This window comes from Saccopteryx leptura, chromosome 12 (genome assembly GCF_036850995.1).
Source record: "Saccopteryx leptura isolate mSacLep1 chromosome 12, mSacLep1_pri_phased_curated, whole genome shotgun sequence".
Lineage (NCBI taxonomy): Eukaryota > Metazoa > Chordata > Mammalia > Chiroptera > Emballonuridae > Saccopteryx > Saccopteryx leptura.
The window spans coordinates 48,219,627-48,363,805 of record NC_089514.1 but is presented as its reverse complement, the minus strand read 5'-3'; the positions used below and the strand labels follow the sequence as shown (position 1 = coordinate 48,363,805).

The 144,179-nt window shown below is 40.4% G+C and overlaps 1 protein-coding gene across 1 annotated transcript; it reads right to left on the bottom strand.

Annotated features, from left to right (window-relative positions):
- Window positions 1-45,819: 45,819 nt before the first annotated feature.
- On the bottom strand, window positions 45,820-132,928 carry GNAI1 (G protein subunit alpha i1). The gene is made up of 8 exons (XM_066353868.1): window positions 132,331-132,928; window positions 79,267-79,309; window positions 79,013-79,154; window positions 70,089-70,246; window positions 65,142-65,270; window positions 55,618-55,747; window positions 53,818-53,971; window positions 45,820-47,139 (listed from the first exon to the last, which is right to left on the bottom strand). Exons 1-8 carry the CDS (start codon window positions 132,446-132,448, stop codon window positions 46,949-46,951), a joined length of 1,065 nt encoding a protein of 354 aa, XP_066209965.1. The 5' UTR covers window positions 132,449-132,928; the 3' UTR covers window positions 45,820-46,948.
- Window positions 132,929-144,179: the final 11,251 nt, after the last annotated feature.

The following is a 144,179-nucleotide window of genomic DNA, read 5'->3' as shown; positions in this document are numbered from 1 at the left end:
ATATACCTTCACTTATTTGTATATTTTTTAATTTCCTTTTACAGTGTCTTAATATTTTCCAAGTACAGGTGTTTTATAACCTTGGTTAAATTTCATCTTAGCTTTTATTTTCTTTTTCTTTCATTTAATTGTAAATGGGATTGGTCTTAGTTTCCTTTTTGGAGAGTTTATAATTTGTATATAAAAATCCCACTGATTTCTGGATATTTATATAATATCCTGTGACTTTACTAAACTCATGTATTAAATCTAGTAGCTTTTTGGTAGAGTCTTCAGGGTTCTCTATATGGAGTATCATGTCTTCTGCAAATAATGACAGTTTTACTTCTTCCATTCCTATTTGGATGCATTTTCTTTCTTCTACTTGTCTGATAGCTTGGTTAGGACTTTCAGCACTATTTTGAATAAAAGTGATAAAAACAGACATCCCTGTCTTATATTCAATGTTAAATAAGATGCTTTTAGTTTTTGCCAGTTGAATGTGATGTTTAGTTGTGTGTTGTCATATATGGCCTTTATTACACTGGAGTATGTTTCCTCCATTCTCACTTTACTTACAGTTTTTATTATAAATGGGGCTGGATTTTATAATGCTTTTTCTGTATCTATTGATATAATCTTGTGAGGTTTCTTTTAATTATGTGGTTTTATTATTAATTTTGTTGATGTGGTGTATCACATTTATTGATTTTAAATATTGTTCCAACCTTGCATTCCTGAAATAAGTCTCACTTGATCATGGTATATAATCTTTTTGATGTATTGAGGGATCCAGTTTGCTAATATTTTGTTGAAAATTTTAACTTCTAGGTTCATGAGGGATGTTGACCTATAACATTTTTTGTTTGTTTTTTAGTTGCACTCTCCTTTTTTTAATGAGCAATTAAATTTAATGAGGGTAACATTGATCACTAAGAATACATAGGTTTCAGATAAGCATTTCTATAGCAGTTGAACTGTTGATTGCATAGTGTGTCCATCACCCAAAGTCAAATCATTTGCCATCACCATACACTTGTTTCTCTTTACACCCTTCCCCTCTACACCTCACCCCCTGGTAACCACTTCACTTTTATTTATGTCCATGAGTTGGGTTTTTTTAATATCCAACTTCTTCGTGAAATCATATAATTCTTAGCTTTTTCTGATTTATTTATTTCACTTAGTTTAATGTTCTCAAGATCCATCCATGTTGTTGTAAATGGCATATCATAATTTCTTATGGCTGAGTAGTATTTCATTGTGTATAGGTACCTTACATTTTTATCCCATCCAGGGACACATTGGTTGTTCCCATGTCTTGGCCACCATGTATAATGCTGCGATGGAGATGGGGTTCTATATATCTTTGCGTACCAATGTTTTCAAGTTTGGGGGCATATACCCAGTAGTTGGATTGCCAGGTCATATGGTAAGACTATTCTTAATTTTTTGAGGAACCACCATACTGTCTTCCATAATAGCTATAACAGTTTACATTCCCACCAGCAGTGAATGAGGGTTCCTTTTTTCCCAAGGCCTCTCAAACACTTGTTAATTATCTGTCTTGTTGATAGCAGACAATCCAACCGGTGTGAGGTGCTATCTCATTGTAATTTTGATTGTATTTTCCTAATAGCTAGCAGGATGACCATCATGTCGTATATATATTTGTTGTCTTCATGGGAGAATTCTGTTCAGGTTCTCTACCCATTTCTTAACTGGATTGTTTTCTTGACTGTTACTGAGCCTTGAGAGTTCTTTATGTATTTTTTATATTAATCCCTTATCAGAACTGTTTGTGAATATCATCTCCCATTTCATTGGCTGCCTTTTTCTTTTGCTGTCATTTTCTTTGCTGTGCAAAAGTGTTTTAATTTGACATAGTCCCATTCATTATTTTTGCCTTTACTTCCTTTGCCTTTGGGGTCAAATTTATAACATGTTTTCTATGGCCAAGGCCCATATGTTTAGTACCTATGTTTTCTTCTATGTAATTTATTGTTTCAGATCTTATATTTAGGTCTTTGATCCATTTTGAATTAATTATTGTGCATGGGGGCAAGGTGTAGTCAAATTTCATTCTTTCGCATGTGGCTTTTCAGTATTTCAGCACTGTTTATTGAAGAATTTTATCTTTTTTTAGTGCCCTTATTTGATTTGGGAATTAGAATAATATTGGCCTTGTAAAATGAGTTTGGGAGTCTTTCCTCCTTTTGACATTTTTGGAATGGTTTGAGAATAGGTGTTAATTCTTTGATTTTTATTAGAATTCAGCTGTGAAACCATCTGGTCCAGGGCTGTTGGTGTTTGGAATTTTTTTTACTACTACTTCAATTTCATTAGTTGTAATTATTCTACTCAGATTTTCAGCTTCTTTCTGATTGAGTTTTGGAAGATTGTATGTTAGTAAAAGATTCGTTTTATCCAGGCTGTCCATTTTGTTGGCATATAGATGTTCATAGTGTTTCCATACAATTTTCCTTATTTCTGTGGAGTCAGTTGTTACTTCTGCTCTTTCACTTCTGATTTTATTTATTTGGGTCTTCTCTCATTATTTCTTAATGAGACTGGATAAACGTTTTTCAATCTTGTTCATCTTTTCAAGGAACCAGTTATTGACTCTATTTTGTTTATTTCTGCTCTGATCTTTGTTATTTTCTTTCTTCTATTCATTTTGAGCTTTGTTGTTTTTTATCTATGTATTTCCTTTAAGCATAAAGTTTGGTTGTTCTTTTTAAATCTTTCTTCTTTCTTGAGAGTGAACTATAAAACTATGATTCCCTTCCAAGACTCATTTAGCTGTGTCCCATAGATTTTGGGTTCTTGTTCTCTCACCCTTATTTATTTCAAGGTATCTTTTATTTCTTCCTTCCTCTCACTGTTAACCCATTTTTAGTTTGGTAACATGTTATTTAGCTTGATGTCTTCATGTGACTTTCAGTGTTTTTCTTGTGAATGATTTCTAGTTTTGTACTATTATGGTCAAAGAAGAAGCTTAATATGATTTCAGTCTTCTTAAATTTATTCAGATTTATTTTGTGTCCTAATGTGCTATATCATAGAAACTGTTCCATGCGCAATTGAAAAGAACACGTATTCTGCATTTTGGGGGTGAAGTGCTCTGAAGATATCTATTAAATTAATTTGAACTAGTGTGCCATTTAAGTCCACAGTTTCATTTTTTATTTTCTCTCAGGGAGATCTACCCATTAGTGTCAATGGGGTTTTAAATTCCCCTATTATGACTGTGTTACTGTCATTCTCTTCCTTTATATCCATCAAGATTTACTTTATATATGTACTTATGTGCTCCTCTTTTGTGTGCATAAATGTGTACAAAGGTTCTATTCTTTTGTTGGATTGTTCCCTTAAACATTATGTAGTGTCCTTTGTCTCTTACTATATCCTTTGCTTTAAAATCTTTTTTCTTAGATATAAGTATTGCTGCTCCAACTTTTCTTTAAAATTTCCATTTGTATGAAACCTCTCTTTTCATCCCTTTACTATTAGTCTATGTGTAACTTTTGTTCTGATGTACATCTCTTGTAGACAACATATATATATGGGTCTTGCATTCTTTTTCATTCAGCTACCCTGTGTCTTTTGATTGGAGCATTTAAATCATTTACATTTCAAGAGTCTATTGGTAGGTATATATTTATTGTCAGTTTATTCTTTTAACTATGTTCTTCTGTTTTTCTTCCCTCATCTTCTTTTTCTTTTTAATGAAGACCCTTCACCAGTTCTTGTAATACTGGTTTTGTAGTAACAAAATCTTGATCTTTTTCTTGTTGGGGAAGCTATTGCTCCTTCAATTTTGAAAAATAAACTGGATGGGTAGAGTAGTCTTGGTAGTAGGTCCTTGATTTTCAATGTTTGAATCTTTCATGGCAATTGCTTTTTGAAATGTTTCCACTGAGAAATCAGCTGACTGATTTATGGGAGCATTCTTGTAGGTAACTGTCTTTCTATTGCTGGTTTTAACATTCTCTCTCTGTGTTTAACCTTTGCCATGTAATTATGATTGATCTTGGTATGGGCCTCATGGTTCCACTTGTTTGGGACTTTCTTTTCTCCATGGACTTGTATATCCTTTTCCATCACCAGATAGAAAAAGTTTTCAGTCATTTTTCTTTAATAGGTTTTCCACCTTTTGCTCTTCTTCTCTCCTATGATGTGAATGTTGTTCCAAATATCACTTAAAGTATCATTATTTACATTTTTTTTTGCTTTGCTTCTCTAATAGGCTGTTTTCTGATACTTAGTCTTACAAATTATTAATTTGATCCTCTGCTTAATTCAACCTATTCTTTATTTTTTTCTAGTGTATTATTTATTTCAGATATTGTATTTCTAGCTTATGATTTGTTCATCTATTATGATATATATATATATATATATATATATATATATATATATATATATATATGCTTACTACCTCTATTTAAATTACCATGGATTATATCTGTTCTTCTCCTAAGTTGCTCAACCGTCATGTTGAATTCTATATCTGGTAGACTACTTGCCTCCATTTCATTTAAATCGTTTTCTGAAAAAGTTTCTGTTCTTTTATGTTTGTTTCCCCATTTTGGTGGACTCTTTGTGTTTGCTAAATGTATTAGATAGATCTTTCATGATTCTCAGTGTAAATAGGGTGAGCTTATGTAATAACAGTCCTGTGGAACCTATTGGTTCCATGTTCTTGATTACCTGAGCTGGGTCCTCGTTTAATGTCTCTTGTGTGGGTTATGTGGCCCTCTTGTTTTAATTAAGCCTGGATTGCTATTGGGCCAGTGAAATGTGGGGTCAACCCTCAGGCTGGCTGACTGTGGGGATTGGAGTCAACCCTCAGGCTGGCTGACTGTGGGGACCAACCCCAACCACAGTGTGTGAGCTGCTGGAGTCAACCCTCAGGCTGGCTGACTGTGGGGACCAACCCCAACCACAGTGTGTGAGCTGCTGTGCTGGGACTGAGCACATCAGTAGAATTCATCTCTGCAGGACGTGGGGCCTGCAGAGCCTCCTCCTGGACATGCTGCCTGTCAGCCCAATGGATCCTGCTCTGATGTGGTCTGAAGCTGGCCACTGGTTGCATTGTTTCTGGGGTTTCCTGGAAGGGACACTTCTGTGGACCAATGTCAGATGCTGCTGTGCCAGACCCTGGGCTATGTGTTTGAAGTTACAAAGTGATGCATAGGTTGTAACTGCCTCAGCTGGGCCTAAATTATGCTGGAAAAGTCCAAGTACAGCGTCAAGTCAGGCTTTATCAACATCAGGCCCAGGGGCAGGTCAGCAAAGTTTCCAAGACGCCCTGATATCCCCCTATGCTGCCAGCCACCTGTTAGGCCCAGTCACTGAAGGGTCTTCTGGTGCTTTTCAAGTGTGTGAGGTAGATTTCAGTGAGTCACCAGGTAGGGCCATGTGGTGGCCATGAGACTGATTCAGGTTCAGCTCAGTGTCAGTGCTGGGTGTCAATTTCTCAGGGTTTATCAAGTCTAGGTGTCACCAGCTGGGTGCTCACACACGTTGGACTGTGTACAAGGGACCCATAACTTTCTTTTTTTGTAAGATTGTAATTAAAAAGTAAAAACTGGCCATATCCCACGATTTAAGGTTTCCTGGATCCCCAGGCTGAGATTAGCTCTCTGAGCCAAATGTCTCCACAGGAAGTCAGAGAGTTTTCAGAGGCCAGGGAGATGCTTTCTGCTGTGTGTGACTCATGGGACCTCTGAGAGGTGGCGAGTACATGGAGGAGACACGGAGGGGTCATGTGGCTATGATCCTGTCACCATGTCATGAAACATTTAGTCCCCTCATGTGATTGCCGCAGATACCTCCTTCCAGTTTCCTCCTAAGAGAACTGCAGTTCTGTTCAGGCTCCCATTCAGACGCGTGTTCAGGGGCTGCCTGGAAGCACCCTCCCGGTCTCCTGCCCCCAGGGCAGTGTGAGCCAGGCTGTTGAAGTGAGGTGCACTGACCTTTCCTCAAAGTGGCTGTAATTTTTTAGTTGGAAAATCTAGGATAAAACAGGTCAGTGCAACTGACTGAAAGTCAGCTACTGCATGTTTGAACCTCTTGCAGCACACCAGTGTGCTGCCGCACAGGGTTTGAACACTGCTGATTTAGACAGAACAAGGAAGTGCTGGAAATGAACTTCAGGTGTTGGCACAGGTCATGGAGACAGGAGCACACACTCCTCAGGGGCCTGTGAGCAAGGGGAGAGGATGGGGAACAGAAGGCTCTCCATCTTGGGGAAGTGCAGAGGGAAAGGCGATCCATGAAGGGGGCAGAGCAGGAGGACAGGGTCCCTGGGAGGAGGCACGTGAGAAAAGACTAGACCCTCCATGAAGAAGAAAGGGAGGGGGACAGGAGACTGTCCATGGAAGGGAAAGGGCCAGGGGACAGGGAGGAAAATAGAGAACCACCCATGGATGGGGTAAGGCAGGGTAGACTGGGCACCAAAGGTTATTGGGCCTAAGGGATAATGTACCCCATGGAGAGGGTGGAGCATGGCGCCCTAGGACCCTGAAAGGGGGGCAGGGTAGTGGTGAACAGGGAAACCAGGGAGGGGGCAGATCAAATGAGTTAGGGCAGTGGTCGGCAAACTCATTAGTCAGCAGAGCCAAATATCAACAGTACAACTATTGAAATTTCTTTTGAGAGCCAAATTTTTTAAACTTAAATTATAGGTAGGTATATTCCTTATTTATGTAGCACCCTCACATGGCATTTTATGGAAGAGCCACACTCAAGGGGCCAAAGAGCCACATATGGCTCACGAGCTGCAGTTTGCCGACCAGGGGGTTAGGGGCCCCTCCATGGAGGTGGGCTGGGAGGTAGAACAGAGGGCCCTGAAAGGAGGCAGGAAGGATGGGCACCATCCATCAAGTGGACTGCTAAGGGCGACAGAGACTCTAAGTGGGGGGACGGCTGGAGGACAGGGATACTGGGTAGGGGCAAGGCCAAGGGGAGAGGGGACCATGCGTAGAGACAGGAATAATGGATGGGAGCAGGGCAGGGGAATCAGTGGACCCTTTATGGAGGGGCAAGGCAGGAGAAGAGGGAAGTATGAGAGAGTGCAGGCCATAGACAACAGGGGCCCTAATTGAGGGGGTAGGACAGTTTTCATGGAGGAATCGATCTACTCTCCCATCCAGGGAGGGTTCCTTGTCCCCTGGTGCTGCCCCCTCAGTGGGGGTCCCCTATCTTCTCTGCCCTGCCTCACTATTGAGGGTTCCCTGTCCCTCTTGCCCTGTCCCTTCCCTGGGTTCCTTGTCCTTCCGCCATCCCCCACCTATGGGGGCCCTCTGTCCCCCTTTCTGACCCCCCACCTATGGTACTGTCTCTCTCCTGACATGTACCATGCAGAGCAAAGACAAGGGACCCTCCTTGAGGAGTCCAGGCAGGGCACAGGGGACACTGAAAGGAGCATGCTTGGGGAACAAGCCACCCTGTGAGGGGGCAAAACAAGGGAGACAGGGGCGCCTCATGGACGTGGCCAAGCAGGGGGACAGAGGACCCAGAAAAGAGGCAGGGCAAGGGGGACAGGGAAACCTGGGAGGCAGCTGGGGAGAAGAGACAGGGGACCCTGAAAGAAGGTTGGCAGGGGAACAGGGGACCCAAGGACAGGGCAGGGCAAGGAAAAAATGGGGACCCTATTGGAGGTGGCAGGGCATTTCCCATAGAGGGTATTCTGCAATGTTCCCTCAATAGAGGGTTGCCGCGGACCAGCGTGGCTCCTAATAACAGTGCGGAATTAAGGAAACATACTTATCAAAACAAAAACGATGGGACAGGGAGGACTCTTCAAACTGCCTGGCAGTATCTGAGTGCCTCATAGCCCCAGTTCGCTTTATTATATAGACCTATGCAAATCAAGGACCCTGATACAAAGTTGCACATCAAAGGCTAAGACAGGAACTCTCCCAAGGCAAAAACAGGATACATTAGTGAAATCTACAAACATCTGAAACAAACAGTCAGAGGAAAGGCATGTATATTGCTTCCAGCAACCCAAGGAAGCAAATGGAGTGGGTGCAAATACTCAGCATCAAAGCCAAATATGGAGATGGAGAGGGGAGAACTTAGCCTTTTGCTAAGCCTTGAATCTATAATGGCTTTTTGCCATTAACAGTCCACAACATATCCCCCTTTTCTTTTTTATTTTTAATTTGTGTGCTGAGATTTGCACTTATTTGATTTCCTAGTTTCCCAGATTCTAACTACTTTTAAGAACTATCATCTGGAAAAACCAACTTTGCACTAAACTAAGAGAACACTTCAACCAAGGAACATTGAAGAAGCCACACCGAGACTGGTAGGAAAAGCAGAAATGTGAAAAAGGCTTTCCAGCTCCCCAAAGCGAATGGCAGCCAGTAGAGATTCGCATTGGCGGGAAGTGAATTTAGCAGAGAGGGGAGGGTCCTCATCCCAGGAACAAAGCCCCAGACTGCAGCCCCAGAGCCTAGAAGAGGCGTATGGACAGTATTTAGCTGGAAACAAGACAGGATACTGTTTGTGAGAGACTGATTTCTCAGACCCAGGATTCTTCTTAAAGGGACCGCGCAGAACACCTCTCTTACAACCACTCACCCGGGGCTCCAGGGTACAGGGAGAGAGAAGAGGACTGGAGTAGCAGGAAGAGAGTGTAATCTAGAAGGCACAGGGAGAAACATTTTGGGAGACAGCCACCCTAACCCCTGGGATGAGTCACTCCCCAAATCTTGGAAACAGCAATACCAGCAAAGGGAAGCAGGACACCAGCCAAACAAGCTCCCCCATGGCACTCAGAGCAGAGTCACTTAGAAGGAGGGAGCTTTCGGGACTACAGTAGTGAGTGTTAGGGTCTGAGATGCAGTGCACCCACCCACATGGCTGAGGACTCGCCGGAGGGCGGGCGGTGGTGGGACGTGGAAGTGCGGTTTTGTCGGCAAGGGCGGAAGCTGGCTGGCCACCACTGGGACCAGATGTGAGCTCAATCTTGCCTGGCTGGGGAGGAGGAGCGTGCAAAAGTGGTCAAGCCCAGCTGTGGGCCATCTGCAATCCAGCCTGCAGGGGAAGGGTGGGAACCCCATAAAAGGTGAAGACCCACCCTTGAGCAAGGGTGCATAGGCACAGCCTTGCCCGGCCCATGGAACCTAGGCTTGTGACCTGACTTGGAGCTAGCTCCTCCCATGGGGGTGGAGACAAAAACCCAGAACAGGCAGAGTCCCACTACTGAGCATGGGCATGTAGTCCCACCTGGACTGTGGAGCCAAGGCTTGCAGCCATCCCACGAGTGGGCTCCTCCTGCAAGGGTGAGGTGAAAGCCTGGAAACAGGAGGAGAACCGCAGCTGAGCAAAGGTGCTTGCCACTACCCTCAGGGCCGAGCATAATGTCACCCACAGGGGTGGGGCAAAAGCCAAGGCCACCAAGGCTTGTACACCTGAGCACATGATTACAGCCACTCCTGTGAAGGAGAAGCAGAAACCACAGAAACAGCCCCAGTGGGCAGGCACCAGCAACACCCATACCCAAAAACCCTAGGCAGCAATAACAGAGGGGGTGGCAGACCTGCAGACAGAACATACCTAGGGAACAGAGGCCACACCCAGTGGACTCCAGTGCCCAAAACCTTCTCTTACACAGAGAAAATGAGAAGGCAGAGAAATGCAACACAAATGAATCAAGAGAAATCCCTAGAAAAGGACCTGAATGAATCAGATATAACCAAATTACCAGATGCAGAGTTTAAAATAACGATTGTTAGAATGCTCAAAGATATTAGAACAACAATAGATGATCATTATGAGCACCTAAATAAAGAGACAGCAAATATAAAAGAGGACATTGAAATAATAAAAAAGAATCAGTCAGAAATGACAATATCAGAAATGGAGAACACAATGGAAGGAATTAAAAGCAGGATGGATGAAGCTGAGAATCAAATCAGTGAGTTAGAGGACAAGATAAATAAAGGCACAGAAGCAGAGAAAAAAAAGAAAAGAGACTCAAAAAGCCTGAGGAAACTCTAAGAGAGTTCTGTGACAACATGAAGAGAAATAACATCTGCATCATAGGGGTACCTGAAGACGAAGAGAAAGAACAAGGGATAGAGACTTTGTTTAAGCATATCATAGCTGAAAAATTCCCTCAATTAAGGCAGGAAAACAACTCACATATTCAAGAAGCACACAGAACTCCATTAAGGACAAACTCAAAAAAATCTACACCAACACACATCATAATTAAAAGACCAAAGCTAAGTGATAAAAAGAAAATATTAAAAGCTGCTAGAGAAAAAAGACTATCACCTACAAAGGAGCCCCCATAAGGATGACTTCTGACTTCTCAACAGAAACACTTGAAGCCAGAAGGGAATGGCAAGAAATATTCAAAGTAATGTAGAACAAGAGCCTACAACCAAGACTACTTTATCCACGAAGACTATCATTTAAAATTGAAGGAGAAATAAAAAGCTTTCCAGTCAAAAAAAAAAACAACTCAAGGAATTCACTACAACCAAACCAAGGCTGCAAGAAATACTGAGGGGCCTGTTGTAAACAGATCAAAGGAGAAAAATATAGCAAAAGAGGAATACAGTTTTAAAGAATAAAATGGCAATAAACAATTACATATCAATAATAACCTTAAATGTAAATGGCTTAAATGATCCAATCAAAAGACATAGGGTAGCTGCATGGATAGGAAAATAGTACCCATACATATGCTGTCTACAAGGGACACTCCTTAAAACAAAAGATGCAAATAGACTGAAGATAAAAGTATGGAAAAAAATATTTCACGCAAATGAAAATGAAAAAAAAGCTAGGGTAGCAATACATATATTAGACAAAATTAACTTTAAAACAAAGACTATAGTAAGCGATAAAGAAGGTCACTACATAATGATAAAGGGAGCAATCCAACAGGAAGATATAACCATTATAAATATCTATGCACCTAATATAAGAGCACTTAAATATATAAAGCAGGCTTTGTTGGATTTAAAGGGCGAGATCAACAGCAACACTATAATAGTAGGGTATTTCAATACCCACTAACATCACTAGATAGATCCTCAAGAAAGAAAATTAACAAAGAAACAGCAGACTTAAAGGACATACTAGATCAACTCGATTTAATAGATATCTTCAGAACCTTTCACCCTAAAGCAGCAGAATATACATTCTTTTCAAGTGCTCATGGTACATTCTCTAGAATAGACCACATGTTAAGGCACAAAAGTGGTCTCAACAAATTTAAGAAGATTGAAATCATATCGAGCACTTTCTCTGATAACAATGGCATGAAATTAGAAACCAACCACAACAGAAGAACTGAAAAATACTCAAACACTTGGAAACTAAATAGCATGTTTTTAAATAACAAATGGGCAAACAATGAAATCAAAAAAGAAATTAAAAAATTCCTAGAAATGAACAATAATGAGCATACATCAACTCAAAATTTATGGGACACAGCAAAAGCAGTCCTGAGAGGGAAGTTCATAGCATTACAGGCATACATCAAGAAGCTAGAAAAAGCTAAAATAAACACCTTGACCTTACATCTGAAAGAACTAAAAAAAAAAAAAACAGCAAGTAAAGCCCAGAGCTAGTAGAACAAAGAAAATAATAAAGATCAAATCAGAAATAAATAACATAGAAGCTAAAGAAACAATACAGAGGATCAATGAAACCAGGAGCTGGTTCTTTGAAAAGATAAACAAGATCAATGAACCAGACTCACTAAGAAAAAAAGAGAGAGGACTCAAATAAATAAAATTAGAAACAAGAGTGGAGAAATAACAACTGACACAACAGAAATACAAAATATTGTAAGAAAATACTATGAAGAACTGTATGGCAAAAAACTAGACAACCTAGATGAAATGGATAAATTCCTTGAAACATATCATCTTCCAAAAATTAATCTGGAAGAATCAGAAATCCTAAACAGACCAATTACAACAAATGAGATTGAAACAGTTATCAAAAAACTCCCAAAAAAGAAAAGTCCTGGGCCTGATGGCTTCACAGATGAATTCTACCAAATATTCAAAGAAGAACTAACTCCTATCCTTCTCAAGCTATTTCAAAAAATTCAAGAGGAAGAACGATTTCCAAGCTCCTTTCATGAGGCAAGCATAATTCTGATTCCAAAACCAGGCAAAGACAACACAAAGAAAAAAAATTATAGTCCAATATCCCTGATGAATTTAGATGCTAAAATCCTCAACAAAATATTAGCAAACTGGATCCAGCAATATATGAAAAAAATCATACACCATGATCAAATGCAATTTATTCTTTGGAGGCAAGGCTGGTACAATATTCGCAAATCAATCAATATGATTCATCAAATAAACAAAAGGAAGGAGAAAAAACACATGATAATTTCAATAGATGCAGAAAAAGCATTTGATAAAATCCAACACTCATTCATGATCAAAACTCTCAGCAAAGTGGGAATACAGGGAACATACCTCAACATGATAAAGGCCATCTATGAAAACCCACAGCCAATATCATACTCATTGGGCAAAAATTAAAAGCAATCCTTTTAAGATCAGGAACAAGGCAGGGGTGCCCCCTTCCACGACTCTTATGCAACTTAGTTCTGGAAATCCTAGCCACAGCAATCAGATAAGAAAAAGAAATAAAAGGCATCCAAATAGGAAAAGAAGAATTAAAACTATCATTATTTGCAGATGATAAGATATTGTATATAGAAAACCCTAAAGTTGCAGTAAAAAAACTACTAGACCTGATAAATGAATACAGCAAGGTAACAGGATATAAAATTAATACTCAGAAATCAGAGCCATTTTTATACACTAACAATGAACTGTCAGAAAGAGAAATTAAGGAAGCAATCCCCTTCACCATTGCAACAAAAAAAATAAAGTACCTAGGAATAAATTTAACCAGGGAAATTAGAGACTTGTACTTGGAAAATTATAAAATATTGATAAAAGAAATCAGGGAAGATACAAACAAGTGGAAGCATATACCATGCTCATGGTTAGGAAGAATAAACATCATTAAAATGTCTATATTACCCAAAGCAATTTATAAATTCAATGCAGTACCAATTAAAATACCAATGACTTACTTCAAAGATATAGAACACATTTTCCAAAAATCTATGTATAACCAAAAGAGAACATGAACAGCCTCAGCAATCTTGAAAAGGAAGAATAAAGTGGGAGGTATCACACTTCCGAATATCAAGTTATACTATAAGGCAATTGTACTCAAAACAGCCTGGTACTGGCATAAGAACAGGCATATAGATCAATGGAACAGAACAGAGAACCCAGAAATAAACCAACACTTTTATGGACAACTGATATTTGACAAAGGAGGTAAGAGTATACATTGGAGTAAAGACAGCCTCTTCAACAAATGGTGTTGTGAAAATTGGACAACTACCTGCAAAAGAAATGAAACTAGATCACCAACTTACACCACTCACAAAAATAAACTCAAAATGGATAAAAGACTTAAATGTAAGCAGTAAAATCATAAGCATCTTAGAAGAAAACATAGGCAGTAAGCTCTCTGACATCTTTTGCAGCAAATTACTATTGATTTGTCTCCACAGGCAAGTGAAATAAAAGACAGGATGAACAAAGGAGACTATATCAAACTAAAAAGCTTCTGCACAGCTAAAGACAATAAGAACAGAATAAAAAGACAAACTACACAATGGGAGAATATATTTGACAATGCATCTGATAAGGGGTTAATAACCAAAATTTATAAAGAACTTATAAAACTTAATACCAAGAAGACAAACAATCCAATCCAAAAATGGGCAAAAGAAATGAATAGACACTTCTCCAAAGAGGACATACAGATAGACAATAGGCATATGAAAAAATGCTCAACATCACTAATTATTACAGAAATGCAAATTTAAACCACAATGAGATATCACCTCACATCAGTCAGAATGGCGCTCATCAACAAAACAACACAGAATAAGTGCTGGCGAGGATGTGGAGAAAAGGGAACCCTCCTGTACTGCTGGTGGGAATGCAGACTGGTGCAGCCACTGTGGAAAACAGTATGGAAATTACTCAAAAAATTAAAAATTGAACTGCCTTTTGACCCAGCTATACCACTTTTAGGAATATACCCCAAGAACACCATAGCACTGTTTCTAAAGAGGAAATGCACCCCCATTTTATGGCAGCATTGTTCACAGTAGTAAAGATCTGGAAACAACTCAAGTGTCCAGTAGTGGATGAGTGGATTAAAAAGCTTTGGTACATATATACTATAGAATACTACTCAGCCATAAGAAATGATGACATCGGATCATTTACAACAACATGGATGGACCTTGATAACATTATACTGAGCGAAATAAGTAAATCAGAAAAAACTAAGAACTATATGATTCCATACATAGATGGGACATAAAAATGAGACTCAGAGACATAGACAAGAGTGTGGGGGTTATGGGGGGAGTGGGAGGGGTTGGGGGAGGGGAGGGGCATGAAGAAAACCAGTTAGAAGGTGATGGAAGACAATTGGACTTTGGGTGATGGAAATGCAGCATAATCAAATGTCAAAATAACCTAGAGATGTTTTCTCTGAACATATGTACCCTGATTTATCAATGTCACCCCATCAAAATTAATAAAAAAAAAAAAAAAGAATTTGTCTCATGGCTAATTCAGGCAGTTAGAAGAATAGTATAAGGATGCTAATTCTGCTTCTCAGGCCACATCCTGCAAAAGGGGCCCCAAGAAAATTGGTGATTTGGCTCCTCTGCTTTTGCCAATTGGATTTAAAAAAATAGGTCAGAAACACCCTGAAATGGAACTAACAATACAAGGGCATAAATTTAAAGGACTTTTAGATACTGGAGCTGATGTATCTGTTATTGCTAAGCTACACTGGCCTCCTTCCTGGCCCACTCATGCAGCAGCCACAGAATTACAAGGTATAGGGCAGAGTAAATCCCCTCAACAAAGTTCTAGCTCTATACATTGGGAAGATTAAGAAGGTCATTCTGGATTTTTTAAGCCTTATGTGCTCCCTGGATGGCCAGTTAATTTGTGGGGTAGAAATGTTTTGAAAAATACGGGAGCGTTGCTTGTCAGTCCTAAGGGTTTAGTCAGTACTCAGATGCTTGATTGGGGATTTTTGCCCACTAAGGGACTAGGGAAAGAACAGCGAGGAATTTTCACCCCCATAGAAGTGGCTCCCAATACCAGAAGGTGTGGATTAGGATATCGAAATTTAGCATAGGGGCCTTGTTAGCTCCTGCTACCCCAATAATGCATTGTGCAGACCCAATTACTTGGAAATCAGATAATCCTGTATGGGTAGACCAATGGCCCCTTTCTCAGAAGAAACTTAGGGCAGCTGCTCAATTGGTACAAGAGCAGCTACAGCTTGGGCACATTGAACCATCTAATAGCCCATGGAATACACTTCCATATTTTGATCTTGTTGCCTCCTTGATTATCAAGGAGCATAGGCAACCCTTACAGCTTATAGGTTTTGAGCCTCAAAATTATTGTTGTTCCTTTATTCAAAGGATCAACAACAATGGCTCTGGGAAACTTCCACTAAATGGCAAATCGCTTTTGCAAATCAATGGACAACTTTATACTGAAACAGTCACCTTAAAATCAGCTCAAACATTAGAAATATATGCCATTATTATGGCTTTTCAGTATTTCCCATATTCCTCCTTTAATCTATATACAGACAGCAAATACTTCCTTACGGTTGTTTCCACTATAAAGACTGCTGTCTTAGGGACAACTGCTGATGAACTATTTCAGCAGTTCCTCCTTCCTCAAAGACTTGTATGTCAACATAGAGCTCCATGTTTTATAGGACATACTCGAGCTCACTCCATGCTTTCTGAAATTTTAGCACAAGGGAATGCCCTTGTTGATCAAGCTACCCAAAAGAAAATTATTTGGAGCAACCATGACAGATCAAGCAATTCAGTTTCATACTATTCATCACCAGAATGCTGCAGCCCTGTGTAAACAGTTTCAACTTTCTTTAGGAAGCAGCACGGCAGATTGGGAAATCCTGTCCAAGGTGCCCTATTCTACAATCTGTCTCTTCATTTGGAATTAGCCCTCAAGGACTCCTACCAGGACAACTTTGGCAAATGGATGTTACTCATAAGCCTTCATTTGGCAAACAGTCCTATGTCCACGTTACAGTGAATACTTATTCTGGATTTTTAGTAACCTCTGTCAGAACAGGAGAGGCTGCTAAGCATGTCTCATTGTCTGTATGCATTTTTCCATTATTGGATTTCCTAAACTGGTTAAACTGGACAATGCTCCTGCATATGTAGCACAAGCATTTACTGTATTTTGTCAAACCTTTCAAATTATGGGTATTTCTTACAATCTTTAAAGTCAAGGTATTATTAAAGTGTACCCAGCAAATATTTTAAGGTCAAATTAAAAAAAATTTGAAAGGGGAGAATCATATCCTGAAACTCCTATGGGTCTACCATACCATGCTTTTTACTTAAAAATTTTTAAATTTCTTTTGAATGCTGATGAACAGGAGACGCCAAATTTTTTTCTCCTGCAAACTTCTACCTTCTTTAATTAGATCCAGCTAATAACACTGTTTTGTCTTTTTCCAAATGGCCCCAGATATACGGGAAAGGTTTATATAGGCAGATGGGGATCCTTAAACCCCTCAGCGAGATCTTCTGAGCATGGCTTTTAAGGCACCAAGAGGCAGAAAAAGCCCAATAAAGATCAGGTGAACTACCAGCTTTTAGGATACACCCTTAAAGGCTCCAACTCTCCAAAGGGGTCTCATAGGATTCCATCTGGGTCCTGCTTCAATAGTGAATAGGAAGGTCATTGATCTAAAGCCTGCCAGGCTTACACGCCTCTGCTGTGAAGAAACAGGGACACTGGAAGGTGGGCTTCCCCCTCGCTCCTCTAAGGGAGGGTTCAGTCTCTTCCAGCCCTGCTCCAGCCACCTAAGACCTAACCTTGCCCAGAAAGCTAGAGTTTGCCACTGAAGGCTGAAGGTGCCCAGGGCCGTCGGCCCCATCTACAACACTGTGGATGAGCCTAGGGTATTTCTTCCAAAAAGCAGGTAACCTGATCTCATTTGCACAAGGGTACTTTACCAAGTCTTGCCTGAATAGTCAGGTTTTTTATTCTTCGCTTGAAGATCTCTGTTGTGGGTGTTGATAGTCCTATTTTCTGCTGCTTTGTTTAATATATAGTGTTTCCTTTATTCCTCCTACCTCAATGCCCCACTCATATTTCAGGCTGAGACCTACTTTTAATTTAGAGTTCTCTTTCCTCCTTTTGCCAACTTCTGTTATGAATTTACCTTTACCACCCAGCTTAATGTATCCCAAGGTTCTCTTTACCATGCCACAGTTGCAGAGCTCCAGGGAAAAGCACCCTGGTCACATTTCTCCAGGAAGAGGAGAACAGAAGCTCCATCTTCACACATGCTGCAGATGGCTTTTCCAGTCTACCTGAATCATTACCGGCTAGAAACAGTGGTCATTGGGACTTGGACGTGAGCTGCAAAGTATAGAATTGTGACAACAATTCCAGTGCCATGCGGACTTTTCCTGGATGTGAACTTTTCCTGGACTCCTGCTCCCTGGGACAGCTTCTACGGACTGAACTGGGGTTGGGATTACAGGGTTCTGGAATTGTTTTGGTGCCAACTTGACTTGGTGAACATGTTAAGAACACTACTCTTTTATGGATTGTTGTTGTATTGGCCAAGAGTTTGCTTAAAGGCTTTAATCACTGTAAAAAAAATAGAAAACTGGATAAAGAAGATGTGGCACATATACACTAGGGTATGCTACTCAGCCATAAGAAATGATGACATTGGATCATTTACAACAAAATGGTGGGATCTTGATAACATTATACAGAGTGAACTATGTAAATCAGAAAAAAACAAGAACTGCATGATTGCATACATTGATGGGACATAAAAACAAGACTAAGAGACATGGACAAGAGTGTGACTGTTATAGGGGGAAGAAGGAAAGGGGAAGGGGGGCGAGGCACAAATAAAACTAGATAGAAGGTGACGGAGGACAATCTGACTTTGGGTGATGGGTATGCAACATAATTGAAAGACAAGATAACCTGAACATGTTTTCTTTGAATTTACGTACCCTAATTTATTGATGTCACCCCATTAAAATTAATAAAAATTTATTTATAAAAAAAAACACAAAAGTTAGCTGCGTGGATAAGAAAACAGGACCCATACATATGCTGTCTACAGGAGATGCACCTCAAAACAAAAGATACACATAGACTGTAAGTAAAAAGATCGAAAAAAATATTTCATGCAAATGGAAAGAAAAAAAAGCTGGGGTAGCAATACTTATATCTGACAAACTAGACTTTAAAACAAAGACTATAGTAAGGGATAAAATGGTCACTACATAATGATAAAGGGAGCAATCCAACAGGAAGAGATAACCATTATAATTCTATATTCACCTAATATAGGAGCACCTAAATATATAAAGCAGATTTTGATGGACATAAAGTGAAAGATCAACAGCAATACTATAATAGTAGGGGATTTCAATACCCAACTAACATCAATGGATAGATCCTCAAGAAAGAAAATTAATAAAGAAACAACAGAATTAAGGGATACACTAGATCCCTTAATGTAAATCAGAAAAAACCAAGAACTGCATGATTGCATACATTGATGGGACATAAAAACAAGACTAAGAGACATGGACAAGAGTGTGACTGTTATTGGGGGGGGGGAGAAGGAAAGGGGAAGGGGGGAGAGGCACAAATAAAACTAGATAGAAGGTGATGGAGGACAATCTGACTTTGGGTGATGGGTATGCAACATAATTGAAAGACAAGATAACCTGAACATGTTACTAGATGGACTAGATACACTAAGGGATTTAATAGATATCTTCAGAACCTTCCACCCTAAAGCAGCAGCATATATATTCTTTTCAATTGCTCATGGTACATTCTCTAGGATAGACTGCATATTAGGGCATAAAATTAGTGTCAAAAAATTTAAGAAGATTGAAACCGTATCAAGCATCTTCTCTGACCACAATGGCATGAAACTAGACATCAACTACAATAAGAAAACTGAAAAACACTCAAACACTTAGAAACTAAACAGCATGTTATTAAACAACGACTGGGTCAACAATGAGATCAAGGAAGAAATAAAAAATTTTCTTGAAACAAAGGAAAATGAGCATACAACAACTCAAAATCTATGGGACACAGCAAAAGCAGTCCTGAGAGGGAAGTTCACAGCATTACAGGCATACCTTAAGACGCTGGAAAAGGCTCAAAAAAACAACTTAACCTTGCAACTAAAAGAACTAGAAAAAGAACAACAAGTAAAACCTAGAAGTAAAAGGAAGGAAATAATAAAGATCAGAGAAGAAATAAATAACATAGAGGTTAAAAATACAATAGAGAAGATAAATGAAACCAAGTGCTGGTTTTTTAAAAAAGTAAACAAGATCAATGAACCCTTAGCCAGACTCACCAAGAAAAAAAGAGAAAGGACTCAAATAAATAAAATTATCATAGAAATGAGAGTGGAGAAGTAATAATGGACACAGCAGAAATACAAAGGATTGTAAGAAAATACTATGAAAAACTGTATGCCAAAAAATTAGACAACCTAGGTGAAATGGACAAATTCTTTGAAAACTGTAATCTTTCAAAAATCAATCTGGAAGAATCAGAAAACCTAAATAGACCAATTACAAAAATGAGATCGAAACAGTTATCAATAAACTCCCAACAAACAAAAGCCCTTGACAGATAGCTTCATAAGAGAATTCTACCAAATATTCAAAGAAGAACTAACTTCTATCCTCAAGCTATTTCAAAAAATTCAAGAGGAGGGAAAACTTCCAAGCTTCTTTTATGAGGCGAGAATAATTCTGATTCCAAAACCAGGCAAAGACAACACAAAGAAAAAAAACTATAGGCCAATATTCCTGATGAATTTAGATGCTAAAATTCTCAACAAAATATTAGCAAACCGGATCCAGCAATAAATGAAAAAAATCATACACCATGACTAAGTGGGATTTATTTTCGGGAGGCAAGGCTAGTACAATATTTGCAAATCAAACAATGTGATTCATCACATAAACAAAAGGAAGGACAAAAACCACACAATAATATCAATAGATGCAGAAAAAACACTCGATAAAATCCAGCACCCATTTATAATCAAAACTCTCAGCAAAGTGGGAATGCATGGAACATACCTCAACATGATAAAGTCCATCTATGACAAACCCACAGCCAACATCATACTCATTGGGCAAAAGTTAAAAGCAATCCCCTTAAGCTCAGGAACATGGCAGGGGTGCCCCCTTTCACCACTTTTTTTCAACATAGTTCTGGAATCCTAGCCACAGCAATCAGATAAGAAAAAGAAATAAAAGGCATCCAAATAGGAAAAGAAGAAGTAAAACTATCATTATTTGCTGATGATATGATACTGTATCCAAAAAACCCTAAAGTCACAGTCAAAAAACTACTGAACCTGATCAATGAATTCAGCAAAGTGGCAGGATATAAAATTAATACTCAGAAAATTTTATATACCAACAATGATCTGTCTGAAAGGGAAATTAAGATAACAATCCCCTACACTATTGCAACAAAATAAAACAAAATACCTAGGAGTAAATTTAACCTAGGAGGTTAAAGACTTATACTTGGAAAATTATAAAACATTGATAAAAGAAATCAAGGAAGATACAAACAAGTGGAAGCATATAACATGTTCATGGCTAGGAAGAATAAACATCATTAAAATGTCCATATTACCCAAAGCAACTTATAAACTCAATGCAATTCCTATTAAAAAGCAAGGACATACTTCAAAGATATAGAACAAATATTCCAAAAATTCATATAGAACCATAAATTCCAAAAATTCATATAGAACATGAATAGCCTCAGCAATCTTAAAAAAGAAGAATAAAGATGGTGGTATCACACTTCCGGACATCAAGTTATACTACAAGACCATTGTACTCAAAACAGCCTGGTACTGGCATAAGAACAGGCATATAGATCAGTGGAACAGAACAGAGAACTCAGAAATAAACCCGCACCTTTATGAACAATTGATATTTGACAAGGGTAGTGATAGCATACGATGGAGTAAAGACAACCTCTTTAACAAATAGTGTTGGGAAAATTGGACAGCTACCTGCAAAAAAATGAAACTAGATCACCAACTCACACCATTCACAAAAATAAAATCAAAATCGATAAAAGACTTAAATGTAAGTCATGAAACCATAAGCATCCAGAGGAAAATGTAGGCAGTAAGTAAGCTCTCCAACATCACTTGCGGCAATATATTTGCTGATTTATCTCCATGTGCAAGGGAAATAAAGGACAGGATAAACAAAATGGACTATATCAAACTAAAAAGCTTCTGCACAGCTAAAGACAATAAGAGCAAAATAAAAAGACAAACTACACAATGGGAGAACATATTCAACAATACGTCTGATAAGGGGTTAATAACCAAAATTTATAAAGAACTTGTAAAACTCAACACCAGGAAAATAAACAAAATCAATCAAAAAATGGGCAAAAGAGCCTGACCAGGTGGTGGCGCAGTGGATAGAGCATCGGACTGGGATGTGGAAGGACCCAGGTTCGAGACCCCGAGGTCGCCAGCTTGAGTGCGGGCTCATCTGGCTTGAGCAAAGAGCTCACCAGCTTAGACCCAAGGTTGCTGGATCCAGCAGGGGGTTACTCGGTCTGCTGAAGGCCCCCAGTCAAGGTACATGTGAGAAAGCAATCAATGAACAACTAAGAAGTCGCAATGCGCAACGAGAAACTGATGATTGATGCTTCTCATCTCTCTCCGTTCCTGTCTGTCTGTCCTTGTCTATCTCCGCCTCTGTAAAAAAAAAAAAAAAAAAAAAAAATGGGCAAAAGAGATGAATAGACACTTCTCCAAAGAGGACACACAAATAGCCAATAGGCATATGAAAAAATGCTCAACATCGCTAATCATTAGAGAAACACAAATTAAAACCACAATGAGATATCACCTCACACCAGTCAGAATGGCGCTCATCAACAAAACAACACAGAATAAGTGCTGGTGAGGATGTGGAGAAAAGGGAACCCTCCTGCACTGCTGGTGGGAATGCAGACTGGTGCAGCCACTGTGGGAAACAGTATGGAGATTCCTCAAAAAATTAAAAATTGAACTGCCTTTTGACTCAGCCATCCCACTTTTAGGAATAAACCCCAAGAATACCACAGCACAGTTTGAAAGGAGAAATGCACCCCCCCTATGTTTATGGCAATATTGTTTACAATAGCCAAGACCTGGAAATAGCCCAAGTGTCCATCAATGGACCATTGAATTAAAAAGCTGTGGTGCATATAAACAATGGAATGCTATGGGGCTATAAAAAAGAAGAAAATATTATTTTTTGCGACAATATGGATGGACCTGGAAAGTATTATGTTAAGTGAAATAAGCCAGGCAAAGAAAGAAAAATATCATATGACTTCACTCATCTGAGGAATCCGATGAACAATATGAACTGAGGAGCGGAATAGAGACCGAGGCAGGATCAAAGGGACCAGAGGGAAAGGGGATGATAGGCAGATAGGATAGGATGAGAGCAGAAAAGCAAATCTTGGAGGGAAGGGGGGAGGGCATTATGGGGAGGGAGACAGGGGGGATGTACTGGGGAACATGGGTGACACTAGAATCTATGTAAACACTATAAATTAATAAAAATAATAAGGCATCATTTAAGCTCAAAATCATACACTCAGGGCAAGAAAATGCCAGGAGATATGACATCAGAAATGCAGAATATTGTGTAGAAACTGCTGTGGGTTATGAGAATTATGTGAGCCAAAACACACACACACACACACACACACACACACACACACACACACACAAATTAAAATGCCAGTTACATAGGGCCTCTCCCCTGAAACATTGCTTCTTCCCCAGTGAAGTCTCAGTCTGGGGCTATCTAAGGCCCAGTCCCAGGCAGCACCGGCAGGATTCTTCTCAACCTAAGTAGAATGTGCTTCAACCTTGGCAGGAAATTTAGATTTTGTCACAAAGTACTTGCACCCGGGTTTTAATTCAGGTTGGATGGCATTTATTAAGCACCTACTGGTTACAATCACTTCCTCAGCTGTTTGCATTTCTGTAAGTCTGAGCCACATAGAGTCTGTCCGCAGTTGTCCAGTCCTCAGTCTTGAAGTTCAAAAGTCATTTTCATTTTAGAATATGTAAATGCCATCCTGCTAATACAGTTGCTTCAGAGAGGACAGACGTGGGGCATCTGTGTGGACCTCTTGCTCGTCAAGGAGCTCAGATGCCGAGGGACCAAGAGGGCTGTGTTAGACCCCTCCTTTCTGAGAGCAGCTTCACAGCGTGGACCCGAGCAGCCTGCCCGCTTGTCCCGGTAGCCTCTCCAGGTGCCAGTGTCTTTACATTGAGGCATGGGATGCTCTCTCCTCAGAGAGCTAAAGTGCCTGTTCTTGAGCACGATGTCTTGGAAGGCTGAGCAGAAGAGAGCCAATGACTTTGGGGACAAGGAAGTCCCAGGGAAAGAGACGGAAAAGAAATGAATAAAGTTGGGCCATGTGAGCCCTGGAACAATGTTCTTTCAGAGTCAGAGGAAGACAGCTTGCTCTTTTCTACGAGAAAAAGAATGCTTTTCCTCTTGAGAAAATACCTCTAGAAATGTCTAAAGTGCATACCCGTTTTTCCAACTGGTCAGACCAGGATCTTTAGAGAGACTCACCTGCGTTTTGCCTGGACTGAGGGGGTCAGTGTGTAAGCTGCAGATTCAGGGACGTGTTTAAGGACCCTGTTGAAGTCCAGTCTCCCAGAAAGGGTTTTTTAGTTTCCACTGTGTTTTCAGGTTCCTCTCTGTCTCCAAAATGTAATCTAAGCCTGTGGGTTTTGCTCTGAGCTCCTGCAAGGGTTGCACTGGGTTGAAAAGTGTGTCCTAGTTGTTTTGAGGTGTCTCTTTAGCTGCTTTCCCTCAAAACTGGCTTCTGGAGACAGATCCTGCTTAGAGACAGGGGTCCTCACAGAGCCGTTGATGACAGCTCTGGTTAACTTCGCGGGAGAGATGGGGAATGACATCCCCCATCAGAGACCAAACTCCAAGCCCTGCAGCCAGCAGAAAATCTGTCCCTGGAAGGACATCCAAACAGTCAGTCACCCATGCTCTTGCTGGCCCTGAATGCCAGTGTGAGCTCCCGTGACATACTTCCACAGCTAAGCAGGGACGATTCATCCAGCTAAATTTCTTCTGCTTCCCGGAAGGCAGAGCATCCAAGTCCTCATATTGTTGGTTCTCACCAACTGATATACGAGCAAAAGTGAACGTTTGGCACAGGTGCCTCAGCTTACCTTGCCTGGGTGTTTGCCATCACCCGGCTTTAGGAGCCTCTGATTCCAGAGATCTGTGGGAGGCCAGGACTGTGTGTGAGTTTTCCCCATATTTTCTATGCTCTTCACCCTTGTTAACTGAGGCCCAGTGAAGCCACATGGAGATGAAGAGAGCATTCACTCCTGATTCGTGAATAAATGAGCTTGTGGCAGGGACGCTGGCCCCAGACAGCACGAAGGAAGCAGCAGTCTGCATTGGGTGCTTGCATGGTGGTCAGCTAAATCAACGCTTTGAAAAGCACTTGGCACAGGCACCTGTGCTTTATCTTTTCTGTGGCCTGCACATCTCATGTTATCATATTTTAGACTGATAGTGCCACCTGAAAACAGTTGATCTGACATAGAAAGAGGAGCCCTTTTGTTTTCGAGGGTCTGGCAACCGGGAACAGTGCTAGAAAGGACCTGTTATGCTCAAGGAGATACGTCAGATAGAGAAAAGCAAGTACCATATGATTTCACTGTATGTAGTCTAAATAAAATAAATGGACAAACAAAATAGAAACAGACCCACAGATACAGAGGAAAACTGGTGGTTGCCAGGGAGGACGGGTGTTGGGGCACTAGGTGAAAGAGGTGAAGGGACTAAGAAGCAAAAACGGTAGTTACAAAATAGCCCTGGGGAAGAAAGTAAAGCAGAGGGAATGCTGGAATATCTGTGTATGGTGCCTGTGGGGGCCAGAAATGTCGAGGGGAACACGGTTAAATACATGAGTGTCTGACAAATAAGCCTTATATCCAAAACCAATACATAATAATAAAAGGCATCAAATTTTCTAACAGTAAGAGAAAAGACAATTTTTTTTCTCAAAGACAGATATGTAGGTCAAGTCGTGAAATTTAGATAGATGGTAATAGCTTCACTTGTGAAAAAAGTAACAACTTGGTAATATATAATGTTCTTTCAATGTCAGAAAAAATAAAGTACTATGTTTTAACTTTTAAAAAGTGAATTGTTAGAAGGGACACTTGAAAAAGTTAAGTGCTCGAATATATTTTTAGAAATAACTATCTAAAATATTTCCATAAAAATCAAATATGGTTGTTTTTATAGCTAAGTAAAAAAAAATTTCAGATCTTGGGGTCAAACTTCAGAATGAAAGCAAACAAGTATCTAGGAAGCCACACTGTCCAATGTTTTTGAAAAAGTAACACACCAAAAAACTCAACTTATATTGTTACTTTGTTCAATAAATTAGAACACACTGAAATTTAATCTAAATTATGTTAAACATAATATATGTGTATTTATCATTTTTAATTTCTTCTGTCAAGAAAACATCTAGTCAAACTTGTTTATGATTATTTATTACGGATTTTCTATTTTAGGGGTTCACTATATGATGACAGAAGGCAATCTGAGTCTGGGTGGTGGGCACACAATTCAGTATACAGATCATGTAACATAGTAGTGCAGATTTGAAACTTGTAAGATCCTATTAACCAGTGTCACCCCAATATGTTTACTAAATAAATACCTTTTTCATTATCAATTATTTTCAGATAATGAAGATTTCCTACACTGGTATTTTCCTCATTTAAACATATGTACATCTGAAAGTCACTTTGAAGTTTAGCTCTATTTTCTCAGTAAACGAGTTCCTGATTTTGGTTTTGGAAATTGTAGTTAGCTAACTTAACCAAGTACCTCAGATTGTTAAAATATTGAATTTTTAATAAGATGGTATTTGGCTCCAAGTTCTATGCTCTTGGCACATGAGCAATAAAACGAGTCTGTGGTTAATAAAACATGGCTGACTCATGTCTTCCTGAAGATGTCAGTGCTCTAAGCTCTGGACTGTGGATAACATTACGTGGCGGAAGGAACTGTACAGATACGATTATGTTAGGAATCTTAAAATGGGGAGAGTGTCCTAAGTTATCCAAGTGGGACCAATGTAATCACAAGGGCCCTTTTAAGAGGGAAGTCGGAGGGTCAGAACTTTTATAGAAAATGTAAGGGCGAAAGCGGAGTTCAGAGAGGAGAGGCAAGGCTGCAGGTTTTGAAGATGGAGGGAGGGGCCGTGAGGCAAGGAATGCAGGCAGGAGCTGAAAAAGGCAAGGAAACACGTTCTAACCCAGAGCTGTGGGATGAAATTCAGTCCTGTGGACCTAGTGTAGACTTCTGACCTCCAGAATTGTAAGAGAATATACTTGTATTGCTATGAGAATATACTTGTAGCTATAACCAAAACTAATTTGCTACAGCTGCAAGAAGAAACCAATACAGTCTTACTTGCAATTTTCTACTTTGTGCTCTGTTGGAAACTCAAGGAAAACTTGGCTTTTCTCAATCCCGTTTTCTTTCAGGAGATACGTGGCTGGGAAAAGAGAAATGCTTTCCCTTTCTTACCATTCCTTTTATGGGTCAGTTCTATAGTGTTTTCTTTCATGATGCCTTAAGTCTATCCCCCTGGCCCCTCACATGAGGTTTCTTATTTACAGGGACCATAGATCAATTTTGAAGATGCAGTGGGATGAAATTAATAATTAATCTAGGAAAACAGAGGTAACCTGGATCTGTGCTGGGATAGATGGTCACCCTACTCATACTTCCTCTGCATTACTCATTTTGTTTTGTTTTGAATTACAATTAAATACTTATTTGCCTGTTTCCCATAAATCCTTCCTCATTCTGCTATAATATATTCATCATTATCATTAACATCATCATCACCATCACCACTGTCATCATCATTATCATTATTGCCATCACCCTCATGATTGTTGAAATAGCTAAAACAGGGGTCCCCAAACTACGGTCCACGGGCCACATGCGGCCCCTTGAGGCCATTTATCTGGCCCCCGCCGCACTTCTGGAAGGGGCATCTCTTTCATTGGTGGTCAGTGAGAGGAGCATAGTTCCCATTGAAATACTGGTCAGTTTGTTGATTTAAATTTACTTGTTCTTTATTTTAAATATTGTATTTGTTCCCATTTTGTTTTTTACTTTAAAATAAGATATGTGGCCCTGGCTGGTTGGCTCAGCGGTGGAGCGTCAGCCTGGCGTGTAGAAGTCCCGGGTTCGATTCCCGGCCAGGGCACACAGGAAAAGCGCTCATCTGCTTCTCCACCCCTCCCCCTCTCCTTCCTCTCTGTCTCTCTCTTCCCCTCCCGCAGCCAAGGCTCCACTGGAGCAAAGATGGCCCCGGCGCTGGGGATGGCTCCTCGGCCTCTGCCTCAGGCGCTAGAGTGGCTCTGGTCACGGCAGAGCGACGCCCCGGAGGGGCAGAGCATCGCCCCCTGGTGGGCAGAGCGTCGCCCCTGGTGGGCGTGCCGGGTGGATCCTGGTCAGGCGCATGCGGGAGTCTGTCTGACTGTCTCTCCCCGTTTCCAGCTTCAGAAAAAATAAAAAAATAAAAAAAATAAAAAGATATGTGCAGTGTGCAGTGTGCATAGGGATTTGTTCATAGTTTTTTTTTTTTATAGTCCGGCCCTCCAACAGTCTGAGGGACAGTGAACTGGCCCCCTGTGTAAAAACTTTGGGGACCCCTGAGCTAAAACTTCCATCTTCCTATGTGTTGGGTTTAACGTACACATTATGTGTGATAACTGATTTAATCCTCGCAATAACTCTAGGAAAATTGTACTAGTGTTATTATTTTATAGAGAAATTATTGGGGCATGGATTTTCTATTGTGCAGGTGGTAGTTTCCCTAATCCCCAAGTTGTTCAAGAGTCAACTGTATTTTATTGAGAATGTTGGCATCTTATATTCACCAGGGACATTGCCTTGTAGTTTTCTTGTCTTATAGTGCCCTTTTTTGACTTTGTTATCAGGGTATAGGTGGCCTCATAATATGGTTTTGGGAGTATTTCCTCCTTTTCAATTTTTTTGGGGAAAGTTTGAAAGAATAAATGCTTTAAATGTTTGGTAAAATTCACCAGCAAAACCATTAAATTGTCCTTGGCTCTTCTTTTTTGGGGTATTTTTGATTACTGATTCAATCTCCTTATTAGTAATTTTTCTGTTCAGATTTTCTATTTCTCCCTGATTTAAAAGATTGTATGTTTGTAGAACTTTTTTTTATTTCTTCTAGGTTGTCCAGTTTCTTGGCCTGTAATTGTTCATAGAAGCCTCATACAACCATTTGTATTTTTGTATTTCTGTAGTGTTATTATAATGTCCCCCCTTTTGTTTATAACTTTCTTGATTTGGGTTCTCTTTCATTTTTCCTTAATTAGCCTAACTAGGTTTGTCGATTGTAGTTATCTTTTAAAGAACTAATTCCTATTTGGTTAATCTTTTCTACTGTTACCCTGTTTTCTTTCTTTCTTTCTTTCTTTCTTTCTTTCTTTCTTTCTTTCTTTCTTTCTTTCTTTCTTTCTTTCTTTCTTTCTTTCTTTCTTTCTTTCTTTCTTTCTTTCTTTTGTTTTCTTTTATCCTTTCTTTCTTTTTCCTCTGAGCTTTATTTTCTTTTTTTTCCTGCTAACTTTCATCTCGTTTTGTTCTTTTTCTAATTCCTTGCAGCAAAGATTTGAGTTGTTTATTTGAGATTTTTCTTATTTCTTAGTGCAGGCATTTATTGCTATAAATTTCCCTCTTAAAACTGCTTTTCCCATATCCCTTAGGTTTTGGAATGATGCTTTTTCACTTTGATTTGTCTCTAGATACTATTTTATTTCCCGTTTAATTTCTTCTTTGATCCATAGATTTTTTTTTAGAAAATATTGTTTAATTTCCATGTACTTAGTAGTTTTTGTTTTTCTCCTGTTGTTGATTTTTAGTTTCATTCCATTGTAGTTGGAGAAGATACTTGGTATTATCTTAGAGTTCTGAATTTATTAATACTTGTTATATGGACTAATATATAGTTTATCCAAGAATATATCCCCATGTGCTTGAGAAGAATGTGTACTCTGATATTGTCCGATAGGATGTTCTGTGTATCACTCTAAGATCTATTTGGCCTATTGTGTTGTTAAAATCCACTATTTGGCTCTGGCTGAATATCTCAGTTGGTTAGAGCATTCTCCTGAAGTGCAGAGGTTGCCAATTTGATCGCCAGTCAGAGCACATACAAGAACAGATGCCTCTCTCTCTTTTTCTCCCCCCTCCCTCCTCCTCCTTTCCCCTATCCTTTTCCCTATCCCTTCCCTTCTCTCCCTCTCTCCCTCTCTCCCTCTCTCCCCCTGCCACAGGAATAGATGTCTCTCTCTTTCCCCCATCCCTTCCCCCACTCTCTCTCTCCCTGACCCTCTCTCTAAAATCAATAAAATAAACACTTTTTAAAAAATTACTGTTTTTTGATTGTCTGAATAATCTATATATTGTTCAAACTTATATATTTAAGTTTCAAATTATTATTGGAATGCTGTTTATTTCTCCTTTAGCTCCTTTTGTTTTTGTTTTATATATTTAGTTGCACCAATGTTTGGTGCATAAATATTTACAACTGTTATATCTTTATTTATGGATTGACTCTTTATCATTGTATCATGACCTTCTTCTTTCTTTCTTTCTTTTCTTTTTTCTACTATAAAGTCTATCTTTTCTGATATAAGTGTAGCAGTTATTTTGCCTGAATTTTTTGGGGGGGAGGTTATTTGCTTGAAATATTTTTCAGTCCTTTCACTCTCCACCGATGTGTGCCTTTAAGGTTAAAGAGAGTCTTGTGTAGGAGCATATTGTTGGATCTTATTTTTTGTCCAATCAGATATTCTGTCTTTTGATTGGAGAATTTAATCCATTTGTGCAAGGATTTACTATTACCCATTTCATGTTTTCTAACTGTTTTGTAGATCCATTGCTTCTTATTTCTCATCCTACTGTTATTTCTTGTGTTTTCATATAATCTGATATCAGTGTGCTTTGACTATTTTATTATGTTCTTTTTTCCAAGAGGCTTAAATAAAATATCTTAAAATTATAACACCTTATTATATACTAACAGCTTCCATAGCATTCATAAACATTATACATTTTACTTCTACCTCCCTCAAATTCTGGTTTATTGCTGTTACTATATATATCTTATATATAAATCTTATATATAACCCAGAACCAAACCCTAAACCCAACCCTAACCTAACTCTAGCCCTAGCCCTAAACCTAACCCTAATAAATACCCTAGCCCTAACACTAAGCCTAACCCTAGACGTAACCATAACGCGACCCTAACTCGAACCCAGAATTATACCCTAACCCTAACTCAAACCTGGAACTTAACCCTAACCCTCACCCTTAAATTGAACCCTAACACTAAGTCGAACCCAGAACCAAACCCTAAATCAAACCTGGAACTGAACCCTAACCCTAACCTTAAACCAAACCCTAATCCTAACCCTAACCCTAACCCTCGGCCTAGCCCTCACCCTAACCCTAACCCTAATCCTAGCTCTAACCCTAACCTTAACCCTATCCTAAACTGAACCCTAACAGTGACTTAAACCCAGAACTGAACCCTAACCCTAACCCAAACCTTAAACCAAACCCTAAAACTAACTTGAACCCTAATATATATAATATACTTTTATACTAGAGTTGTAAGTGAATTATGCACCACCATTACTATATTAGAGTCTGCTTTTAACTTCATATTTATTATTACTTGTGCATTTACAGTAGTTTTTTATGTTTTTATGATGTTAATAAGCATCCCTTCAGTTCCACTCGAAGAACTTCCTTTAGCTTCCTATTAGGAAGCTCTAGTACTTATGAGCTCTCTCAAATATGCTTGATCAAAAAAGTCTTAATCCCTTCTTCATTTTTGAAGCACAGCTTTGTTGGATATAGAACTCCTGGTTTCAGTTTTTTTCTTGCAATTTTTTAAACATAATTATCCCATTCTCTCCAGGCTTAAAAATTTCTGCCTAGAAATCTGCCTATAGTCTTATGAAATTCCCTTATGAGTAACTTCTCTCTTTTCTTTTTAAATTCATTCTTTTTCTTGACTTTTGACAACTTAATTATACTGTGTCTTGGTATAATCCTATCCAGGTCAATATGTTTGGTGTCCTTTGGGCCTCATAGATCTGGATATCTTTTTCTTTCTTCTTTCCCCAGGTTTGGGTTATTATTAGCTATCATTGCTTTAAATATACTTTTATGCCTCTTTCTCTTTCTCTTCTTTTGGAATTCCCATAATGTGGATATGTGTGTGTGTTTGTGTGTGTTTTCTAACTGAACCCCACAAGTCCCATAGACTTTTCTATATTTTTCTTTTTTACTCTGCTAACTGGGTAATTTCTAATGCCTGCCTTTGAGGTCACTGAGTCTTTCTTCTACATAAATCAAGTCTGTTTTTAAAGCTTACTATTGAGTTTTTCAACTCTATGATTTCTGTTTGTTTGTTGATGGTTTCTATCTTTGTTAAACTTCTCTTGTCATGCATGTTTTTCTAATTTATTAGTTATGTGTTTTTGTAGTTTACTGACTTCTTTAAGAGCATTATTCTGAATTCTCTGACAGCTCATAAATCTCTTTCTTTAATGGCAGCTATTGGAGCTTTATTAGCTTCTTTTGGTGATATTGTTTACCTGGTTCTTTGTGATCCTTGATTCCTTACATTAGTATCTGTGCATTTGAGTTAGTGGTTTTTCTTCTAAACTTTACAGGTTTACTTTGGCAAAGACAGTTCTTCATCACTAAGCTCAGTTTGTTCTTCTATATGTACCTAATTGTAAGATTCTTATGCAGGTAAGGCTTTTTCCTATATGTACCTATTTGTAAGATTCTTATGCAAAGTACTATTGGGTGAAGCCATTGCCTGAGCTCTGAGGTCAGTGGGAGGAGAGGACAGTGGGTGCCACTTGTTGAGCATAGTTGGGTAAGACTGTTGTCTTGGTTTCCTGCCAAACCAAGGCTATAAGATGTGTCCCACAGCTGCCTGTGTTCTTGGTTAGGCTTACTAAATGGTTGGGCCTCAGTACTATACCCAGTAGTAGTTAAGGCTTTAATTAGCTTCCCTGGATGGAAAGATAGCAGAACAAGCCCAAGGACTTGACTGGCTCATTGTATGGGGACCTGAATCAAGCAAGACTGTGCACTGAATTCCCTGACCAGGTGGGGTCACCACATTTGCTCTACAGATGGAAAAACCCTGAGCTGTGTCCTCTGTTTAAATACCACTGTAAGCAGGGATGGTGGATGAGCTGTACAGCTTCCTTTGTGCTCTATTTAGGTTTTGTGGTTAGAAGGGCTGTACAATCTATTCAAAAATGGGCAGTCTATAAACTAGTTTTCTTCTCTAGGGCTGAGTGGTTGAACTGGTTCCAAGACCAGAAAGGCTCTTTGTGGTCTTGACTCAAGCTGACCCATGCCACAGGTTCACTGGATAAACAAGGCCACTGGCTTTCCTTTGTGGACAATCAGCTCTGCTTGGCAGACTCTCTGCTTGGGCTACACAGCTTTCCAGGAGTTTCAGTCTGGCAAAGCTGGGAGCTACACTTAGCAATGGCTGAGTTATGACTCAGTTGCCTCTCTCTGTGGGTCCCCAGGCTTTGGGGCCAATAAGGTCTTTATTTGAGGACCTGAATCAGACAGACCTACACTCTTTGGAGTTCCATGGTCAGGCTGTACCACCATATTGGCTCTGCAGATGAATAGAGCTGCTAGTTGGGGCCTCTACTTGGGCACTGTAAGTAGGATATTAGTCTGTCAAGATCCAAGTGCTTGTTGTTACAAGCCCCTCACCCTTTCTCTATCCCAATCAGATTCCCAGTGGTCAAGACCCATAGTTCCCAATGAAGTCTTCCTGGAGATGGATTAGAATGGGGGCTTCCAAGAAGTGACCCACTAACTAGGGTAACTGAATGTCTACCCTGGGCATTTTTTTCCCATGAGAGGAACTAAAAGCTCATGGGGCACCTCCCAGCATGGTGCTGCACGGGCCTGAGGGAGGGCCAGTACAGTTGGTGTGCAGCTGCTCCTCTTACTTTTCTAACAGACTTTCTTGGTCTTTGTGGTGCAGAGGGTGCTTCTGCGTTATCTTCATGTTCCTGGATTTCTCAGTGGTGTCTTCTGCATGAATAATTGTTAGCTGTTTTTCTTGTAAGGGGCAGCATATTTGGGAATGACTTATGTCACCATCTTGGTGACATCCCTCTGCATTTTTAGTTTTTCTTTTAACCATCATTTCTAAAATTAAGGCTGGTAGCTCTGTTTTTCTTAAGAAGTCAAATGCTTGCCAATTGTCTTTTACAATAACTAAACAGAAAGGACATTTTTGTCAAAGGCTTAAGGAAAGCATGGATAACACTTAATTATGGAACATTCATATGGCTAATAAGATAATCTCTTTTGCCAAATTTGAGACAAGTTGCTTTGTGAAAGAACCCTGGGCTGGGGCTACCAGTCTAGTGTGTGAAGCATTCTGCTGCTTAGTAAACAGAATAACTATTGATTTTGATTATTGCACACTGAAGCTAAAAAAAGTCACAGTCCTATAATATAAAATTGGAGTTTAAGAAATTAGGCAGCAAGACTGATTCTGCTTCTTCATGAAAAAGTACTGCTCCAGTGTGAACCATGATGTATTTATATAAATTAATTATATTGATATAGTGTTGTCAAGATTACAAACAGGTAGAATCACCAGGATAAAGACACGACTTGTATTAGTATAAGCATGATGATTTTATTTTATTTTATTTTATTTTTTTGTAGTTTTCTGAAGTTAGAAACGGGGAGGCAGTCAGACAGATTCCCACATGCGCCCGACCAGAATCCACCCGGTACGCCCACCAGGGGGCAATGCTCTGCCCATCTGAGACGTTGCTCTGTTGTGACCAGAGCCATTCTAGCGCCTGAGGCAGAGGCCATGGAGCCATCCTCAGCGCCCGGGCCAACTTTGCTCCAGTGGAGCCTCGGCTGTGGGAGGGGAAGAGAGAGACAGAGAGGAAGAAGAGGAAGGAGAGGGGGAGGGGTGGAGAAGAAGATGGGCACTTCTTCTGTGTGCCCTGACCGGGAATTGAACTTGGGACTCCTGCACGCCAGACCGACGCTCTACCACTGATCAACCAGCCAGGGCCCATGATGATTTGATTTTAAAAATGGATTTCTTCAAACATTAGATTGTTTGATATAAAAATATGGATATAAATTTATATGTGAATCTTAATGCCCTTATTGGACACATTATCATCTAATCAAATGATACTTAAGTTAATATAAAACATAGTTTTTTCTTCTCCATAATTGTTAAAACAACTAATAATTTTGGTTCTTCCAAAGTTAAAAAAGAAATTAGAAATATTTCTAAAATGTATCTTGATAATTTCAACTAATTACAAATGAAATTATCATCATATTTCAATATAGTTAACTTTTATTTTGTGTACATTGTGCCAAGTAGAAAATTGTCATATTTCTCATGGAAAAATTTATAAATGTATATTGTCATAAGAAGTATAGCTAAATATGCATATATATAATAACCTTTCTCAGATTGATAATACTAAAGTAATGAACTCAAATCTCAAGGGAAATTCAAGAATCTAGAAAGTTTAAATTATACAGATAAACAGATGTGATTTTATTGAATCTTAAAGAACAGATGTGATTATATTGCTCTCTTCTATCTTTATCAAAAACCAGAATATAACTCTGAGTCCTTGGAATGTTTGATATTTTGTCCTGACTTCAGTCCTGCAGAATATAAAAGTCCTATACTCCTTTGGGGACGTACTCTTTCTGAAAAAAATTTGAAAGCTTATTAATGCATGACTGTTTTCAGCCAGTCCTGTGGGAGGTATAGAGGAAGAAAAGAATTTGGCTGGGGGAATTAAAACATATTAAAAAACAAAACAGCACAATAACAACATAAAGAAAAACAACTAATCTTGTGATTTGGCTAAGGAACACTGCAGAGACGGGTTAGTAATTTTCTAGTACCTCGATGGATCTGCTCTTACCCTATGTATTGGAACTAAAATAAAAAATACAGCTAATTTAAAAACTCAGTTTTAGAGTATGTATTTTAAAAAGTATATTGCTCTTTTCTATTATAGCTGACATATTTGAAGTGAGAATGAAATAGCCCCATCCCCACAGTAGACCATATTATATCAAACCAAAGTATAGCATTTTAGAACTGGAATAGTCTTCAAATATTTTTTTTCATCATGATATCCCCTTCTCTAAAACTTGGAAACTTTTTTATTAAATACATATATGGTTGTGGGGAATAAAAGTAGTTTGCTTTTCAAGTAGAAATATAATATAAGACACTTGAGTATTTTATATATTTCTGTAGCCACAATGTAAGAAGAACAGGTGGAATTTTAAAGATTTAATTTAATCCAATATATTCAATAAATTACTTTAACATGTACATTCATTTTCTATATAACCTGAATTCCTGAGTCACTTTACACTAGCAACATATCTCTGTTGGACTAGCTGCCGGTCAGGGGCTCTGCGGTCACATATAGCTAGTGTCTGCCGTGCGGGCACAGCTCTCGTGTCTGTGAGGCAGGGGTTAACACACACACAGGCTTCCTTACTGCAGGACTACTCAAAGCCATTGCCATGCTAATACACACCAGCCTCACTGACTAGCATCTGCTTGGGCAACACCATTTGGGACCTTCTAAGCTACACCATGTTATATTCTTAAGTAAATTTTTTTAAGCCATTGGATTTTGAAGAAATGGCTAACAAATCATTTTTTAATTAAATTTACTTTTTAATTATTTTTTTTTAGAGAGAGGCAGGGAGAGAGAGACAGAGACACGGGAACATTGAGCTGTTCCTATACATGCCATGACCGGGAATCAAACGTCCACCTCTGCTTGGGGAGGATGCTCCAACCACAGAGATATCTGGCCAGGGCTTCATTATTTCATGAATTGATTGAATTTTAGAGAGGCAGAGAGGAAGGAGATAGAGGAAGGGGGAAGGGAAGCCTTCGTTGTTCCATTCAGTCGTGCTCTCGTTGGTTGTTTCCCGTGTGTGCTCTGATGGGGGATTGAACCTGCAACCTTGTCATTTCAGGATGAGGCACTAACTAACTGAGCTAACTGGCCAGGGCCACAAATAATTTATAGCCCTGTATTTACTCCCATCTCTACCACTAGCTAGGTAGTAATCATTATACCAGACACTTAACATTTCTTAATCTGTCTTCTCATCTGAAAAAATGAAACTCTCATTGATTTCTGAATGAAACGGGCCCGGCACCCAGTAGGCACTTGGTAAATGCATTGTGTATGCATTTTCTCTCTATTGTGATATTGGAAGGGACATGTTCTCTGTAATACATTTGAAACTTATCTGTGACTTTATGGTTTTGAATGAAAACTTTAAATGAAATTTTTCCTGAGACTCAATGTAGAACTATGTTATTTTAAATCTGCACTTAGAAGCTATAAGTGCAGATGAGAAGTGAGGGTTTCAGAGAGAAAAAAGGAAGAAGGGGCACTTTACACTGGCTTTAAGTTTCCTCTCCACCAAACGCCAGAAAAACTCTTCATTAGACTTTAGATGAACTTCCCTTTCAAGAAAAAAAAAAAAAAACACAGTTAAAATTAATTGGTAACCTACTATATACTAGGGAATTTTCAAATGGAATGAAATGTACACCTAAGCCTACAGAAAGTTCTATTTACTAGAGGTTAATTACCTTGTGAAGTAGGTTGTTATGAGAAATGGTCCCTTATATTGACAGACACTATGTTTGTAAAAAAAAAAAAAAAAAAAAGAAAGGAAAAGAAAAAAGCCTGACCAGGTGGTGGCATAGTGGATAGAGCGTCAGACTGGGATGCAGAGAACCCAGGTTCAAAACCCCGAGGTTGCCGGCTTGAGCACGGGCTCATCTGGTTTGAGCAAGGCTTACCAGGTCGCTGGCTTGAGCAAGGGGTTACTCAGTCTGCTGTAGCCCCCATCAAGGCACATATGAGAAAGCAGTCAATGAACAACTAAGGAGCCTCAATGAAGAACTGACGCTTCTCATCTCTCTACTCTCCTGTCTGTCTGTCCCTATCTATCCCTCTCTCTGTCTCTGTCACCAAAAAAAAAAAAAAAAAAAAAGGAGAACACATTATACTACAGTGGAAAGCTGCAAAGCAATTCCTGCATAAATAAGATAATTGAATTTTCCTGGGACAGTCGACATTCTACAAGTTACAGAACTAACTCAAGAATACAGCAGAGGGTGAGTGCAAAGAAAGTGCCTGCCTTCCAAGGTCTGGAAAGGATTACGGTTGCCTCTGAGATGTGTGTTTAATTAGAAACCTGCTCCTAAGGATACAGCGATGACGATGAGTTAATAGGCCTCTTCCACAGAAAGACTGGGCTCCTGTTAGTTACCTCTTGCTGTGTCCTGGGTGTGGAATAAAGTCCTACAGGAACTATGAGTGTAAGGTCCATTAGCCACCACAGCCAGGTGTTCTAGATGTGCCCCCTTGGTGCAGACCAAAAACTTAGGGCTCTAGACTGGATACATGCTTCTTTGTGGAGAGACCAGGAAGCTTGTGCGCAGCAGAGAGAGAACAAAGGTGGCACCCGCTGGCCTCCATCCCGGCAGATTCTACTTCATCTGTGTTCAAGTAGATGTTTGCCCCTCAGGCTTATGCTTTGAGATAAGCAAATAATACTGTAATGAACATAAGGATGCATATTTTCTTCGAATTAGTGTTTCAGAATACACTCCCAGAATAGAAATTGCTGGGTCATAAAGCAGTTCCATTTTTATTTTTTTGAGGTAATTCCATGCTGCTTTCCACAGTGGCGGCACCAGTCTGCATTCCCACCAGCAGTGCAGGAGGGTTCCCTTTCTCCACGTCCTATCTAGCACTTGTTTGTTGATTTACTAATAAAAACCTTTCTGACAGATGCAAGGTGACATCTCACTGTGGTTTTTATTTGCATTTCTCTAATGACTAGTGATGTTGAATATCTCTTCATATGTCTCTTGGCCATCTGTATGTCCTCTTTGGAGAATTGTCTGTTCAGGTCCCAGCTTGACACTCTCAGAGGGGCGGTGGGCTGGAGCGCTGGGTGGAAAAGGTGAAGGAATTAAGCAAAGAAAAACTCATAGACACAAGCCATGCTAAGGTTACAAAAAAAGGGGGTATGGAGGAGGTAGAAGAGGGTAAAAGGGGGTAAATCGTGATGGAGGGAACACCTTTGGGGGGTGACCACACATGCAATATACATACAGATGATACATTATAGAATTGTGTGCATGAAGCCTATATAGTTTTATTGACCAATGTCACACTAATGAATTCAATTTTAAAAAATATATCAGCAAATGAGCCTCTCACACTGGGCGAGTTGGTGCTCTTCCCCCCAGCTGCCCGTGCTCTGGGCGCTGCGTAGGCGAGTCCGTGCAGGGCGCCTTCCAGTGTCCTCAGGTCCCCAGTGCTGTGGGTCTCATGGAGGCAGCCCCGCTGGCTTTCAACTCGAGATGTTTTGGGGGCTCATCTCTCAGATGTAAGTCTCAAAAGTTGGGCTGTCCAATGTAGGGTTCAAATCTTTTGTTCCTCAGGAGAAGCTCAGGGGTTAGTTCTCTTGGGATTGTGGGTCTGTGGACTAGGGGTGTGTTACGGTGAGGTTGTGTCTCAGTTTCTTCTGCCCATGTCTAAGTAGTTTTTTTCTTATTCACGTGATGTGTAGAAGGCACTTGGACTAGTTTAGGGGTTTTTTCCAAAGGAAATTGTTGCATATGCAGCTGTAAATATACTGCTCACAAAAATTGGAAGATATTTTATAGGTTTATATTCATTTTGAAAGGTCCCTTGATTTTTGTGAGCAGTACAGTATCCATGGGAGGAGGTGAGGTCAGCATCTTCCTACATTGCCATCTGGAACTGAAACCCAGTACTATTGAATAAAAATTAAAGCCAGAACTTTCTAGAAGTAATTTAGACTTCACTCCTTTTTGATTTTCAAAAGTGTGAAAAGGGTCAATGCTGAAATTACTGTTACAGAACAGAGAGTGCTAGCAGAGGCAAACACTAAACCTGAGAACTGCAGTGGAGAAGTAGTGGCTCTTTTGTTACGAGTGGCTCCATCCCGCAGAATGGGAAGCTGATGCTCAAAACCCTGAACTCCCAATGTCTTGTAGATCACAGATTGTATAGGGCAAAATCACAAGACACCATGGGTTTGGGAGTTTGGGGTCGTGCTGGGAGCTGATTGGTCCGAGGATAGGTGAGGGTAATGAGTCACATCTCAGGTCTTGAGGACAGTCCTGAGTCTTATCCATGAACCCTCCGCTGGTCTCATAGGAAAGTAGCCGGGGCAGTGTTCCACCTTTGGGCTCAGGGGCCGAAACATAACTCAGGTCAAGATGTTATCTTTGGCTTGCCAGAGGTCTGGACTTTGTGATCATTAGTCAGGTCCCAGCTACTGTCTGCTGCCTCTGCAGTTGCCAATGGGAAGAAAGGCTAAGCCTGAGCGGTACAGACAGAGATATGGTTTCTAGAGCTAGGACTTGAAGCTAAATTTAATTAAAGTCATAAAGACCTTCGGTTTTATTACTGTATATTATTCACAGAAAATAAAATTCAAGAGTGCATAACAGAAAATTCCAGGTGATATCCAATCTTCACAATGGCTTATTTTTCAAGACAAGCTTCACACTGTAAATTGTATAAACATCTAGTAAAAATTAACTGCAAAATTGTACATCTAAGTTAATTTTTTAAATCCTGGTAAGATTGAGTAGATATATATATAGTGTATTTGTATAGGAGTAAACAGAATTTTAAGATTCCTTTCATAAATACTGCAGTGGAATAGGAATGTCTTCGGTTCTGATTCATAGGTTCTCAAGTCCTACTTTAAGTACTTCCTATAGGTGAAGCACGATGCAACTCGGGGGCAACAGACCTTCTGTTACTAGAAGTGGCACTCTATGACCTGCTAAAATAGTAGTTAAAGTCTGCTGTGATTGGTCTTCTATGCATGCTTTGATCATCACATTTTTAATCAGTTACAATGCACTTTTTGTTTAAAGAACTGCTTCTTTGCAATGGCAGTGTTCACATTCCCATTGCTACTATGGAGAGCCAGGAAGATGGCCAGGAAATCAAAGCAGCTGGAAATATTTGGACTGACATGTATGTGGTGCTGAAGGTTTATCACACGTGGAACCATCCCAGCCCAGGCTTCTCAGCCCCGGTCTGCTTGATATAAGCAAATTCAGACTTGTGCATCTTTGGGTGTTTCTGGACTTGATGAAATGTGTTTCCTAACTTTTCAAGTAACTAAAAAATTGAAGTAAATAATAGAAGTCACAACAGACTCCAAAGCTAGAAATTATTGGTTAAGAGAAAAATGCCTGAGAAATAAACCAATGGAGTTGTGAAATATAAAACTCTTGCTAAAAGATACTAAAAAGATAGGATTTTTGAAAGAAAATTCCCCAAACTTATAAATGACATAAATCTATTTCTGCTTAGATTAAAATAACAGAAGTATCCTGAAGTTGAGTAAAGAGATGCATTTTCTCCCTCCTCCATGTTTTCCTGTATCGGTATCAGTGTGAGACACTCAGAAGCTTGAGCTACAAATTGACATATTTTGTTTTTGAGGCATTTCACCTAAAATTCACATCAGCAACTATTGTTTAAGCCCAATTTTGATTTAAAAGCACTCCCCCCAAATTAAAGTCTTTATAATCAAATAACAGTGAAAGTTAACCACATGCCACGCTCACTTCTAAGAGCTTAGCATGCATTGTGAGGTTATTAAATACTCACAAAAGCCATTAAGATTAATGGTCTGATTATTTCCCAGTTCTCTAGATGATAAAAAGGAGGCCAAGCAAGATTAAATACTTGCCCAAGGTTTCCCAATTAATAAGGCATTAGGGCCAGAATTGGAATTCAGATTGCATGCCAGAGCCTAAGCCACCATTTTCTACTTCTCTCTGAACTAACACATAAGTAATGACAACACAAATATCTGTAATACTGATTAGTCATTACATTCTTTTACACAAGGCACCATGAGTGGTTCTACAGACAATAAATCATGTACAAATGTTCACAATAGTTTGTCTCGTAAATAGTTTCAAATCTAATGGGTAATAGCATCAACAGCTTTGAAATAGGACATAATAGGTATCATATGTATTTAAGTTTTTATTTATTTTTCTGAGATATAATTAACATACATTATCTTAGTTTCAGATGTCCAACATAATGACTCAATATTTGTGTATATTGCAAAATGATCAACACAATAAGTCTAGTTAACATGTCACTATACATGGTTACATTCTTTTTCTGGTAATGAGAACTTAAAATTTTACTCTTCCAAAAATCTTCAACTATACAATATTATTACTGTGGTCACCATGCTGTACATTACATCCCCGTGACTTGCTTTATTACTGGGTATTTGTACCTTTTGACTACCTTTATCTAATTTGCCCTTTCCACCCCAGCAACTACCAATTTGTTCTCAGTATCTGTAAGTTTGTCTGTCTTTAGGATTCCACATATAATCAGGATCATAAGGTATTTACTTTTCTGTCTTATTTCACTTACATGATGCCCTCAAGGTCTTTCCATGTTGTCACAAATGGCAAGATTTCTATCTTTTCATACTAAACTATGTGTGTGTGTGTGTGTTATTTGTGCACTCATCCATGGAAGGAATTTAGCTTGTTTGCATGCCTTGGTTATCAATAATGTTGCAATGAATACAACGATGCAGATATTTCTTCCATATACAGTTTTTGTTTTCTTTGGATATATTCCCAAAAAATCGAATTACTAAATCATGTGTAGTTCAATTTAAAAATTTTTAAGAAGTCTCTATACTGTTGCCATAAAGTCTGAACCAATTTACATTCCCACCAACAGTGCAGAAGGGTTCTTTTTCTTCACATTCTCATCAGCAATTACTTTTGGTCTTTTTGATAATTGTCATTCTAACAAGTATGAGGTGATCGTTTATTGTGCTTTTCATTTATATTCCTGATTAGTGATATTGCGCACCTTCTCAAGAAACTGCTGGCCTTTTGTATGTCTTTGAAAAAATGTCTATTCAGATCCTCTGCCCATTTTTAAATCTTACTGTGACTCTGCTATTTTTATGAGTTCTTTATATATTTTGGATATTAACCCCTTAGCAGGTACATGGTTTGTAAATATGTTCTTCTATTCTGTATGTTGCATTTTCATTTTGTTAAAGGTTTTGTTCTCTGTGCATACGTATTTTAGTTTGATATTGTCCCACTGTTTATTTTTGCTTTTGTTGCCTTTTCTTTTTAGTGTTATTCCAAAAATTATTACCAAGTCTGACAGCCAAGTAGCTTACAACCTGTTTTCTTCTACGAGTTTTATGTTTTCAGGTCTTATGTTCAAGTCTTTCATCTATTTAATTTTTAATCCTTTAATTTTTGTGTATAATGGTCTGGTTTCATTCTTTTCCTTGTCCAGTTTTTCCGATAGCATTTACTGAAGAGGGATTCCTTTCCCTTTAATATTGCTGGCTTTGGCCCTGGCCAGTTGGCTCAGTAGTAGAGCGTTGGCCTGGCGTGCGGAGGTCCCGGGTTCGATTCCTAGCCAGGGCACACAGGAGAGGCGCCCATCTGCTTCTCCACCCCTCCCCCTCTTCTTCCTCTCTGTCTCTCTCTTCCCCTCCCGCAGCCAAGGCTCCATTGGAGCAAAAGATGGCCCGGGCACTGGGGATGGATCCTTGGCCTCTGCCCCAGGCGCTAGAGTGGCTCTGGTCGCGACAGAGCGACGCCCCGGATGGGCAGAGCATCACCCCCTGGTGGGCGTGCCAGGTGGATCCCTGTCGGGCGCATGCGGGAGACTGTTTGACTGCCTCCCCATTTCCAGCTTCAGAAAAATACAAAAAAAAAAAAAAGTATTGCTGGCTTTGTCATAAAATAATTAACCAGATATGTGTAGGCTTATTTCTGTCTGTTCTGATCCATTGATGTGTGATTTCATGCTGAACCATCCTCTTTTGATTACTATAGCCTTACAGTAGTTTGAAATCAGGGAGCTTGATGCCTCCAGCTTTGTTCTATATTATTTATACAGTTCACACTGAATAATGTAATGTGGGGGTTAAGGGTACTGACCCCCGGTGAAGTCTAATATATACATATAAATTTTGACTTACCCAAAATGTTACTAAATTCCTGTTGACTAGAAGCCTTACTGGTAAGATAAACAGTCAGCCCATATTTTGTATGTTAAATATATTATAGTATGGGTATGCAACATAATTGAACTTTAAGATAACCTGGACATGTTATCTTTGAAAATATGTATCTTGATTTACTGATGTCACCCCATTAAAAATAAATACAATAAAAATATATATATATATTATAGCATATTCTTACAAGAAAATAAGCTTAAGAAAATGTTACTAAGGAAATTATGAGAAAATACAGGATTTTTGAAAAAAAATCTACATTAGACACCTGCAGTTCAAATCTGTATTGTTCAAATTTTAACTGTAATCTAAAAAAGTATTAAGGTTCAGATTGATGGAGAAGGTGGTAGTGGGGATAAATGACCACTTATACATATTGAATTAAGGTAGCATTCTTTGGAGTCCTATGTCAGACATGAAGTCAGTCATAGGTTTGAAACTTTGATCTGCTCTTGCTCCAGTTCATTATCCTCTCTGAGCCTTTCTTGACCTATCTTACAGTTACTGTTGCTTTTCAGTAATAACATGTTTTGTCAGAACTTTTCAGTAAGAGATTGGACCTAACCAACGACAGCAAGCATAAAAAGATTTTTAGGCCTGTACTGAAATTAACGCAATTTTTGAAACTAGAACAGCATTAGGAACCTAAAAATTGGAATGGGGACTATAATTGCTTCCGTCTGGGTAATTTGCCACTGACAAGGCGTAAGACTGGCCAAGCCTGAGCCTATGGCTAGGACGGAGAGAACTGTGATTGGCAACCTTACTAGAACCATGCAGTTCCCCAAAGGGCAGGCCAGAGGACAGAGGCCAGTTGAATCTAAAAAGATATCACAACCAAAAGTGCTAATAAATACAAACAAGGTTAATAGACACGAAAGAACACTTCCTCACATGCTGGGCGCTGTTTTAAGCACATCTCAGGTAGCATGTAGTATAATGCTTGGAGGAAAGCCCAGGTTTTGCACAAAGCACTACCAGGATGCAGTGCAGAACAGGAGTGGGGTGTAGGCTCCGATGATGAGTAGCCATGCATGGGAGGCTAAGTCAGATTTGATTTTGACAAGTCAGATTCCATGCAGTATAGAAATGAGAGGTGGGGAATTTTATTAGGAGGCCATTTCAAGTGAAAGTTAAGCAAGGACCTGAACTCAGTATGTGGTCATGGGGATGGAAAGGAAAAATGAACAAGGAAACCACATGTGAGGCAGAAAAGCAGAACTGAGACATGGTGGCTGATCAGGGATAGACATGAGGCTAAGAAGAGTTGCCAATAGCCAAAAAACTCCCCAGTGAGGGATTAATTAGCGAAGTCAGGGTGAGAACTGGCTTCAAGGGAGAATACGTTTTGGGGCGTCCTGAGTTGGGGCAGGCAACACGTCCTCAGGAGGTATCAGCCAGGAAATTCCAGACGTGACACACATCCCCTTAGAAAATGGGGCAGGGGACAAAAAATCAATCTTCTGGGATAGATGAAATTGCAGAAAGGTAGCAGAGATAAAGAAATTAACATACTATAGACTGGTACTTAAATCCTAATGCAAACCAGGTGTTTAGCCAACAGGTTTATAAAATTTTAAAAATTTAAATTTATTAGGATTTATCAGTAACACAATTACACAGAATAAAGTTCAGGAATTCATCAATTATGATCATCAATATGTGCTTCTTTGTGGCTTTTTAAACTGTATTTCTCATCATTCAAATTTATTCATTGTAGACAAATTTCATACACAGCTTCACAATATGGATATTATAGGTCTTCCATCAGTGAAATTAATGAAAACATCTTTTGTGAAAGGCACATAAAGAATCTAAACTAACACACTTAAGGAATTTTGATAATTTTGAATTTCCTTACATTACAAAGAGTAAAAGCAACTCCCCAAGATGAAACAGATATAATGTAGTCTGTGGTTACCCACCCACACACAAATATACACACATTTCAACAAATACACTTCAACAAAATCCAACAGAATGATAGCACATAATTAAACTTAGAAACGACTTACCCACGAAGCTTACTGAAAGGCTAACTCTTACAAGACGAGTGATAAAAGGCAAGTAGGGTGGCAAATGCTATTCACATTGGTAAAACGAGGTCACAAGACACATGAATAATAAAAAAAGACTATTGAAGTTCAACATCTAGCTGATATGTAACACTTATTTGAGCATAAGTACAATCACTGACTTTATTAAATACTGTTACTCATATTCTAAGTGTAATTGCCTGTTTCATTCTCAGAAATAATAGCACAATTTCAAAAGAAATAAACTCATACCAAGTGGAGGAAATTGAATAAGGGAAAAAGGTAATTTTAATGTAGTGTGATAATTAAATTTGAAACTAGTTACATATATGAATTAAAAGTTTGCATTATATCAGCAGCAGAATATCTAATGAACTTTCTTGTTATCTTCCAAACAAAGAGCTATTATAGATGCTGGGTACCAGGGGTTTCCCAAAGGAAATACACAAATGAATGTCTCAAAATTCATTATGCTAACATATTTTTTACCCCAAATTCTCTCAACACCCACCTAAACATAGTTATAAATAAAAAGGTAATTATTTAAAGTGTATAAAAATTAATCTGGCATTGCTTTTAAGACAATGCCTAAATACCATCCAAATATTAAAATTCAAAGTGAAAACAAACCAACTGAATAAAAATTAAGTATAAGTCTAAGACGGTATATACTCAAAATATGGAATTTTACTTTTCAAACCAAATCTAAAATAGAATCAAATTAGCATGCAATCTTAAAAGAAAAAATAAAATGCATACAATGTTTAAATAATTAATCCAAAGGCAGGTATATTAATTCTCTAAGAACATTTCAATAAAGCATTAAGTTTAAAGAATAATGTTATTAAAATAGTCTGTGCAATGTTTGTACAAATAACATTTTTATGATTACAAGATAATCAAGATCAGGGCTGCAATGTTTCCTAATATTAATTATTATACTTAAAAATTACAGGGCATGAACATAAATAAAGATGTTTAAAACTGGCAAACATTGTAATAGTCTGTCATTGAGTACAAAGTACGTAATATTTCTCTTATTTCCAAAGCAATCACACTAGGATTGTAAGTTGCCACCCTTAACACCTAAACGTAATGTGGAAAACCAAAGTTATAAATACATGTATACATACAATTGCATATTTACACTTACACAGAAATCATCAACGCACTAGAGCCCAGCATTAACACTGCCCTCGGTTTCACAATGCAGGACCACCTTTCATATTTAAGAAAGGTTCTTTTTTTATTTTTACTTTCAGTTATAAAAAACCACAACAGAACAACCTGGTCAGACGCATCTGCCATTGTGTGTTGCTGCCAAGACTCTAGTCTAGAGAGATCCACATATAAAGTACTCATTTGGTCTGAAAATGCATTTAACCATTCACTGCAAAACCTAGAAGAGACCACAATCCTTTAGATTATTCTTTATGATGACATCTGTTACGGCATCAAAAACAAACTGCACATTCTTAGTATCTGTGGCACATGTGAAGTGGGTGTAGATTTCCTTCGTGTCCTTTCTTTTATTGAGATCTTCAAACTGACACTGAATATAAGCCGCTGCCTCTTCATACGTGTTTGAGCCTGAGATGGGAAAGGAGAAAAAAACAGAAGGTGAAAGTTAAAAGTATATACTGAAGAAAAATGGACCTTAAATATTGAAATAAGTTTCATATATTTAAAATATTTGGACTCTGTAACTGTATTCTTCCTTAGAGAATAAGAGAAACTATTTCTTCTGAGTGAGAAATACCCAATGATAACTAATTTCTAATGACTATATAAGTTACCCCTAAAAAAACCCTAAAACCAAAAACATCACCTTTATTCCTGCTTTATGTACAAACCCAGACCACCCTCTTTATTTCATTCCTTATACTCTACATCCCAACACGGAGCCACTCGGGGCCCAGTTGGTGGCATGCTATTTCAGTTATAGCCTAGTGGCCAAGCAAGAAATGCTGGCTGGATGCTGATCAATATTTTTATATCCTTTCCGATATACACATATATGAGCACTTCTCACTCACTTTTCTTTATTAAAAAATTATACAGGGTCTACAATGTGGTTTAATGGCTATGAGTTTACAAAAAAGTAAATGACACATTCCTGCCTTCAGGTAACTGACTAAAGACTTCTGAGTACAAACACTAAAAATTGTTTGGCAATAGCTAAAGATAATCACACTCATACTGTTGATCCACCCAGTAATTCAGTTCCTAGATGTGCCCTTGAAAAAATTACATACATATGTTCACGAGAAAACAAATAAAGAAACAACCTAGTTTAGAAAACAACCCAGCTAATAAACTCAGGTATATTCATAAAACGAGCTGCCACACAGTAGAGAAATGGGAATGAAATCCTAATTGCTACATACAATAACATGGATGAGTTTCATAAACATGCAGATCAAGTAAAGCCAGATAGAAAAAGACTGTCGACTGTATGATTCAACTGATGTTTAGAAAACAGTCAAGAAAATTTGACAAATATCAAAACAATTGAGATAAGCTGTAATAATGGTTACTCTGTGTGTCTACGTGTGGGGGGGCAGGGCATGATGGGGCTTCTGGGAACCTGGAAATGTTCCAACTCTTCACCTTTCTGGTGAATATATCAGTATTTCCACTTTTAAAAATTCAATGAGCTTCCTGTTAGTGTTGAATGTTTGAGTGTATGTATATATTTTTATATGTACATGTAAAATCAATCAAAGACTCATTTGAAAAAACAACTATTAAATCTCTCTTTCATAGTACTAACAGTATTTGCCTAACTTTGAAGGTCCTCGAATCCCAGCGTGCTCAGAGGGTCTCCACCGTGAGTTCCTCTCTGCCACCTGAGGCTCTCCCCTCACGCGAGAGAGCCCAGGATGCAGTGTGCCACCTGTTACTTCTCCTCCAGTTAGTTCACCAGTTGCTTCGTATCTTGGCCACTGTAAATATGTTGTAATGAACATGGGTGTGCAGATATCTTTTTGAGTCGCTGTTTTGTTTTCTTCAGGTTAATACCCAGAAATGGAATTGCTCAATCATGTGGTTATGTTTTTAATTTTTGGAGAACACTTATACTGTTTTCCATAATGGAGGCACCAATTTACAGTTCCACTAACAGTGTATGAGGGTTCCCTTTTCTCCATATCCTGGCCAACACTTGGTATTTGTCTTTTTGATAACTGCCATTGTAACAGACATGAAGTGATAGAGCCTACCGGTTTTGATGGGCATTTCCTCGGTGCTGAGTGATGCTGAGCACCTTTCCATGGACTTGTTGGGAACCTACCTATCTTCTTTAGAAAATGACTATTCAGGTTCTCTGCCCATTTTTAAACTATTTTGTCTTTTCCTTTTTGCTGCTCAGTTGTATGAGTTCCTTATATATTTTGGATATTAACCCATTAGCAGATAAATGGTTGGAAATATTTTCTCCTATTACATCAATTGCTTTTTCATTTTGTTGACTGTTTCCTTTGCTGTGCAAAAACTTTTTAGTTTGATGTAGTACCATTTGTTTATTTTTGCTTTTGGTGTCATTCCATAAAATCATTACAAAACTGATGTCCAAGAACCTACCAACTACACCTTCTTCTAGGAGTTTTGTGGTTTCATGTCTTATGTTCAAGTCTTTCGTCCATTCTGAGTTCACTGTTGTGTGTAGTATAAGATAGTGGGTCCGTTTTCTTCTGCATGTGGCCATCGTTTTCCCAATGCCACTTATTTGAAGAAAAGTGGTATTTTCCTCATTTTATAGTCTTGGCTCCTCTGCTGCAAATTAACTGACTATATACCGGGGGTTATTTCTGGGCTCCCTATTCTGTTCCATCGATGTATGTGTCTAATTTTAGGCCATACCATACTGTTTGGATGACTGTAGCTTTGTAATATAGTTTGAAATTAAAGAGCATTATGCCTCCAGTTGTGTTCTTCCTTTTCAAGACTGCTTTAGCCATTCAAAGACACTTGTGGTTCCATACAAGTTTTAGGATTGTTTATTCTCTTTTGGGGAAAAATTCCATTGGAATTTTGATAGAATTGAATTGAATTCATACACTGATTTGGATACAATGAACATATTAACAATATCCTTCCAATGCATGAGCATGGAATATCTTTCCACTTATTTGTGTCTTCGATTTCTTTTGTCAACATCTTACCAGTTTCCAGTGTATAGCTTTCATCAACTTGGTTAAATTTACTCCTAGGTATTTTGTTCTTTTTGATGCAATTGTAAATGGGGTTGTTTTCTCGATTTCTCTGATAGTTCACTGCTAGTATAGATATGCAATAGACTTTTGTATATTAACTTTGTATCCTGAAACTTTACTGAATTGTTTATTAGTTCTAATAGTTCTGTAGTGGCATCTTTAGGATTTTCCGTTTTCTTGTCATCTGCAAATAATGACAAGTTTTTCTTTTTCCTTTCCAATTTGGATGCCTATTACTACTTTTCTTGCCTAATTCCACTAAGACTTCCAATACTATGTTGAATAAAAGTAGCAAGAGCTGGATTCCTTGTCTTGTTCCTGATCTTAAAAGGAAAAGCTTGTAACTCATCAACATCAAATATGTTTGCTGTAGGCCTGTCATATGTGGCCTATCATGAAGTACATTCCCTCTGTACCCACTTTGTTGACAGTTTTTATCATAAATTGATGAATTAGGTCAGATATTTTTCTGTATCTAATTACTCACCCTTCATTTTGTTTGTACTTTATTAAATCATAACAATCATGTATTAAACTGATTGATTTGTGCATGTTAACCATCTTCATATTCCTGAAATAAATTCTGCTTGATCATGGTTTATGTACTATTGAATTTGATTTGCTAATAATATTTTGTTAAGAATTTTTGTGTATGTGTTCATCAGGGATATTAACCTGTAATTTTCTTTTCTTGTGATGTCCTTGTCTGATTTTGGTGTCAGAGTAATGCTGGCCTTATAAAATGAGTTTGTAAATGCTCCGTCCTCTTCTAATTTGGAAAAGTTTGAGAAGACATGGTATCAATTCTTCTTTAAATGTTTAGTAGAATTCACCAGTGAGGACATCTGGTCATAAACTTTGTTTATCGGTAGGCTCTCAATTACTGATTCAACCTTCTTAATGGTAATAAGTCTGTCCAGATTTCCTATTTCTTCAGTTCAGTCTTGGTAGGCTGTATGTTTCTAGGAATATATCCATTTTCTTTCTAGGTTGTCAAAACACATTTTAAGTCTTTTAAGTTACTAGCAAACAACCATGTATTTCTACAAATAAAATTTTAGTTTATTAAATCATAACAGGGTTGGTGTTCTGAAATTCTAAAGCAGTAACAGTGTCTTGTTCACACAGAAGTTAATGCAACCACTATATTAAAAATACAGGGTGGGGGAAGAGTAGGTTTAAAGTTGTTCATATGGTAAATAACACAGTAATTAATAATAATAGAAGAACAAATTGTTTGGTATACTAACAACCGAATCCTACTTTTGTCACACTCTGTATGTTTTGTAAAAAGAGCTTCCACTGAGTACCTTGCTCAATTTCCTGTATATGTTGTGGGTAGCTAGTTACATTACCTAATCCTAAGAGCAACAAGACACATGAATAAACTGATGAGTACATTCCTCCATCTGATTTGAAGCCTTAAGACTTTAGGAATGCGGGTGGGGAAGAACGTGGTAGATATTTTCTAACATGTGATAGAATTTTTGTAATTAAAGCTAAGTATAGGCAATAACTTGGTTAAAGAATGGAGGATAGGTTCATTGATGATATACTTAAAATGGAGATAGAGATTTGAGAAAAACAAAATATGCTTAGTTTACTTTGAGTTTCAGGTGCTAAAAAACAAGTACATGCTCAACAAACAGTGGGAAATGCAAGCCTGAGGCTCTAGAGAGAAATTGGAGTTGACAACAGAATTTAACATGGTGAGAACAAGTGCGGCCAGGGAGGGACAGAGGCTGACAGACCACAGGGTGCCACTGGGAGGTGGCGGACTGCCAACAGCAGATAAAGGAAGAGGAGAGAGACCCGATGGGGGAGACAAACCCAGGCTACACAGGGTTCTTCTATAAAAAGCAATAGCTATCGGAATTAGGAGTTGAGGCTGAAGTGAGTCAATAACCAGAGCACGCAGAGAAGGTTAAATTTTATGAACACTAGGAATGTGAAGGAATTAATGGGATACTCCCTTTGTTAAAAAATTCAGAGATCAGGGATTCCTATTAACTTGACAATGTAGGGAAATTCTTATACATACTGTATCTCTGGCAAAGAAAGAGCTAAGGAGTATATTCCTTGTTGCTCTGAAATCTGTGTAGGTACACAATATTTATTCACTTACTGGGTAATTCGGTCGTATTAGCACAAAATGGCTGCTTCATAAAAGAAAATTACAAAAATAAACTAAGACACTTGATGATTCTGGATAACTTCAATCTTGTTATTACTACTATAAATAATTTTATTCCTATAAGCACTAAACATGTTTCTGAATACAATGACTTAGGATACTTTCAAAAAGAAAAATGTTTTAGAACAAGGAACTGTGTGAAATTGTTTTAAATGGAAGTATAACTTTGCAGTATACAAAAAAGGGCTGTAAAAATTAGTGTGCTTGTATTTACTGAAGAAGCCCCACCCACCCCCAACCAATGAGAATTTAATTCAAGTTAGTCTGGTGGTTAATGATGCAACAGACGCAGGTCTGGCTTTTTACTTTGTTACTCCATTAAGTGCCTGTGTTCTCATGTGTGTAAGTGGAAATACGAGGACTGGTATCACAGGGTTGTTTAACATCACCTGTGAAAAGGCAGCACTTACTGTACAATTTACTCAATACAAGCCTGACTACATTTTTGTTAATAACCAAATTCTTGAGACTTGTTTTAAAACAGAAAGAATGGAGGGCAACTTATATAAATTAGTTAAAGTAACAAAACTCTTCAGAATATTTAGATTTAGTGATCCTATAAACCAGTGGTAGTCAAACTCTTTTATTTTAAGGCACCGAGTTCTCTTCATTAAAATCTCATTCCCAGGAAAGCGAAATCAGCCTGCTTTCGAGAGAGAGGAGTTGCGTAAGTGTGTGTGCAGGACGGGTATGTATCTCCAGTGCTTGTAAAGAGAGAGAAGTTGTGTAAGTGTGTGTGCAGGGTGGGTACATATCTCCAGTGCTTGTAAAGAGAGAGGAGTTGTGTAAGTGTGTGTGCAGGGCGGGTACGTATCTCCAGTGCTTGTAAAGAGAGAGGAGTTGTGTAAGTGTGCGTGCAGGGCGGATACGTATCTCCAGTGCTTGTAAAGAGAGAGGAGTTGTGTAAGTGTGTGTGCAGGGCGGGTACGAATCTCCAGTGCTTATAAAGAGAGAGGAGTTGTGTAAGTGTGTGTGCAGGGCGGGTACGTGTCTCCAGTGCTTGTAAAGAGAGAGGAGTTGTGTAAGTGTGTGTGCAGGGCGGGTACGTATCTCCAGTGCTTGTAAAGAGAGAGGAGTTGTGTAAGTGTGTGTGCAGGGCGGGTACGTGTCTCCAGTGCTTGCCCTCACTTTCAACAGCAGCAGTCCAGGAGGTGTTCAAACACTGACCCTAACCATGAACAGTGTTTTAGCCCACTTCTGATTTTACTCTACCTGGGTACTGAGACCCAGGTAAATTAACCACCTTGTTTAAGGTCAAAGAGCTAATTATAGGAAAGCCAGGACTGTATGGCAGGCCTCCTTTTCTCACTGCACACTATTTTCCGCAGTAGTACAATTAAAGTCCCAGCAAGTCTCATTACCAAAGTCTGGCTTTCCTGTGAAACCATCCCTGAGTCTTGTGCCGTTAGCTCACTCACAAGTTCCTTCTGCATTTTCCCCATTCCGTTTATGGTTCACGTCACTTCACAGCAGCAGGCTACGCTGCTCCTGTTTATGAGTGCATCAGTCTTTGGGATTTGATAAGGAGCAAGACATGTCTTATTTATTGTGCATCACAATACTTGAAACAAAATCTGCTCACTAGATGAATAAATCAATACCATAAACTGATGAAGGCCTGAAGTCATCATAGAAAATTATTTAACAGCTCTTCCATAAAAAAAAATGTTATTTACAATAATCTAATCCACATCTCAAGTAAATACTTGTGCTTGAATGTATTTTGAGAAACAATTTCTCTTAAAAGTAAGAATTACTAAACCAGAGATTCAAATCAACAACTGAAATCTTGCCTTGAGAAGTCTTTCACTTGGAAATAGATGACTTGACAAGTTATTTAAAGAAAGTAAAATAAAATACCTGCATATTCTGGATAGCATATAGAGAGAGGGCTCTTTTTGATTTTTTCTTCAAAGAGGTCCTTCTTGTTTAGAAAAAGTATAATAGATGTTTCCGTAAACCATTTGTTGTTACATATGCTGTCAAATAACTTCATGCTTTCGTGCATTCGATTCTATAAAAGAAAAAATATAATCAGTTATGATGGCAAGGATGTTGAAAAATATTACTTTTAAAAAAGAACAAATATTGTGACAAAATAGAGTTTAGCTGAGAAATAGGTAACATACTGCAAAAATACATTTCTGGCATTTCAGAACAAGCACACTTTGATTTTAGGTGCAATGAGTGCCACATCACTCATGACTTTTGGCATTCGACCAGTACTTGCTGAGTCCCACTGTGGACACCATGAGGGGGTCTCCTGCCACAGGACCTCACAAACCTAGGGAGAAGAAGTGTACACATCTGAAAAGATCTCATTATTACAGTTAACGGCAGTCTCAAAAGATAAGTAGAGGTTTTTAAAGATTAATAATCTAAATAACCTGAAACAAAATTAGACTAAGTCCCTAATTATAGAGGTATGCTAGGGAGGGAGCCCTCTGCTTGTGGTTTGGAGGGCACTGATGTGTTCTGCTGTGACCAAGTGGGGGAAGTGGACGCGTGAGGGTGCAGTGCGCTGACTGCACTGGGCCTGTACAGACCTGGCTTAACACAGAAAAGTGGGGGAAGTGGACGCGTGAGGGTGCAGTGCGCTGACTGCACTGGGCCTGTACAGACCTGGCTTAACACAGAAAAGTGGGGGAAGTGGACGTGTGGGGGTGCAGTGCGCTGACTGCACTGGGCCTGTACAGACCTGACTTAAGTCAGAAAAGTGGGGGAAGTGGACGCGTGAGGGTGCAGTGCGCTGACTGCACTGGGCCTGTACAGACCTGGCTCAACACAGAAAAGTGGGGGAAGTGGACGTGTGAGGGTGCAGTGCGCTGACTGCACTGGGCCTGTACAGACCTGACTTAAATCAGAAAAGTGGGGGAAGTAGATGTGAGGGTGCAGTGCGCTGACTGCACTGGGCCTGTACAGACCTGACTTAACACAGAAAAGTGGGGGAAGTGGACGCGTGAGGGTGCAGTGCACTGACTGCACTGGGCCTGTACAGACCTGGCTTAAGTCAGAAAAGTGGGGGAAGTGGACGCGTGAGGGTGCAGTGCGCTGACTGCACTGGGCCTGTACAGACCTGACTTAACACAGAAAAGTGGGGGAAGTGGACGCGTGAGGGTGCAGTGCGCTGACTGCACTGGGCCTGTACAGACCTGACTTAACACAGAAAAGTGGTATTTCTATCTTTTTTTCCCCAGTTTGTACCAACCTTCCTTTAAAATACGAGTTTTAAATGTGGCTTAGAACCATTTCTCTCAGATTAATGGTACAGAAATAACATCAGAAAATTACATGGCAGTACAAAGCATAACGCGGATCAAAGATACTGAGCTGAGGCTGGTGGAACTAGTAAGTTAAAAAACAGTAAGTCTTGGACTGTTATGAAAGGAATATTTTTATTCAGTATGTAGATACAGCAGGCAGAGGAAATGCAGAGCTAAGCCGAGAGGGGTGAGGGGAGATTCACTCTGTCGTCTCCTTCTCCTCAGGGTCCATCTGTGCTGCTTTTGTGTAATTGTTTGGTATGGAAAGACAAAAGTCAGAGAAAAACCCCAAGCTTCCCAATAGCTTTCTCAAGAATTTTTCTTAGAAAAACTCCTGGCAACATTTTCAGCTTTTCCTATTTCACACTCAGTCTCTGTAAACAGCGGTTGTACTTGCCATTTCCTCATCTTCAGCTAGAACCAGGTCATAGTCACTCAGAGCCACACAGAAAATGATGGCGGTCACTCCTTCGAAGCAGTGAATCCACTTCTTCCGCTCAGACCTCTGTCCTCCCACATCAAACATTCTGTAAGGAGAAAAATAACAAGTTGGGCAACACATTACATGTCCTAAAGCTCTGAGTTCTATAATGTCGACAAAAACTGCAGACATGATGTGGGATGGGAAGGAGAAATGAACTTTATGGGAAGAAAGTAATGTCAGGAATTGGTTTTCATGGAAAAAAGTTCTGCTGGCTTTGAATTTTTTTTGATTAAAGATAGGGTATCTCAAAAAACCCAAAACACCTTCCAAAACAACATATTAGCACACAAAAACCCTTAGAACAGAAGATTAAATACATACAAATGTGTAAGCACTAAAAATTCAAAGGAAGCAACTAGGAAATGCAGAGAGAACAGAGTATGCTCAATTTGCCAATGTCACAAAACATCAGAGCCAGGGGACACAGTTCCCTCTTCCCACACAAACTGCGACTTTCTCCGAGAGGCTCGGAGGTGAAGGGAAGCCATTCCAGGGAAGGAAAAGCTGAGCAAGCAAAGCATAGTAAGAGAGGGGCCAAGAGGTTACATTTAAAAATTAAAAGCAGGTTATAAAAGAAAATGTGAGATGACAGATGAGGTAAACAGGCAGCCCTAATGAACAGTCTTAACACTGGAGTGCAAAAACAATTTTTACACAGTATACAACAGTAAAACATTCTAGGTTAGTGAACAGGGCAGCAATACAAACAAAATAAAGACATTGATTCTTTCCTCTTTTTCTTGTAAGAGTTTGTTAAATTAAGCAAAAGCTGAAAAGCACATAGGGTGTTATGCAACCTACCAATAACCACTTATATAATGGAAACACTATGCAAACTGGTACATTTTTAAAGGCTCCATTTATCTAAATGGTGTACTAATTAAAATAGTTCCTATTTAAATCTCAGGAAGCAAAAAGACTTTTCCCTGCAGAGCACTATTGGCCTATAAACCAAATCTGAGTACATAAACTGGTATTGTTATTTTTTTTAATTAATTTTAATGGGGTGACATTGATAAATCAGGGTACATTATGTTCAGAGAAAACATCTCTAGGTTATTTTGACATTTGATTATGCTGCATTCCCATCACCCAAAGTCCATTGTCTTCCGTCACCTTCTAACTGGTTTTCTTTGTACCCCTCCCCTCCCCCAACCCTGTAATCCCCACACACTTGTCCATGTCTCTGAGTCTCATTTTTATGTCCCACCTATGTATGGAATCATATAGTTCTTAGTTTTTTCTGATTTACTTATTTCGCTCAGTATAATGTTATCAAGGTCCATCCATGTTGTTGTAAATGATCCGATGTCATCATTTCTTATGGCTGAGTAGTATTCCATAGTATATATGTACCAAAGCCTTTTAATCCACTCGTCCACTAATGGACACTTGAGCTGTTTCCAGATCTTTGCTACCGTGAACAATGCTGCCATAAACATGGGGGTGCATTTCTTCTTTTGAAACAGTGCTATGGTATTCTTGGGGTATATTCCTAAAAGTGGTATAGCTGGGTCAAAAGGCAGTTCGATTTTTAATTTTTTGAGGAATCTCCATACTGTTTTCCACAGTGGCTGCACCAGTCTGCATTCTCACCAGCAATGCAGGAAGGTTCCCTTTTCTCCACATCCTCACCAGCACTTATTTTGTGTTGTTTTGTTGATGAGCGCCATTCTGACTGGTGTGAGGTGATATCTCATTGTGGTTTTAATTTGCATTTCTCTAATCATTAGTGATGTTGAGCATTTTTTCATATGCCTATTGGCCATCTGTATGTCCTCTTTGGAGAAGTGTCTATTCATTTCTTTCACCCATTTTTTGATTGGATTGTTTGTCTTCCTGGTATTCAGTTTTACAAGTTCTTTATAAATTTTGGTTATTAACCCCTTATCAGATGCACTGTCAAATATATTCTCCCATTGTGTAGTTTGTCTTTTTATTCTGTTCTTATTGTCTTTAGCTATGCAAAAGCTTTTTAGTTTGATATAGTCCCATTTGTTTATCCTGTCTTTTATTTCACTTGCCTGTGGAGACAAATCAATAGTATATTGCTGCGAGAGATGTCAGAGAGCTTACTGCCTATGTTTTCTTCTAAGATGTTTATGGTTTTATGGCTTATATTTAAGTCTTTTATCCATTTTGAGTTTATTTTTGTGAATGGTGTAAGTTGGTGGTCTAGTTTCATTTTTTGCAAGTAGATGTCCAATTTTCCCAACACCATTTGTTGAAGAGGCTGTCTTTACTCCACTGTATGCTCTTACCTCCTTTGTCAAATATCAGTTGTCCATAAAGGTGCGGGTTTCTTTCTGGGTTCTCTGATCTGTTCCACTGATCTATATGCCTGTTCTTATGCCAGTACCAGGCTGTTTTGAGTACAATGGCCTTGTAGTATAACTTGATATCCGGAAGTGTGATACCTCCCACTTTATTCTTCCTTTTCAAGATTGCTGAGGCTGTTCGTGTTCTCTTTTGGTTTCATATAAATTTTTGGAATATGTGTTCTATATCTTTGAAGTAAGTCATTGGTATTTTAATTGGTATTGCATTGAATTTATAGATTGCTTTGGATAATATGGACATTTTAATGATGTTTATTCTTCCTAACCATGAGCACGGTATATGCTTCCACTTGTTTGTATCTTCCCTGATTTCTTTTATCAATGTTTTATAATTTTCCAAGTACAAGTCTTTAATCTCCCTGGTTAAATTTACTCCTAGGTACTTTATTTTTTTGGTTGCAATGGTGAAGGGGATTGCTTCCTTAATTTCTCTTTCTGACAGTTCATTGTTAGTGTATAAAAATGCCTCTGATTTCTGAGTATTAATTTTATATCCTGCCACCTTGCTGAATTCATTTATCAGGTCCAGTAGTTTTATGACTGAGACTTTAGGGTTTTCTGGTATTGTTATTTTTGTCATTTAAGTGGACCTCATTCTATTGGTTTAACTAGTAAATTGATGGTTAAGTGTAAGAATGACATATAAAATATGATTCTAGCCTGACCTGTGGTGGTGCAGTGGATAAAGCGTCAACCTGGAAACGCTGAGGTTGCTGGTTCAAAACCCTGGGCTTGCCTGGTCAAGGCACATATTGGAGTTGATGCTTCCTGCTCCTCCCCCCTTCTCTCTCTCTCTCTCTCTCTCGCTCTCCCTCCTCTCTATAATAAATAAATAAAATCTTTAAAAAAATAGCATTTGTTGCACTAAGACAAAAAAAATGTTTTTAAAAAAATGATTCTACCACATGATAAATGAGAATGGGTAAAATACAAAAAGGTCAGCTGGTAATGAAGATCAAATGAGAACAAAATAAAATTATTTAAAATGATTATACATTTGTTAAATTGCCAAGGAACACATCTGGAAAGAACTTGAACAAAAATATATTTCAGATAACCTCTCTGATCAAATGTCACATATTTCCTGACCACTCCATATAAAGTAACCACCTAGCTCACACCACCCCACATTTTCCCTCGCGATAGTTCTCTGTGTCGATTTGGCAAGGTTATCATAGTAGTTATTTACTCAAATATGAACAGAGGTGCTGCTGCTGCGAAGGTGTTTTATAGTTGTGCTTAACGTCTATCATCGGTTGACTTTAAGGAGCTTATCCTTGATAATGTGGCAGAAAGGCCTCATACAATCAGTTGAAAGGTCTTAGGAGCAAACATCGAGGCTTCCCAGAGGGAAAAGAAATTCTGCCTCAAGACTGCGACATCAGCTTCTGTTAGAGCTGCTGTCCTGGGACTGGCCAGCCCCCGCTCACCTCAGCCAGTGCCTTGACAGAAACAGTCCACCGGTTCTGTCTCTTGGGAGAACCTTGACTGATACAAATTTTAGTACCCAGAGTGGGCGCTGCTATAACCAACCCTAAATTGTGGAAGTGGCTATGGAATTTGGTGGTAGGTAGAGGCTGGAAAATCTTGAACTGTTTGACAGAAAAAGCCCAGGTTGCCTTTAAAAGATGGATGGTAGAAAAAACTTAAGAGAATTTATATATCATCATGAATACAAAGTTGGGAGAGATATAAATGTTAAAGATATTTTTGATGATTCTCAGAAGGAAATGAGAAACATGTTATTGGACACTGGAAAACAGGTAATTTTTTTTAAGCAGTAAAATTTTTGCTTACTTGTGTTCTTGTGCTGGGTGTGATGTAGAACTTGTGAGAAATGAACTTGGATATTTGAGAAAATTTCCAAGCAAAGTGTGCAAGGTATGATCTTGTTTCTCCTTGCTGCTTTGGTAAAATGCAAGTGGAAGGAGATAAACTGAGGAATGAACTAGTAAGCAAAGAGAACCAGGCACACACACGGAAAAATGCCATGTGACGAAAGTAACAAATTCAAGTGATGTGGCTACTGGACAAGGAACACTGACCACTACCAACCAGCACCAGAAGCCAGGAAGAGGCAGGGGGCTCTCTCTTCTAGCCTCCAGACAGCACAGCTCTGCTGCCACTGCTTTCCAATGTCCAGCCCTCACAGCTATGAGAGAGTAAGTTTGCTGTTTTATGCCACCTAGTTTATAGTAATTTGTTACAGCTAACCTAGGAAACTAATACATCCTCCCACCTTCCTTTATTTTTTACTATAGCAATTATCCCCTGAATATTAGCTATTTACCTCATGCCCCCAACAGTGTAAACATAAAAACTATTTTGGTCACTTACATCCATCCCCTACACTGGACACATGTCAGTACACACACACACACACTTTTGGAAAGACTGAGAGAGAGAGGGACAGGGGACAGAGACAGGAAGGGAGAGAGATGAGAAGCATGAGCTCATAGTTGCAGCACTTTAGCTGTTCATTGATTACTTCCTCACGCATACCTTGACTGGGGGTGCTCCAGCTGAGCTAGTGAGCCCTTGCTCAAGCCAGTGACCTTAGGCTTTGGGACAATGATTATGGGGTCTCGTCTATGATCCTATACTCAAGCAAGCAACCCCATGTTCAAACCTGCAACTTTGGGGTTTTAAACCTGGGTCCTCAGTGTCCCAGGCTCTCTATCCACTGCGCCACTGCCTAATCAGGCAGTATTTGTTGACTAAATAAATAAATTGTGTCTACAGAATACTTTAAAACACTTTCAAATAATAATAGACTAGCTTTATCATGTTAAATATCCAGGTTCTCCAATTATGCTACGGGAATGTTACGTATAAAAGAGTTTTAACTTGATCATTAGGTAATCTGACAACAAAAGAAATCTCTTCAATTTATTTAAACTAGGCCCTTGCCGGCTGACTCAGTGGTAGAGCATCGCCTGGCATGTGGAAGTCCTGGGTTTGATTACCAGTCAGGGCACACAGCAGAAGCGGTCATCTGCTCCTCTCCTCCCCTTCTCTCTTTTCCACTCCTGCAGCCACGGCCTCACCTCAGGTGCTAAAATAGCTCAGTTGCTGAGCAATGGAGCAGTGGCCCAAACAGGCAGAGCATTGCCTGGTAGGGCACTTGCTGGGTGGATCCCAGTCAGGGTGCATGCAGGAGTCTGTCTCTGCTTCCCCGCCTCTCAATAATAAAAAATATTTAAATTAGAAATAAATGAGGGTCATTCATATATTGGTCATAAACAAAGACTCTCTATGATCTAAGCCAGTGCTTTCCAAACATTCATGCACAGCAGACTCCTCAGACAGATGAAAGCAATGATGCTGATCTGAGACCATACCTTGAAAGTCACTGGTCTAATTCTTAAGCCAAGGAGCACAAATGACTAAGAATTGACACTATATATGATAGAATTGTCCACAGAGCATTATTCACTGTTTCACACACACACTAGAATTACCTTCAAACTTTGAATTTCTAATTTTTAAAGTATTAATCATCAACAGAACAAAATTATAGTACATTCTGCATATGAAAAAATGAGACTTCTGACTAGTATCAAACAGGGACTGAATTTGTTTTCTTAGGTGTCTTTTTTAGGAGGAGAGGGGTTAAGGCCTGGAGACCCTGAGAAGTGCTTGCTGACCTATCCTCGGGTGTCATCCAATAGCATCATGACCAAGGCTGACCGGTCCAGAGCCAGCTGACCATGTATGGATGGATAGCAATCCTACCAATATGATACTGCACTCCAAAACCTATTACAAGTTTATACTGCTAGAAAAGATAAAAAGAGGTTTTTTTTCTATTTTAATGATCATTTTACAATAGAAGGAATGCTTTAATTCTATATTCAGCAAAAATATCATAGTAAAATAAATCCGCTGATTCTTTAAAGCAAAATAACCCATGTATGTCTAGACACAGAGGGGTTAAGATGAATTCTTGGAAGAGTAATGTCTTATTGCTTAATTTTGAATTTAATCTCTATCATACCACAAAATAAGTGAAATTTAAATTTTACATCAGTAGTTAATATTAGACAATGAATTACAACACAAAACATACAAAATGATAAACACATTCAACAGTTCCAAGTAGAATTATTTTAAATACATTTCTGCCCTCATTCTTCTGATGCTCATTTAACATTAAAAGCAAACCTGAGCCCTGGCTGGTTGGCTCAGCAGTAGAGTGTTGGCCCAGCTATGGAAGTCCCAGGTTTGATTCCTGGTCAGGGCACACAGGAGAAGTGTCCATCTGCTTCTCCACCCTTCCCCCTCTCCTTCCTCTTTCTCTTTCACTTCCCCACCAGCAGCCAAGGCTCCTTTGGAGCAAAGTTGGATTGGGTGTTGAGGACAGATCCATGGCCTCCGCCTTAGGCGCTAGAATGGGTCCGAATATAGTGAAGCAACACCCCAGAGGGCCAAGCATCGCCCCCTGGTGGGCATGCTGTGTGGATCTCGGTCGGGTCCATGCGAGAGTCTGATACACCCCCCCACACACACACTTCTCACACACAAAAAAGCAAATCTGGAACCATACGGTAGTAATGATGATATTTTTATAATTATTATTATTGATTGACTTTAGAGAGAGAGAGAGAGGAATGGGGAGAGAAAACGAGAGAGAGAGAAAGAGAGAGAAGCATTCATTTGTTGTTTCACTTAGTTGTACATTCATTGGTTGCTTCCTCTATATGCCCTGACCAGGGACTGAACTGCAAACTTGGGATGACACTTGCACCCACTAAATAACTGGCCAGGGCACAATGATAGTAATTTAAAAGAATTCCCAAATCCAAAATAAGACACTGTTTATCTGCAGTTTCCCCCAAACTTCTTCTATGTTTATCATTAGGTCAGCAAGTGCAAGCAGTAACTAAATGTACCCTGTGACACTCTACCTCATCTGAGGAGCCTAAATAAAGCAAGGTACATGGGCTTCCTAGAAAGTTCATGGCAAAAGATCATCGAATCCCAGTCCATCCCTGATGCTGAAATGACAACTGAGAAAGCCAGGCTGGCAGTGAAAAGTATGGTCTGGAAGTGAATTTTAAGGCGAATCCAACCAGACTGAAAGTGAATTTTACAGTTAGATCGCCTCAAGTACTATCTGATCAGTGCAACGTTTACCTCTGCCATTTCTCACCATTTACAGAGCTCTCGGTCCCACAACCTTTCCTTTCCAGGAAATAACTCATTTTATGCTTAAAACTCTGACAGTGGGCCCTGGCCAGTTGGCTCAGTGGTAGAGCGTCGGCCTGGCGTGCAGGAGTCCCGGGTTCGATTCCCGGCCAGGGCACACAGAAGAGGCGCCCATCTGCTTCTCCACCCCTCCCCCTCTTTCCTCTCTGTCTCTCTCTTCCCCTCCCGCAGCCGAGGCTCCATTGGAGCAAAAAGATGGCCCAGGCGCTGGGGATGGCTCCTTGGCCTCTGCCCCAGGCGCTAGAGTGGCTCTGGTCGCGACAGAGCGACGCCCCGGAGGGGCAGAGCATCGCCCCCTGGTGGGCATGCCAGGTGGATCCCGGTCAGGCGCATGCAGGAGTCTGTCTGACTGCCTCCCCGTTTCCAGCTTCAGAAAAAAAAAAACTCTGACAGTGGGCAATATGGCAACACTCGGTTAGGGATCTTAACCAAGTCTGCCCAATCGAATGGGTGCCTGAGTCTAGAACCCTTACTTGCTAACCAAACCCATGTATTTTCTCTTTGAGCTACATGGTTAGAAGAAAACCATTATCTGAACATAATTTAAGTTAGCTACAGAATTTAGTATTTAGATTGAAATCAATGAACTTCCTTATAATTAAAATCACTTCATAATTTTGACATAAATATGGTACTAGTTCTCAGGTAAGACAGATAATATTAATTCCTGAGTTTGGTCCTTTAATAGTCTAGAAGTAGTAAGTAGACCAAAAGAAGGTAAATGATTTCAATAAAAGATAATGACAGCAACAAAAAATGTCTATTGACAGCTTAAAAAATAGAAAAACAAATACAATTAAAAGCAGATGCAAAACTGTATCTAAAGCACAGTTACATGGTCAGATCAACTAAGTATGACCTATATCTGTTTGAGGAGGGCAATGTCTGCTTTTTGGGAGGGGAACTGCTACGGAAAGTTGAAATTAAATTTTAGTTTCTGGAAAACTCAATTATATGAACTGTTGAATGTGGAATAAATTAGTGACAAATGCTAAATGTACTTAAAATACTGGAGGAGAGCAGCAAAGGTGTCATTGCACACATTTAACTGTGCTTCCCACAACTTATGATTGTCCGCTTCTTCAGAAGCTGAGCTGATGATGACTTTTTTATCTTTGACTTGGAATCTTTTTATAAGATGCTCACAGAAATTCTGCTTTATTATCATGACTGTTTCAGATCATTAGTTACCCAAAGCAAAGTCCATCAGTTTTGGACATCCTTTGAAAATTGTTATTGGAAAAAGAATAATACACTTCTTTAAATCTGAATACATATAATGTTTCCCTGAACTTCCCTGAGTCTGACTCAGTATAAAATGAGCAAAGTGGACTAAGTGAACTCCAAGATCCCTTCGTTTCTGTAGCCCCTTCAACTCAGTGCTTCCCCGCTCTGGCCTCGGAAAGTTGATAACCAGTACACTCTAAATTAAATAAACATTTTTCATTGTATCAGTTTGCATGAATAAAAATTTTCATAAGAAATTTTTAAAAGATACCCTTCTTTTAAAATATTTCCATAAACAAACATATATTCTATCAGGAAAACTCTCTTTCTACCTAAGATTGATGGCAGAACTTTCCCAAAATGTACAGTATTAGAGTAGTATTTTCTATTTAGAAATAAAAGCCAAAAACTACTGTTGTTTAAATCACTGTGAAAATACAGGCAAAAAGAATTTTCATAGCTATTTGTTCTCAAATAAACATATAAATATTCCTAAGAATGTTTCTTGCTCTCTTTCACCTAAAAAGTCTTTTGTCTAATCATCTGAGAAGATTTTTATAATTTCCAACTCTAAATTTTCTAAATGTTTATAATTACACCTTTTTTCCTAAACAATGTGTTTTATATCTTAATTTATAAATCACATGCTTTGAAGCTACTCACTTAAAGTGAAGATCTTTGAAGGTAAAATGGGTTTCAACAATTCCTGTAGTTTTCACTCGAGTTCTGAGCACGTCTTGCTGAGTTGGGATATAATTTGGCTGTGCTATTCTGTCCAAGTCATTCAAATAGCTGAAAACATAAACAATAAAACAATATGCTAACAGTTAATATAGCCAATACAGATCATCTAAATCAAAGAGTAAGACATTCCGATGCATGCAATATTCCAAGTTTTTACATTTCTGTGTAATGATGTAATACAACCAATTTAAGGCAATATCTTACACAATTCCCACTGAAATGGATTTATACTTCTCCAGCCACAAAACTCTTCGAGCATTTCTTAATTAGTAAACCTCCTTGTTGGGAAAGAAAACAGACTAATAATAACTTCTTAAAAACACCCAAAATAACTGCACACCATGTGTTTGTTTCCTACAATTTCTTGATTTCACTTTTTGTGATGCAGTGCTGTGTTTGCGCTCCAGACATTACTCTTTTGTTGAGGATTGAGAGTTAGTTTTTGAGAAGATAGTGAGAATACCTCTGGCCAAAGGCTGAATTTGATGTTGTTCCTCTTCAACCAACCTTCAGTTGCACACTGGAAAACACTACATGTAACCCTTAACTTTGAATTTTGCTGGCTTTCTAAATCAATATTCAAATTTTACTTCTGACTGATTGTAATCACTCATTCAACACTCTCTGCCAATAATTCCAAATATATTGTGTCATACTATGCAATAATTTTATGTAGTTTGTGTCCAATTATACAGTACAGTGCACAGTGTTATAGAAAGTCCATGTATGCAGAGATTAATGTGAACCTGGGTAGTTAAACAAGGCTTCATGGATAGTGAGGGGTATAAACAGAAATTTGAATGATGGGACAGAAAAAGAAATGTCATTCACATCAAGACAAGCAGTAAAACAGTATGCAGGCAGAAATAGTGACATCTTGTTGCTCTTAAGTAAAGCCACAGACACACTAAACACAACCTAAAGTGAGAATCTGGAATGAACCCGCGGTCAGCTGACTGAGCACTCCGCAGTGCTCTGCAGTGCCCAGGGCAGGGCGTGGAGGACAACTGGGGAAGGAGGCTCAGGTACAGCGGTGCCCCAACCACTGCAGCCTCAGCCGAGGTGTCCTCAGACACTGCTCCTCGGTCTCCAAAGTGGGGCCTTGCAAACAAGAGGTGAGTAAATATCTGATTCATGGAGGTAGTTTGAAAACTATCCAAACAGTGAATTAGTAACCAAAATGTTTAGACAGGAACAAGTATGTGATGTTGATATATAATATACAGAAAGACAATAGCTTGAGTTATCTGTATTGTACTTAATTTGAAAAAAATCTTATCTTTTTGCATTGGTGATAATCCCCCAGTACTTTGTATTTTATTTCCATACATTAACTACATTTAATACCTAATGTTATACCTTATTGTTTTAAAATAATCTGATTTAATAAACAAATAGGCCATGGCAAGATTTTACCAACTGTCCCTATGAAATACTGAACTACTCTTATTTAAAAATGTGCTGATTACTCATTAATACATTTTTTTGCTTATAACTGCTATAGTTCTAATAGTCTCTGAAAATAATGCACATTTATATTTTAACAAGACAAAATATAGGTCTTGGACAAAATTCCAATTGTTACTATAGTGGTACCTTGACCCACGAGGTTAATTCGTTTCATGGCCAAGCTCGTGACTCAATCTGCTCGTGTGTCAAATCTAGTGGAGGGTGGTAGAAGCTCCTGATTCAAATATCTGAGTGTGAATTAAAGCAAAATATCCCAGAAGTGACTGCTCATCTCTCAAATTGCTCGTGATTTAAAGCACTCCTGTGTCAAGGTACCACTGTATTTTTTTTAATTGAATTTACTGGTGTAAATTGGTGGTTAGATAAATCTTAATGGGCAACCTGGCAGCATCCCCATCTCCAGTCAAGAACTCAGGAAACAAAATGCTCTGTAATCTCTATGAAGAAAAAGATTTTTATCCCTGGCTGGTTGGCTCAGTGGTAGAGTGTTGGCCCAGCCAACACTGGTTGGGGTTCAATTCCCAGTCAGGGCACACAGGAGAAGTGACCATCTACTTCTCCACCCTTCCCCCTCTCCCTTCTATCTCTCTCTTCTCCTCCTGCAGCCAAGGCTCCACTGGAGCAAGCTGGCCCAGGCGCTGAGGATGGCTCCATGGCCTCCAGCTCAGGCGCTAGAATGGCTCCAGTTGCAAAGGAGCAATGTCCCAGATGGGGCAGAACATCGCCCCCTGGTGGGCATGCGAGGTAGATCCCGATTGGGCACATGTGGGAGTTTGTCTCTCTGCCTCCCAATTTCTCATTTCAGAGAGAGAAACAAAAGACTTCTATGACTTCATTCTTGAAAAATGGCTCTACTACTGCCATCTGAAGGTCAGAACTCCCAGTAATGAAATAATGGGGAGCCAAAGTAATATATTGTTCTCTATGAGGACCTAAGCATGGGACACAAAAGGGTCTACGTGAATAGACTGAGGGGTCCAAGAAGTGCCCCCACTTGAGGAAACAATTTCAACCTGTTGTCCCCTGAATTACTGAAATAGCCCCTCTTGCTAGGCTCCACTCAGAGCCACCTTCTCACCTCACAGTGGTCCCCTCCTGCTAGGCTCACTCAGAGCCACCTTCTCACCTCACAGTGGTTCCCTCCTGCTAGGCTCACTCAGAGCCACCTTCTCGCCTCACAGTGGTCCCCTCCTGCTAGGCTCACTCAGAGCCACCTTCTCACCTCACAGTGGTCCCCTCCTGCTAGGCTCACTCAGAGCCACCTTCTCACCTCACAGTGGTTCCCTCCTGCTAGGCTCACTCAGAGCCACCTTCTCGCCTCACAGTGGTTCCCTCCTGCTAGGCTCCACTCAGAGCCACCTTCTCACCTCACAGTGGTTCCCTCCTGCTAGGCTCCACTCAGAGCCACCTTCTTGCCTCACAGTGGTTCCCTCTTGCTAGGCTCCACTCAGAGCCACCTTCTCGCCTCACAGTGGTTCCCTCCTGCTAGGCTCCACTCAGAGCCACCTTCTCACCTCACAGTGGTTCCCTCCTGCTAGGCTCCACTCAGAGCCACCTTCTCGCCTCACAGTGGTTCCCTCCTGCTAGGCTCCACTCAGAGCCACCTTCTCACCTCACAGTGGTTCCCTCCTGCTAGGCTCCACTCAGAGCCACCTTCTCACCTCACAGTGGTTCCCCTCAGATTTTTCTGCAGGTACTGGAGGTGCCAAAGCAAATATACAGTCCAAGAGTTGTGCTCTAAGTAATTTTCTTTTCCCTTATCTTCTAGTCTCTGTAACGTTTGGTTTATTAATTCATTCACTTCTAACACAGGCACATTCAGGGAGGACTGTGTGTCAGGCAATGAAACTGGAATGCTGGACAAAACCAGACTCTACTGAATTTACAGTGTGCGGGCAGAGGGAGGAAATAATCCAATAGTCTCAGTATAAGTATAAATTAAATGAGTTCAAAATAAATGTCAATCTGTGTTATGAAAGAAAATATGTCTCTTATGCGTACATAAAACAGGGATGCAAGGATCTATTCAGTAAGTCAGATGATATTTATTCCCTAGTAAGAAAGAAAAACTAGTGGGAGAGATGGGCTCCATACTGAATAAGAAATGTTATACATACATATAAACTAGATTTGTAATAATATACTAGGTTTGTATACTTGTAAAACATTAAAAATACAGATTAAGAAATATAATGTAAAAATACAGAAGGTTATACAGTAACATATTATTTATTCACACACTACATCCTTCATGTAACACACACTGAGTACCCTGATTTACAACAAATGACATGCTATACATAGGCACAGCCATGTTTTTCAGTGTGAGAAAGTGTGTGTATTTACCTAGACCAGTGGTCAGCAAACTCATATCAACAGTATGACTGAAATTTCTTTTGAGAGCCAAATTTTTAAAACTATATAGGTAAGTACATTCCTTATCGAGGTGGCGCCAGCATGTGGTATTTTGTGGAAGAGCCCCACTCAAGGGGCCAAAGAGCTGCATGTGGCTTGCAAGCCGCAGTTTGCTGACCACTAACCTAGACCCTCTAATGCCTGTCATCTTCAATCTAATCCTCACTTGTATCCCTAAGAGACAAGAGCTCTTCTAAGAACATGGAACACACTTGGAAAGTAAAGTGAATGCACAGTATGTTTTAAGACCAATTAATACTACTCATGTCCTAGCTGACATTTTTGAGTCTGTGTGCCAATTATGGAAACAAATACTTCATTTTTTTAATTCTATGTAGATCACCAAAGCAGAATGCTCCCAATTAGGTTTTATCACAATTTGCTTTACACACTTTCTGGGCTATGTCTGGAAAATCAGGGCAGCCTTCCCTTCTCTAAAACTTGACTCTGATAGCTGTAAGCAATGTCTAATGCAAAAGCGCACGTACAATTGACAATTTCCACATGTAAAGCTATTTTACTCAGAAACTATCTTGAAATAACCAAGCATCCCTTCAAAGGGGGTGTATGTCATTCAAGGTGCCTGTCACTAGACAAGTCATTCTTCTTGGGCACCATTAGTATAACAAAAGAACCCAAATCAATTACCTTTCCCCTTGGCCAGTCCCCAGCAAACTAGAGATACACCTTCAGAATAGTCTTTGGGAAGTTCCAATTACTTTCTTGGAAGTATACTAGAAAGTCCCATTCTACATGTTTTAATTAGACTTACATAAGCATGAGTTTCTGGAGACACTCTGAATACAAAGGAAATAATATTGTTATCTACAAACTCACAGAAAACACCAAGTTTTCAAGCATGTGAACATCCTGAGTTGTACAAGAATGTGTCAGCGAATTCTGCAGTAACACGGATGTTGAGGCATATCTGACTTACAAGTAGTTATTTATGATAGTTTAGTTCTAAAGCTGATTACTTACTATGCTGCAGAATCGTTAAGCTGGTACTCCCGGGACCTGTTGAAACAGGCCTGTACACCACTATCTTTCCACAGTCGCTTTATAACTCCAGCAAGTTCTGCTGTCATGAAGCCTTCCTCAGCAGCTCCAGCAAGCACAAAGAGTTGGCGGGCATCATCCTGAACATTCAAAGATCGTTTATAAAGAAATTAAAAAAGAAACTTTACAGATGAAATGTACAAATGTAAATGACAGAAAGTGCAACAGTGAATTCCCTTTATGTTGTTATTGGTGTCATAACTTTCATTTCTGTAAAGCACCAGTTTAAAAAGTCGCCTCACCCAAAAGAGCGTAATTTGAAATCATGCATCTAGGTTTTGTCGTTTCTGCGATAGCTATCGAGGTGCTAGGGAGTTGGAAGAAGGAAACTAACAGCTTATGAGGGGACATATTCAGCAACTCTGCACGGACAGCCTGCTGTACACTGAGGATTATCTCTTTTGAGAAGTCACAAGAATGTATGCTCTGCCATTCCCTCCCAAAAATGAGTCTAATCTAAGAAATACATTAACACAGTTTATTTTAAGATAAAATCTAATGAAATGTTAGCTTTCTGACATTCTTCATAGAAGCAATACAAGTTCAGAGAAGGAAGAAGTTGATGTGGAATAAGCACGAATAATTTCACAGACTGATGTGAAGTTTTCAGAAGACTTTAAAGTATGTATACAATAGATCCCCTTATCTGCAGTTTCGTCTTCTACAGTTTCAGTTACCCGCGGTCAACCGTGGCCTGAAAATATTAAATTTCCCTATCCACTGACATCGTCATGGCTCCATAATCTAGGATAACCTGAGGCCGATGATCCTCCTTGTGAAGTATCATCGGAAGGTCAGCAGTAGCCTAATGCTACATCACAGTGCCTACAGACTCATTCAGCTCACGTCACTGCAGCACGCAGACATCTTATCCTCCTTCAGCATTACAAGAGTGAGCACAGTGTAGGAAGATTTTGAGAGGTACAGAAAGAGAGAAGCCACATTCACGAACTTTTAATACAGTATACTGTTATAATTGTTCTGTTTTATTATTTATTGTTGTCTATCTCTTACCGTGCCTAATTTATAAGTTGTACTTATCTCAAGTATGTTTGTATAGGAAAAACAGGATATATAGGGTTCAGTACTACCCGTGATTTCAGGTATCCACTGGAGGTCTTGCAACATTCCTGCAGATAAGGGGAGATCTACTATATATTAAAATCAATGGGCTAGGAGGTAGGGGCGGTGTTTGATAATGCAGGTTTAGGACACAAAATAAGCTCAGCTCTAGAATAGAAATAATCATGATGCATATAGAAGACAAGAAGCCAAAACATTTAAATAAAGAAATATTACATATAAAGTTAACTAAATTTAAGTTTTGAGGTTACAAATATGTTGTATAGTTATACTTGATCCACAGGTAGTCAAATTTATTAGGTCAGTGTTGTCCAAAATAAATATAAGGTGAGCAACTAACGAAATTCTAAGTTTCCCAACAGTCAGATTTCAAAATGTGAGAAAAGGAAATTTAATTGGACAATATATTATATTTGACTTATATTATCAATAAATATTAATGAGACAGTTCAGGTTTTTATAGATGTCTAGTCTTCAAAGTCTGGTGTTTATTTTATACAGACAACACATTTCAGCTCTAGAGACTTCTCAGACACTCAACAGCCCCATGTGGGCTGCAGTTACAGTGAAGGATAACACAACTCTCGTCTTAGGTAACAACACAGCTAATCCAAAAATAGGGGAGATGTAAAGTTGCTCTTTTCACAGAGATACTCTTTAACCTGAGACTTGTAGCTTTGTTAACTGGGTAAATCATCCCTAATTTTTCTCAAGGAGCACTTTTTCAAAGTATTGTAGGAAATGTTGATTAAGTGATGGCACACATTATGACAAGGTACACTGAAGAAAAGCAGTTGGTAGCACAGGCTAGCAGAGGGTACTATCTAACAATATAAATTTATTCTTCTGCCATTTTAAAACATTTTCAGATGTAACCATCATGAAAAATAATCAAGTCTCTCAGCATGGGGACATATTGGTCAAGCATATGTTTCCCTTTTCAGTAAGTCACAAGAGAAATGCATGCAAGCAAGTAACAGGTGTACAGGAGCCCTAACAAACCCCAACATGACATGGTTTCAAACTATTCTTAGGACTATTTACTAATTCTAGTACATAATTATTTATTTTTCCTAATAATTACCTATATGAGAAATTTCTAAATTTGGTCATTTTTATTAAACATCAAACATTTTCTTCATCCATTTTAGAAAAGTATTTCTCACTTAGTGAGTTTTAAAATGAGCTCTCATATGTACTCAAGTGCAATAAAATTTCTTGATAGAAAAGACTAATATCCTCCAGTATTGGTTAACAATTATATTCTCTTCACATTTTCTAGGAAGAAGCTTGTAGAAAAGACATGAGAAACTTTGGAAACGCTATTTAAGAACTCTACTCTGTGACATTCACAAATGTCTCTTTCTGATAAAATATAAAATAGTCTCTTTTCCTTGAAAAACTAATTAGAAATATTCATTTCAATGTCATTAGCAGGGCATTCAGATATCTCTATATGAGCATTAAGGTAATAAATTTAAGTACGAAGGGACCTTACAAATTATTCTAGAAAGAGAACTCAAGATAGAGTGGTTAAGCAATAATGTTCCACAGCTAATTAGTCACCCATTCATCACAAATATTGCTTACTTAACAATTAGTAAGTAGCCATGGCCTAAGACAGATTTTTTTTTTTTTTTTTTTTTTTTTTTTAGAGAGGAGAGAGAAAGGGAGAGAGACAGAGAGAGAGGGAGAGAGAGAGGAGAGAGAGACAGAGAGAGAAGGTGGGGAGGAGCAGGAAGCATCAACTCCCATATGTGCCTTGACCAGGCAAGCCCAGGGTTTCGAACCGGGGACCTCAGCATTTCCAGATCGACGCTCTATCCACTGCACCACCACAGGTCAATTTTTTTTTTTTTTTAGTGAGAGAGAGAGAGAGGCAGGAAGGGAGAGAGATGAGAAGCATCAACTCATAGTTGCAGCACCTTAGCTGTTCCTCGATTACTTTCTCATACGTGCCTTGATTGGGGGGGCTCCAGCCAAGCCAGTGACCCTTTGCTCAAGCCAGCAACCTAGGGTTCAAGCTAGTGGCCTTTGAGCTCAAGCCAGTGTCCATGGGGTCATGTCTATGGTCTATGACCCCATGTTCAAGCCAGCAACCCCACGCTCAAGCCAGTGAGCATGCAATGAAGCCGGCAACCTCGGGGGTTCGAACCTGGGTCCTCAACATCCCAGGCCAACGCTCTATCTACTATGCCACTGCCTTTTTAGCCAAGACAGGATAAATTTAACAATTACAGAATGATGACAATAATCCTATCTTGCTATGGAATGAAGTATTTTCAAGATTCATGTAAAATAATGTTATTTTGCAATATTTATAAAGATAAACAAGAGTGTGTGACAGAAGGTAGAAAAAGGATAGAGATTATTGAAGAAAAGACTGGAATTTAGTCAGAAGGGCTAAAAATCAGTAAAGCTATTGCAGGAACTCATTTGTGATGTTAGGAAGAAATGTTATTTGCCAGGCAACTGTCTGTGGGTAGCAAGAAAAATCCTTGGATGTAGCCAAGTTATTGTTTTCAAATTGCTAACAACTAAATGAAAATAAGCTGGTTTAGAGAATATAAATTCCAATTTATATCATGGCATGTTTTGGTAGCTCAGCAAAAGAGACATAAAATGCTAGCATGTCAAAAGACAGAATATGGCCCTCTTCTCCCACTGATGGTCAGGGAACATTTCACATATTGTATTTACTTAGTGACAGCACATTTTATTTGAAGTTGTCATTCACTTAATGAGAATTCAGATGGGTCTGTCCAGGGCAGGAGAAAGACTAGAAAGGATCATGAGGGCTGTCATATTAAGTAAGGATCATTAAAGGTAAGAAAGAACCAACTTCATGTTTACAAACAGCTAGAAAAAGGAAAATTCTTAGGGCAAAAGATATCAGATTCCAATTCCATAAGAACCCTTTTTAACAAAGCTATCCAAAACAAAAGAGGAGGAATGAGAAATGACTTCTTACTGTGATAGAGCAGATAAGATTCATCAATGAGATGAGTTTAAACAGAAAACACTAGAAAGCACTTCTACAATGCAAACTAAAAAATATGATGGAATCTTAAAAATAGTGGCACCCCTGAAATTTTGGTCAATATATTGATATCATGATTGATATGTATATGGAAATCTTTTGTTTTAATGTTTGAGCTCAATTATTTCATTAACAATTTTGCCAACAATCCTGGACAGCATGGAGGAAAACCACTTACATATTTAATCTACCACAACCCTATAGAGCAGGGGTCCCCAAACTTTTTACACAGGGGGCCAGTTCACTGTCCCTCAGACCGTTGGAGGGCCGAACTATAAAAAAAACTATGAACAAATCCCTATGCACACTGCACATATCTTATTTTAAAGTAAAAAAACAAAATGGGAACAAATACAATATTTACAATAAAGAAAAGTAAATTTAAATCAACAAACTGACCAGTATTTCAATGGGAACTATGGGCCTGCTTTTGGCTAATGAGATGGCCAATGTGCTCCTCTCACTGACCACCAATGAAAGAGGTGCTCCTTCCGGAAGTGCGGCGGGGGCCGGATAAATGGCCTCAGGGGGCCGCATGTGGCCCGCAGGCCGTAGTTTGGGGACCCCTGCTATAGAGTATATAATAACTCCTACAAACTGAAGACAGCCATACTGCTGTCATCGAAGTCAGTGCACCTTTAAGGAATCCTGAGCACTTTAGTGGAGTCACCATTTCATGGCAGCAATCCCAGACAGTAAAGATTTGCTTTGAAGAAGAAAGACGTCAGTGTAAAACATTTTTCTCTAAAAAGTTAAATGTAATCAAAGTAAAACTGACTGAGGCAAGGAAATAGGAAGCAATATTTCTTTTTCTCCCAAAGTGCTGCTTAAAGGAGGTTAAAAGCCTAAAACTGAAATAATCTAAGTTCATTTTAACTAAATTGCAGTGAGCATAGGCTTCATTATGTCAGGAAGGGAAGTTATGATAAACGTGTTACATACAACTTTGGTGTATATAATTATGAATCTTATAAATGTATATTTTCAAGTTAAAGAAGTATTCTTTATATGGACAATAGAACCTATTGTTAAAAGAGATACAGAAATGTGATAATCAATACATATATTGGGAAAATGGAAAAATACTGTGCTCATATTATGTTATCATTTTGCCATAAAATTAATCAATATTTCTCAAAATAAAAAACAATATAACCTTGTTCTTAAGCCTAAACCAGAATATGAAATCAAACACTTATCTAGAAATATAACAAGTAGAAATAACTAGGAACATTTTGAAAAAGAATACTGGGGAAGGAGGGCTAAAATTATTACATATTAAAAGTCTGTAATATGTAGCATAGTCTGATATTAATGCAGATTAATAAGAAAATAATCCTAAATCTGAAATAATTATATAGTAAAGGCGGCACGGTAAATTAGTAGGAAGAACGTGACTATTCAAAAACAGTAATAAATGATCAGTAGCCATGTGTAGAGAAGAAGATGCAGAGCCTTACTCCACACACACAGCAAAATAACTTTCCGAGGGGCTCAGGAACAGACACAGAAACAATGTTAAAACTCACCTAAATAATTTTAAAATAGCATGAACATTTGGTAAATCTTTGGCTGAGATTTTCTAAATTTAAACATAATGGAAAAAATAATAGGGAAAGGTTTTAAAATGAAAACCATACAGTAAATCAAGCAAACCTGAGAAAATATATATTTTAGTGGGCAAAGGGTTAATACATATGCACATGCGAACAAGCAGATAGATAACTGAAACATCAGACTCCAGCAGGAAAATGAATAAGGGAGAAAGCAGACCGCTAACACAGAGAAAAAATACAGTCAAGAAGGATATGAAAACTACACAACTGTACTAAAAATTAAAAATGTAAATTAAGTAAAATACACTAATGAATTACCCAGTAAGACTCCTAAATTTTGGCTACTTATCGAGTGCTAAGAAAAGGCTCTGCCCTAAACTGCTGCTAGCAAGGCAAACTGATACCTTTCTCAAAAGCAATCTGGAAAAATCTGACAGACAGACATAACTAACTAAAGAAATAAATTAGAAAATGAAAGCCACCGAAGGGCAGCCACTCTGCAGGAGCGTCCGAGGCAGTGGGGATATGGGAGACTGGGTAAGTCCATCCAAGGCAAGGCTCTCGGCTCCTCGGAGCCAAAGCTACTCCAAGGAAGTACTTGTCAAACTATCTGTGAACGACCAGTCTGTGTTTTGATTTATTTTCTTTTGTTGCCAAATTATTTTAAACTAGATGACAAGTCAACTGAAGACAGAGTAGACTGATCAAAACCAACGTGGGCACAAACATTCGCACAGTCTTTAAATAATAATGGCTGCCGTCAATAGAACAGGCTGAAGGTGACAGTGACTGGGGTGCTCCTGGAGTCTGAAGTGCTCGTGAGGAGGGCAGTTACTCCCAGTCGTTCCTGAAACAAAGTCCAGGTTCGTCTTTTTTGTTTGTTTCCTAAAAAGCAGAAAATGGCAACACTGTTTGAGAGAAAAACAAAAAAGACTTCATAAAAAACTGCTTGGGAGCACAAAAACTTTCTCTATTCACATGGAAGATATGAATGCAGAATACTTTAAAAAGTCTAAATTGCCATAATTGAAATTAGTGTAAAGCAGTGGTTTTTAACCTTTTTATACTTGGGGACCAGTGAAAATAGGAAATTTATTTCGGGGACCACTAAGGCAGAAATCACCCTGAGCATAAGCAAATTCAACCAAGATCACTGCGTCTATAATCTTCATACAGCAATTAGCTCTTTCACAGGTGGTTGAAAAACTGGTGTAAAGTACAATTTACAAAAATTGTTTGACTTTTACCTAAGGAGTGGTTCCCTTCTGTTTAATATTAATACTCAAAAAGCATTTGTTGAAATCCACTTGAAAATTTTAATTCATTACATTAAGCTTTAAACCTTTGTTTAAAAGAAAAAGGTTAAAACAATAATATCACTTAGTAACCTATAAAGAAATGTGAGTTGTAAAAATTAACCAGGTTTATTTAATATAGATTTCTCCAATTTCTTCTTCTTAATGTTGCCTTCATTCATTTTTCCTCTATTAAGCATGAACTGAGCTCATATGTAAAAAAAAAAAAGTTCAAGCAGACATTAAGATACAAAGGAAAGTTACAGCCTCTATACAAAAAAACCTTCATAGTATTTGTAGGGAGGTGGCAAACACACATATTGAATATATAAAAATACAAAGGAACCATTAAAAAGTAGTAGTAGCAATAAGAATAATACATCAACTTTGTACAAAACAAATAAAAATGAAGCAGGAAATTCAGTTAAAGGTTTCTGGAAGGTTAAGTTTTACACTAGTTATTGAAAAAAAAAACCAGTGAAGAGAAAACTACACAGCACACCCACTGACACAGCACACCCACGGGCTCAGAGGCTGGGGCTGTGGAATCCACCTCGGGCGGCCACTGCTGCTCCACCCACAGCAGGGAGAGAGGCCGTGTCTCCGAGAACGTGAGTGAGCATGCGCTGTGGTTCGCCAGTCAGCCTCAGCTTGTGTATCATCAGAACATCATCCAAGGGAGTTGTAACCACCACGCAGTTCTCAATTGTTGTTCTTACTCGTTTAATTTATCTCTGTGGTGGGTATTTTTGGTTAAAGATAGGAAACTAAAGAACACTAATGTTGAAATACAAATTCACATGGAACGTAAGAAAAATTCTATGCATTTCCTTTAGATTTTCTTTACCAAGTGCAAAGGTTGAATTGGATTGACCAAAATAATCATATTGCACATCAAGATGGCCCTAGTTCTACAAAAAAAAAAAAAAAAAAACAGTGTTAAAAGAAAAACATTTTACCAATAATATGGAGTTTGGGTTTTTTGGTTTAACAGTATTAAAAGATTATCCATGACAAAATGACTTATATGAGAACAAAAGCTGACAACATAAATTCTTTCTCTTAATTCATCTTTTAGGAACACAAAATGATTATGTAAACAAAACACTTCCTATTTTTAACTTGAAATAAAGAGATTATGCAAGCAATCGGGGCAAGCAGAAAAGGGAAAAGAAAGTGTCCCGTGGATTAGGCCAGTGCTGCCTCCAGCCAAACCGAAAACAAGGTCCTGAGGCCAATAAGGAAGCCAGGCACAGCCCTAGGTCACCCTAGCCTGTGGCAATCTTTCTATCATGTAATCTCCTGGGTTCCAGTTTCTTCACTGATAAAATACAGGCATAGAACTAGCTTGTCTCTAAGGTCCTTGACCTTAGCTCTGACATTCTGATTATATGTTTCTTAGTATCCAGTATTTTCCTATTTTAAAGACATGCAAATTTCTATTGTTTTCATTATGTGAGACTAAATTGCTTTTTAGTTTGGATATGAATACAAATAATTAGATCACTTCAGCATCCCAAATTAAAGAAACAAATTTTGAAGACTGTCAGTGTAGGCAGTTTACTAAACTCAGTAGTAATGACTAAAATTGTTATGGAGATATAGAGGAATCCAATATCCCATCACATGTAGAAAATATTGCAATGGTTGCTGAGTTATCCAAACCATCGGATGGATAGGAGAATATTCTAGCTACAAAGGGAAGACTGCACACTCTGTGTATTCTTATTTTGCTCACTTCTCAAGTTTCTGACTCTATTCTGATTGCTTTCAGAAAATGGTCCTCAGCTGATAAATCTGTTTTATGGTACGGTATTATCGTGCAAGTTATTTTTACTCAGCAGACCTGCTCCAAAGAATTTAATAACTTACCGCCCGAGATGAGTCACCAAAGTCTATCTTCAACCTTCCCATGGCCCTAATGATAGCAATGATTGACTGAATGGTGTTACTGTAGACCACTGCTTTGTACTGTTTACATTCCTCTTCTGAGTAACCAGCTTCGTGGATAATTCTAATGAGACAAAAGGAAAAAGAAAACACTTCCTTTGATTGAAGGGTACATTTAAACATTAAAAAAATAAAAAAGACACAGAAAACAAATTTAATGCTTTACATCTACTTACTTCATCTGCTTCACAATTGTACTTTTCCCAGATTCACCAGCACCTAAAAAAGATAATATAGTAGAATAAGGGATTTCTAACTTCATCATATGTATATCCAACTCCCAACACACACGCACATATTTTATTTCTCTCTCTTCTGTCTCTTACAGTTAAATATTGCTTTATAGCAAAACTATCTTTGCTGTTTTCCAAACACATAGGAAAGTTCTCAAATATAAATCTCATCTGTTTATTACTTTATAATACTTAAATTCAATAACTAAAGCTCAACTAAAATATGTTTTCATTGTTGTCTATATTTATTCTCCAAAGCATTAAAAATCTCAATCTTCTATATCATAAATTGAAACACTGTAAATTACTTTTATTCAAGAATTTGAGCTCCCCGTTGGAAGATGTTTGGCCAATTATCATCATTTAACCACTGCCTCTTATGATATAGTAGGCAGTGATGCCAAGAAGCCACATAAAATAATTTTAAAATATTCTATGTTAAAATAGTCCCATCTCATGTAATATATGTTCAACAACTATTATGAAACAACTCACACACAACCAATGTGATTTACTGCACCAGGATGCAACAGTGCATGCAGGACAGAAGTATCTCCTCCTATGGTTTTCTAGTCTTCTTGTCATCCAAGTGATAAGGGTTCCTTACACCCAGTCTTAAACCTCTCTGCTTCACTCTGCACATATACCGGGTCTTGGCACAATCTGAGTCCCTCCCAGTATGCCACTGTAATGGGAAAATGTTACTAATGGAATGATGTTTACAGAGGAGAGCCCTCTCATCCTTCTACTTAGCAGTAGCTGCCATCTTTCCATAAATTAGATCAATTATTTGTCAGGCTCATCCTGATTGGTATATATTGAGAGTATCTGTGTACAGGACATAAAACAAGTAAGATATGACAGTCTACTGTTTAGCTCAGTGATTTTCAACTGGTGTGCAGGAAGAATTTTTGAACATGCAATACCTAAGTCAGGGGCACTGACCTCTTTTCCCTTGGAATGTCAAATAAGAAAATGATTACAGCCAATACAACAATAGCCTTTCAGTGTGAATGAATCAATATTATACCTGTATTTTTTTTTGTGACATCTGCAAAAAATGAAACATTTTCTGGTGAGCCACAGAATTTTAATAATTAATTAATATGTGCCAAGAGATGAAAAAGGTTGAAAATCACTGGTTTAGCTTCACGTTGTCTTCGGCCAGAACTACATATCATGGACATATGTATTACTGTTTGACAGACACGGCTCAGGACTTTCATTATCTGGGCCACATTCCCAGTTTCCCAGCCCTTCCCACTGTGCTTCATGCTCCAGCGTTACTGAAGGCAACTTACAGTTCCAAGAACACCTACTGCTGAGCACACCACAATCTTCAAACAATTTCCTTGCCAAGATGGCCCCTTCCTCTACTTCCTCTAGCCACCCTGGTGATCCTCAATCAACCTTCGACCTTATCTCCATCATCCACGTGGGACCCATGTGGCCTCTCATTGTACACATTTCTATTCAAATTCGCAGCTGCTGGCTTGCACTAGATACACAGTCAACTAGAAATGCACTTGCATTTATTTAAGCTATTCAGAACTGATACAATTAGATGGCAAACTTCTGAGCTGCATTTCCCTCCCCCCTTCCCCCCCTAACTACCACACACAGACACATCCGTCATCGGAGGGATCTGAGATCAGGTCACAGTTCAATCTCCTTTTAAAATTCTGGGGGGAATACTGCTTAAATTCTACTTGTGATTTGATGGACAAAGCGTGCTCCCAGTGAGCAGGAAAGCCAGAGCTGAATGAGCGGGGAGGGCACCCTTCCCTTACTGACGCTTTGAACCTTTCAGGGCATCTGCCAGTAGGAATCACTCCAAGGTAAACAACCCATTATTTATTCATCAACAACACTGTTCCCGGCTCTGGGAAAGCACGACTGTAGGCTCTATGGTGCGCACGCTTCTCTGCCTCCAGCGCTCTCCCCAGCTACCACCCAGGCAGCTTCCAGCAGGGCCCTTTCAGAGGGCCCGCAGGGCTCCCCAGTCCTGCGAACTGAGTCAGCAGCAGCCAGGCTGTGATGATGGAACATTCTAGATCCCAGATCATACACAAGGGTAGTGATTTCATAGGCATGCTGAGCTTCAATGAATGGCCAACTGCCCATAGTCCATCTGTCAATGAAACAACTCAAAGGCCTAGAGAAAGGCTGACTGCATGAGACAAGCTACTGAGGCCTGAGAGCCACACAGGGAGAACTCAGTAGTAGTAAAGATTATTGCCAGGTAAACCACGTATAACACAGATAGGGATTTTTAAATCTTAATGAGACAAAAAACACCTTTCCTAGTGTTAGACATTATTTTTAAATTCTAATTCACTTCATATCTCTTAAAATACAGTAATTGGTGGCATGAGAAACTTAGCTTACTTTGCAAGGGGAATCTAGTTAAAGGTTTGTGGTAGAAAAAATTCCTGAACTCTGTTAAATATTAAAGCATCGGGGTGGTTTGCTTACCAATTGAATTTCTACCTAATTTCCTGCTAGATATAAGGTACTCTTTGTGGAATATATATCCTAGGTACAGAAATGCTTTAAAAAAATCTTTCAAAACTTAGCAATTTTTGTAATTAAGTTTTCAATTCTCACTTCTACGCAGAATCCTAGTGGGAAAATTATAAATGCTGCGTTATGGTTCCCACACTCTAAATGCTGGTATTCTTCCCACATAGCACACAGGAAAGAGCTAAAGTTGTACTCAGGTGAGCACAGTTGTGTCTGCGAGACTGGTAGGAAGCAATAACATATAAAAAAATAGGAATAAAGAAGAAAAAGAAAAGAACCTCAAAGGTAGGAGAGGGGCAGGGCAGGGAGGAAAGGCTGACTCTTCTTAACGTTCAGCTAGGCATCTAATACTGCTTCCACCAAGTCCGAGGCAGGCGTAAAGGGGCATCCTTCTTTCAAGAAACAAGGGCTATATAACATGTCTTTGTCAGGAAAGATCAAAGTGTGGGCCCACTGCGGTCACGTGGCCATGCTGGTCAAGGAGAGTATGTGGCCTGTGAACTGTCAACAAGTTGGTCACTGTGAAATAACTGAGATTTTAGAATAGTAGGAAGGAAGACTGTAACTTACAAAAAGCCAAGAATGTGTGCAAGGTGGTCATGGTAAGCCAGTAACTATTAAGGCAAAGGTGGGATCACTAAGCGGGTCCCTCTCGCTAAGGAGGAAGTGACTGATGGAAAATTGCAAGTCTGAGCAAACTAAGCCCAGCAAGTGCATAAAGTGGAGCTCAGCGCCTGACGAAAAGGCACCACAGAGATGGGGGAAGGGCAAAGGAACACCCCACAGTAACACAGGAAACTCATCTGCAGTTAGGGGTCACTCCAACCAGGAAAGAGAAATGCATCAAGTTTGAACAAAGGAAGGGGCTAAAAACAAATCAAGATGTAAGTAAATTAACCCTTGGCTAGACTCTAATTCTCTGAACAGAATTATGTCATTTACCATTATAGAAATGATAAATTTATCTGCCCTGATTTTGTTGAGGAACAATAAAGAAAATATAAAGTATCACATGATATTAAAAAAAAAAGTCCTGGCCCTGGCCGGTTGGCTCAGCGGTAGAGCGTCAGCCTGGCATGCGGGGGACCCGGGTTCGATTCCCGGCCAGGGCACACAGGAGAAGCGCCCATTTGCTTCTCCACCCCCCCCCCTTCCTCTCTGTCTCTCTCTTCCCCTCCCGCAGCCGAGGCTCCATTGGAGCAAAGATGGCCCGGGCGCTGGGGATGGCTCCTTGGCCTCTGCCCCAGGTGCTAGAGTGGCTCTGGTTGCAGCAGAGCGACACCCCGGAGGGGCAGAGCATCGCCCCCTGGTGGGCAGAGCGTCGCCCCTGGTGGGCGTGCCGGGTGGATCCCGGTCGGGCGCATGCGGGAGTCTGTCTGACTGTCTCTTCCCGTTTCTAGAAAAAAGAAAATTAAAAAAAAAAAAAAAAAAAGTCCTGACCTGAGTATACATATACTTTTTTTCCAGGAAGATTCTTTAGCCATTTCTCTACTTAGGGTCATATTCACATCGTTTATGTCCTGGCTTCAGGGTAAGCTGACCAACATCACAGGCTGTCCAGCAGCCATTAAAATGGTGATTTAGTCACATTATCTTATGGTAAGTTCCTGATACCACTAATCTATTTTTAAGAAATCCTATATTTCATGTAGAATTAATAAACTAAACCTTACATTCAATAAAACTAAATTACAATTTAGTTTTAATTGGAGTAAAACCAAATTAAAAATGCATTTAAAGTCACTTCTATTTATCATAGTGCTACTACAGAATTAACAAGATCAAGGCCCTTATATTTAAGATAGAAGCAAATAAAGTGAGAGTAAGGGCAAATATAAATTAAAAATAAGAGGCTTAATTATCCTTCTTTAAAGAAAAAGATTTCCCTTCCCTCTGAGGAGCCACTGAGCCACTTCACCCGCAGGTGTTGTAAAGTACCAAAGGCTACAGAATTAATATTAATATTTTGGGAGGCTTGGAGAACATTTTATTAATTTGGGTTAAGGTGTGCAGAGAAATTGTGAGAATAATCTCTGTACTGTGTGATTGGCATAGTCAGGATGGCCCTTGGCATTGTATTGTAAATGAAAAGGGAAGGAAAACATGGATTCCCAGACATTCCACCACACCTGTGGGGAGAGGGGTGAATGTCCAGCCAGGTGCAGGGAGAGAAAAGCCAAAATAAACCTTTTCTTATAACTATGAGCCATTTGCGGGCATTTGTCCTCACGGAAACTACCTCTCCTATGTAAATGCGTGTGGTTAACACGTGTGACTCTGGACGGAGAGATAGCAGATGAACACTAGATAAATATAGGAATGCCTTTTAATATGTAAAAGATATCTTTCTGCCATTGTGTTGACTTGTAAATTTTGTTTTCTCCAAAAGGATGTATGGCTTGCAAATTGAACATGGTCCTATCATGTTAAAGGACATATGACTATAACCAATAGTGGTAAAGGGCTCCTAATTACAATTTTTGCTTCTGTACTTCCCATTTACAAAACTATAAAAACTAGGTAAAACAAAGGGCCAGCGCGCTCTCCGTCAGATTTCTGTCGGAGTTGCCGCTTGGCCAAGCTAGACAATAAAGCTTTGGTGTGTAATCGACGGACCTTGTTCCTGTCTTCAATGTTTTGGGTCCCTCCGGATTAGGCTTAACACCCTCCTTTATAAGAAAATTTATTTTAGAAAAACTGTAAGTACTTTCTCCTCTTTGAAATATATGATGTATGTGTGAATACACACACACACACAGATCCATATATGCATGCTTTTGAAAACTAAAGAGGCCTTTTTTTTTGTTGTCAGATTTATGACCCAGAATGTCTTTCTCAAGGACCTGGGAGCTTTTTCTTTAAAATGTAAACAACAAAAGGGCAGAAGGCGCCCCACCCTCCCGGTTTCTGTGGGAGGGCCGGGTCCTCACTGGGGCAGGTGTCTGCTCCAAGCTGCAAGACCACCTCCTGGAATAAAGATAGGAGACGTTCCCCTCTCCTCTTGATAAGGCCTATTAGCACAGATCGTCTCCCCAATTAACAGGCAAAATTAGGGTGAACTGTAAGTGTGATATAAGGTGTTTCAAGCCTCACACTTAAAGACTAGTTGTTGTTTATCCTGAAAATATGTACGTAACAGGTTGTATCTACCTGGCTACACACGGGCTGAGATTCCTCCCCGTCCGTCTGCTCTGCTGGGCTGCCCGAGATGCACGGCAGGTTCTGCATCTGCTGGGCTGCCCGAGATGCACGGCAGGCTCTGCATCTGCTGGGCGGCCCGAGATGCACGGCAGGCTCTGCATCTGCTGGGCTGCCCGAGATGCACGGCAGGCTCTGCATCTGCTAGGCTGCCCGAGATGCACGGCAGGCTCTGCATCTGCTGGGCTGCCCGAGATGCACGGCAGGCTCTGCATCTGCTGGGCTGCCCGAGATGCACGCCAGGCTCTGTATCTGCTGGGCGGCCCGAGATGCACGCCAGGCTCTGTATCTGCTGGGCTGCCCGAGATGCACGGCAGGCTCTGTATCTGCTGGGCGGCCCGAGATGCACGGCAGGCTCTGCATCTGCTGGGCTGCCCGAGATGCACGGCAGGCTCTGCATCAGGGCTTATTCAAGAATAAAAGTGGTTCCTTTCTCTACTACCTTTGTGAAGAGAATTCTGGGTTGGGAGATTTGGTTTCTAGTTACAATTACCCAACAAAGGTAAGAATCTAAACATCTTTTGAACTATAAGAAGCTCTGCACTAATAGTTAAATGAATATACAAGATGGGGTTTACAGTTGTAAGTGAAACACAGTTTATTCTTGTATTATTATTAATTACTGTATTTTCCGTATGAACAACTGTAAAGCTACTTTTGCCCCACCGTGTATACATATCTATAGGATATACTTGACATCCTGGGATGTAAGAATCATCTGATGACTGTGAACGTCAGAATTCATATCCTCCACATTCTCCAATCTTAACTCTCCACAAATAAAACTACAGTCTGAGTCATTTATGCCTGACATGGGCATCATACTGTTAGATTGAGCAAAAATGGATGCACATACAAGGCCACTCCAGCAGAGTAATACAGAACAAAGGAGAACTGTGGGCTCTTTCCTATACCAGCTAACTGAACAGAGAAATCAATGTTTCCACAGTCAAAGTCTACAGATTCACAGGTGCGGGCGAGGGAAGATGGGGGACTAAAGGCCACAAGCATGTTTTGAGGGTCTGCATGTTTTCTGAAAGAATTTTTAATTCACTGTTTTTACTTGTACATTGATAAATAATATAAGAAATTCTGAGTCACTTAAATGAATCTTTATGGCTAAACAGTCATACAATTTCAGGGTCTATATTTGAGTTTGTGTTTACAGGTGCCTGTCACACTGAAGGATGTACTCAATACTGTACCTTGCTGGGGATCCATCCACCTACCACTCTCTCTGCTTTGGGTGTCAACTGCTAGACACCTTACCACCAAAGAAGAGGCCATGTGTTTCCAGCTGGCCAATCAGAGAGTATGTCACAGGGAGTAAATATCTTTGTTTATGGATCATATATAAACCATTAAACAAATTATTTTACATAAAAACTTACAAAATAATCACTTTGGATACAGAGATTTCACCCTCTACCCCCCAAAAAAGAAAGGAATGAATCTAGGCAGCAATCAGATACCTCCCCTGGCCTTTTGTGTGTAAGGTAACAAGGAAAATCACAGCCTGAAAGGAGACGTGAAACCTGGCCCACACAGCTATTGCGCATGACCACATCCCAGAAGATGCCAGTTGAGGAAGGGGCCAAACAGAGGAAAACACCACTGAGAGCCGGAGGGAAAATGGCTGAGAGAAGCCGGATGACACTGGGACCTTTTAGATGAAGTCACGCTTAGGAAGAATGTTACAATGTACCATACAAACTGTAACACTTCTGAGAGTGAGAGGGGGCACAAGCATAAACCAGGATTGACCTGGGCAAAGCAGGCAATATATCACTCTTCATATCTGAAGACAATTTCACCTTGATTTCCAAGCTATGAGAATTTCCAAGCAAGCTGTAGTCTGCTTTCTGTGACACAGATCCAAAAACAGGTTGGACTAACACTGTGCCAAGTAGGATTATTTTAATGATCTTGAGCTAATGAGGGGAAAACTAAGGAGGTTAATGATGCATTTAGGCCAGATAATGGTTAAATGATAGTTGCTGTATGCTTTACAGAAGAAAGTTATAGAAGTTTAGACAGAGAAACAATGTGGGAAAATTAGTCATTATGTAGCCCACTGAAAAAGAGGTATGCTAAATCCAAAAGAGTCATTATTACAAGTGTAATTTATTGTAACTAATATAGTGTTATATTAAATTGTCATTAATTTTACTTTTAAATTCATATATATATTTATATATACATGGTGTGGCAAAAGTAGGGTTACACTTACTCATGTGGAAAATAATACACTACTTAATAATACAAGAATTGACTATTTCCCTTACTCACACCTGTAAACCCACTTTTGTCCCACCCTATTGTTTTATAGTTTACATAAACCCTAGAAACAAGAGGGATTTTGCTCTCAATGATACTAACATGCATTTATGAAAATAACAAAGCCATACAAGCAGAAAACAACCTCCTTCATTAGGAAACCATACCCTACTTTGTCTAAAACTCAAGTCTATTTTCGTTCTCATGTTTCTGTTCAGCTATTTATGATTTATGACTAGTAAATCATAACTATATACAAACTTATCCAGCTTTTCCCATGTCGACATACTATTTCTTACGGGCCTCTCCCATTTCTGAACATGTGTGAGCAGAGGCACTGACAGACTTCCAGGATGATTAGTAGAGAACAGTCGTAGAAGAAACAAATGTCTCTGGAGCAGAAAGCAGGTCTGCTTACTGTCCAGTGTAATAAAGATAATGTATCCTCTGGGACAAAGGTAAGGCAGGCTTAATGCACATTATGAAAACAATGGGGATCTCTAAACTGAGGGTTCCTCCCTTGCAACATTACCAACTGCTTGTATGGCCATAGCCTGGTCCCTGCATCTTGCCTTAGGATGCTGGGCTTGGTAAATCACCATAATAAATGCTGATTCTCTAGCAACTGCAATCAGTGTAATAAAGCTCTTCTTGTCTCTGAACCAGAAGTCGCATGTCCTCTGCCAGCAGCCATGAAATTGTTGTAGGCTAATTTGTTAGTTTGTAAGTAGGGTAAAGCCTCAGACACGGAACAGTTCTTGACATACTGATCTGTTCAATTAATATACTTCCCAAATTTCTGGCAATTAAGGACACTTTCAGCCATTGTCTCTATACCTGTACCCAATCTTTTTATTTCTTCCCCCAAATGGCAGCTAAAACAGGGTTGTCCAATAAATCCAAAGAATCAGAACAGTGGTTCTCAAAGTATGCTCTAAGAACCAGTAGTATCTGTGACACCTACTAACTGTATATTCTCAGGCCCCACAAAGAACTTACCAAGAAGCACTGGGAGGGGGAGCCAACAACCTGGGCTCTAACAATCCCTCCCACCGACTCTGCTGCAAGCCAGAGCCCGGGAACCACCAAGGGGGAAGGAAAGTCAACTCATCTTCTTCATTAGTGATCACAATAATTATAGTCACTCACTTGTTGATTAGCTATAAAAAAATGATATATTACTTTCATGAAATAATTATATTTCCCTTTTCTCCCCCAAATGTGAGACAAGTAACACTATTTTCCATTTCTGCCAACAGCTTATTAAAATGCAGCTGGATTCGCACATCTACTTCTTTACTTAATATGGTGCGATCTATTACTCTCGTTGAAATATGTGAAGCAAATCCACTTTCACATAATTATGCAGTTATGATAAAGAAGAGCATTTCAATAGCAGTTACAGACAACTGTAGATAGCTTTCTTTGACTCTACACCAAAATTTGAAAAGGGTGGCTTAAAATTTGATTATAATGCATTCCTATGAACTATTCATATGACACTTTAAAATCTGTTGGTCTGTCTTGTACTTGAAATGAATTGACTTATATCTGAAATGGAAATTAGCTTACTGAGTTATGCAGAATTGAAATGTTGACATAATTTCAATATACAAAAAAACAAAAAAATTACCTATAATTTCATTAGAAGAGGCAAGGTCAGGGTCCCCAAACTTTTTACACAGGGGACCAGTTCACTGTCCCTCAGACCGTTGGAGGGCCGGACTATAAAAAAAACTATGAACAGGCCCTGACCGGTTGGCTCAGTGGTAGAGCGTCGGCCTGGCGTGTGGAAGTCCCGGGTTCAATTCCCGGCCAGGGCACACAGGAGAGGCGCCCATCTGCTTCTCCACCCCTCCCCCTCTCCTTCCTCTCTGTCTCTCTCTTCCCCTCCAGCAGCCAAGGCTCCACTGGAGCAGGGTTTTCCCAGGCGCTGAGGATAGCTCTATGGCCTCTGCCTCAGGTGCTAGAGTGGCTCTGGTTGCAACAGAGCAACACCCCAGATGGGCAGAGCATCGCCCCCTGGTGGGCATGCCGGGTGGATCCCGGTCGGGTGCATGTGGGAGTCTGTCTGACTGCCTCCCGTTTCCAGCTTCAGAAAAAAAAACAACAAAAAACTATGAACAAATTCCTATACACACTGCACATATCTTATTTTAAAGTAAAAAAAACAAAATGGGAATACAATATTTAAAATAAAGAACAAGTAAATTTAAATCAACAAACTGACCAGTATTTCAATGGGAACTATGGGCCTGCTTTTGGCTAATGAGATGGTCAATGTGCTCCTCTCACTGACCACCAGTGAAAGAGGTGCCTCTTCCAGAAGTGCGGCAGGGGCTGGATAAATGGCCTCAGGGGGCCACATGTGGCCCACGGGCCGTAGTTTGGGTCCCCCTGCTTTAGGTCTTCGGAGGATGTCAAACACCCAGTGGTAAAAACAAGTGTTTTCGACTTCAATTTATTTATTTGTGTGTGTGTGTGTGTGTGTGCACGCACGCGTGCAAATACTCATTTTATTATTGGCAACAAATGCCGTTAGCTGTTCTTCATGAAGTGGCAGACTACATCTGTCAAATTCCCAGTTTCAACTAACCATAATTTATCTATCAGTCATTCTTTCAAGTAAAAATGGTATTGGCCCTGGCAGGCTGACTCAGTGGTAGAGTATCGGCCCAGTGTGTGGATATCCAGGGTTCGATTCCAGATCAGAGCACACAGAAGCACGCATCTGCTTCTCCTCCTACCCCCTCTCGTTTCTCTCTCACCTCTCTCCTTCTCTTCCCCTCCTGCAGCTATGGCTCGATTGGAGTAAGCTGGTCCCATGCACTGAGGATGGCTCCATGGCCTCCGCCTCAGGCATTAAGAAGAGCTCAGTTGCTGAACAATGAAGCAATGCTTTACATGGGCAAAGCATCATCCCCTAGTGGGCTTGCCAGGTGGATCTCTGTGGGGGACTGCCTCTCTGCCTACCCTTCTCTCACTGAATTTAAAAGAAAATGGTATTGCAGTAAAAGGACAACTAATTTAATTTACAACTCAATCACATGACTGCTTTTCCTCAAGATACCCAGCATATTTCAGCATACAGAGGTCCTCAAGGTATATATACTTCCCATGTGGTCACACAGAATATTAAAAAGTTGTGTACCTAACCATCCATATTTAATAAAAATAACTTTTACAATGTTAACATTTTCTTAAGTCACATGTGCATAGTAAAAAGAACATAATCAGAACTAGTATGATCGAGGGTTAATTACTTGATTCAGCAGTTTAACCCATTATTACTTTGGTACCATCAGAGGGAATAACAACACAATAGAAAAGGCAAACTCTGTATTAGTATGAAAAAGGTTATGAGGGAAGAGAGCCCTTGGTTTTTATCACCATGATATCCCCAAACCTTACTCCTAACTTAGCACATAGCAGGAGAGCAGTGAACATCTATTCACTGGCTGGATGACAGGAAGGAGGAAGGAAGGAGGGAGGGACCAAGGTGGGGAGTGAGAGCCACGAAGAAAGTATAAGAAACTCTAAGCGAATATTTATATGAACTGTGGGAGAAGGAGAAGTCTGTTAGAAGACCATGAGAAAGAAAGAAATGTGTGGTGCAAGTCTGTGATTCTTTCTATTGTAGGAGGAGCAGTGGCACTGAGGGACATTTCTCAGCTCGCCTTGCTGCTAGGTGGAAGCCACATCACCACTGTTCTCACCAATGCCGTGTATGTGTAAGAAGAAAATGCAGCCTTGGATGAACTCGCTCCTGATCCTTCATCTGAACTGGAAAACAGGTGTGCCTATGGTCTTGTTCCAACAATGCCCGGGGATGCGGGGACAGTGAGAAGGCAGGAACCCAGGTCCCTGAACGCCCACATGAGGCAGATCACCCAGCACCATTGGGGTGCCCAAACTTTTTACACAGGGGGCCAGTTCACTGTCCCTCAGACCGTTGGAGGGCCGCCACATACAGCGCTCCTCTCACTGACCACCAAAGACAGAGGTGCCCCTTCCGGAAGTGCGGCGGGGGCCGGAGAAATGGGCTAACATCTTTTAAATGTTGTCTAAATTTAAATATACAAATATACAGTATATACAGATATATAAACAAAACAAACTAGAAAGTGCCCAAACCTACAAATGTTTTCTTTTTAACCATCATAAAATTGAAATGCAAAATACAGAAGAGGAAAAAGTACTAGTAATTAATGAGTATCAAAATGTAGATTCCTTTAATTCATAATGAATTAACATCAACTGACAAGAAAAATACCAATATTCTAAATGGCAAAATACACAAACATAATTTATGGAGAAGCAATAAACGTCTAGTATTTTTAAATTATATATATTAAATATAGTTGCTGCTCAGTATCCACGGAGGCTTGGTTCCGGGACCCCATCCTCGACACCCAAACCTGAGGACGTCCACGACCCCGCTCTGGGAGCACGGAACCCCGTGGCATCTGTATTTGCACACAGGCTGGCGCAGGCCGCGCCTACACGTCCCTCCACCCGCACGGGCCGGGGCAGGCCGCACCTACACGTCCCTCCACCGCACGGGCCGGGGCAGGCCGCGCCTACACGTCCCTCCACCGCAAGGGCCGGCGCAGGCCGCACCTACACGTCCCTCCACCGCACGGGCCGGGGCAGGCCGCACCTACACGTCCCTCCACCGCACGGGCCGGGGCAGGCCGCGCCTACACGTCCCTCCACCGCACAGGCTGCGCCTACACGTCCCTCCACCGCACGGGCCGCGCCTACACGTCCCTCCACCGCACGGGCCGCGCCTACACGTCCCTCCACCGCACGGGCCGCGCCTACACGTCCCTCCACCGCACGGGCCGCGCCTACACGTCCCTCCACCGCACAGGCCGCGCCTACACGTCCCTCCACCGCACAGGCCGCGCCTACACGTCCCTCCACCGCACAGGCTGGCGCGGTGCTCAGTACACGGCAACCTCAAGTTTCTCTCTTTGGAACTTTCTGGGATTTTTTTTTCATATATTTGATTCACAGTTGGCTGAATTCATAAATGCGAAACCTGCCAATATAAAGGAATGACTATATACATATATTCATGCAAAAAAAGTAAATATAAAATATACTTAAAGTGTTTATATCTGAGTAATGCAGTTTTATTCTTCAAACATTTCTGTAATTTTCAATTTTTTTTATTCTACATAAATTTTATTCAAAATGATACATTTTTAAAACTTTGGTCTTATGTCTCCCATGATTAAAGCTGAATGAAATCATATTTAATCTTGTTCACTTCAACCCATGTTGCCATCCCGTTACTCATGCACATAAATCTCACATTCTAATCACAGCACCGTTGGGGAATGACTTTCATTCCCCAAAGCTTCATGATCATTCTTGCCTCATTCCTCTTACTTGCTCCCAGTGGAGGAGCCCCTTATCAACACGGGTACTAAAAATAGCACACACCATGTTTAGGCAGGAGAACTTCTGGAGTTCAGCTTTCCCAACCAAGGTACCTCTAATTTTCAGGGAGTATGGAAATAGATTTGACAAACACTGGGGCTGCTACTTGGCCCAAGATGGCAGATGGAACAACCACCAAGACCATCGCCCTGCAGAGACTGAGGCAGTAAGAGATTCCAGGGTCTGAACTTAGAGGCAACTCAAGCAGGCTGGCCCTAGTTATGACACCGGAGACATCAACTGTAATGCCAGGAGCACCCAGGTGAGAGCCATCACCTCTAAGAGGAGAGGAGCACCTGTGAATCAAGCAGAGCCCCTCACATCTAAGGGACCAGACTCTGTTATGCTACAGTGAGTCATTCTGCCCCTGTCCCCTGTCCCAATTAGGGAGAACGGCAGTAGGAAAGGATGGCAAATGTTGAAACATTTTTATCTGACCACTACATAAAAAGACTGTTTAAATGATCAAATCGGACTAAAGCTTTAGCAATATTTTGTAACTTAGAACATTTTGAAATTTCCCTACTAATCAGTGGGTAGGAGATCAGCAGTAGGTAGGTTAATTTTAAGCTAAATTAAAATAAAAGTAGAGTCAATTAACTCTTGTAATCCTCACTGTTGATAGATAAGCAATCGTTTCTTAGCATATTCAGAAAGAGACATGGATGTTATACTTTGCCTATCAAGCATCCCAAATTTTACATACTGCCTCCCTCGTCTGCTCTGAGGAATTATCAAACCAGACTCAGATGACCATGTGTTTCAGACCTGACATGAACTAGTGTTCTTCTCTCACAACTTTAAACATTTCCCTTCAGAAATTAATCCAATGCACATACAGGAAATCTCACTTAACATCATCAAGTGATTCTGCAACTTTAAATGAAATGACATATAACAAAACCAATTTTACCATAGGCTAATTGATATAAACAAGAGTTAAGCACCTTCAACAAACAAGAGTCAAGCATCTCTTCAATATAACAAAATGACTCTGAAGGAAACTAGTTATTTAAGGACCTGCTGGACTACCATTTACTTTTTCTACTTCCACCAACTCATATTAAATCAATTCCATGTGATGCCGTGCTTTGGGCAAGGATACAGGTACCTGAAAGTTTTAACTAGACTTCTGGTTCAGGCAATGGAAGTCATTGAAACACGAGAACAAACGCCATCTCTTTCACATGGCAGCCCAAACAGAGCAGACCAGGGCTCGTGGTCAGCTTGCTAATTAATGTTAGGGATCCAAGCCCCTTTTATCTTGTTGCTTTGCCATCTTCACAACATGGCCTCAAAGTCAGGTGCAGATATCTACGCACGATCCCACCCATACGTGAACCTTGCGGTCAGTGGGGAAAGAATGCAGTCGGGGAAGTGAGGATGTGATTTCCCTTCAGGGTGCAACCCCAAAGTTGTAACCATCACTTCTCACCACACCCCCCTGGCAGGAATCGCGCCTCACCTGCCAGGAAAGATAAAAGACATAGTCACTAGCTGTGTGGCTACGTGTCCAGAAAACAGATACCAAGGGCCACGGGACACTGGGCATAACCAGGAGTCTCTGTGTACTCCGGATGCCTACCCTTCTCTTTCCCCAGCTGTCTGTCCACCTCTAAGTTAAAAAACACTTTTAAAAATCAAATACTATACTAATCAAAATATACAACATAAAAGGGTTAGGTCTGTGTTTTGTTATTTGTTTATTTTTGTCTCCTTCCCAAAAACTAAGCTGGATGCCTTGGAAAGATTCAGTAAAGCAAGCTGCTAAAAAGGGATACTGAATTAGAAAAGTGTGAGACTGCCAGATAGAGATGAGAAAATTTTTTAAATTTGAAAGAATTCTTCATTCATATATTTTTACAGGTATCTTTAAATTCTCACTTAAAACAAAGAGAACGCAAAACTAAGGGGTCCATTTTGAATATGCAAAAAAGACAACTCCAATCCAGTGAACCACACTAAAAAGAGGGGGCATGCTCCTCTGTAGTTATTGCTGAATAAAAGTATACTTATATATTTAAAACTAAAAGAAAATATTCCAGGTATGTTTGAGATTTTTCTTTTAGGATTTTCCCTTAAGGCTAGTAGTTTCTGACAGATAAATTCTGACCCCATTAATACAGAGGAAACTTCCCCTACATGTCAGCATATTCAAAATATAATCAATCTCCCAATTTTAATACTCTTCCCCAAACTATTTTGTCAAAATGTTTAAATGTGCATCAACTCTTTATTGCAAACTTTTTAGAATGGCATTCCCAGGATTCAAGGGTGTGGACCCAAAGGCCTTTCCCCGAGGCCTCTCCCACACCTGCAGCCACTCTCCAGCCGTGTAAGACGTCAGAACTACCTAGCTACGCTAGCCATTTTAGGCCTTTTTCATTTTATGGCACACATAAACTAATCCCTAAAATTCTGTGGTACACCAAGAAATAGATTTTTTGCCAATCTAACAAAAAAATAGATACAATTTTGATTCAGTCACACTGAACAGCTATTGTTGTGCTGGCTGTTGTCATTTTTTCATGTGAAAATTTAAGGTAAAAGAAGTCAGTGTCCCTGACTAAAGAGTCAGGTTTTGCATCTTTAAAAAAATTCTTACAGCATATGGATTGAAAATCACTGACCTAATCAATACAGCCAGAATTCTAGCATTTTTCTGTCTAAAACTATGTAGGCAATGAAGTCAAAGTTAAGTAAGACATGGGCCTGATACTAGGAAGCAGTATCCAAAAATACGGAGTGACAGTCAAGGAAATGAACGATCACACCATTTTTTCTTACATTCAAAAACTATGTACGAAGTACCCACCATAGGGCAAGCACCACACTACACAGTGAGGACAGTGTGAGTGGGAGTAAGAGCTGTGGCCCCTGCCTCACGAGGGGGAGGGACAGGTGGCAGGAAACACTTCAAATTGGGTCGTAAGGAAGGAAGTACTTAATACTGCGGACAGTTTACTTAAAATATCAACACCTGCTACTAATGTATCTTTAAAAATAATGTACCTAGTAATTCACTGGAAGAACCAAATTAATGAAAAGGAAGAAAGTGACAGTAAACGGTTACAGAAAAATTAATAAAACACAAAAGGTGTACAAGTACATGTAACTTTACATTCAAGAACTACAGCCTATCATACTTTCAGTTGGTCTACTAACATATGAAATACATTCTAATCACTCTTCTAGGAAGGACACTAACAAATGGGATAATGACCAGAAAGGTGGCAGAGAGGACTGTCAACACCATACTTCACCTGAAAAAGGCTGACGGATGGAGGGAAGTTAATGAAAGGAAAAGAGTAGGAGAAAAAAGGATGTCTAGTAAATAGGATGGAGAGGTTACACTGTGTGACACTCAGGGTTGAATTAGGATCAATAACAAATTACACAGAAACAAATTTGGCTCAGTGAAAGGAAAAATCTATTAATAAACTGATGCCAGAATCTATAAATCATCATCATCTATCAACAGGACTATTATTCGACCCAGTCCTCTATGGTAGCAAGCATATAGAGTTTTGCTAGATGTCATATTACATCAAGATGTAAGTTAAAAAGAAATGAGGCAACTCTCCATTTCCCATCGTTAACACTACCGTGCCATACAATTAACATTTTGTTAGGGTAGATCTCATTTTAGGTGTTCTGACCACAATAGAGAGGGGAGGGCTGAGGGCGGGCAGGGGGAGAAAGGAGGAAGGGAGGGAGGAAAGTGGGCAAATAGAGAACTCTGGGTTATGCTACTAAAATCATTAAATTTATTTGTACTATCCTGATTCATGAAGTTTTGTTACAGTGTGGGTTTCCTATAACAACAATAATAAAAAGCTACACTGAATTCATACTCTGGCCATGGGCAGTTTCTGCACAGGGTCAAAGGCCCATGGCGGTCATACAAGACAGGCCTTCGCTGCTGTCCTCATTAGCTCTCTCCCCAAACACAAGCGAGTCCAACAATGACAAACAATGGGGCAGGTCTAAGGAAACCCTTGCATTTCCTCATGCAAATTTACATACAGAGCCCTCGAGTTTATAAAGAAGAGAAATTCTCGAGCAAACATTTTGTAAACAGATTTTTCACAAGAATATAAGAAATTATTAAGAAATGAGAATAAATAATGCATCAAACCCCTCACGACTGGCTCTAACATGATAATAGGTTGGCAAGTATTGACAATCAGAAAAGATTTATCTAAGCAAAGAGGCTCACTTCATAAGTTACTTAAAAATTCAATTTGATGAACTTTAAAAGGAGGGATTATTTGGTCCTAATTTGAAAGCGCTTGAGTTTCTAGTTAAATCAGCTGACCTTTGATCATGGAACCAGACAGAAAGAGTCAACTCCTTAAAGCCACCTGGATTTTCTTTTTTCAAATTGTTTTATTAAAATCCTAGTGCACTTATTATAAGATGTGCTGATTTCAGTGAGGTTAAGTGTTAAATACGTGTATCTCAGAATTAACATATACTCCCTTAATTCATCCTCACTAATGGATCTAAATGCCAGGGTAGGGCTTCCATTAGAATTTAATATAATATACTTAAGTTTTAAGAGTTAAGACTTTTGGGTTTCTTCAGGTGTATTTCCAGAAGTGGAATCACTGGTCATAAGGCAGTTCCATTTTTAAATTTTTGAGGACTCTCCATACTATTTTGCACCACTGGAGCAGCCAGTCTGCATTCCCACCAGCAGTGCAGGAGGGTCCCCTTGCTCCACATCCTCGCCAGCACTTATTCTGTGTTGTTTTGTTGATGAGCGCCATTCTGACTTGTGTAAGGTGATATCTCATTCTGCTTTTACTTTACATTTCTACCCAAACACTAATTTGAAAGAATATATGTACCCCTGTGTTCACTGCAGCATTATTTACAATAACCATGATTTGGAAGCAGCCCAAGTGTCCATCAGTAGATGAGCAGATAAAAAAGCCGCGGTACACTTACACAGTGGAATACTACTCTGCCCTAAGAAAGGAAACCTTTGTGACAACATGGATAGACCTGGAGAGTATTATGCTAAGTGAAATAAGCCAGTCAGAGAAAGACATAAAGCATATAATTCACTTACATGTGAAATTTAATGAACAATATAAAGTAACAAACAAAAAAATAGAAACAGACTCATAGACACAAAAAACAAACTGACAGCATGAAAACGGAGGCGGTTGGGAGGGCTCGGTAAAAAGTGAAGAGATCATTAAACAAAAACAAACAAACAAACAAGCCCCCTCATAGACAGACAGCAGTACAATCACCAGAGGGAAAGGGAGGGCAGAGGGGAGATAAATGGTGATGGAAGGAAAACTGACTTTGGGTGGTGACCACACAGTACAGTGTACAGATGACTGTACCCCTAAAACCTAAGTTTATTCATCAATGTCGCCCCAGTAAGTTCAATAAAAAAGAACGAGAGAGGCCTGACCTGAGGTCGCGGGTTCAAAACCCTGGGCTTGCCTGGTCAAGGCACATATGGGAGTTGATGCTTCCTGCTCCTCCCCCCTCCTCTCCCTCTCTTTCACTCTTTCTCTCCTATCTAAAATGAATAAATATTTTGACTCCACAGGCAAGAGAAGTGAAGGAAAAAATTAATGAATGGGACTACATCAGACTAAGAAGTTTTTGCTCAGCAAGAGAAACTGATAACAAAATAAACAGAAAGCCAACTAAATGGGAAATGATATTTTCAAACAACAGCTCAGATAAGGGCCTAATATCCAAAATATACAAAGAACTCATAAAACTCAACAACAAACAAACAAACAATTCCATAAAAAAATGGGAAGAGGATATGAACAGACACTTCTCCCAGGAAGAAATACAAATGGCCAACAGATATATGAAAAGATGCTCATCTTCTTTAGCTATTAGAGAAATGCAAATCAAAACGGCAATGAGATACCACCTCACACCTGTTCGATTAGCTATTATTAGCAAGTCAGGTAATAGCAAATGTTGGAGAGGCTGTGGAGAAAAAGGAACCCTCATACAATGTTGGTGGGAATGTAAAGTACTACAACCATTATGGAAGAAAGTATGGTGGTTCCTCAAAAAACTGAAAATAGAACTACCTTATGACCCAGCAATCCCTCTACTGGGTATATACCCCAAAAACTCAGAAACATTGATACGTAAAGACACATGCAGCCCCATGTTTATTGCAGCATTGTTCACAGTGGCCAGGACATGGAAACAACCAAAAATCCCGTCAATAGATGACTGGATAAAGAAGATGTGGCACATATACACTATGGAATACTACTCAGCCATAAGAAACGATGACATCGGAACATTTACAGCAAAATGGTGGGATCTTGATAACATGATACGAAGCGAAATAAGTAAATCAGAAAAAAACAGGAACTGCATTATTCCATACGTAGGTGGGACATAAAAGTGAAAATAAGAGACACTGATAAGAGTGTGGTGGTTACGGGAGGGAGGGGGGAATGGGAGAGGGAAAGGGGGAGGGGGAGGGGCACAAAGAAAACAAGATAGAAGGTGACAGAGGACAATCTGACTTTGGGTGATGGGTATGCAACATAATTGAACGACAAGATACCCTGGACTTGTTATCTTTGAATATATGTATCCTGATTTATTGATGTCACCCCATTAAAAAAATAAAATTATTAAAAAAAAAAAAAAGAGAAAGGAGAAAAGAATAAGGGAGGGGAGAGGGAGGGGGAGGGAGGGGAGAGGGGGGAAGGGAGGGAGGGAAGGAGGGAGGGAGGGAGGGGAGAGGGAGGGGGAGGGAGGGGAGAGGGGGGAAGGGAGGGAAGGAGGGAAGGAGGGAGGGGAGAGGGAGGGGAAGGGAGGGGAGAGGGGGGAAGGGAGGGAGGGAAGGAGGGAGGGAGGGAAGGAGGGAGGGAGAGGGGGGAAGGGAGGGAGGGAGGGGGAGGGGGGAAGGGAGGGGGAGGGAGGGGAGAGGGGGGAAGGGAGGGAGGCAGGGAGAGAGGGAGGGGGAAGGAAGGGAGGGAGGGAGGGAGGGAGGGAGGAAGGAAGGGAAGGAGGGGGAGGGGGAGGGGGAGGGGGGAGGGAGGGGGAGGGAGGGAGGGGAGAGGGAGGGGGGAAGGGAGGGAGGCAGGGAGAGAGGGGAGGAAGAGGGGGGAGGGAGGGAGGAAGGAAGGAAGGGAAGGAGGGGGAGGGGAGGGGAGAGGGAGGGAAAGAGGGAGGGACAGGAGGGAGGGGAGGGGGAGGGGGGAGGGAGGGAGGGAGGGAGGAAGGAAGGAAGGAAGGAAGGAAGGAAGGAAGGAAGGAAGGAAGGAAGGAAGGAAGGAAGGAAGGAAGGAAGGAAGGAAGGAAATTGCTTCTAGGCCTTTTGGATAAGGTCAAATGAAAAAAGAGTGAAAGAAAAAGTTAAGAAGACATAATAAACATGAAAAGTAACTTGACCTCTATAGTCATTCAGGAAATGCAAAATAAAAACACAATAAAAGTGAAGTGATAACCAAGAAGAAGCTGGTTGGGGAGGGGGTTGTAAAAAAGACAAATATATGTGACGGAAAATGATCTGACTTTGGGTAATGGCCTCATAGCGCAATCAACAGTTCAAATGCTATAGAATAGTTTACCCAAATCCTAAGTACTGTACTCTTATTGATCAATGTCACCCCATTGATTTTCTGAATTAAATAAGAAAATAAGATACTACACTTCACATCTACTAAGATGACTAGAATAAAAAACTCAGATAATGATGGATACAAGGTTTCTTTTGGGGTAATGAAAAGATTCTAAAATTGACTTTTGGTAATGCTTGTACTATAGTGTGAATATACTAAAAAACAGTGAATGGCTGGTGAATTATGTCAATAAAAATATTTTATAAAGTAAATAAAAATTTGGTAATCAAATTTAACTATAATTAAAAAGGCAATTTAACCATGAGATTTTAATTTCCTCATTAAAGTTACTGCATTTACCTCCTTCCCATGAATCTCCTGAAATACTAAGACTTGGTTCTTTCTCAGGTAGGAGCAAACCTTTGCTAAACAGAACTTTCATTATATATACCTCCCCTTCTACTGCGTAGCATTTCTGACTATACAGTGCTGAAAACTCGTGATTTTATCTAAAACAGAAGTCCAAAGAGTTTTGTATCTAGCAGATAGGTGGTGTTATTAGACAATAATGTATTTCTACTAATTTGGGGGGATTCTAGCACCAGCAAAGTATTCCCTCAGGAGGATATGTGAGCCTATAGGTCTTTAGACTCGCAAAAGTTAAAGTTTCTCAGCCACATACACAGTCATTTTAGGCTTCACTGAAGAGGCCACGAGGGCTACTGCTGTGGCAAGTGGAGGAAAAACTACCCCAGTGCCAGGTAGATAAGGCCTGGGATCTTCCCAACACTGTCATCTCTCAGGTCATCATTTTTGCTCCCTATTCTAAATCAAGGAATATTTTTAAAAAGAAAAATTATTTTTTAAAAATGTCTGACAAATAAAATAGTAAAATAAAAAGAGTCAGGTAAAGAATTATGGAGAGAGGAAAATGAAAAAAAAAGCTATTATTTAAAATATTTAAAATAGATGAAACCAATCAACCCATATAGAGTAAGGCTAGAACAAGCAACAATAAAGAAAAAAATAAAGCATAAAAACTAGCAACAGAGGAAATACACAAGCCTGTAAACATAAAAAGATGGTCAATATCACTAATCATCAAAAAAAGTAATAAAATTTTTTTAGCCAAACCACTATGGTGAATTATAGGAACGGTGGGGAGTGTGAGTATGATGACATACCCCAACTGAGCGCTGAACCGCTACGACCTCTCAGAGGGCAGGCAACACACAACATATTTCGAAAGCCTTGAACAATATCCAAAAACTACGATTTTTTTAGAGATCTGTCCTAAAACATTTATACATTTTAACAGTACAAAAACAAATTATAATGCAGCCATATGGATATATTTTATACAAGCACTAAAACTGTGAGGGCACTGCATGATTCAAGACACAAAAAGGTGCAGGAAACATGAAATAAAGCAATCTGTGAACGGGTATGGACTGTTTTTAGTAACAATATAAAGACAAGTTATTATCTATAAATTTTGTTTCAAGATATTTTGGGGTACATTGAAATTATTTGCTACAAAAGGCGGCACTGGCTCCAGTAAGGACGAAACCTTTGCTGTAGGGCTAGTAAAATATGGACCTTCTCGTTTGCCAGATACCTGCGCCTGACTCCACCTTCAATTCAGAAAACCAGACCTCCATCTCAAGTACAAAAAAAGAGAAGCTAATTCCACATGCCTCTTGCTGTATGTTACAGACATTTCTCACAGAGGCCAAGTACTGCAGGAAGAACTTGCCTTCTCCTCCTCCCACCCTTCCACATAGAACGCTCAGGAGGCTGGCTGCCCACCAGTCACAGATATGGAGTGACAAAGTCATCCCTACATTAGCTATAAGGCTGGACAAGGATCACCTCCAAAAAGTCTAGGAAATGAGCAAAGGTTCTCAGGCGCCTTTAGGTATGGAACAGCCCAGCAAACAGCGGTCCAATAAGCCTCTCACTCTCAATGGGGGTTCACAATGATGCCATCCACCTCACCATCTCTCCCAGGCAACGTGATGCCCCAGGTGATACAGCCTACGATGACAATAAACCTGCCGTGACAAACTTTACAGACCTCGTCAACTTATAAATCTGAAGATTCAAGAGGGAAAACCTGCTTGGGAAACTATAGCAAATCACTTTTAAGAACCACAGAGCTATATATTAGAGAGCACTGTAAGTACTGTAAGTTTATATAATACTTACACAAGCATTATAAGTATATATAATACATAATTGTCAAAACTCCATATAGTTTAAAAGGACTAAAGTGAAATTATAATATGTAGAGTTAAATAAAATTAGAGTGAGAACTTAATATAAGTAATCATAAAGTCAACACAGAATATAAAATTAACATCAATGGGCAAATATTTACAGTGAGGTTATAAGTGACTTTTCACTTCCTCCAACAGTGTTCTACAGTTATTTATAGTCAAGCAAAGCGAAATATATTTCTACTACTAATGCTATGATTATAAGAACAATGTATCAATTCATTTTGCTCTTTAGATCATTTTTCTTCAATCACCATTACATTTTTCTACTTAATGTTTCCTCCCACTTAAGCATGAGTTCATTCCAGAGCAAGAGTTGAATATTTTCATTCTTACTCAGTGCCTAGCATAAGGTTTAGTAAGCACTCAATCCATTCTTGTTACTGCAGAAAATAGTTACCTTGATAGTTTTTAATGTGATGGGCACTATGCTAAGCATTTCCCTTTCATTTCTTCATCAATCTTAATAAGCGCAGTCATTACCATGTTATATAATAAATGGTAAAACTAAGGCTTACCAAAGATTAAATAAATTTCCAAAGTCACACCATTTGTAACCAGAGATCCAGAGTCAAAGCTTTTATATTAATTTATGTTCTCTGTATTTAATTCTAAGTAAATTACAAAGTAATAAAGGTCAAAGGGATAATAACACTGTTCAAATTTTACAATAACGGTTATGGAAATATTTTAAATATTTAATTTAATGTTTTGATTATATCAATAATTAATTTTATTTCCATATCGGAAAAAAATTAGAAAATACCCAAATAGCATTTGTACTTTTGGGATAGATAGTATGGCCTACTTAATAGTACTCTGGATTTTAAAATGTACTACAGTAAAAAATACCTGCAGTTATAAAATTTAGCAAAGAAACACTAACAAGTAAGGAAATATTTGAAAGAGAAAGTAAAAATAAGTGCATGGAATATTCAATTTCACAAGACAGAGAAATAACATTCTACCTTAACCAAACTATCAAGTAAACTAAAAAAAAAATGACTATCATTAAAAATAATTTATCAGGCCCTGGCCGGTTGGCTCAGCGGTGGAGCGTCGGCCTGGTGTGCGGGGGACCCAGGTTCAATTCCCGGCCAGGGCACACAGGAGAAGCGCCCATTTGCTTCTCCACCCCCCCCCCCCTTCCTCTCTGTCCCTCTCTTCCCCTCCCGCAGCCAAGGCTCCATTGGAGCAAAGATGGCCCGGGCGCTGGGGATGGCTCCTTGGCCTCTGCCCCAGGCGCTAGAGTGGCTCTGGGCTCTGGTAGCGGCAGAGCGATGCCCCGGAGGGGCAGAGCATCGCCCCCTGGTGGGCAGAGCGTCGCCCCTGGTGGGCGTGCCGGGTGGATCCCGGTCGGGCGCATGCGGGAGTCTGTCTGACTGTCTCTCCCCGTTTCCAGCTTCAGAAAAATACAAAAAATAATAATAATAATAATTTATCAATTATCTCCCACCACTAAAATTACTGAAATACCGTATGACAAATTTGTTTTAGTTATATTTTTATACAAAATAGTACACTAAACTGCATAGTCACTTTTCCATTAGCAGATTCATGACGGAATGTTAACAGCACTTTAAATGACAGAGGAAGAATAAGAGTGAGCCTAATGGAACATATCTGTAGATGTGAGGTGAGATTTGTGAAAAGACAGAATCACTCAGCAAGAAAGGACTTCTAAAGGTCACCTAGTGGCTGTCTGCTGTTGGGAGGCACTGTAAGATTCCATAGGCCATTGCTGAGATGAAAGCCTGTTATTTTTAGACTTTACAGGGGAGGGGAAAATCCAACTTCCTCTAAACAGTCATTTCAGAGACAGAATGTTTAGAATCATAAAATTCCTATTTATAACTCAATACAAATCGTCAAATAGTTCAACTTAAATTCATTTCCTTCTTGTTTGGTCTTTGTGGAATATGCAAAACAGCTGACCATTACAATACATCCTCACATATAGAGCCCTCAGCTTTCTCTTCCGGGGGCAAATACAACATCTTTAGCTTTTCTCAGAGGCTTTATTTTCCAACTTGTTTAATCCTTCTTTCTGATGGCCCCATTGCTCTTCTAAGGCCAAGTGAAAAGTAGGTGTTATCCCAATGCTCGGAAATGGCGACCAGCGAGGCTTCTTTCCTGCTTCTCCAATCCCTAGCAGCTTGTAAAGTCATCCCGTGAAAGCTGAGAAATCATGGCGAATGTTAGAGAAGTGATGGGCAAAGAGGAGTGAGAAAATTAAATAAGCATAAAATCAATTTGCCAGTTCCAAAGACAACTCATTAAAAAGTGAATTGTGAGCACTCAGGAAAAAATCCCTGTCATGAGAAAGTAGCACAGGCTCACTCATAAAGGTCGGTCTAGTTTTGATAAGATTATTAGAGAAAAAGGCGTAACTATACTTGAGATCTACAGTAGCTTAATTTCAGCAAGGCTTTAACAGTATGTCCCATAATATTCTTGTTCTGAATAAGAAAATACAATGCTAGTCTGTAATTCATTTAGGCAGGTTGGTATCTAGTATCTATTTAAAGAATGCTGATTAATGAATTACTATCAGTGTGTGAATAATGTTCTATGCTTCAAAATGCATACTTTAATCATGATATGTGCAAAACTACAGAAGGAAAAGCCACTATCTCTAAATATCTCAAAATTCAGTAATAATGAGCTAGAACAAATTATCTTCACATATGTTTAAATACAGAACTCAGACTCAAAATGTCCAATTTCTCAAATATGTGTTACTGGTTTGTGCTAAGTAGTTACATAATGATTATCAGTGGAACAGAATTAAAGTGCCAACATTGAAGAGTTTGCTAAAAACCCTAAATAGACCCTAACACTGGGGACATGTAGACTTTAAACAGGGTCTAGGTACTGGCTATTGTGCAAATATATCTGGTTTTTGCAAAAAGGTACTGGCCCATCCACAAAAGGGCTATCAGGATATTAAGGTATCTGGGGGTAATGTGATAAAGATGATAATTTAGCTTAAAGAAGAGAGTAAGGGATTCTAGGGGAAGAACCATCCTGTACTTCACATATGGGGGGGGGGGGTGGCAGATGGACAGAGAACGGACACATATGCGGCCAAAAGGAAATCCATTCAAGGACCACAGAGACCAATACAAGGAGGCTGTGTCGGCCTCCCTGAGTGGTCTCAGCAAGTCAGCTCTGAGTCTTCCTTGAAGCTGTATTCACTACTCCACCAAATCCCTAAAATAAAACAGCTGCGAAAATTATTTTTTTAATACAGATGTTGTGGGAAGATAGGGGATAGGTGCTGTGTAACATCATGCAGACAAGAAACCAACATTACCCACGCACGCCCATTTTTCCTTTCCTGAGTGTCACCCCAACTGTCTTCCATTCTCCTCCCACATGGGGTCTCAACCATGCTTAGCCATACTAAATCATAGCAGGTTTCTGAATAAGGACCATTTATTATTTCTCCTAGGTATTTTATTTCTTTTTCTTTTTCCTATTTTCAGTAACAGGAGGGGAGGCAGAGACAGAATCCTGCATGCACGCCAACCAGGATCTACCCGGCAAACCCACTAAGGGGCCATGTTTTGTCCATTTGGGGCTCTTGCTCAGTTGCTCTGTAACTGAGCTCCTCTTAGCGCCTGAGGTGGAGGCCATGGACTCATCCTCAGCACTTGGGGCCAACTCACTCCAATTGAGCCATGATTGCAGGAGGGAAAGAGAGGAAGAGAAAGAGACAGAGAGAGAGAGAGAGAAGTCAGAGGGGAAGGGGTGGAGAAGCAGATGGGTGCTTCTCCTGTGTGCCCCGACGGGGAATTGAACCCGGGACATCCACACGCTGGTTTGATACTCTACCACTGAGCCAACAGGCCAGGGCCTCTCCCAGGTATTTTAAATGTTTCTCTCCCAACCTCCAGGAGCTGTACAAAGTATTCCTTCAACCTAAGAAAGGTTTCTTTCTAGATGGAGAGGTTTCCCACTAAATGGTAGTTTCAAGAGGAAAACCTCTTTGAAATCATGAAACTGAAGGAAAGAGAATTCTGCTGATTTTGCTTGTGCATGACTAACTCCGGAAAATATAACATAGTTCTTTTCCTGCTATCACACTATTTTAACATGAGCATCTAGGTATATACCTTCATTTCGAATCATATCAGAATATCTGTTCTTTCTTATATAAGAGGAAGTTTTATATAAGCAAATTGCTGTAGGATTTAATAAAATACCTTAAAGAGATAGGCAATCTACCTGGCATAGTAGCACACACTCAGTAACTATTAATAAAACATTTATAGATCCTTTAGAACAGTACCCGGTAAATGGTAATCACTGTATAAGTGTATCTGTTAATAAAACAATTAAGCACTTTTCCAATGACTTTCCACGATGCTATACAATTTCATATCAAGTAGAAATGTTACAGGGATAATTTCAGATTTCTGAGGATGGACCAAAGGATATCAAAAATCTCTTTGGATTCAACTTCCTATCAGTCTATGATTCATAGTATTTTAGATTGTAGAGCTTACATTTTAGAAACAAACATAGCCTGTCTTAAGAAACAGTAACATTATAGATTAACTTATATTTTTAAATTTAATAAGAACCAGAGTATATATTGCAGAGCCATAATGGACTTCTAAAAACAAATGACATTTAAAGAAATTCTTTGTTGTTGACACAAACATAAAAAAGGAGTAGAAAATTTCACTAGCACATGCAGTGTTAAACAGCTGACATTCTTAAACCCTCGTTCTCTAAATCAATGTCTTCTAACAGATTTCTCTTTTATCAGCAAAGCTGTACTCAATTAACTTCTCAAATACTTCTCAAAACATACTGTGGCTGATTTAAGATTGAATTTCTTTCTCAACATAATCTCCGACTAGGTAAATATGTGCCTTCATACCAGACCTACAGTTTCTCCCAACACTCATGTTACATGACCAGTAAAACAATGGCTAACAGGGTTGTGAGAATCCAATAACATAATACTGCAACAGTACTCGATAAACTACAAAGTACTACATATGAATGAGGTTCTTGCAAACTATTCTTGGAACACTAATATTATGAAGACTGCCAACAGCTGTCTGTGAATACCAGCCTAAGCAGTATAGTAAGGTGTGTCCTACACTTTCTCTTTGAGGATCCACAGTGCACAGGAGCATACTAAAGGTTCAGAGTGTCCTACATTCAAGTCTGTTAACTTTAACTCAGTACTTCGTGGATATAATGAACTCAGGAGACATTTTTCTTGGTTTATGCAATTCAGTATTCTGGACAAAACTGTTTGGAAGATATATTATATACGATGTCAACTATTATGTTAGTATCAATTTTTTCTGAAAAACTATTAATAAATGGAGAAAATATAAAAATATGCATCCTGCATTCATTAGGAAATATTCAAGTTGTTTTACTGAGATATCATCTTTAAGAGATTTTTTCCACATTACTCTCAAAAATATAATGTGCTATAACAACTCAAGGAAATATTAATCTTAAAAGTATTCACTGGTAAAAAATTTCTCCAGGTAATACATTGGCAGATAACTTGAAGGCTTTGATTTGCAATTGTGTACCACAAGGCTTTATTTTTAAACTGTAATGAAAATCTTTGAAGGCCACAACAAAAAGGGGCTGGAAGCTCTGATCAAGTTACAAACTCTGACTTGCATTGAGTTTCTCCAGGACAACACTTACTTATTCCATGATGAAGACACCAGAATAAAGCCCACTTATACGCAAACCGCCTGTCTACAATACAAAGTTAGGCACAGCAGATGTTGTCTATACAGTAAGACTTTTTTTAACCTAAAAAGTTCTTAAGAGATCACCTAGTTCCATGCTCTCGTTTTCCTTAGTAATCAAACTGCAGTCGGGGGACGCGAGTCTGGCTCTGTGCACTCTTCTGCTTTAATCTACAACTGCTGACTGTCACATGCTCACATCATGTACATGCAAATGGTTTTATCTTCCCCCAACATTTCAGAGAAAAACTGTCTGCAGTGAGCTGATCTAAAAGAGGGACTACCTATAATTTGTAAAAGTCACTTGTGAGGTGATGGCGGGATAATTTAAAAGAGAAACAATCATCTTCCAGAGGCTACAGGGAAATGATCTGTGATAAAGCTGCCTCCAAGCACAGATCTTGAAGTCAAGTAACAGAAGAGATTCATTTATTTACTCATTGTTAATGAGTGATCCAGCCAACTTTGGGAGTCAACAACGGCTATCGTCTAACGAGCAGCTAGCATGTGCCCAGCACTGGACACATTATCTAATCCTCACAACCATCCCTATCAGACAGATGTTTGTGCCAAATTTCACAGATGAGGAGATTCAGTTCCACAGATATTTAGAAAATGTGCCATGGTCATCCCAACAACTCAAGTGTTGAAGTGAGATTCAAACTGAATTCTGCCTGATGGAAGACCAAAATCTTTTAGCATAAAAAAGCGAAACAGAGAAAATCTACCCAGAGAATCACAAGTAAAGGTTCTTGGCTATCCACAGAAGAAACAAAGCACATTTTCAAATGTTAACCATTAGCTGAAAAAGAAGGCAGTAAATAGAAATGTCTCAAGTGTTTGCCATGGACCACCCACCGAGTGTTACTGCTTGGGCTTGAGCTGTGGTCTAGAATTTAGGCTTTTCTAGATATTAGAAGACATTTCAAAAGAAACAGGGGAGTAAGGAGGAGTAACCCACAGTCTAGCTCATAAACAAAGGGCCAGCCTCAAGAGTTATGGTTCCTCTTGATGTCACTCAGCCAAGCCCATCTGGACTCATGTCAAAATAGGGCACAAGGGCACTAAACAATCTAATAAAACCTAAAAAGAACAGTTCCACACAAGTCTCTGGGACTGTGAGAGCACAAGGCACAGGAGACGTGGTGAAGCTCTGACAGACACAGCAAACTCAAGTCTGAGCACCAGCAGTCCCGGCAGGCCTGGGGTGGGCAGTGAGGAGTGCAGAAGCCAGGCCACCTCTGACCTCAGCAACTCTGGGAGACATCTCCACTGTGAGCCACAGTAAGAACGGAGGGAAATGATGGAGTCCATGTGGAAGCCAAGAGCAAGGACAGCGGAGATTCCCCTAACAAATCACAGCACGGACTGGGAGCAGTGAGAAAGAGATGGCTGTCCTGTGTACAGCAACAGTAACTCGATGCATACTGAGAAAACAGTGTTTTGCCATTTACACTGTGACTTTACATAAAGGTCACATTCTCTGATAAACAAAAATGTAATTAAATATTTGGAAACATTCTTAAATATTAGCATACTGATTAAGCATGCAAACACCTAAGAATTTTAGAAATAAAAATGATTTCATTTCAGTACTCAAATGTACTCTTTAGAATAAGTGTATTTACATACTTGGGGGTTTGTTTCCCCTTACACACAACACCTAAATCTGTCACTCACCACTAGATCTGGGGTAAAAGAACCTTCTTTTTCCTTATTTTCTTTCACTTTTTTCAGCAGGATGCATTGTACATGATAAGCACGCTACAATGTTTACTGAATACAACATATTTATTTAAGACAGGAGAACAGAGCTTGGGAGGATTACAGAAGTCAACATGGCATTTTCCACAACAAAGCGCGGCTCCAGCATTCTTTCTTTCGCAAGCCACGAGGAAGGCAGGCAGCCCTGCCTGCTCATATGTACGTTAGCTCTCTAATAGTCTGCTCCATTACACACTGATTCTTGTCTTAACATCTACCTGCACAGCTCTGTTATCATTCTTTCCAGAATGCCACTGCCACTTAAAATTTTAAAACCTTCATTATAATCACTGATCTTTAATAATAAAGACGCCAGCCTACTCACTGACTTTGACACCCTAATGACTGAGAGCAAGTCTTGAAAACTACACTACATAGAATATATTTAAAGAACATAGGAGTTTTTATTTAAGCACAATGAAATCAATTGATTTCAGAATATAAACAACAACCCTAAAACCAAATTCTGAAATCATTGAAGCCTTACACATTTGGCACACACCAAGAAAATCATTCTTACATTTTATACATGTATTGTCTGATAGAAAAACAGAATTAGAAATCATCAGAACTTGATAATACTATCAAAAAAAACTGTTTCCTTAAAAATAATTTAGTTATGATTAAAACAGACCAAAAAAACTCAAAATTATTCATTGTTTGATTAATAGCAACTCTAAATGGTTTGTCCTTATTCATTTAGGAGATTCTATTAAAAGAATTAAACTTTTACCAAGAAAAGCTCATAATTCAAAAGTTGCATAATCCCACTTAGAGAGTCAATACTTTTGAAAATTCTCTTCACTTTAGTTAGAAATACAATATTTATAGACAATCTACTTAAAAATGAATTCAAGGCAAAAATGGAATAAAAAATAACCAACATATTATTTTTCCATTACATGTAAAAGCAATCTTTGCTGCAGTGATATTTCTCATTAAAGATTAAACTATATTTTATTTTAAAAAGAAAGCCTACTTAAAAATTGTATCTGTATCCTAGTAAATTGTAGATCCAAGTCTGTCATAATTAGACCCAACACAGCCCAGAAAGCTAGTCCTGAGGCCGAAAGCTTCAGTTACATGATTGGAGTCATTCTAAGTACCTGCCACTTGGAGAAAAATACCATTTTCAAGAGATAGTTATAATTTTCTCTTAAATGCAAATGTAACTAACCATCATATGCTTTAACTATAAAGAAAGCAAACCTAAAAAGCAATTTAATAATTGAGCTGCATTATTTATCAACCCTAAACCTAAATAAAGTTATTCCAGTAAAGAATATAAATTATGGTAGAAACGTCTAAATATCCAAATAAAAAACAAAAGGCAAAAATAACTCCACGCTGGAATTAATGTATGCACAGTAGTTCACAGAATAGGGTTCTGTCACCCTATCCCCAACATTCTTTCCAGGGCAAACTCCCAAGAGTTTGGGGGAGATTCGAGCTTTATTTCAAAGTCCCTGTACACCGAGTTCAATCCTAGCTTACCATAACTGCACTGAATACAAAATTCACCATATTTGCACAGAGGCTTAAAAATATACCCTTAACAGGCCCTGGCCGGTTGGCTCAGCGATAGAGCGTCGGCCTGGCATGCGGGGGACCCGGGGTTTGATTCCTGGCAAGGGCACATAGGAGAAGCGCCCATTTGCTTCTCCACCCCCCCTCCTTCCTCTGTCTCTCTCTTCCCCTCCCGCAGCCAAGGCTCCATTGGAGCAAAGATGGCCCGGGCGCTGGGGATGGCTCCTTGGCCTCTGCCCCAGGCGCTAGAGTGGCTCTGGTCATGGCAGAGCGATGCCCCAGAGGGGCAGAGCATCGCCCCCTGGTGGGCAGAGCCTCGCCCGTGGTGGGCGTGCCGGGTGGATCCCGGTCTGGCGCATGCGGGAGTCTGACTGTCTCTCCCCATTTCCAGCTTCGGAAAAATACAAAAAAAAAAAATATATATATATATATATAACCCTTAACAAAACATTCACAACTAGAACTCAAACACAAGACATTATAACTAGGCCTGACCTGTGGTGGCGCAGTGGATCAAGTGTTGACCTGGAACACTGAGGTCACTGGTTCAAAACCCTGGGCTTGCCTGGTCAAGGCACATATGGGAGTTGATGCTTCCTGCTCCTCCCCCCTCTCTCTCTCTCTCTAGCTTTCTCTGTCTCTCTTCTCTAAAATGAATAAATAAATAAAAATAATTTTAAAAAATATTAAACTGGAAACAAGACATTATAACTGTCCACATTACAATTAAATAAAGGTGTGCCCCTCTATTTCTCTCCTAAAAATATCAGTCTAGTGAGTATAAACATCTGATCTCCATAGAGACTTACATGAGTTAACCACATGGAATATATTTCTAGAAATTATGCTAAAGGAAACAAAATAGAAATCACAAAAGATTAAGATAGCCAGACAATCTTCTAAATGCAAAAAGGAATGTATTACTTTCAGTTACTAAAATTCTTTTCCTTTTCCATCTTGGCCATGGCACAAATGATGTGTCTTTTTTTATTGTTTCTGAAGTAAAATATCTAGGGCCCTATTTCAGAATGTTCAGAACACTAACTAATATGATTCCTCAAAATAAGCTGACGAGAAACACTTCTTTGTATGTTTACAGTATTTCAGCATTTTAGATGCGGCAAGCACCCTGTTCCAGCACCTTTGACCTATTTACTAATCATCCCACTGTGTTTCTCACACAGTCTCAGAGCAAAATAACCCCAACACAGTCCTAATTAGTCTGCAGATATAGAAATGGTTTCCATTACAATTCAATAATTAGACATCAGTGTTCAAATATATTAATAAAGCTATTATAAACATTCAAGCATTAACTACAATTTACCAATTTTCAAGATATACATTTTATAACCAAAATCTTAACTGCTGTTGTAAAACTGTACATTATGCCCAGTTTATTAAAAAAAAAATTCAAAGTTAAAATGAATAGTTTTCTTTTTCGTGAAGAGTATATAGACACAAGCTTGATTAATCTGCCCTCTCAGTCACGTAGGGCCAGCTGGTCAATAACAGGAATGTTTTTACATTGTGGCATATTCTTAATTTTAATTATCTTGGCTAATGAAAAACTCATTGATAAATCTATACTAACCCCATATTATATATCCTGAAGTTGGTTTCTCATATTTGTTTTAAAAAACAAAAACTGAAACTATTTTAATATATATGTATGATTTTGTCTCCCCTAAAAAAATCCAGATAAAATACCTGATTATGTATAGCAGTTAACATTGGTGTTTTAAGTTATTGTTATTCTTCTTTCAACATAAGATACAATTCTTAATTAATTTACTAAACCAGTATTTACTGAATGTCTACTATTTACCTGGCCCTGTCACTGTAAAAAGGAGTAAGACCCTTTAATTTCAAAAATGCAAAGGCCCATGAAATGACCTAAGGATAGATGCTTACTTTCGAGTCCAGCGTAAGTACTGACAGGTGGTAAACCAAGGAGGTTACCAAGCTGGAATTAGAAGAACACAAAAGGGCCAGCCTGGCCACTTACTAGTTGTACATTCTTGGGCAAAATATGTAGTATTTCCTGCTTTGTAATATAAAATTTGTACTGTCTATCTTACTTATAGGAAATTTAATAAATAGGGCCCATAAAAATAAATTGGAGAGGTAATGAAAGGAAAAAGAACATAGACATCAAAGTTGAGAAATCAGCTCAAACTGATCAACCGAATATTCTTGCTTGTGCTCCTGAGCAGCCAAAGGGCTGAATAGTTAACAGCTCTGAACTTGAAATGGTCTCCCTGTGTAAGTTCAAATTGCACCCCCAGCATTTATCCCTCTCATAAATGATGTTTCCTTTTGCTTTATTTTGCCAGTAAACTTCTTGAGGGCAGGATGCATGTTTGATGCATGTTGGAGTCACACACGTGACAGCCTACTGCAGGCAGTAGTAGCTGATCCTAATATGCATTGAATGGCATCGGCATCTGTATTTAGGTCCGGAGATATTTTTCCACATATAAAATCAGGCTACTTGTTGGGAACATTACTGAGCCTAATGACTCACGACATCACAGATGATGCCTCAATGACACATTTATTCCAATGAAGTGGGAACACCACAGGAATGAGGGTTTTGCAATAATTCGATTAGAGCAGAGGAGGAGAGAACTGGCACGTCCACGGGATTGGGAAGGAAGGGCGTGCCAAGTGCAGACGCAGTCTACACCTGGTCCACATCGCAGTCGGCACAGAGCAAGTGATGCTACTGAGAACTGGATCGTTTGTAATATTTTCGCTTTGTGGTTGCTAAGAAACATACAATTTTTATACCTAATTACGTGTCTGCATAATTGTGTATAACTGATACTGCAACATATTTAAATCAATTCTAGGAATCTATAAAAATTGTTTTCTCTTTATTAAGGATCCATATATCAATTTTAAGAAAACTGTCCCAAATTCTGCTCACGAACTTCCACGGGCAGGACTGGAAACGGAGAGAAGGAAGGATCTTCCTGGAGAGAGAAACAACATGAGCAGAGGAATCAGGGTGGAAGCGAGGCAGAGCTCGGAGGTGCCCTGAGCGTCCAGGACACTAGGGAAAGGCAGGTGAGAGCCGCACCGCAGAGGCTCTGGAATACCATACTAACCAAACAGGCTGATGCTCTATCTACATCGGGGGTCCCCAAACTTTTTACACAGGGGGCCAGTTCACTGTCCCTCAGACCGTTGGAGGGCCGGACTATAAAAAAACTATGAACAAATCCCTATGCACACTACACATATCTTATTTTAAAGTAAAAAAACAAAACGGGAACAAATACAATATTTAAAATAAAGAACAAGTAAATTTAAATCAACAAACTGACCAGTATTTCAATGGGAACTATGTTCCTCTTACTGACCACCAATGAAAGAGGTGCCCTGTCTGAGAGTGCGGCGGGGGCCGGATAAATGGCCTCAGGGGACCACATGTGGCCTGTGGGCCATAGTTTGGGGACCCCTGCTGTAAATAATGGGAACCACTGAAGACTTCTGAGCAGTCACGGATAAGATCAACGCTGTCATTCAGAGGACTAATTTAGAAAGAAGAGCAGGAAGTGTGTAGGCAGGAAGACCAGGTAGGAGGGCAGTGCAATAGACTGTGTGAAAATGCAGAACGAGAATGACGGGCAGGCCAGGGAAATGAGAGTGAACAGGCTTGAGAAACATCCCAATGTGAGAGACTACGGAAGAACATCCCAAATTAACACGGATGGCCTACACTAACAAAACTTCTGTTTACTTAGAGAATATTTCAGTCATACAAAAATAGCTAGAAAATTAGAGAATAAACATCTGTTGTCCAGCACCCTGATATCTCTCATCCTTCTAAGAAATAACCAGTACTTTAAATTTGATGTTTATCCTCCCCATGAATTTCTTTCCGTTTTCACTGTGTATGTTTGTACCTATAAACACCTGCTATCTAAATAGTTACAAAGATTTTTGTAGTTTATATGAATGTGTTATAGAGTGTATCAGTCTGCAAACTGCATATTTAACTTAACATTGTCACAAAAATTTAGCACGTGTTCACCTCTGCATAACATTTCATTTGTATACATGTATATATTACTTCATTTTTAATATATACTATTATTTATTTATTCATTCATGCTCATTTATATATTAAGTCCTGATTATCAATGGTATAGGTGTTTCTATATTTTGCTATTACTAGCAGTATTTCAGGAAACATTTTTCTTGGTGTGAGTGCAGCACTCGCTGCAGTTGGCACCTACGAGTAGGCTTCACTGGGTCCAAGGGATCTGTTAACTTTACCAGCTCTGGGCCCTGGCCAGATGGCTCAGTGGCAGAGCGTTGGCCTGGCATGCAGAAGTCCTGGGTTTGATTCCCGGCCAGGGCACACAGGAGAAGCACCCATCTGCTTCTCCACCCCTCCCCCTCTCCTTCCTCTCTGTCTATCTCTTCCCCTCCCGCAGCCAAGATTCCATTAGAGCACAGTTGGCCCGGGCGCTGAGGATGGCTCTATGGCCTCTGCCTCAGGCGCTAGAATGGCTCTGGTTGCAACAGAGCAACGCCCTAGATGGGCAGAGCATTGCCCCCTGGTGGGCGTGCCGGGTGGATCCCGGTCGGGCGCATGTGGGAGTCTGTCTGACTGCCTCCCCGTTTCCAACTTCAGAGGGAAAAAAAAAAACTTTACCAGCTCTGGACAAAACATTATCCAAATGGTTCCAGCAAGTGATGCTCCCACCAATACTGTATTAAGGTTGTCCAAGTCAAAATTTGGATTGTCTAACTCTGATATGTGTGATAAGATACCTCATTTTAATTTGCACTTCCATGATAATAGGGTATGTGGTATGATTTTTGCCCCTTGGTATGGCACCATGTCATCAATGTTAGCATGAATGAATCAATCTTGTCTATTACAGTTTGCATTTTTTTTCTGGTTTAAGAAAGTATTTTTGGCCCTGGCTGGTGGGCTCAGTGGTAGACTGTCTACCTAGCATGTACAAGTCCCAGGTTCAATTCTCAGGGCATACAGGAGAAGCGACCATCTGCTTCTCCTCCCCTCCCTCTTCTCTGTCTCTCTCTCTCCATCTCTTTCTCCCTCTCTCTGTTCACCTCCCGCAGCCATGGTTTAATTGATTCCAGCACATTGGCCCTGGGCACTGAGGACAGCTCCAGGGAGCCTCTGACTCAGGCATTAAAAATAGCTTAGTTGGAGCATGGGCCCCAGATGAGCAGAGCATCGACCCCCGAAGGGGGTCGTTGGGTGGATCCCAGTCAGGGTACATGTGGGTGTGTCTTTCTATCTCCCCTTCTCTCACTTAAATGAAAGGAAAAAAATAAAAACAGAAAAGAAAAAGAAAGTCTTTTCTGATTAAAAAGTTCTTAGGTTATATGTATGAAGGCATATGTACTTAAGTGAATATAAAAATATTACGTGCTAAAATCACCAAAGGCATGTGGGCCACAATTTAAACAATTCTAAATATTCTTATTTAACTTGAAGTAAAGTAAGTGATGTAAACCAAAAAGTAACAAGATCCAGAAGCACACAAGTGAGTGGGGAAAACACACAAACAAGTAGGCAAAGCATTACAGGACAGGTTCTGGTGAATTTCAAATTGAACCGGACTAACATTTTTAGAATAGAAAGTCTTTATATTATCCCTAAGCAAACACAAGATTACAGATTAGAGTAACAACGTTAACTAATTTTCATCCATAAACTTTACACAGATAATTACAAGACACTCAAAGCTAATGAGGATATGTGGAAACAGCCTCACATATTACCTGTCTGGATAGAAAACAAACATTTGGGTAAGGCATTCTACCTGTACACATCATAAACCTTAAAATATTTCAAACCTTTTAACCCAGTTATTTAAGGGAATAATCAGGAATACAGGCAGCAATACATGCATAAAATATGATCACAGCTTTATAATGGATTATGAAACTGGAAGATCTCAATTATCAACATCAATGTGATTAAATAAATTATAGTACATCTATAAAATGGATTAGTAGCCACCAAACTTGAGATTTATAGAAAATGTTTAATGACAGGTAAACATTTAACCAAAAACTGCAGCTACATATATACATATTATCACATCAACTACTCAAAATGGAGAATGGAAACTTACTCAAAGATTTATTTTCCCAAATGTCCAAAGTGCACACCTAATACTTTATAATTATAGATTAACATTTGAAAATAATACCAGAGCAAACGAAGGTCATGCCTATATTTTATTTGTATCATAAAACAATGCCGCACATGACTCGAGATATTCAAGTCACACTGAATATTAGTATCTTGTGTAATCAGTCTCAAGACTGAAACAACCAAAAACATACGACACAATGAATATGTATGTCATCATCAATGGAATAGTTTAATAAAAACCTATCTCTTTGCCTGACCAGGCGGTGGCGAAGTGGATAGAGCATCGGACTGGGATGTCGAGTAAACAGGTTCGAGACCCCAAGGTCACTGGCTTGAGCAAGGGGTTACTCCGTCTGCTGAAGGCTCACGGTCAAGGCATATATGAGAAAGCAATCAATGAACAACGAAGGTGTCGCAATGCACAACAAAAAACTAATGACTGATGCTTTTCATCTCTCTGTTTCTGTCTGTCTGTCCCTGTCTATCCCTCTCTTTGACTCTCTCTCTGTAAAAAAAAACCTTACAAACAAACAAAAACTTTCTCGTTGTTGTTTAAAAGGCAATAAACTATTTTCTGATACTGGATATAAAGGATTTGGAAGCAGCACACTATATATATATATTTTTTTTTTTTTTTAAACAGTCTCACAGCCCTGTCCCTGGTTTTTCTGAGGAGCAAGCTCAGTGACCTATACTCCTCTCCAACCACAGCTGCCTGAACCAGAGAAGAGTGAGTACTTGATCAGAAGGTAGCTCAGTCTTCACGTGCCAAAAGCCAAGGGCCCCACAGCGAAGGGAAAAATTGAGATGGGTAGATCAGATTTGTCTGATTTTGAAAAACTAAGTATTTGAAACAGTGAATGGTGTGAACTGAGTTTAAATCTCATGAAGTGAGGAAATCAGAAGGCTGGATTGAAATCAGGGCAGCAAAACTGTGCAGCTCCAGAGCCAAGGGCACCAGGCTCCGTAACCGACAGCTCCAAAGAACGCCTGCCTCAGGCTTCCTCCAAGTCTGCTCTGTAATAACGTCCCCCTGGCTGAAGCTAGCTTGAGCGGCATCTCTTCCCAGTACAGAAAGAGCCCTCCCTAAAACAACAGTGTTCTTCACACACTTAGCATTGTTTACCATATGTAACAGCACAGATGCCAATTTATTTTTATAAGAGAATGATACATGAAAATTAAATATAAAATTAGAAAGCTAGAATGAAGGAAAAACAGCCTGAATATTTTATGCCCAAGAAAGTTGCAAAATGTGTCATTTAAAAGTCTCTATTCTGAAGTTGTAACAGTAGATTGCATTAAAATATGAAACAATTTTGGATCTATATTACACAATCCATTATTAGGAGAAGAATGCATTCTGAAGATTTAAAAACAAAAATGCTCCCATAGGATGCTTCAATTTACGGAACACACAGACCAAGTTTAGAAACTGAATTATAGTCAACTAAATCTTGAAAATGCAACAAATGTAAGTAATCACAGACTACATATGGGGGAAGACAAGTTACAACTCTACTTTTACTCAAAATGTTCTATCAAATTAGCTGGCAATTTTGGTTGCAAATTTATCCACATGGTATTTATTGATTAAAGCTATCATAAATCTAAATACTTAACTTCCAGAAATGCAGACATGCCAATTATGACAACTGAATTCTATACTACTATACAATTAAAAAGATATTCAAGTTCACCTCTCAACTTATTCCCCTTGTATATGGGTCCACTGGAGAAATTCCTCAGGGCATTCTCTACCTTTATTCAGAAAAAAAAGTTGCTTATCTGACAGACTCATTCTAATGCATGAATTTTCTAATGTTTTGTTTTTGTATTTTTAAAAAACATTTGCTCACTGATGAACAAAAATATCCACACACACCTAAACATATAACTCAAAAGTCTACACAAGTCTATTTATTAATTATAAAGCATAAGTCTTGTTGACTGATTCTCCAAAGGTAGCCACTATTAAGAGTCTGTTAAAAGTTTCCTATTTTTCAGAATCACTCTTTTTATACTAGTTCCTTTTAGATTAGAGTTTAAGTTATCTCAGATGTGACTGCTGAAACTCCAATGGGCCGCATTTCTTGGCTGATGAGTCTTCAGGATATTAGTTCTGAAACAGTAGGCATCACCATGTGCACAGTATAAATTACTGTGCAGTTCATTCCTTATTCTTTGCTCTGAAAGTTTTTGTATAGGTTTTAGCAAAAAACAATAAAATTCAACCTGACATATAAAATGCAATCATCCAAAACAAAGTTAAAATGATCTGTTACAAAGGCATACTAAGGCCGATGGGAAAGAGAAGCAGCCCAGAATCCACTTTTTTATACTTAAATGAATAACTAAACAAGCCAAAATTACCATATTGTTTTTATCTAGTGGTTATATGCTTAAAGAACATTTTTCTACTTTAATTGACATCAGCCTCCCAAAGGTTGTTCCATTCCCAGATACCTAGGTAATGCAGACCACAGGACTGGCATTCTACGAATATTTGTTGAATGGACACGTTTCATAAGAACCAGATGTCATAACTAACTTAAAGTAAGCCCAAGCAGCAATGATACTACAATAAAAGCAGAAGCTACAGACCATTTATGCTATATTTAATCACAAAATATTTCAGGCACCTGTCATTAAATGTGAAGGACAGTTTTCTAAGATCAGAATTCCCCTCTGTCGGATGTACATTCAGATTAGGAAAACTTGATTATAAACTCAGAGTTGGCAATCACTTTTTATTTACCTCTGACAAGGAATTTCATACATTACCAAATGAAAATGTTCACAGAAATGTTATTATCAGGTCACATTCAACCTAACCTGAATAATCATGTCATCAAAAGAAGAAATTCGCTTTAAGAATTCTCACTAAATACACAGAAGATTCATTATCACTTATATTTTTTTTTTACTTATCATAGTTTTTCATCTCTCCAGAATGCAAGATACCAGTTTTTCTCAAAATGCATTATAAAACAAAATCCAGATTAACATTCGAAGTTTAACTACATAATACTGTGTGATGGGTACTACATGTGTGTACCTATATGTGGACATACACAACAGGAGTGCTTACTTCGTGCAAGACAGTTTTAAGTCTTTTGTTGACAGGGTTATGGGAGGCTTTATGAATGTAGCAAAGATGGGACACATCTTGAAAAATGCCCATGAAATGCGAAGTGGACAATATCCAGGAAGCTCTTTAGGACTCTAGGACTTAGCCTCTCGAAGTATGGCCTGGACTGTGGAGCTTCAGCAAAGGACCACCAGACAGCTTGTGAGACATGCAAAGCCTCAGGCCCTACCCCAGACCTACCAAATAAGAATCCACATTTTAAAAGATTCTGACTTATTTCTATGCATATAAGTTTGAGAAGAGTTTTGGAATGTAAGATGAGCACACATGGAGCATCAAGAACATACAATAGGGATGATTGTGAGAAGAACCTAACTTCAGGGCAGAAATATAAAGACAGAGAATGCAATGAAAGAAATATTTTGAAAATTATCAATGTGTGTGTGTTTTATCTTTTACAGTAACATGAATAGTGAGAGAAGAGAGACGGTGCATTAGTGCCGTCCAGATAGAAACGGATGAGTACAAGCAGCTTCCTTTCCAGGTATCCCATGACAGAGACCATGCCCTGGCAGCCACGGAGTACCAGTTACCTACTAGAAACTGCAGACGGCAGAAGAGGATAGAGGAGGCAGGGAGTCGCCACGATCCCTTGCTCTTTGAGCAAACATTTCAGGGGTGAATGGTATACCAGAGAAGACAAAGAGACTGCTAATGGCAGAGGGGCTCTATGTGAAGTCACCTAGGCAGCAACACATCGCAGCAGCCAGGGGAGGGAATGGGGTTCAGCAGAGGGGACACTGAGCCTCTCCTCAGCACCTGGCACCACTGCAGGAGAGATGCAGCCTATGATTTCCCACCTGCCTGAGGTGATCAGAAAAGGCAGGGCACTCTGATAGCTAAGAGCCTGGCCACACGTACCGGCTTTGCGGAAAAGGGCTGCCCAGGAAGAGAGAGACTGGGAGGTGGACAGGGTCCACAGAGACAAACAAGGGTCAAGACAATAAGAGAGATGATCCTGTGACCAAAATGAGACACAAAGGACCAAGAAGGATAGTTACACTTAAGCAGCGGATGGCAGGAGTAAGAAAGAAGCCGGCCACCAGGGACAAGGGCACGAGGGAGGTCAACGAGAATGCCCAGACCAGTCCGGGAGGCCGTCCCCACCTCACACACATATACAAACCCACACACACACACCCTCCATTCACCTCCCTTCCTAAGCAGAGACTGTGTTTAAGGAAGGTATAAACAGTTCTACTTAGATTTTATTACTTCTAATGCTGGGCATGATGTGAGAACGTTTATTAACCAGGACACAGGAGTCTTTAGGGAAGTGTGAGGATGGCAGACAATCCAGGTGCCTGGCAAGGCCCTGGAGCCAGAGTCCCAGGTGAGTGAGGAGCAAGTGCTGGCCTTGCATTACGGAGCAGCATCCATCGCATCGGTCCTGACGACTGCACTGAGCAGCATGACGACTTCTTACAGTCATATCGCTGCATGCAGTCCCCGATCTGGCAGCCGACGGCACTGATGTGCTCGGTTTGTGAAAACTCAGTGGATCAGTTTTACATCATAGATAAATAAATGTAATTCTTGAAATGAGATCACCTTAGAACAGGGGCCCCCAAACTTTTTACACAGGGGGCCAGTTCACTGTCCCTCAGACCGTTGGAGGGCCAGACTATAAAAAAAACTATGAACAAATCCCTATGCACACTGCACATATCTTATTTTAAAGTAAAAAAACAAAATGAGAACAAATACAATATTTAAAATAAAGAACAAGTAAATTTAAATCAACAAACTGACCAGTATTTCAATGGGAACTATGCTCCTCTCACCGACTACCAATGAAAGAGGTGCCCCTTCCAGAAGTGCGGTGGGGGCCAGATAAATGGCCTCAGGGGGCCGCATGCGGCCCGCGGCCGTAGTTTGGGGACCGCTGCCTTAGAACTACTGATAAGAAGACAGTTTTCACCCTGGCCAGTTGGCTCAGTGGTAGAGCGTCGGCCTGGTGTGCGGGAGTCCCGGGTTCGATTCCCGGCCAGGGCACACAGGAGAAGCGCCCATCTGCTTCTCCACCCCTCCCCCTCTCCTTCCTCTTTGTCTCTCTCTTCCCCTCCCGCAGCCAAGGCTCCACTGGAGCAAGGTTTGCCCAGGCGCTAAGGATGGCTCTGTGGCCTCTACCTCAGGCACTAGAGTGACTCTGGTCGCAACAGAGCGACACCCCAGATGGGCAGAGCATCGCCCCCTGGTGGGCATGCAGGGTGGGTCCCGGTCATGCGGGAGTCTGTCTGACTGCCTCCCCGTTTCCAACTTCGGAAAAATACAAATAAAATAAAATAAAATAAAATTTTGTAAGAAGGCAGTTTTCTTTTAACTCCTATTATATTGATCTTAAGTATGATTTACTTACAGGTTCCATGCCTCTTAAATATCATGAAAGGCTGTTCTCCCCCCCCAAAAAATGTATATTATTAAATAAGTAAACTACTGGAAAAAAAACTGAACTGCTCCTCAGAAAGGCAATGTAAAAAGAAAGAACTGTAGGTAATTCAAGGCTAAGTCTTAAGGAATGCCTTTGAAAACTTATTAGAAGTCCTAATACGCGCAGGGGTTGAGTCTTTGGTGTCTGTATCCTGAGGTTACAGCCCCTCTCCAGGAGATGCTCCTGTTCTCTTCCAAGTGAACTCATGCTGATTCTAGAGGCTTATTAGGAACCCCTTTGAGTCATCAGTTCAGGGAATTTTATAAACATTTTAAAACTTGTAGAAAGTAATTACCAATTCACCTGAGAAACAGCACATTGATCTGAATTAATTCAAATAATGTTTCAGAACTTACACTAAGAGCTTTGTTTTATTTTCGAAAAAGAAAAAGGAGAGTTAGCAGAAAATTATTGCATTCATTTAAAAATGGGTAATAAAATAGAGAGATTGCACCCCCCCTCCTCAGAATGCCGGTGGATCCCTGTCAGGGCGCATGGAGCAGTCGATCTCCCCTCCTCTCCCTTAAAAAAAGAAACAAATAAAAAAGACCTCAATCTTAAAGCTCAACTCCCTAGTGTTTATTGTAATACTATTTCTCTCCTATGTGCCATTATGAGGAATTGTTTTTATGTATATATTTTATTTCCCTAAGTAGATTGTAAATTCTTTTTTTTTTTGAAGCTGGAAACAGGGAGAGACAATCAGACAGACTCCCGCATGCACCCGACCGGGATCCACCCGGCACGCCCACCAGGGGTGACGCTCTGCCCACCAGGGGGCGATGCTCTGCCCATCCTGGGCAGCGCCATGTTGCGACCAGAGCCACTCTAGCGCCTGAGGCAGAGGCCACAGAGCCATCCCCAGCGCCCGGGCCATCTTTGCTCCAATGGAGCCTTGGCTGCGGGAGGGGAAGAGAGAGACAGAGAGGAAAGCGCGGGGGAGGGGTGGAGAAACAAATGGGTGCTTCTCCTGTGTGCCCTGGCCGGGAATCAAACCTGGGTCCTCCGCACGCTAGGCCAACGCTCTACCGCTGAGCCAACCGGCCAGGGCGATTGTAAATTCTTTTAAGGATCTAGTAAACCAATGCATAATTTAAACACCAAGGATATAGAACACCCTTACAAATACCACTAACAGTTATTCTTACCAGATAAGGACAAGCATGACATAAAGAACAGACTGTGGTAGGCTTCTGAGTACCTTCTAGCTCCCAAAAGCCAAAGTAGTCACATCATCCCATTTGAGAGATATGACTCTGAGAATATATTTAATGCCTCACTGTATGCATTTGAAGGAAATAATTAAATAACATGCGAAGTAGCAATGCAACAGTCCTGTTGAAAACAGTGTCCAGAGTATTCAATACAAAAATCGCATTTCATTCTACCATTTAATTTACCATGAGTCACAATATTTTTCTGATCATGCAATAAGAATTTGGGCCCCCAAATTAGTTTCCTTTATTAGAACGGTGTTAGGAATAATGTTGTAACCTTCAGTTACTCTAACCAGCAAGATATAAAAGAGATAAATGGGGATATATTGGGCCAAAATTCACTAAAATTACCCTAGGCATAATTTTCCCTTTAGAGGACTACTAGTCAAAATTTAAATAGTCAACCATTGAAATAGTCATATATTTAATCAGTGTCGACAAAAAGACTACTATGTACCATTCCATTAGGTGATAAACAAGTTGGACAGATTCATGCTCTGAGAGCGCCAACCCCGCAGACGTAATAGCCTATAAAAACGTAAGTGCACAGGATAACTTCAAAATGGTGCGGTGAGGAAGGGAGAGGAGGGAATACAAATTTAGACTGATGGTCAGGAAAAACTTCATTGAAGAGGAAGCAAGCAAAGAGAGGTCTTCCTCTTTTACACTATGCCTCAAGTGAAACATGGGTTCAATAGGAAGCACCAGAAACCGGCAATCCTGCTGTGACTGTGACAGCCACACAAACTACAACAGACTGGAGAATATAAAATCAGTCATTACACATTCCTTCAAGTTACACCGAGCTATCAAAAAGAAACCTGGGTGCGGCGCTTCTGCAACAGACGCAGACAACGTGAACACGGCTCTGGCATCAGGCAAAGGGCAGAGCCGAAAGGGTGCTGAGGAGCGCGACAGAGTCTCGAGGGCCTGACACGCTCTGCAGACACAGATGCTAACAGCTCTCCCAGTGAGGGCTCAGAAGGAAGTGACACATGGCAGAGAAAACACAGCTGATCTCAGAAAATATCTAAATTGTCATGAACAGACAGACTGGATAGATACATGAACTTTAAATGTGCTAACTGGTGCAGACTCAGAAGGAAAAGAGGAACCTCTGACTAGAAACCAGAGGAAAGAGGATCCTTGTATGGAGTGAAAGCAATTTTAAGTGAATTATGTCTGGCAGTCAGGTGGAGACCTTCTAAGCTATTGGATACTTAAATGAGCAGATTCCTAGGCAAACTGTAGAAGGTGCCACCTGCTCTTTGCTTGCTGGTTACAGTAAAATGGGAGAGGAAAAAGATTAGAGAGAACAAAATGAAGGAACGCTGTCAGATCACCATAATTCTACAGGCAAGAAACAGGCTGATAAAATGACTCAGCTGCAAATATGTGCTACCTTTCATTAAAAAGAAAGGATGACTCCCAGGGCAGAGTCCAGAAGATTATTTCTAGACCTTGGAACATAATGTAGTTTGGAAAGTCCATGGGACTGGTGACTCCTTTTTCCTTTCTGCCTTCTCTCCTTCTGAAGGGGAGTGTCTACAAATGATGTCCTCTACCTGTCCCACCATTATATTCTAAAAGCAGATAATGTGTTTTCTTCACAGGGTCACAGATAATAAGGAATTTTGTCCCAGTATGTATTATATCCAGAATTCCACCCATATGTGAGTGATATCATTAGATTTGGAAGAGATTTTGGACACTGACATGATGCTATCATGTGTTGAGGTTTATGGAGATGTTGAGACAGGGTAAACACATTTTGCACACAGGATAGACATGAATCTTTGAGAACCAGAAAGGCAAACAGTAGTGGGCAGAATAGCAGCCCCCAAAGATGCCCAGGCGCCGATCCTTGGAACTTATTACCTACGTGGCAAAAGGAACTTGGCAGATGCAATCAGAGATAAGGATCCTGAAATTAGACTGGTATCCAGGATTATCCGGGTGGGCCCACTGTAATCACAGGGCCCCTGTAAACGAAGGAGGAAGGCAGGAGAGTGAGGTCACAGGAGAAAGGCTCCCTCACAGGGTCCTTGTAAACGAAGGAGGAAGGCAGGAGAGTGAGGTCACAGGAGAAAGGCTCCCTCACAGGGTCCTTGTAAACGAAGGAGGAAGGCAGGAGAGTGAGGTCACAGGAGAAAGGCTCCCTCACAGGGTCCTTGTAAACGAAGGAGGAAGGCAAGAGAGTGAGGTCACACGAGAAAGGCTCCCTCACAGGGTCCTTGTAAACGAAGGAGGAAGGCAGGAGAGTGAGGTCACAGGAGAAAGGCTCCCTCACAGGGTCCTTGTAAACGAAGGAGGAAGGCAGGAGAGTGAGGTCACATGAGAAAGGCTCCCTCAGCCTTTGTTGGCTTTGTATATGGAGAAAAGTGTCATGAGTCAATGAAAGCTGAAAGTCTCTATAAAGATGGAGATGGAAAAGGCAAAGAAAGGATTCTCCTCGGGGACCTCCAGAAAAAAATAAGCCCTGCTGGCACCTTGATCTTAACACTCTGAAACCGTTTTGGACTTCTGGCCTCCAAAAACGTAAATAAATTTGGCATTGTTTTAAACCATAAATTTATGGTAGAGAACATTTCATTTCAAAATTATTTGCCTTATTTCTATAAGGTTTTGAATTAGTATTTAACAAGTTATGACAGCAGCCTAAGCACTACCCCATTTGATGCACTGACCTTACTTCAGACGGCTCAACGCCCCTGGGATCCGAGCAGCACCAACGCCACGCTCTGTAAGTCACACACTGGGTAACTGCATCCCAGAACATGTGACCAAGAATTATGTGACCTAGCAATGTGAGAAATACATTCCGGTCCTCCCATGTCAATGTGTGGCATAGAGATGTAGAACAAAATAAAAATTAAGATTGTGATTGGCTATTCACTTCTTGAAAAGGGAATAGCAATCTTTTACAGGTTTAAATAATATCTTCCACTAAATCCTTTAAGATAGTCATAATATTTCCTTTATCTTCCACTAAAATCTGTAATATAGACATATTTCCTACCACTGATAAATTTAACAAGACTCACATTCTTTATGTTTAAAAGAAGCCAAAAAAAAAAAGATTAGAAAATAAGATTCATCATTAAAAAATATTATTAGAAACTAGAACTCCAAATGCAACAAAGTAGACCCTCCTCCAAGGAATATCTATTGTCATTTTCTTTAATTTATTTAATTTATTAAATAACGCAATGACTGTTAAAGGTCTTATAAACCTGGATAGAAATTCTTAAACCAAACAATTCGCTTTTAGATACCATGTGCTCATTCTGTTCATCACATACTATCACTATTCCTCCTTCCGTTTACATTGTCTGTCTGGATAACTTATTTCCATGGATGCTGAAAATGAAAAAGTGTAAGTTTTTATAAGGTTTTAGGTAAATCCTAATCCTACACAGGATATTAATTTAAAACAAGAAATAATTATGCACATAACAAGGTAAAGGGGTTGTTAGGGACTCAGGATGACTAAGATTCTGCTCTTCAAGTGCTCACACTAGTGGGAGAAACACGCAGGGCGTAGGCTAACCAGCACTAGAAACGAAATATGCTTTACCATTGTGCCAACCCTTCCTGCTTGGAGGAGGGGAGTGTCCTAAGGATAAGGACAGAGGGAAGCCAGTTCTAGAAGAAAGTTTTTCTTCCGCAGAGGTCAACAAAGAAGTCAACAAAGACTTCTGAGCGAGAAATTCTCATGGTAACTACGGTAGGAGGAAGATCTAGAAGCGATAGGAAGAAGAGCTAGAAGCAAAGACCAGAAGCAGGAAAGCCTACTTGAAATTAGGCTGCCAAAGGCAGAGCAGAACTTGAATTATAAATGTGAGAATGAAAAAGAGAAGATACAGAAAAATCAACCCTTTTAAAACACACTTTAAGACCACCTGTGGCTTCTGTCCAAGTAATTGCTAACACAGGCAGGTGAGTGGGCAAGGAGCACAGAACCCGTGTGGAAATACCAGGTCCATTTATTCATGGAAACAAGCTTTCTGACACCTCAGATCCTGAGCCAATTTTAAGGAAATAGCTAAAGCAATGCAAAATCCAAAAGCTCTGCAATACCAGAATTTCTCAACTAAGGAAGTCATAAGGCAAGTTTAAAGGGAGCAAAAAAGATTAATGATGTAACTTCTCAAACAGCTGGTTGATGGCAGCAACAGAAAAATATGCACCAAGAAGAAGAAATCTAATCCCTCATCTCATTTCACTCCACCTATAATATTTAAACCAAGCTAAAGAAAGAAATATGGGTGTGGCTTTTTATTTTTATTTCACTTTGTGTGTGTGTGTGAGAGAGAGAGAGTGTATGAATGGAATGCACAGAATAATGAGGTGCAGTGAAAAAGAATAAAAACTCAAAGCTTCAGAGTGAAATGACATAAAGAATTAATGCATGAGAAACTTACTCATATTATCTAACCTCATATCTTTAAAAATTATAAACTAATATTTAATAAGTATCCATCTGTACAATATAGTCTCACTGAAACAACAGTCTAGGCCTAATGATACTGCTCTTAAAAGCATGATAAATTGTAACATCCTCAAAAATCTAACAATAAAAAAAAAATCTTCCCTGAGAGGATTAGCCATATATAAAAAAACAGTCCTTATTAAAAGAAGTTTATCTATTTAGTAGTGTTATTCTTATAACGAAGTCTGAAAACTAAGCCTAAAGACTTCAAACACCCAAACCCTGACCTAATTTTCTCTAGGTCAATGATTAGACTAGGTCCTCTTTTATTAAAGGCTTAATTCATTGCTCCCATTATAGATAATAAAACACCTCTGATTAAAAAAAAATTGTAATAGACACCCAGTCCCAAATTCTTTTTACTAATATTGTGCATCTCATACCCGAATCTCTCAACCCAGCTGTCTAAAAACACAAAACATGTCTTCAGAAAATTTGTAATATAATGTACTATTTAATATACTGTTTCAAATGTACTTTGGAGGTTTTCTGCCTTAAATTAAAAAAAAAGTCATTTGATGAGAAAAAAATAACTGAAGAGGAAGAGGACCTAATGTAAATGAAATAGATGTTGGTTATAGGTTACGTAGAAACCTTTGAATATCTCTAGTTCATTCAGTTGCTGTGTTTTATAGGGAATGATTTCACTGAGCTGCTTACACACACTTTACACATCCAAAAAAGAAGCAAAGGTCAACATTTCACTGCTAAAATCAAATCAGGGAGAAAAATCTTTTTTAAGCATTCTAAGAATTAAGATTTATGAAGATTTATGAAATAAGTACGCCAGTATTCTGATTGTGGGAAGGAGGGTGCTAGAATTCTGGGTAAAAAGGGCAGAGTAGAGTGGGAGTGAGATGAGGAGGGGAGGAGAAGGGCGCTGGGCCCACAAGACCATTTCTACAAAGAGAAGACATGTAGGGAAAAACAAAAAACTAAAGCTAAGAAAGACAGCTGAATTCAGTTACTAAAAATTTTTTGAAATCATTTTGAAATCTTTCTAACATTATTGTTATGAAAAAACAAAAATTCCACAATTTCTTCTGAAAATCTGAACTCTGCCTCGCCTTTCTCACGCAACTTTTGGTTCTACATTACACATTCCACTATACTTAATTGTTAATCTAGAACATTGGTTCTGTGCCAGAGGTTATTTTTGCCCCCAAGTGACATTTGGAGATACCCTGAGACACTGTGGGGGGGGCACAGGTTGTGGGGGCTGATGCTGGCATCAAATGGGGCAGAGGCCAAAAATGCTGCTAAACAAACTACAATGCCTAAGACAACCTGCAAAACAAAAAATCATCCTGCACGAAATGCCAACAGTACTAAGACTGAGAAACACTGATCTCTTCTGAATGCAAACAAAAACCAATTCCGTGGACCTTTATCCTAGTCATAGCTCTCTAACAGACAATTAAAGCATAAAACACCACCAGAGGACTCATTTTTCAATTGCTTAAACATGGTGGATGGCTGACTCAAACTCATACACTGAAACAGGATCATCAGAGCAGCAGTGCAGAAATGCAGGAAAAGAACTTTTTAATCCTCATTTCGTTTTCAACTCAAGCACATTCAATTCATAAAAGCACCTGCACGTTTCCATACCAGGGTGTTTCTCTTCTAAAATACACTGACCTTGGCAAAATACAGTATTTCTTAATGTAAAAACTTTGGTAGACAGTATTAACTGACAAAGATTTATGTTGGGGGCGATGGTGAAGAAAGACACCTAAGTCTTTAAAATGCAAAGTTATTTCACAGTTTGCTTGCAAAATGACTCAGATCATTATTACTTTTAGTCATTCCAAGTTTGCTGCTTCTAAGATTACAAGAAATGGAGAAAAAAAACACCATTTTTCCTGCAGTCATTAAACGAATTAAACAGAAGCTTACTGAAAACAGGTTTGTGCAGTATTTCTCTTTTATTATAACGTATAAAAGTAAAAGCAATCGCTGGAAGTGCAAATGTTTCTGAGAAACCTTTCATTTACCTGAATACCTATTAAGTGTGTGTTGGGGGTGGAGGAAGGCAGATAAGCAAACAAAAGAAAGCCCTAACTCAGATCTCAAACATCTACAATTCTTATGCTGTAAATATTGACCTAATGTATCCCTCAGTCAAAATCTAATTTAACTCTTTTTCTGTTATCTCCTTTGAAGCACCTGGAAAAGAACTCCTCACAGTGTTTCACCAAGAGAACAATATTCAGAACAAATAAAAGCCTAAGCGTTGTACCTGGCAAATCGCATCCATGAGAAACCCTGGCAGCGGAGAGAATCCAATTGTCCAGCGAGAGCCTTTCCTACCTTCACATCGGTTGTCAGAGCTCATGTGTCTCGCTGGAGTAAATGCAACCAACTCTGGTAGTAATCCATGTCCTCATAGTAATAAAAATCAAGCATCCAGCATAGCCTACTTCCCTACGCAAACATAATCAGGTAAATATAATCAGGACTCCCTCAACGTTCGGAGTCTCCATAGGAAGTTAACAGGAAAGACATTAAAATCCCACGGAGGCCCCAGAGAAGGCGCACTGATTTCACAAAACGTGGCACTCTCGACCTGCGAAAACCACAGCCGCTACACGGCCACCTTGTAGGAAGGGGTTCAGGGTAGGGGATAAGGGGAGGTCTTTTATTTTCTTGCCACGAATTCCCTTTCACCTTTATAAAGGTGGGCTAACTTCAAAAAAAAGAGGTTCCTCGTGATCCGCTCCTCCGCTGACGCGCGGGGTCCCCGCCAAGGCGCGCGAGCGAAGGGACGCCCGGCGCCACCGCCGGCGAGCGCTCACCCGCCGGGAGGGAGGGGCGGGCCGGGCAGAGGGGCGCCGCCTCGCCCGCCTCGCCCGCCGCGCCCCGGCCCCGCTCCGGCCCGGACGCCGCCCCGCGCCCCGCGCCCCGCGCCCGCCGCGCCCCGGCCCCGCTCCGGCCCGGACGCCGCCCCGCGCCCGCCTCGCCCGCCCCGCGCCCCGCGCCCCGGCCCCGACGCCGCCCCGCGCCCCGCGCCCGCCGCGCCCCGGCCCCGCTCCGGCCCGGACGCCGCCCCGCGCCCGCCTCGCCCGCCCCGCGCCCCGCGCCCCGGCCCCGACGCCGCCCCGCGCCCCGCGCCCGCCGCGCCCCGGCCCCGCTCCGGCCCGGACGCCGCCCCGCGCCCCGGCCCCGCTCCGGCCCGGACGCCGCCCCGCGCCCGCCTCGCCCGCCTCGCCCGCCCCGCGCCCCGCGCCCGCGGGCCCTCACCGAGCAGCAGCAGCTTGACCTCGCGCGCCGCCTTCTCGCCGTCCTCGCGCAGGTTCCGGTCTATCATCTTGCTGCGCTCCACCGCCGCCTTGTCCTCGGCGCTCAGCGTGCAGCCCATGGTGCCAGGGCCGAGGGCCGGCTGCCGCTCCCCGCGAGTCCGCCGCGCTGTCTCGGAGCCCAGGTGAGTCTCCTCCCCGGCCGCGGGCGCTCCTCGCGGCTCCGGCCACGCCGCCCCCGCCCACTCCCACTCCCACTCCCACTCCCGAGACGGAGCGGGGAAACCAGGGCGCCAGCGGCCGCGCGCCTCTGCCCCGCCGCCCGGCTCCTCTCCCGGCGTTCCTCCGCGCCCACAGCCCTGCGCTCCGAGGCTCCCGGCACCGCGCCGGCCGCCCTCCTCCCGTGGCCGCGCAGCCGCCTCTGGCAGCCCTGGAGCTCGGCGTCCGCGCGCCGCCGCGGCCCCGCCCCTGGGCCCCTCCCAGAGCGCGCTCCCGCGCACGTGCCCCCGGACAGCTCCCCTCGGGCGGGCGCTCCCGCTGCGCTGACTCCGGGGCCCGCCACCCAGCGCGTCCCTCCGCGACGCCCCCCGCACTCCGAACTGCCCAGCGAGCTCCCCTTCCTGGCTCCCTCCGCGGGAGTGGGATGATTTCCTCCCGTTTATTCACAGCCAGGAATCTGTGCGGACCTGCCTGCCCCTTCGGGGCGCGGGTGGGAGAGTTGCCAAAGTTGCAAGCGGAAAAGTGCCAGTCCTGGGCGTTTGAGCATGCCCAGCTCCCGCAACCCAGCAAAGGTTTTCGAAATGTAAAACCCCTGTCCGGATGGCCTTTAGGACTGTGGGAAATAGAGAGAGGGAGCTGGGAAGGGAATGGAGCCATGTCGAAAACAGAGACAGGAATAATGAGAAACAGAACAGTCTAGAGAGGGGGCTAGAAGATCAACTACCTACCTACCTACTTCCCTCCGTCCCTCCCTTTTGTTTTTCTTCCCTCCCTTCTCTCCTACCCTCCTTCCGTTCTCATTTCATAAGCAGAGAGCATTTTGAGAGATTTCCTCATAACCTAAGAAAATGTGAAATGAAGAATCAAAAGGTTTATTTTTAAATGACGAGTAATAAAACATACCCACCCAAATAAAACTACTGCACACTATAACCGCCCTCCTCTGGGGCACCAAGTCAAGTTTTGAACCAATATGTATGACCATATTAGTAAATCATAAGGCACTGAGCATGTTATTCCTTTTTGCAGGCGTTAGTTTCCATACACATAAAATGAGATGGAGTTGATCCACACTATCCTCCATCCTTCTAGCTCTAACTGATCTGGGAAAGATCAGCTCCTGGGGCTGCGGAGGCATTTCACCGACAGCAGATGCCTATGCCTAAATTTAAGGTCTTGTCTCTGCCTGTCAGTTGCACTACACCTTTCACTTACACTCATAGCAGGAGATGACTGTAAAAAGATGGGGCTGGTAGTAAAGAAAAACATTTTCTCTCATGTATTAATAATTAGAAAATGGCTCTTTGGTTTATATCTGGGCATCTTATTTTCTAAAAACTATAAAAATGGGCTTGAGTTTTCTATGAAGGTCAGGCTGAGCTAATGCTATAGGCAGAATAGCTTCAGAGTGGGAAAGCGGAGATTGTAAATTTTCTCCTTATTGGACATTTCCTTTACTTGCTCTCCTACAATAGTCAAACCTGCTGGGCTCAAGAAATGTAATTTCGGCCCTGGCCGGTTGGCTCAGTGGTAGAGTGTCGGCCTGGCGTGTGGGAGTCCCGGCCAGGGCACACAGGAGAAGCGCCCATCTGCTTCTCCACCCCTCCCCCTCTCCTTCCTCTCTGTCTCTCTCTTCCCCTCCCACAGCCAAGGCTCCATTGGAGCAAAGTTTGCCCGGGCGCTGAGGATGGCTCTGTGGCCTCTGCCTCAGGCGCTAGAATGGCTCTGATTGCGGCAGAGCGACGCCCCAAGATGGGCAGAGCATCGCCCCCTGGTGGGCGTGCCGGGTGGATCCCAGTTGGGCGCATGTGGGAATCTGTCTGACTGCCTCCCCGTTTCCAACTTTGGAAAAATAAAAAATAAAATAAAAAATAGAAAAGAAATGTAATTTCAAGAACTGCCTTGATGTGTTTTGTGCCCTTTTGTATTATAACAACAGAAAGGATCAGGCCTTAAATAGTACATAATCACCTTCTACTATTCTCTGTGTATTTCTTGGGACTCTAAATGTTGGTGTTCATCAGAAGCTCTGGAATTGAAACTGATGGAGTTCTCTGACCAGAGAGCTCAGCTGGTTGGAGTGCCCTCCCTATAAGCTAAGGTTGTAGGTCTGATCCCCATCAGGGCACATACAAAAATCAACCAATGAATGCATAAATAGGTGAAACAACAAATCAATGTTCCTCTCTCTCTCCCCCTCTCTTCCTTCCTTTCTCTCTAAAATTAATCAATCAATAAAAAATTAAAAAATAAAAGCAATTGATGGAGTGAACATCCAATGCAGTGTTTATGTATTAGCCATTTTGGATTATCTATTATTATGATGAGTCTTTCCCATGAGCTTCAGGCCACATACTGTCGGACCAACAATTATCATACAAGAAAAGAGGAAGCAGTCATTACTGAGTACTGATGGAAATGTCTCCAAAACATGTGTTTTGGAGGAACAAAGGTATAACACACTATCCTGCTTTCATTTTAAAAGCTTGCAAGTAGGTGAGGAGTGAAAATAGAATACATGGATAAATAAATAAAAATTAGCTTTATATGAAGCTAGACTTCTGAAAGAATACAGAGTAATGGAATGATCAGTATGGGGAGAAATTCAAAGAGAAGAATGTTTCAAAAAAACTTTTGAAGGAATCCATGACTGGGGGTTTCAAGGAGTATGTATTGGTCAGCTCACACTGCTGTAACAAAATACCATAGACTGGGTAGTTTAAACAGCAGGAATTCATTTCTCACAGTTCTAGAGTCTGGTAAGTCCAAGGTCAAAATACAGTGTGTCCGTAAAGTCATGGTGCACTTTTGACCGGTCACAGGAAAGCAACAAAAGATGATAGAAATGTGAAATCTGCACCAAATAAAAGGAAAACCCTCCCAGTTTCTGTAGGATGATGTGGCAGCATGTGCACATGCGCAGATGATGACGCAACACTGTGTATACAGTGGAGCAGCCCACGGCCATGCCAGTCGAGATGTGGACGGTACAGAGGCAAGTTCAGTGGCTCGCTAAATTTGAATCCATGACCAAAGTGCAACGTGAATATCAGCGCGTTTATAACGAAGCGCCACCACATAAGAATAAAATTACTCGGTGGGATAAGCAGTTGAAGGAAACCGGCAGTTTGGTGGAGAAACCCCGTTCTGGTGGGCCATCAGTCAGTGACGAGTCTGTAGAGGCTATACAGGATAGCTACCTAAGGAGCCCTAAAAAAATCTGTGCATGAGCCCACATAGAACTGCACTGAATAGTTATGAAACTGGGAGGGTTTTCCTTTTATTTGGTGAGATTTCACATTTCTATCATCTTTTGTTGTTTTTCTGTGACCGGTCAAAATTGCACCATGACTTGACGGACACACTGTACTTACCCCTTCAGTTCCTGGTGAGGACTCTCCTTCTGGCTTGCCCGATGGCCAACTTCTTGCTGTACCTTCACATGTAGAGAGAAGGAACTCTATCTAGTCTCTCACTGTCTTATCATAAAGACACTAATCCCATGATGGGGGATCCACCCTCATGACTTCATCCAAACCCAATTACCTCCCAAAGGCCTCACCTCCAAATACCATCATATTAGGGTTGGATCTTTGACAAATGAATTTGGTGGCAGACACAAACTTTCCATCAGTAATGGCATATTTTTTAGGAGGAAAACCCAGCTACATGGGGTAATATGCAAAGTGCCTGTTGGAGAAAGCAATTGTTGTATAATTAAAATGTAATTTGTTTGTGAAGAATGATAAAAAGTATAGGACAAAGTTGGAAAATAGCTTTAAATATTAAGTGGAAGTGTTGGACTTTATATAATGGTTACTAAATGTTCCTTGCATTCTCCTGGGTAGGGTAATAGTTGTTTAAAAAAAAGTCTCTTACCCAGCAAAACAAATGAGTTACCAGCAAGTGGATTGTGTTAGCAACCTAGATATGAGGTGGTAAGAGTCACTCAAGTTAATAATTTACATAATTATGATGTTGTAAAATGTGACTCAACAACCCTATCAAGCAGGTGGAGCAGATATTATTCACTTGTCTATGTTATAGAGAGTGAAATTGAAATCCAGAAGTAAACCAATCTACTTCAGATTACTGTTTGATTCTTTTCTGGACATCTTATTTTTTAAAACAATTATATTAAGATATAATTTATTAATTTAAAATGTACAATTCAATAACTTGTAGTATGTTTACAGAGTTGTACAACCATCATCATGACAGTCAGTTCTAGAACATTTACATTACCCCCAACAGAAAACCCATACTCATAGCCATTATCCCTTCAATCTTCCTACCCCTTCATTCCCTCATTCCTAGGCAACCACTAATCTACTTTGTGTCTGTGTAGATTTGCCCACTCTGGACATTTTATATAAAAGAAACATATAGTATGTGGTCTTTTGTTAGTGGCATCTTTCATTTAGCATAATGTATTCAAATTTCATCCATGTTGTTAGCATGTATCAATACTTCATTTCTATTCATTGCTGAATAATACTGAGCATCATATGTTAGCGTTAGGAACATATGTTAAAAGATGAATTGGGACATGTTCACTTTAGAGCATCCAGTTTTTAATGTAACTTCAAGCTATGAATAACTGAACGAACTTGAGACATTTAATATAGAAATAAGAAAATAAGAAGTGACATGATAGCTATTTCCAAATGACTGAAGAGATATCATAAATCAGAGGGAATAGACCCTTTGTGTCTATGTTTGAGGGGATAGATTTAGAAGTACTGACAGAAATCTATAACAAACAAATTTTACCTTGATATGAGGAAAAATGTGTACAAATTTCCTCAAAGGAAATAAGGAATCTCAGAAATGTATTTATTCTTGGCTAAGATACAAAAATCGAGATAATATATTGAGGGGAAAATCTAGACATATATGAGCCTTTCTAACCTTGAGATTCTACTATATTATTCAAAAGTCAATGGGATTTGTGTCCAAACTGAGATTAAAATTTAAGAATACCTCTGGCCTTCAAATGTATCCCTACTCATCCTTCCTTCAGACAAACAAGTACAGTGGGAAAGGAGAGTGTGTCTGAGATGCGATGGCTTAGTGTGTTGATGGATTAGTGTGGCAATAAGGAAGAACCACAGAAGGAGGTAGAATCAGGACAACCTGACATGTACACACACACACACACACACACACACACAGAAGGGTAGTGTGTATTTTTGGTAGGCTAAGTTGGGAACAGATTTGGCAGGCATGTGGTTACCTCTCCATTGTCTACATTGAGCTTTCTGCTTTCTAAATAAGATGGAGAGGGTTTGGTTTGGAGAAAGGCTAGTTAGGAGAATAGAGGCTCTAGCACGGCATCTGTATCATTCTATAGTTGTAGATATAAGGGCTCCAAACCAAAACCATTTGTGAGATTCTGGGAATAGTATGAAAAAGAATCCATTGAATTATTACTGAGAGCCTTTATAAGACAAGCAGCACTTTTTGGGTGTGCAGCACTTTTTCTTTGGGAGAGAGAGAACGTGGAGGTCATCCTCTCCACATGGAACATACCACCACTCAGGCACCAGAGAACTGATGGACTGGAGGCATCTAGACAGAACTTTGGGTATGGACACTTGCATCTTCCCGAGGCACATGGAACCACTGCAATACTCGGTCTCTCTCAAGTAGCTTCAGACAGTGTCCATGACAAAGGGCAACTGGAGAAGAAGAAAAACATGGAGGGTAATACGCAGCGACTTCAATCAATGACCGATTTGTGAGTACATGTGAATGTTTGACGTCACATTGAAGGACTCAGAAGTATTTGGAGAACGTTTTTTTGGGAGGCTTAAATTTCCTGCTAAAACTGGTATTTCTTGAAGTCACTGTTGATGAGGCCAGGGGTATTGAGGAATACAATAGTATGTCAGTAAAGGAGAGAGGGGTTTAAGAAGAAAAGGGTAATATATCATATGAAATGCATCAAGAAATAGCCTGAGTGTAAAGAAAGAATTAGCACGGCAGAAGCTCTAGGCAAGCAATTAGATAACCATAGATAGAGCAATTCAAAGCTCTGTTTTCATTTGCATATTTGTTTTTGAAAGTCCCTTAACCTCTATAAATTGCAGTATCCTTATCTATAAAAGTGAGTGTGTTGCAGTAGATCATCTGCAAGGTCCCCAAAATTCTGAATTTCTGTGAGCCTGTCACTTCAATGAGAGATGATTGGCAAATTTACCAAAGCACATTGATGTACTGTTGTGAGTGGAAGCCACACCGTGTAAATGCTGAGAACGCAGAGCTTAATGAGGAAATTTGGAAGGATTTTAACTGTGAAGAATGGTAGATCCATGAGATGGTTGATGGAGAAGTGGGTTTAGGATTTTCTTACTGTTTGATTTTCTGTTGCTCTTCTTCTCAGGTATTATGCAGGATAGAAAAGGAAATTGTTATGATAAGGAAAGAGCATGTATGCCTCACTTTCTGAGCTCCAATTTTTCCATCTCACTCCTGCTGATACATCATCTAGATTAATTCTTCAATCCCAAAGTCCTTCTGTCCATTGACATACGGTCTTTTCCCTGTTCCTCACCCCTGTCACGTGCTAATTTCTCAACTTCTGCAGCTTGTGTTCCACCTTTCAACAGCACAATCATTTCTTTGCATATATCCTCATAACACCCCCATCATTATATTCAACAGGAAAAACCTCAAATTTGGTTAAATCAACTCTTGGCCTTCCTGTGCTGAACCTGTACAATTGAACTTGAATAGCAGTAAACAGTACTTAGCAACTTCATCCTTCCATTTGTTTAGGCCCAAAAGCCATCTTTGATTCCACCTTTTCCCTCAAACCCTATATGTTCAATTTGTCAGGAAGTCCTGTTAACTCTGCCTTCAAATATATCCAGAATTTGGACAGGCATCACCATCCACTGATAAACCCTAGACAGATATTTGTGGAATGTCACCAATAGCCTCCTCTCTAGTCCTCTGCTTCTATCATTACCCCTCCTATTTTCTGCGGAGCCACCAGAGTCATCCTTTGAAAATATGACTCAGATATTGTCAGTCTTCTACTAAGACCTGTCCATTCACTTTTCATTTTAATTAGAGGAAATTTCCATCGGAAGTTCTTACGATGACATACAAGGACTTACCTTATTGACCGAGTTCACCTCTTTCATCGGTAACTTTGTCCTGTTGCTCCCCTTGCCCTCTGTGCACTAGCCTCACCGTGCTGCTCCCCTTGCCCTCTGTGCACTAGCCTCACCGGCCCCAGGCTCTGCTGTGGACGCGCCACACACACTCCCTCGTCAGGCCTTCGCACTTCTGTCCCCTGCCTGGAGCACTGCGGCCAGTCGTCTTCTTGTTTCACTCCTGTATTTCATTCCAATCTCTGTTTCAATGTCACCATAGAAGGGAGATATATTTCCTAACCACCTACTTGTCACTGTTCATTCCCTTACTGTGCACTATGATTTCTTTATAACTGTTATCACAAAACACATATTTTTGTGGTTATTTGTTGCCTATCTTCCCTCACTTGAATATAAATTCAAAATAGCAGAGATTTTGTTTCTTTTGTTTACTTCTTTATCTCCAACCACTAGAACAGTAAATGCCCATAATAAATGAATAAAGGGGAGGAGTTATATTTAGAGTATAAATCTAGTCTTCTATTACTGAAGACCTATCATGAGCCAACCAATGTTCTTAGCACCAAGAATAGATAGTGGAAAGGACCTATTGCATTGGGGTAGGGATGGGTGCAGTAGTTGAAGAGAGCTATTAAATAAATAGGTAAGCAGATAAATTAAACAGGATACGTTTAAAAATATTTGTATCATGAACATGATGTAACACACTGTATTATAAGTGAGTGCACCAGGTCAGGTCTTCATAAAAGCAGATAAATACCAAGACCAGCAAGAAATTGATTGGGGAAAGTGCTTGTGAATGATAAAGAAGAGAAGGGAGCAGGAGGAGATGGGAAGAACTTTCTACTGGAATTCAGCTCTGACCCCTGGGGAAGGAAAGAAAGAAAGAGGAAATGTTGAGTGCAAAGAACCTCAGACTATGGGGCAAATTTAAGAAATTCTGGGCCAGACAGAGAGGGATCTCTTCCTCCAGCCCCTAGAGATTTTGTCATTAGGGAGCTCCTGCCTTGGGTACAATCTGCCTGGGTCTAGTACCCCACGTGTTCAGTCATGGACTCTGAGCAGCTCTGGAAGAGTAAGGCTTGGACCCATGTGTGAACACAGGGCATCTAAAGGGGAGGCAGGTGAAGGCAACTAGCCAACTATGCTTTCCTAAAGGGTGGTCTGAGTGATGCACCTTCATGGCCCCAATCTGAGTGACACACCTCACCCCAACAGGCAGTTTCTCTGAGGGAAGCATTCAGTGGTTTACTGAGTGTTCGGGGAGACGGTTTAACTGAGTGTTCAGGGAGATTATTTAACTGAATGTTCAGCAGGATCATTTAACTCAGTGTTCAGGAACATCATTCTGTGGAGGAGAAGCTTTTGAGGTGTGAAATGGAAGATAAGAAGAAAACAGATTGGGGGAAGAGGATTCCAATCTCTCTTACTAGCAAAGAGCAGGTGCAAAGTCCCTAAAGTAGAGCTGAGGTCGACCTGATGAAGGAACCCAAAGATCGGTTTGACTGAAGACTAAGGGTGAGGATGAGGGGGTGGAAGATTGGGGGGATGAGAGTAAGGGTGAGGATGAGGGGGTGGGAGATGGGGGGATGAGAGTAAGGGTGAGGATGAGGGGGTGGGAGATGGGGGGATGAGAGTAAGGGTGAGGATGAGGGGGTGGGAGATGGGGGGATGAGAGTAAGGGTGAGGATGAGGGGGTGGGAGATGGGGGGGGTGGGAGATGGAGGGGTGAGAGTAAGGGTGAGGATGAGGGGGTGGGAGATGGGAGGGATGAGAGTAAGGGTGAGGATGAGGGGGTGGGAGATGGGAGGGATGAGACTCAGGGTGAGGATGAGGGGGTGGGAGATGGGAGGATGAGAGTAAGGGTGAGGATGAGGGGGTGGGAGATGGGGGGATGAGAGTAAGGGTGAGGATGAGAGGGTGGGAGATGGGGGGATGGGAGTAAGGGTGAGGATGAGGGGGTGGGAGATGGGGGGATGAGAGTAAGGGTGAGGATGAGAGGGTGGGAGATGGGGGGATGAGAGTAAGGGTGAGGATGAGGGGGTGGGAGATGGGGGGATGAGACTAAGGGTGAGGATGAGGGGGTGGGAGATGGGGGGGTGGGAGATGGGGGGATGAGAGTAAGGGTGAGGATGAGAGGGTGGGAGATGGGGGGGATGAGACTAAGGGTGAGGATGAGGGGGTGGGAGATGGGGGGATGAGACTAAGGGTGAGGATGAGGGGGTGGGAGATGGGGGGATGAGAGTAAGGGTGAGGATGAGGGGGTGGGAGATGGGGGGATGAGAGTAAGAGTGAGGATGAGGGGGTGGGAGATGGGGGGATGAGAGTAAGGGTGAGGATGAGGGGGTGGGAGATGGGGGGATGAGAGTAAGGGTGAGGATGAGGGGGTGGGAGATGGGGGGATGAAGATGAGGGGGTGGGAGATGGGGGGATGAGAGTAAGGGTGAGGATGAGGGGGTGGGAGATGGGGGGGATGAAGATGAGGGGGTGGGAGATGGAGGGATGAGAGTAAGGGTGAGGATGAGGGGGTGGGAGATGGGGGGATGAGAGTAAGGGTGAGGATGAGGGGGTGGGAGATGGGGGGATGAGAGTAAGGGTGAGGATGAGGGGGTGGGAGATGGGGGGATGAGAGTAAGGGTGAGGATGAGGGGGTGGGAGATGGGGGGATGAGAGTAAGGGTGAGGATGAGGGGGTGGGAGATGGAGGGATGAGAGTAAGGGTGAGGATGAGGGGGTGGGAGATGGGGGGATGAGAGTAAGGGTGAGGATGAGGGGGGTGGGAGATGGAGGGATGAGAGTAAGGGTGAGGATGAGGGGGTGGGAGATGGGGGGGATGAGAGTAAGGGTGAGGATGAGGGGGTGGGAGATGGGGGGATGAGAGTAAGGGTGAGGATGAGGGGGTGGGAGATGGGGGGATGAGAGTAAGGGTGAGGATGAGGGGGTGGGAGATGGAGGGATGAGAGTAAGGGTGAGGATGAGGGGGTGGGAGATGGAGGGATGAGAGTAAGGGTGAGGATGAGGGGGTGGGAGATGGAGGGATGAGAGTAAGGGTGAGGATGAGGGGGTGGGAGATGGGAGGGGTGAGACTAGGGTGAGGATGAGGGGGTGGGAGATGGGAGGGGTGAGGATGAGGGGGTGGGAGATGGGGGGGTGGGAGATGGGGGGGATGAGAGTAAGGGTGAGGATGAGGGGGTGGGAGATGGGAGGGATGAGAGTAAGGGTGAGGATGAGGGGGTGGGAGATGGGGGGATGAGAGTAAGGGTGAGGATGAGGGGGTGGGAGATGGGGGGATGAGACTAAGGGTGAGGATGAGGGGGTGGGAGATGGGGGGGATGAGACTAAGGGTGAGGATGAGGGGGTGGGAGATGGGGGGATGAGACTAAGGGTGAGGATGAGGGGGTGGGAGATGGGGGGATGAGAGTAAGGGTGAGGATGAGGGGGTGGGAGATGGGGGGATGAGAGTAAGGGTGAGGATGAGGGGGTGGGAGATGGGAGGGATGAGAGTAAGGGTGAGGATGAGGGGGTGGGAGATGGGGGGGATGAGAGTAAGGGTGAGGATGAGGGGGTGGGAGATGGGAGGGGTGAGGATGAGAGGGTGGGAGATGGAGGGATGAGACTAGGGTGAGGATGAGGGGGTGGGAGATGGGAGGGGTGAGGATGAGAGGGTGGGAGATGGAGGGATGAGACTAGGGTGAGGATGAGAGGGTGGGAGATGGGGGGGTGGGAGATGGGGGGATGAGAGTAAGGGTGAGGATGAGGGGTGGGAGATGGGAAGGGTGAGGATGAGGGGTGGGAGATGGGAAGGGTGAGGATGAGGGGTGGGAGATGGGAAGGGTGAGGATGAGGGGTGGGAGATGGAGGGGATGAAGATGAGGAGGTGGGAGAAGAGTGAAGGGAGGGCGCAAGGCAGGCAGCAGCCAGAGCCCACTGAGCTGCACTGCGGTAGTCAGAACTTACTCTGGGTTGGACTATGTGAGCCTGGCTTCTTGAAAACTGGTGTATCAGAAGTGCTGTGATAATGAAATAACATTATGCATAACACATTTCCTGGCATATCATGTGCTCATAATATATTTTTGTGACTTTTATCTGCCTTGTCTTTTCATGGTCCTCAAGCTTCCTACTTTTCTTTTTGAGAGTAAGCCAAAGAATGAGGACATACCTTCTTTTCCTCTCCCATATTTGTTTGACTACCAAAATTTTAAAAATGTTGTACTAATAACAGATCAAGCAAACCCCAGGCCAAGCCTGAAGGGTAGGCTAGCTTCTCAAGGAAAGAGCTCCCTGGCCTTATTAAAGCTGATGTGTTTTTACTACAGTAGATGAAAAGAGCGGCACGGACACCTCCCCCTCAGTCTGTGCTTCCCGCTGGCTCAGCTGTGTTTCTCTCCCTGTAGCTCTCCCTTAAGCTGTGGAACTGACATTTGTGTCTCTTGTTGAGCTCAGCAGGAACTGCAACAGCAGGATTGATTGATCCGGGCCTGGGAGGAGGAGCCAGGCTAACGGCGTGG

Excerpts from the sequence above, each read along its gene's own strand:
- GNAI1 (XM_066353868.1), bottom strand. The coding sequence starts at position 132,448 with ATGGGCTGCACGCTGAGCGCCGAGGACAAGGCGGCGGTGGAGCGCAGC. Across the intron at positions 79,310-132,330 it reads GGTCAAGCTGCTGCTGCTCG|GTGCTGGTGAATCTGGGAAA; the intron begins GTGAGGGCCCGC and ends TATCTTTTTTAG. Across the intron at positions 65,271-70,088 it reads CTTAACGATTCTGCAGCATA|CTATTTGAATGACTTGGACA; the intron begins GTAAGTAATCAG and ends TTATGTTTTCAG.